We start from the raw sequence: 133,183 nt of genomic DNA on the forward strand, positions 1-133,183 counted from the left end.
GTAACTGATTAATATTTCTAATCATGATGTATATGACAGGTCTATTGGGAAAAAATAAGATACAATTTCGGAGCCTATGTCAAAGCGGGGCCTGTGGGACATAATTTGTCCTCTCTTTGTTTAGGCAAGAGGCACTGAGAAAATATTCATTCTACGTAAAAAGACAACTTTTTATTTATCTAAACCATGACATAAGGCAGGTCTGGCGAAAAAGAAAACGAATTAAAACTTTGGGGCCTATGTCAAAGCGGGGCCTGGGTATCACAAACCCTCCATTGATCCCGAAGAGGAGTCACTGTGAACAAATATTTGTTCTTTAAAAAAATTATGATTAATTAAGCCAACTTGTTTAAGCATTCAAACCAAGATATGCGACAATATTGGTGAAAACCAAAAATTGAAATTCAGGGGCCTATGTCAAAGCGGGGCCTGGGGCGGACCGCCCCCTCCGCCCCCCCTTCGGTACGCCACTGACTCAGAACAAACTGACCGCGTTTACGTCAACAGACACACGTGATGCGCAACGTGGCAATGTTTTAGGTGCAGACGCAGTTTTATAAATCACCGCAAGGTAGCGTATTCGAGCGCTGGAGTTCCGAATAATTATTTCACAGTCAAAACCATAGCTGCGGAGTTGTAGTCGGAGTCAATCTCATTTTGGGGTAAAAGAGTCGGAGTCGAATATCTAAGAATCGGAGTCAGTCATTTGTCCTCCGTGTATAAATTTTTGCCAAAGCTACGAAGTCAGAGTCGAAGTCGGATTCATCGTCGGGCATAGGAGTCGGAGTCGGAGTCAAGTGTCCCTAAATTCTCGGAGCGAAGTCTGGAGTTTGGCGTCAAGAGCTATTTCAACAAAATTTGTTTGAAAAAAATCCGCCTTCAAGTACGGAATCTACATTGACTTTCAGTTTCCCCGTAGGCGCTAATGTTAAGAGATTTGAACTGTTCAAAATTGAACGGAAAATTGTTCAAATCAAAAAGATATTTTATATACAAGTTTTTCATCAAAAGCCTTCTCCTACAAAGTTTGTTTGAAAGTAAATTCGCCTCACAGTTGCCTTGAATTTCCCCGTAGGCGCTAATGTTAAGTTTTTTTGAACTGCTTGAAATTGAACAAAAAATAGTTCAAATCAAAAAGTGAAATATGGGAATGAGGTGTCCTCGCCGAGATCTTTCGAACAAAAAAAAATTTGTTCGAATCGGACTAGTCATTCAAAAGTTATTAGGGGGGGGGGACAGACAGTAGACCGACAGACCGACAGACATTTTCCCCCATCTCAATACCCTACTTTCCAATTTTTAATTTTTCAATATTTATTTAATTATTTTATTTATTTTTGACTTTTTTTTTGTTTTTTGCGATATTTTTAAGATGCATTAAGCCTTTCTTCATGCTTTTTTCTTCTTTTTCTGACTTTTACTGGGAAAGTAAGCTAAAAAAGTAAAGTATGGACTTAGGCATCACAGGAAACAGACAAAAACATGGGAGTGGGGGGGGGGAGCAATAAAAATGTTGCTAAAAAAATTCATCCTGCCCCCCCAGGAACTCAGTCCTAAATCCGCCTATGATTTGAAAATGTACTTTATTGTATTTATTGAGCAATCACGATTGCTTATTGTTCTCATTTGACTGTTTTGATGTCCTATCATTTTATTTTCCCACCGCCACCCTCCACACCATCACCGTCGACCGGGTCCTCACGATGCTGCTCCTATAGCGAAAGCCGTCTACAGGTTGCATCCATGTCCTACACACACGCGCATACATACACAACTACACACACACGCACACACACACAAACACACACACACGAACACATACACACACAAACACAGACACACAACTACCCACACACTTATGCCAGCGCACAGACACAAACACACATGCCTACATACACATACCCCCTACACACAAACACACATACCCCCCACACACAAACACACACGCCTACATACACACACTCGCGTGATTGCGAAAAACATAATTTGAATTCAAGATGTCAAAATTCAAATTAATTTTTTATTTATTTATTATTTTGCTATCTTTACTCTTAAATGTGCTATAAAACCTTCCGCAATTATTCCTAACTAGGCATTTTATGTCTTTATAGTACAATTAGAAGCATGAATTTAAAAAATAAGTTATTACGCAAAACGAAGAAAGTTTGATTTTTTTAAATTAAATTGCGAGTACTATTAATATCTTTATATGAATTTCCGATCAGATGTCAGCTTTAAGAAAATATTCTTAGGTTAGAAAACTATCTTGAAGAATAACAGAAACAATTAAAGAATGAAATTAAATTCTCGAGTTTAAAGTGAAAATAATACAAATAAATAAATGGATTAAACACCTTGCAAACGTGCTGATTTCCTACTGTCATGTCAATGTATCCTGACATTTTCCTGTCATATCAATACGTATGCAAGATTTCAAAGTCAATATTCGCGAATATTCCGGAAGCGGAAAGTTTCTACGTAGTTCAACGTCGGTGAAAATACAATTCTTAAATTTCTTTTGAGCAATCACGATTGCTAATTGTTTTTATTTGACCGTCCTTTATGTTGTGGCACCACCGCATGTCCAACACACACGCGCGCTCATACACACTCACACACAAATGAGTTTTTTTTTTTTTTTTTTTGAAAATATTTCAACTTTGATCGGTTATTGTATTACTTGGGTCTGGAATAAAATACTCTCCAATGGAAGGAAAGGATATTTCCTATCACGGAAGATTTACGGTCTAGGAAGATTGGGCGCCGCAGATTGGGCGCTGGGAACTTTGGGCGCCGAGCATTTTGGGCGCCGGGAACTTTGGACGCCGAGCATTTTGGGCGCCGGGAACTTTGGGCGCTGAGCATTTTGGACGCCGGAAACATTGGGCGCCGAGCATTTTAGGCCCCGGGAATACTGGGCACAATATGCTCGGCGCCTAAAGTTCCCGGCGCCCAATATGCGGCGCCCAATCTTCCCATTTCGGAAGATTTACGTTGACTTTTGTGCAGAAACAATAAGCCAGCGTTTGTTCATAATGCGCCAAATCTTGCAACCAAAAAAAATGTCATGTGGAAATTAAAGCAAACCTTGCGGCATATTCGCTCGTCCTACGCCTCATGCCGGGTTTTCATGATAAACAACTTTTTTGATTCTTCTGCACACTTTTTGAATTTTGCTGAGTTGTTACTATTAACTTGATTACTTGATTTGTTTATTGATGAAGTTTGATATATTTGTCTGAATACAATGGTGCGGTACTTAATATACTTGACATTCATTTCTCTTTCGTGTGCGTCAGTTAAAAGCCAAAAATATCCTTATGATGGATACGAAAATGAATTGACTATTACTGTAACACCTGGTGGTATTGAATGTTTTTTTCAAAAGGCAAAAACTGGAAGCACATTAGAACTGGAATACCAGGTATGAAATACTCTCATTCATATATTTATGATTGTTTACTTAAACTATAATTTCTGTGATACATTTCAGCCTTCTCACTATCGTGCGAGATGTTTCCATAAATGAAATAAATGTGTCATTTTTACTGTGGGACAAAGTTTTGTTCATTGTAATTGTGAAGATCAACTTCATTAAGGACAAATCTTAGCAGCATAAATTCAATTACATATTAGCTGCATGATGAAAGTTTGAAGGTACCAATGCAAAAAGCAAGCTATGTTGTATACTGAGTTTTGCCATGGTTATGTTAAAATTGCCAGATTTTTTTTTCTTCGTGTTTAAAGTTTTGTTATTTTAGAGCGACTGGCATAGATCCAAACTCATTATTTTGTTCAATTGCATGCTATTGCTTTACAAAACTTGTAAATATGGATTTCTGTGTTTTGTAGTTTTTCAATATATATGTATTGAGTGTACGTTCTTTACCAGTCGTGCAGCCAAAGTTGAGGTTTGGGGATCAAAATCACCCAGAATCCTTGATTTTATAACATTTAGCCCCCTGATACGGTAGTGTATATCCATATAAAGGCCCTTATGACAAAAAATCCCTCCCAGTAGGTAATTTCTATCTGAACTACTGACCCGTACCCCTCCTCCTATCCCTCGCCCTTCGTGAAAATTTTAAAATAATGGCCCACTGGAATTTTTTGTCATATTATTTAATTTATATAATCATCTTATATTATAATCTTTTCTAATCAGTTGTCTTAAATTTCTTCCATTTATTTTCCATACAAAAATGTAAATAGACAGCACCCCATGGTTTTTTTATTGCATTAAAATTAAATGTTTGGTCAATTACTATCATCCAAATATTATTTTTTTACTTTTTAGTTCATTTTGCTACAAAAGCATGTCTTTTTTACTTTTTAAAACTATTTTCTTTTGTTTGCTACTTTTACAAAATTATATAATTCAGAAATAAAAAGGTACATTTGTCTCTTGCACATCCATCAGACGTTTTCCTTTTTTCTGACCAGCTTTTAATTTTTAACTAGGTGTTAAAAAGGAGTATTATACTATCGCATTATGTTCATGATGTATTAATGTATCATGATATAAATGTACCTTTACTCTTTGGTTTTCTTGACTGATCAACATACAGTGGCTCCCAAAAGTGTTCGTACACCTTGAAATTTTGTAGTAAAACCAAAATAACGCAAAACTGAATTTGAATATGAACTCCAATTTTTTTTCACACCATTCCTATGCCATTCTGAATAAAACCCAGTAGTTTTTTTCAAAATATTGCCAGATTTTATTTCTGAAATTTGTCAAAAAATGAAGAGAAAGAGAAAAGATACGCCACAAAAGTCATCATACACTGAAATATTTTCGAATAAATTCATGATTAAAGTTATCACATGTCGTTTTTTTATTATTTTTGCATTGTGTTGACTCTTAAAGGTCATTTGGCTTTAATTTTTTGTGTATTTATTCCTTAATATTTTGCTATTACTTTAAAATGGCTGGTATTCGAAAAAAAACCACAAACACCATTCGAAAGTTAAATTTTTTCCCCACAATAGCGGTAAATTGGTTTGAAATGTCTCTAAATTAGTTAATTTATTCCATTCTATAGTAAAGTGCTTGATAAAATGCTTTAAAGAAAGGAATCGGATCGAAAACAAGGTAAGAAAAGGTAAACTGGCGAAGTTAACAATGCGTGATCGGAGGTTTACAGTTAAAAATATTATGAAAAATACACATTTAAATGCTGAAAATGTTTCTGCAGAATTGAATAAAACATTTTACGTTTAATTTTCACCTAAAATTGTTCGCCAAGTTCTCTGATTAGCTGTATTAAATGGGACCTCATCCCGCATAAATTTTCTTGTTCGTGCGAAAAACAGTAAGCTTACGCTTTTCGTCGTAATATCAATGATAAATAAGCTCAAAACGTTTTGGAACAACGTCTTACTTATAGATGAAAATAAATTCAACACTTTGGGTTAAATTGTTGTATAATTGTAAATAGAAGAAAAACTGAGGAATTTAAACTTAGGAACTTAGTTGGATCAGTTAATCAGGACGGTGAAGGTGTTCTAGTGTAAGGTGCATTACAGCATCAGGACTTGGAAATTTGGAATTTTTCGATGAAATAATGAATCATTCTGTTTATTTAAATATTTTAAAGAACAACTTTAAACTATTAGCCCAAAATTTGGTAATCGGAAACAACTTTGTTTTTTTATCACGATAACGACAAGAAGCACGCGTTTGCGTTTGGTGCCTCAAAAATTGTCCTTAAGCTAAGAAATATCTCCTCAATCGCCAGATTTGAACTTAATGGAACATATTTGGAGATATCTGGTAGCTGGATTACGAAAATACACCATTGAAACGAAAAACGAACTAGAAATAGTAAGACTCGAAGTACGTCTGAACACTTACTCCGAAATTACACAAAAAGAGAAAGAAAAACCAATGAAATCTATTCCCATACGTTTAAAAGCTGTTGTTGATACTGTATGATGTTCTACTAAATAATAACTTTGTAAAAAGTTAGATTATTTACTAATTTTTTGACATTTTTTCAAAGTGTACGAAGACTTTTGTGAGATACAATTTCCGGCAATTTTTGGTTTTTGATTTTTAAAAAAATATGTTTAAATGTTTTTTTAAAAATTTTCATGTCATTTTCTTAAGAATAGATCATAGATCTTATAATAAAATACCTATTCGGAAATATTAATTCCAACCAATGGATAATGGCCTATTTCATTGAAAGTCGTAGGTGTACGAACACTTTTGGGAGCCACTGTATATAATTTTTATATTGCAAATATCATTGTTTACAAACTGATATCAATATATTACATATCAGTCAATCCTAATTTGAGTTGAATGTTTTTTTTTTTCAATTTAAATGTAATTTTTAACAATTAATATATTTTTCTGAAAAAATTTGGTTCCAGTTGCTGTGCATTGATGTGTATTTGAAGGGAAAATAATGCTCAGAATTAAGCGAATTCAAATTAGTTTTTTCCCAATCCAACCCAATGCATAGCTTTGAGATATTACTGGATGCATCTTAAAGGCAGCCTCAGAAAAAAATCAGCTAAAATAATTGCTGAGTTATTAATAGTTGTAATTTCTTTACCAATTTAAATATTTTTAGGTTATTGATTCAAGTTTTGGAGACGTTGAAATTCAACAGGAGTTACACATTAACTTTCAACTATTATCTCCTACTGAACGGGAGCTGATTTCTGATTTCAAGCAGTCAGATGCCACACATAGGTAAGGATTACATGACTGGTTTTAATTAGCTTTTTCATCTGGTTTTAATTACCTTTTACATGACTGGTTGTTCAGTTAATGAAAATCAACGCTTGATTTGACTTTTAAGGACATTTATTTTTGACAAGGTTTTGCATATTTAAACCACATATTTGTGCAATCTTGAAATCAGAAAAAATTACTGCTTCAACAGGGTTGTAAGTATTTGAAATAGTTTATCAGATGCAGCTGTTATTTGCACTGGGATGAATAGTTTTAAAAGGGTTCTTGATCTTCATTGCGGATTAATAAATTGAATAGTGCTTAAAGCCTGTTGCTGTTTGTCATTTTTGTGTTTGAAAATTGTTGTGGGTTATCGTTAGTTGGAAGGAAAATGTTTAAAAAAAAAGAGTTAAATTTTAGGCATTAAATTTGTTAACTAGGTTCAGAAATTTGGGCATCAAAGCAAAATACAGTGAAATATTGTTGCAACGAATACTAATACAGTACCCCTTTCAACAAAATAAATTCCCCATTCTGTATTTATTTGCCATTACATTACTTGAATTCCATTAGAACAAAATTCCTATTGCAATGAATTAAATTTAAAGTTTGTTGTCACAGGATTTCACTCTATTAAATATGAAAATTGAAATCTGACACCTATTGACAACTTAAATTTCTGACACTGCCAAACTGTCTTGTAGCCTAATAAAGTTCCAAAATGACTCATTTAAGGTACATAGAATTGAATCAGGAGTGATTCTTGTGAAAAACTTTGAATTTTGTGAAAACATTTATTAAATTTTATAAAATTTAGTTTCAAGAAAAGAAGTAACTAATGACTCCAATATTGTCATAGGCAAATCAGCAGTTTTTGAGACTATTAATATTTAAAATAAAATACATTTTTAAGATTGAAAAGCAACACAACTTTGCTTTCCTTTATGGACCTAATTCCTTGCAGCAGGTGAAAATTAAAGAAGTTCAGAGCAAATTCGATTAATTTTTACGATATTTTGAGGGAAATAATTTTTTTTAATGAAAGATAATGAAATGTAATTGAATATACTTTAAAAATGAACGGAAATGAATAATTTTCATGCTCGTGCAGGGGTAGAAATTTAGGAAAAGAGTTACTGATTGAATGGACCAGTAACTGCAAAATTTCACTGGTCTAACGACACTTTTAGTGGTCCATTCTTGTGTCCTGGTTTAAAATTATGAACAATTAAAGAAAAAAGACAAAAATATGTGCAACAAAATCAATACGGCAAATGGAGTTGATTTGCAGTTTTCGATAGACATGTCTGTGTGACTTTATCACACAGACATGTCTATCGGAAAAGAAGAAAGCATCAGATATCTTTCTGTTTTCCACTGCTGGGAAAGGAATTAAGCCAACAAAATCTTATCTGTGTAGTTGTTTTGGAAAGGGAATAGGGTGAATATGTTATAATGCTTTGTAGAAATTTCTTTATTTTTACTTGCCGAAAAAACCTGAACATTGTAAAAAAGGTGCAAATTTTCTCTCAAGTTAAAAAAAAAAAAAAGATGTGCTTAAGTTTTTTCAAAAGAAAAACAGGAATAAAATTTCACTGGTCCCATGGACCACTAAAATTTCTATTCTACTAGTCTGATGGACACTTTTCTGATCCAGACCAGTGGACCACTGTTAATTTTGAGCCCTGCTCATGTATATGAAAAGGTGTCATTTTTGTGATTGAGATTTTCAGAAAAAGGTTTGTTTTGCAATTATAATTTTTCTTAGTTGTTGCTTTTGTACTGAATCAATACCAAAAATGATATTCATATTTTCATACATATATTTCACAGATTAAAAAGCTGCTTTTATTTTAGGCATGATGTTAAAGAAGAGGGTGACTACAAATTTTGCTTTGACAATCGATATAGTTCTTTCTTTAAGAAAACTGTATATTTTGAAGTTTATGTTGATTCAGAGGATTATGATGAAAAATGGGATGATATTGATTTTATGCCTGAATTACTTTACAATGACACCATGGATCAACTTAAAGTAAGAGATTTCACTTTTTGCTCCTTCTTCATGTCTTTCTTTCCTATTTGTGTCTCCCGTCTAAGAAAGAAAAAAATCTAATTCCAAAGCCATGCCACTATCAGATCTGGAATAAGTTTTGTATTTTTGTGCAAGCATAAAAATGTTTTATCATTTTTCAAAAGATATTTTTCCTGTTGTTTTACCAAATACAGTCGTCCCTCATATCCGCGATATAACAAGATGTGATAAGAGAAAAAAAGAGGTTACGGTAATAGAACATACAGTTGGTTCTCTGTTTAACGACTTTCAAAAGACCACAAAACATCGTCCTTAAGTAGAAAGCATCTTTAAATAGAATGCTTTTAACACTATAGTGAACCATCTGGGATCGTGAAAAGCAGTCCTTAAATAGAGAAAGTCGGTAATAGAGCGTCGTTAAACAAAGAGTCAACTGTATAATATTATTTCAATAGTTAAACTTATAATTCATGACTTACTTTCTTTGAAATGTGTAAATTAGTACTGTAAGATACAAATGTACAGCTTTTATGCCAAACTTACTATAATTTACTTCTTATTATTGTTTTTTTTAGATATCAATTGCCAAGCTGAAAGAAGATCTGAATAAAATCAAACACCATCAAGACCAACTAAAAGCTATTGAATCACGAGATCGTAATATTCAAGAACATAATTTTACTAGAATTAATCAATTTTCTATTTTTATAATTGTTGTAATGGTTGTTGTAGGGGCAATACAAGTAGTCATGGTTAGAAGTTTGTTTGAGGAACATAGTAAATTACATAAGGTCTTTAAAATGTTATCTTGATAAGAATTATTTCTATGTATTTTTTGAATTATTTCTCTTAAACAATGTGTTTTGCATGTTTTTTTCTTTCTTTTTTTTTTCTTTTTTAAAAATGCATATGGTTAACTGTTATTGTATAGTTTTTTTTTGTTACTATCAAAGTTCAAATGTACACAGGTGAATTGAATTACTTTTTACCAAACTCAGTGAATGTAATTTATGTATAAATGCTAAGATCAAAATTATACCAATTATTTATTTCACTAACGAGTAATAGTGGATTTCCTTTAACCAACAAAGTTTATTAATTGTATTGTAGTTTCATTAGAGTTTAGTTAATAGATATTATTGGTAAATCATGCTCGATTTTAGTATCTTCATGTGTGTCAGATAATCAATTTGCTTTCAGTTTTTCTTCCAAAATGAATTATTTGAGACAATTCATTTGTGATGAGAAACACTTCCTCACCCCTTTTGTTTTTTACTTTCCACATGAGTTTGTTCTGATGGAAGTCACTTATTAATCATTATTATTCATGCACAATGTCATTTTAAGATCACAATATCAATTTGAAAAATTTTTGTTGCTTAATATTTCAACAGATTTTCTTATAGTATCAAACACATCTAGTTGGTGGAGAATTTCTAAAATTCAGCAAAATAATAAATCTGCTTTCCTCCCCCCCCCCATCATTTTTTATTTAAATTTATGGCATGATTAAATAAAAACTTGAATTTTAAATGAATCTTAGGGTTTTTTTTTTTTTAAAGCTCAGACTTGGGAAAAAGATTTATATTTTTTGCAATCACAGTAATTTATTGCTTGAAATAATAATATGGGGCTTAAAAAAAAGCTTCTAGTCATCTTTTTGATGATACACTTCATAAAAATAATTTGCATGTCCCCCCCCCCCCCCCAAGTCCAAATTTATTCTGCACTTAGATGCTTAAAAGTTTGACTAATATGCTTACAGTATTGAGAAATACTGATTGGTTGATTTTCTTGAAATATAAAATAATTATTCACCCAAGTAATGTTTATTGATCAGACCTAGATTATAAATATCTCAAATGTTTTTATTTTTTAAATTTTGATTTAATGAATAATTTTGTTTCGTACAGTTGTTTATCTCATTTATGTTATATTTCATGTTAAGTATGATGTTTGTGCTCAATGTATCAAGCATGATGGCAAAAAATCAGATCCATTATTCAAAACAATTTTTGGGTCTTTTTAAGTTTAATCAAAAATAGTAAAAAGATGTTACTTCAATGCAATTAAATTTTTGTAGTGTATGAATTATGGACATTTACTGTATAAATGAATTTGCTTCGTTTAATGTGTAGTGGAAAACCAATGAATTATCATACATGTTGCCTAGACAAAGATGACGTTGTTGGCTAAACTATACTTTTTTTTTTATTTTCATATAGATAATAATAATAAAATAAAGCTATTTGACTTGACTAAGAGTACATTTTTTCAAATAGAAAAAGCAAAAATTTAATAGGAATTAAAAATGAACTCATCTAGTAATTATTTATAAATAGTAAGAACTCTCATACCAATAATTCAAATATTCACTTCTTCGTATTTCCCAATTTTTCATGAATCAAACAATGATAGGGTTCATTCACCGGGTTAAGCTGATTTGGGAATGAATAACAAGAACTAATATTAAATTAAAAATCTTTTGCCCGTAACGGGGCATGCAGTCTCACACACAGACCACTCAAAAGTTCATCTCACCACCCCTATTTCATATTTTGTTGGATTGAATGGTTTTTCCTAATAGCTTTTTGTTTTGTGACCTTGAACATCCCCTTTGCTTATTAGTATCTTTTCGCTAACGCATGTGGTTTAAATTTTATTGCATTCTTTAGAAGTGGTCTGTGAGACCAAACTTCCAGCTTCTAAAGCTTCCCGCTTGTCCCTTTCAGTGTTACAATTTTCAGCAGTTATACACATGGCTCTTAATGTTAGGATTGCAGAAATGAATTCATTTATCTTAAGCCTCTGACTGAAAAGATATTCTTTCAGTTTTTTCTTATATATATATTTTTTTTTTCTATAAAAATCCTGACAATTTCAACCTGTTCTATTATATACTTAAAGTGAATACAGGCTGGTGGAATATTAATGATAAACATCAAAGAAAATGAACTGCTTTACAAGTTGATTTAAATTCACTACATCATTAATCAAAATTGACTGAAAATGAGAGTGCTTTGTATCTCCCTCCCCCATCACACTATTGGCTCTTTTCTATTTTTAATATTAATCTTTGACGTGATTGTGGTGTTACTTTGTGTGTGGAAGCTTATTTATTAAAATTATTTATTTTAACACAATGCCTTTAATGCAAATTGTCTTCAACCCAATGCAACAGCATATATGTAGTTAAATCAGTTGTGATGAAATTGCAACTTCATTGTAAGAATATGATTGTATACAGCAATCAACTTATGATACATTTATGATCATAAAACTCTTTTCACATATTTTTTCGGTTCTTTGCCTTTGACATTCACAAATAGTTCATGGACTGTCATTTAAATGCAAAAGGTTTTTGTGCAATCTTTCTTGTCTCTTCAAATCTTTTGAAGGTTGTTTTTAAAATATTTAGGGTTTCCTCTACAGTACATTTTTTATATTATGCAAATAATAGTGTAAACGGTTATGCTATGTATATATGAATCTCTGTGGCAAACATGCACAAATGCTCTCATTTATAATCAAAGTATTTTTGTAAGTTTATTTACACAAACAAGTGAAAAGTCATTTTTTTTCTCTTAATGTGATTATTTGTAAATGAAATTACAATGAAATTTATGTGTAAATTCCTGTCTAAAATATGCAATTATTAGATCTGACACGGTTGTTAGGATTGCTTCAGAACGGTATAGTCTACCCAAAAAACATTTTGACTGACTTAAGAAGGCTGTCAATTGTTTTAAAGAAAGTTATAATAATATATATATATATATATATTTTTTTTAAAGCATATTGAATACTTCATGTGTTTTATGAGCATATTTCAGCTGCTTGCCAGTGTTTTTTTTTTTTTTTTTTGCAGTAGAACCTGGTTGTACCATGCTTTTTTTATGTACAGTATAATCAGTTATACCTTGGACTCCATCATGTTCCCCAAAATAGTAGTGTAACAAGTCGAAAATTTTTTAAATTGTCATCCCCCCCCGTCCCCTTACCAGTAACGTAACTATGGGGTCTAGCGCCCCTGGCAAACTAAAGACATTGCGCCCCAACCCCACATGAGAAGTCACCAAAAGTCATTGTGACCTCCAAAAAAAATTTTTTTTTTGTTTGAAACATTTTGATTAATTGTTTCGACAAATAGGAGGCGGCATTGTAATTATTTTTCTTATTTCCTTTTTTAGAATTGTTTCCAATGTTCCTTCTCAGTAGATGTTATGTATGTGTATTTCAATATATACCCCTTCCCCCTCAGCTCTTTTGCTTGCGAGTTTTATTCAATTTTTTTTCAGTATTTTTCAAATTCTATAATTAAAAAACAAACTTTTTTTTTAATCAATCGAAATGTCGCACCCGGGGCTACTGCGCCCCTGGCGAGAGCCACTCCTGCCAACCCTTAGTTATGCTACTGCCCCTTACCACCAAATATAATATGAAATATAGTTATAGAGGAATCATTTTTTGATTTATTGAAGTCATAACAAATTTCAGCTTACCATGGTTATATTCTAATGGGGGGGGGGGCAAAACTTGTCCCCTTATTCTTGTGGCATAGTGAGAATCTTCTAAATTAGCACAAACTCATTCTCAATTTCTAATCATTATATATAATTTCTTATATTTTTCTGATCATAGTTTCCTTATATATGCCAAAGAGTGATCCTTTTATAAATCTTGTTTATCTTTTTTTACTTGTGTGAAAAGTATTCCTCTTCCCCCTAAATGCACAAATAGTTTAAGAGGTCTTTTTGTGCACAATTTTAACAAAGTTTCTTCAAATTTATAATTTGCCATTATGTGGTACAAAATTTAATTTTTCAAAAGATGTCATCAAAAAAGATAATTTACTATAATATAAAAACAAATGATGGTGTTGCAGCAGCCATTGAAATTAAGATCTTTTATAAACATCATAGGCCAGGTGTCTTTGTTTACCAGAAGCAAGGGTAAGTTCAGTGACTTAAGTAATTATTTTCATTTCAAAATTTTCCAGGAGTATTTTACAGGACAAGGGGCTTTAGACTACTAGTATTGATAGAAAAAAGAAAAAAAAACCTAATTTATGTTTGAAAAAAGGCTTGTATTAAATATGAATCTGTAATAATTTCATGCACTTGGTTAAATTAAGTTTCAAAGACATGTTTGAAGTGTAGTATGGCAAGTGTGTAGCTTTACAGTCTTTTGTTATTTACCCACTATGTTTAATGTGATCTTTTTTCTTTTTTTTTTTTTTAAGATTTGATATTGCATACTGATATGATGAGATTTGATATTGATATCTGAAACATTGTCAAAAGAGTATTGATATTTTTGATTCTTCTGTCCAACATTTTTATACCATATAGTCAGTTCCATTGTATAAATTTTATCAATAAGTTACTGTATTTTTAAAGAGAAATTCAAGTCTTATTATCTTATTAAGATTAAGTGATTGGTTTTACAATCCATTTCTTGTGAAATTGAAAGTGGCCTCTTTATTGCATCCTGCTTTCCAACCATTTAAAGGGCAGCATGGGTGCACCAATGACTTGATATGTTTCTCAGCTTTTACTTTTTGTGAACAAACTGTACATTTTTAGTAGGTTGAATTATTTGGAGTGGTGCTATTTAAGTACAAATTAACACCTGTTAATTTAAGGTAAATATAGGGACATATTATAGGTACCTATTTTAATTTGAATATGCATGTTAAAATTCATCTATATTGAAAATAATTATCATAACATTGTGACTGACTGCTCATGATACATATTTGTTTGTCACGAAAAATCTTTCACTGATAATTCAATGTTTCTACCAGCCACCGGAACAAATTACTAGTCAATTTGACACTGTTATTTTCCTTCTTGTTGGCTCTATTTAAGGCAGGAATCATTTAAATCTCTAAACATCATTATAATATCCCCTTGTGGTTTTGCTCTCTGTTTGGTTTATTTTGAATCTTCTTATTGGTTGAGAAAGTACTTTGATTCCAATATTTTTCAATACAATTCATGATTTACTTTCCCATAGTTGTGTCAAAAGTCTTTAATTTTCTAATCATGATTTATGTGTGGTGTGCAAATTCAGACTAACAGTAAAAATGTTAGTGTTATTTTAACGTTTTTTTTTTCTCTTGTAGCATAATTAAGCAACAGTAAAGCAGAGATAAGTCAATCAATCTTCTAACATTTGTAAGCTTCATTTTATTTAGATCTTGAATTTTGTTCTTTAAGTGTTTTGTTTTTCTTTATTGTATACATATTAAACAGTTGTGCTGTACATAAAAGTTAATATATTATCTATTCATTAAAATATGATTATATGGAATAATTTTTCTAAAGTTTAGTTTATATAATTATTTTTCTCCCTACCAAATGACTTTTCATCAGCATTTTCAATAGTGTACAAAGTATCTAACATTCTCAAGAAATTACGTACAGTGACAAATATGTTTGTAATAAAAACAAATAATACAAATACAAAGGGGATGACTAGCAACAGGCTCTGGGCCAAGTTAGGTGAGTCCTAATCAATTTATCAATCCTCAATGAAGATCAATAAATTATTCCAAATGCCCACAACCCTGTTGAAGTAGTAACTTTAAATTAAACAATACTTTAATCTTTAACATATGTTGGATATCGGATAAAATCTCAATAGTTTATATCAGGTACCCATATAATGCTAATTTCTATTAGCAAAAGCATCAAATATTCTATATTTTGACCTAAATATGAAAAAGAAAAGAAAATCAAGTCAGTGTTTTAAGTTTTTGCAGGTTAAATTTCAAAATATGCTTGTTAATGTTATATGACACATGCCCCTAACTTTTCACACAACAGCCCATGTTCAAATGAGATTTTAGAATGAGAGGCCGGCAGTCTTCCTTTTTTGTACACATTACAGATGCCATTTCTTCTACCTCGTTAGCATATAAGCGCTGGAATGCCATTCATTTGTGTCTCTTCTTGTAAATATTAATATGTAAATTTTACTTAGCTGTACATGAAATTTTTATACAATATCTTGTTTATAGCAAAAAACTATCATTAGAAATCTACCTTTTTCTCAAAATGTGTCAAGTTTCCTAATAAGACAAAAATCTTTTGTTCTTACTTTACCCTACATACTTTGATGAAATCTCATCTAAAAACTCATATTTGGTAATTATCACAGGCTAAATCGCTTGAACCCACTATTTGATTACTCTAACCTATATACATAAATCGCTACTTCTGTATGTAAGGATGTCCGGGGTAATCTTCAAAACTACTGGACCCATTTTAACCATTTTTTTTCACCAGAGATAGCTACATTCTTGGGAAGAAGCATAGGCTATAATTTATTCCTAAAAAACATAGTTTAAAAAAGTTATGATGGAAAACAGTAAATTTCATGTAATTTCCCCCATTAAATGATTAAATATAAAACCCATCATTAGAGAAATTCATTGCCTTACAACAGCAATATTAATAGTAATCATAATGAAAATTTTGAATCAAGACTTCTTCGGAGCAAATATAAATTTAAAGTTATTTAAATATTTGGAAACTCTACTTTTTGCGCTCTTTGGGAAACATAGTAGAGACTTTTTTTTTGTGTGTGTGTGCTATTTAATTAAATGGATAAAGTGCACGGTTTTTTAGTGATCTTTGTTTTTGTTAGTTCATATTTTGAAAATTCTTCCAAGTTTTGTATGCTTATATGTCGTGCTTTCGTTTCTAACTGAATACTATTTCGTTCTTTATACTTATTGCTATTTTACTTTTATGAGTGAGGAAGAAATTTGATTTTTAATCACGTTAAAGGCGGTGTGTTTTGAGTTCTTTCAGTTAAAACAGAAAACGAATGAAAGTAGCGACTGTTTCTCACAATTATTTCTGACCCAGGCCCAGTAGCAGAAACTTTCTAGCCAGTCTTCGACACTATTTTGGGCAGTTAAAAATAATCTGCAGCATTATTATTTGTTTTATTTTAAGTTTTCATGAAATACACAAGTCCCTTATAAAGTTCAAGACTCAGAAATTTTCCAACTGGCCAGTGGCCACTAGACACAAAAAACTTAGTGGCAACCACTGTTGCCGAGTTTTAAAGCATAAGGAGGGGAGAGGGCAGTTTTCACTACTTTAATAAAAATAAATAGAACTTTAATGCACTAGGAAAAACAATCATTCAATACAGATTTATTTAAATATATAAAATTTAAGTTAAAATAGGTTTTTGAATATTATTTTCAAAAAATGAATGAATAAGTAAATTAGTAAATGAGAAGTTGGCAGGAAACTGCGTGCTAGATGAATGTTTTAGTTTATTCTTTCCGGTCAAAAAACGATCTCCGAACGATCTTTGCCAAGTTGTTTTTCATTTTTTTTTATTTATTTACTTTTTCTTTTTGTTCTTTGGTAAAATCATCTGCAAGCCGCTGAAAAATCTGCAATGCACATCTTGCGTCTTGCTGTTTCTGCTACTGGGGACTCAGGCAACGCCAGGTATTTTTGCTAGTTATTTCTAAATGATTATTTAAACTCATTTTTGGCAACTTTTTCTTAATTTGAGTTTTGTTCATTCTTTGTGAAAACTGAATGACTCATATCCCAAATTGTGAGCTAGAATGTCTCTCACAAATGAAATTCAAAACACTGATAGTTATAAAAAGAAATAAAAACATATTTTCTTTCCCATGACTGCACAGCTGGTCGTTATCATATCCAAAAAAATCCAATATATGATGACTGCTGTGATGTTTGTCAGACTTGTTGAATACATATTAAAAGATTAGGTGTAGAAGGGCTGGAGGCTGAAAAATTGGTGTAGATATCTTACTTTCATGAAATTTTCTCAAAAAATAAACTAAGCTTTAGAAACGTTATAAAAAGCTACTTTTGTTGGAGTAGATTAAAAATGCTTATTCTCTGTCTTGATTTAAAATTAATCTAAAAAGAAATATCCTTGTGCATCTTACAATACCCCCCCCCCCCAAATATCAAAAATGAGATTTTACTGTCTACCTACTATATAATACACTGGTGGACAATTGCTAAGGATGGATTCCAATGGGCTGTGTAGCGCGTAAGAAAATTAGTGTAGTTAAATGCCAAGTGAAATAAACTAATGCCAGAACTCTAGAACATTGCCATGACGATTATTGTGCTCTGAAATCTGGAAGGTGTTGAAAAGTGTTCAATGGACAAAACGTTCATTTTGGGCTGAATACGTAAAAGTGAATAAATGTAATTACCACCTTCAGGTATCCTGGCGCAAGATGCCAATATAGGATACGGCTACCATGGAGAGCGATGCAAGCTTCTACACGTCATGTGATGCTTTACACAACGTTATCCAGCAGCTACTGGGGTAATTTATCCCATTCTTCTGTCAGTCACGGATAAGGGTGTCCTTGCTTATTGGAGGACATTGTCGACCAGCAAGACTGGTCCCCAAACATTTTCAATATAATTCAGATATATAGAACGTGCTGGCCATCCGCTGGGTCAAATATTTTAAATGAGCTAGACACCCCTGGACGGCAGTTGTCAATGACAGGTTACTTTGCCATCCATGAGAATGAATTTATCACTCACAGCACCACAAAACACATGAAATGAGGGAGTAGAGCAACATTAATGTATCACTAGCTGTCATAGTCTTGTTTGGAAACACACAAGCCCCAAGACATACCAAAAGTTGCAAGTTCGTCAATTGATCTTTTCCTGTCAAACTTTGCTTTTGAACAACAACAGTGGTCAAGCACCAAATCCTTTATATTACCTATCAGCACTATCTCATGACCAGAATCGTCGTGAGTTTAAAATTTGCATACTCACAACACGTCTTACTGTGTCCTGAACTTATGCTAATTTCCATATTTCCTTGCCTTCCATTTTGTGGTTGCTAACACTGCTATTGCCATCTGTCCTTAGCAATTGTCCACCAGTGTATGTATAAATGTAGGAAATTAACTAAGTTACTTATTACTAACTAATTCGTCTAAAATGATAATGAAATTATTATTTGTTCAATTTTTACTTCGGCTAATGCAGAGATCTATAAAGTAACTTCAAAAAGTAGTTCTGAAATCCATGCACTAGTTTTATGCACTTAAATAATGTATTGCAAGCGATTTAATTTTCTAAAGTTATTTATTTTTTTTTTTTTGATAAAAACATTTATCTAGTGTTAAATATAGTTTGAAATTTGCTTCATGTGGAAGATCTGTTATTTTGTTTATTGTCTTTGACTAAGATGGAATTATGGGCATTTCTCAGGAAAGGGAGCTCTGCACAGTATGGTTACGCAAAAGAAAAAATATCAGTATGTCTATTAATGAAGTTGTATTTAGATTTTTCTTTAAAATCTTCTACATATGCGCAAAGATATTGATGTATCAAAAAGTTAACATCATTGTTCATATTCTGAAAAATGAAATCTGAGCAAACTGGACTAATCTTGGCTAATTAGAACGTTCATGATTGATTTATTTAGTCACATATGTTATTTAAGAGGAACTGTCATAGCATTTAGTGTGAGTGTTTTACCTGATGAATGAGTGTTTTTCTTGAAGAACCAAAGATTGATTTTTTCAGCAGTGTTTTTTCTTTTAGAAACATAATTTCTATTAGTTTTGGAACATTTTTTCTGAAATTGTGAAGCTAGTTCATACCAGATTCTTAGAGTAATAACTTAAATTAATTTTCGATGTGGGCAATTGCATCTAAAAAAGATAAAACATCCAGGTTGAACTGAAAATACTTTTCGCCATTTTATTCCAAAATGCTTTGCTTTGAAACTCATTTGGTATGGTTGTTGAAAATGTCATGTGCCAAAGAAGTGCCTTTTTGTAATGTCTTGTCTAATTTGGTAGTTGAAACTTGCATCAGCTCTAGTCTTGTGGTTTAAATTACATGTAATGAAATTGAACACTTAATTATTGTGAATGATCTATGACTACTTTTGCAGATTGTAATTTTTGAATTAAACTATTCAAGAAATATTTTTGTATTGTATGCTAATGCCTTTTTTGTTTTATCTTGTCATGAGTCTGCCTTTACTTCAGGTATTCTTTAAATAAGGACTCAGTTCTTTTGAAAACAGATAATTTTATTTACAAATATGTACAAGAAAGTTGCTTAAAATTGCTAATACATCCATCACAGTTAAACAAATCTCATTTAACACTGTAAGCAAAATGATAAATACGTATTTACACCCAAATATAGTAAAGCGCTAAGTTAACAGTATAGCCTATAGGCTTCGTAACAGCAGAGCCAAAACAAGCTCTCTAACTCACAGCTGACTGTCAAAACTTCACCTAAACACAGCTGCTATTTATGTATTTTGAAATATTAATCTACTAGTTTCCACTAAATTCTATAGGTTACTGGAGTTTTCTATTTATCTGCTATGTGTTGTGTGAAGTACTGAAATACTAGAGTTATACAGTAGATTCGAAATGTCGCCGAGCTGGACGACATTACCGATTCCTCAACAAATTTGGCGCCAAAAATTGTGCCAACTTTGTGATATCTCTTAAATTTCTCGCTAAGCCGGTATACCTAATGCAAAATCTGTATCAGGTGAAGTTCCTGAAAAGCTGTAATTTTGAAATATTAATCTACTAGTAAAATTTTGAGTGAAAACTGAAATTAGAGGAATGAAAGCCAAGTTTTGCAGATAAAAATAACTATTACAATACATGAAATGCACCGCCAACTCAGTCATTTCCAGCCAAGGACTGCAGTTTCGTGCTTATTAGCACTCATCAGCCCAGCATAGGAAAGTGACTGAGCTGGAGATAGAAAATCCTCTTAAGGAAGCCAAGAGTGCCAAACAAACTGGTAGCTAATATAAAATTAGCTCTAAATCCTGGCCAAAGGGCGGTAACTTACTGAATATACCATGCCTTGCCTTCAATGTTCGAGTCGAACTGAACCATTGTTTCGGTCACTCGTCTGGTCTGAGCTAATTTTATATTAGCTACCAGTTTGTTTGGCACTCTTGGCTTCCTTAAGAGGATTTTCCATTTCCAGCTCAGTCACTTTCCTATGCCGGGCTGATGAGTGCTAATAAGCATGAAACTGCAGTCCTCGGCTGGAAATGACTGAGTTGGCGGTGTATTTCATGTATTTCTGCCTTAGCCCTGGCCAAAGGGCGGTAACTTACTGAACTATTACAATATTTACCAATATCTTCTTTCGATTAAAGCAATTTTTCACTCATATGACAGCGCCAACCAAAAAAGGTGGATAGTAAATAGAAATATAATAAGGGAATAATGATATGAATGAATAATGAATATAATAAATTAACAAATGATATATAAATGAAATTCAACTACATTTTTGATCAAATTAAGTTTAACAAAATATTGGTAAAAGCAGTTTCAGTTGAATGAATTAATTTGTCCAAAATTTATATTATTTACAAACTTTTACGAATTTTTGAAACGTTTAATCAAAAAAAAATCAGAAAAATTAAATAAACTATCCTGTCCACTGCCTCTGCATTGTTTGAAGTGACCTTTTCAAGCTCATCCGAATTCATGCAGTAAAGCTGGAATAAAACTACTACATCAGCATTTTATAAAGTTTTGAGTAAAACGCATTTAAAGTTCCAACCTTATGTAGACTTTTATTGAAATGTTTTTCTAAATCAAGCTGTTAGCAGCAACTACTATGGCTACTAGTACCATCTCCTGCCCCAAAACAGAGGAGAGGTTCGCCTACAATTTGTACTGATCATCTCCAAATTTTTAGTTTTGGCACTTACACCCCTTTTGCTTCTCACTGCCTCAATAGGTTTTATAATCTTCACGCCTATTGCTATAAATTTTTTAAAACTGTCAGTCTATTTCACAATATCCTGTACAAGATGATTTTTATAAAACAGAAGTTTTTGGAAAAGAAATCAAAGAAAGTGGTAGATAAAAATTTTACCAACGCGTTGGTGTAAAATAAATGAATTGTTGAAAGCATAAATAAAAGCAACATTGCATTAGCTTTTCTATAAAGTTGGTCAGGACTTTTGAATATTGTCATGTACCTGAGAGAAAAGCACGTAAAAAAAGCCAAAACTAAACGATAATTTAAAAACAAATGATCATCTTCAACAATAATTGAGCCATTTTCTAAAATGTAACCAATAGCAAACTTGAACTCATATTGTTAACAGTTACTTTTTTAAGGTAGCTCTTTGATATGAGAGTGGTACAGTCCTGGAGAAGAAGAGAAGCACTCCTAATTATTCAGCCTATATGAAACCAAATAAGATATGATTCGGAAAATTTAGAATCACATTACAGCCTCGTATTTGAAACGCTTGCTAAAAAACGGGGCATTCTTTTTGTGAAGAAATGATTGACAGAAAATTATAAAAGTTTATTGAACCGAATTTACAAAAATATTGCACTCTCGTGTTTCAGAGTTACAAGGAAATTGATTTGATTATCAATGCAAAAATATGCCAATTTCGAGATAAAATCTTGAAGTACAAAAATTTCAACATGTGCAGAAAATAATACTTTCGCAAACTATAAAACTTCAAAGTTTTCTGAAAAGAATAATATATTGATGGATTAGTGTGCAATGGTGGTAAGCGACGTTTTTTGTAAAAGTTAGAGTAAGTGCATGAATTGGAAAGCAACTATCAAGAAATGTCAACAAATAAACAACTGTTAACTTTTTTTTGAAGCTTTAATGTGCACAATACTGAAATTTCAGAATCATTGAGTTAGAAATTGACGTTTATGCAACTCTAAAATTGTCGCAGAAAAAATAGATGAAAGACATTCGGCACACACTGCTCGACATTGAAAATGCAACACCAAGAAGGAGTGGTCAGAAAGTGATGAAATTTGGAAAAAAGACAGAGGCAGCAAGGAATAATAAATGATCTTAATTTCAAAATGATAGGCAGAATACAGAGCGAGAACGGCTTCGGCTCAGTAGGATGTAGGACCACCGCGGACAGTGATACACGAAGAAACACGTCTAGGCACAGAGTCAATAAGGGTGCGGATGGTGTCCAGAGGGATGGCTCTCCATTCTCTTTCAACCATTTGCCACACTTCAACTTCTGAACGAGGAAGGGACAGTCTGCAAACGGCGTCCAATCACATCCCACACATGTTCGATTGGTGACAGGTTAAGAGAGTATGGTGGCCAGCGAAGCATCTGTGTGCCTTGAAGAGCATGTTGGCAGATGCGAGCACTGTGTGGTCGGGCCTTATCCTGCTGAAAAATTGCATTAGGTAGCCCTTGAGGTAAGGGATTGCCACCGGCCGCAGCACATTATCCAAGTATCGTTGGGCCGTCATAGTGCCCTGAATACGAACTAGAGGTGATATGGATATGTATGCAATTGCACCCCAAACCATTATGACACGTTGTCATGCGGTGGGACGTTCCACAGTTACTGCCGGATTAGATCTGTCTCCACGTGGACGCCACACACGTATGCAGCTACTATCACTGGATAAACAGAAGCGGGATTCATCTGAGAACACAACATTTCGCCATTCTTTCATCCACGTAGCTCTAGTCCGGCACCATACTAAATGTTGCTGTCTATGTTGTGGGGGAAATGTTCTGGTTAACACGGGAACATTCAGGATATCTTGCACCTGCTGCAGAATCGAAGAACAAGTGACTTGTGGGTCTGCTACAGCTTGTCGATGGATGCGTCGATTCACGCGTTCTGACGCCACTCTGGCTGCCCCTGCACCCCTCAATCTTTCCACATTTCATTGTTCTAACCATCTTTGGCACAGCTGATGCACCGTGCTCGCATCCATGTGGGTATCAGCTGTGATTTGACGTACAGACCATCCTCTCCTTGTCAGTCCGATTGCCATACCCCTCGTAAAATCGTCTATCTGCTGGAAGTGCCTTCATTGACGTCGGCCTGGCATTCTCTCGTATTACACGTATCCTCCGAGACAAAAACAAAATTTCTTCGATAATTCTCCAGTCAGAAATAACGACACGAATATTGCCCATGCTGCAAGTTCCTTCCCTTATATCTTACTTCATGTTTGTCGGAGAGCTGCGCATTTCACATCATTTACATAACTCAGTGATGTATGTCTACTCTAAAATTTTCACAAATTTCTGAACACTCCTTCTTGGTGTTGCATTTTCAATGTCGAGCAAGTGTACATGCACTAAACAATCGATATAACATACAATTATTTAACAGATACATATTAAAATAGAATGCCATGTCCTTTTTTACAGGAATTGAGAATTTATTAGTAATTTATAAATGGCGAATCAAATCAATATCGCTTTGTTACATTAAAAAGACGTAACGGATCAGGTTTTTAGTAAACATATCACAGATAATCATTCTATGGCATAAGAGTTGTTAGTTTCTTCTGTCGCTAAAACATGCTGTATTGAAAAACAATTAAATTAGTTTAGTAAGGAGAATCTTGGCTGTAAGTCAACCAAAAATACAAAAATACTGTTTCCAACGAGCCTTAGTTACATCCTGCGAGTTGGCAATGTAATCACGAGTTTAGCAGCGGCAATATTGTAATATTGATACCGCTAACAAATGCTTGAAGAGTCATTGCACTATTAGTACAGTAAAAATAGGGGTCGGACCCAAACATCCAAAAAAAAACAGCTAAACCTGGTGCAAATTGTTTCTTACCCTCCCAATAAGAACAGGTAAAAAGTCCCAACCCATTGTGCGTCGGGTTTTGGAATGGGGGGCATCTAAAAATTGCTGTTTTGGGTATTTTTCAAGAATTTTTAGAGTAAATTTCAAGTGAGAATATTATGTTTTACTAAATTTAAAAGCATGAAATTAAAGGTGTTTGACCCCCAAGAGGGATGACATAACCCACCAATGCTACAGAGCCCCCCTATCTCCGTAAAACGAAGCAGTACCCCCGAACCCCCCTCCATACATTTCATATGGAAACATTATTTTATGCTAAGTTAAAGTTAGAAATCGAGTGTGTCCATTTTCCAAGATCAATGATGCACCTCCTCTCAAAGCTACAGCACCCCCTCCCCCCCCTCCGCCAAATAAATGAAAACCTCAACCCCCCCTTTTATTTCAAGTAGAAGTATTATTTCATGCAAACCAAAAATGCATTAAATCAGGATTGTCCACCCCATAAGAACAGTAGCTCAACTTCCAAAACGAAATTATATACTAAAATATTATCCTCCCCCCCCACCCCCTCTAATGGTGCACATTTGATTAAGTGGCCAGAAAAATTACGCAGAACTGTTTTTTGCTTTTAAATGATTTCTCCTAAGCTTGTAACAAAAAGTCTTCGTTATCAAGATGTTTTTTAGAATCTAGATCCTCAGCAAAATCGTTGTTGTTGCAGCTATGTCTAACACAGTTTGTGCATATAATTGAGCACTTCAGTCCACTTTCAGACTTTTCAAACATTCACTATATCCAATGAACTCCTCAGAGCAAGCACAAGATTTGAGACGCAGAAAGTCTTCTAGAACAGAAGGCTTGACTGTTGTAATAGGACGCAGATTATATTTCTGTGGTGCTTTCTTTGCACCCATCAAAAATGACACTAGCTTTCCTATACTTACAAATTACCTATACACTGCATTGCTGGCATATTTCCTTGAAGCTTACAGATCATTACCAAAAATATGATCAAGCAGGTATCTTCCATCTATTACATATGAGGCAGTGAGAAGCAAAGGGATGCAAGTGGCAAAATTAAAAATTTGGAGATAACCAGTACAAATGGTTGGTGTACCTCTCCTCTATCTTGAGGCAAGAGATGGTACTAGTAGACCTGGTAGTTGCTTCTATACAGCATGATTTAGAAAAGAATGAAAGCCTACCTAGGATCTTATCTTTAAACGCGTTTTATTTAAAACTTGAAAATGTCCACTTACATCCCTTTCTTCTCACTGCCTTATATATGAAGACAGATGTTCGTTCTCTGATGGTGGATGAAACTTTTGCCTCAGATAATAGCACTTTAACGATACAAGATTTCTTTTCTTCTGAAACCAGATTCATCGAATACTGATGGAGGATCAGCGCATAACTCGTACCAGAAGTTTTTAGCAATTTGTTATTCCATTTTTTACTGTTCATACCATTCGGTGTAAAAGATGGTTTGGGCTTACACATCTTTACAGATAGTAACTACTCTCGTAACAGAAGCTAAAGACATAACTGCTTACCTCCTTTACAAAGAAATGCCACAAAATTGTTTGCCTTCAATATCCTTTGATGTTACTACCCGAACGTTAAAGGTCTCATCGCAACTCACCTTATCATCAGCGAGCAATACCACTACCAACTTAAGAGGGAAGAAACTTCTGGGGGCTTTAGAAACGGATTGTGATTTCCAAACTGAGAGACAAAAAAGTGTAAATATTTAGCATTCTATTGTTGTGTTGCTCATTTCTCCCATCAAGACTTGTTCTATCGTTGAATCACTACAGGTTCTAGACCACCTGAATTTGTCACTGAGTTAGATCGTTGAATAGCTGATGTTTTAGCTGATGTTTGATGTGATCAAATTTTTTTTATCGCGCAATGTACTCAAAAGTTTGAGATAGTGTTGAAAGTATATGTCCGCATATTTAACATAATTCACATAACCAGCTGCGTAAAAGAGAGGTAACTCGGTGTTTGCAAATGAGAACCCCCACCGACTTTGAGGGTGCAGAATTGCAGCATTGCCCGTCTCACTATTGGCAATTTCGGTTTGTCCCCTTACGGTGATGGCAAAAGATTGTAGAATAGTTGAAGTTTGTTAATCAAGAAGAAGTAGGGAAACTTTGGTCAATTTGGACTTTTTTTATGCTGCACAGGAATATTGTTTTCCAGCGCTCTAAACAGTTGAATAACTCCAGTCACAAATAATTTGGTTACTGAGCTCGCTTAGATCTTTTAGAATTATCATTCTGACATTACTATATCATTGTGTGGCATTTTGTACTTCGGAAAAGTTTAAATCGGGGAACTTTTTTCGCGAACTTCACTGCAATAGCTAATTTTAGAATGTAAGTTCAGGGTCCCCCCCTCAAAAAAAAAGCGATGGCGCACCCCTTAAGTGTGACGAAGTATCCATCCAGAATAAAAGCCCTCAAAAAAGAAAGAAATACCCCTTGAAAAAAATGCCTTAAAAATTCCAATGACACAAAGCTGCTCCATGAACCCCCCCCCCCCCCATCCCCCCCCCCGCCTGTGCACCCCTGTTAATTAGAATTTTTTTTCTGTGAGAGTTTATTATTTTACTATTATAGAGTGGTTTCTGCGAGGTTTGAGAATTTTTTTTAAGTAATAGAAATTATTTTTATTTAAATACAGGTTTCTTTGGTCCCCCCCCCTTCCCCCCAAAACCCGACGCGCAAAGTGCTGGGACTTTTTACCCATTCTTGCTGGAAGGGTAAGAAGTAATTTACAACAGGTTTCACCTTTTTTTTTTGGATGTTTGGGTTTGGCCATTTTTTGGCCTAATTTTACTGTACTATATGACTATGAAGATGGAGCGGAAACTAAATCCTTTGCTTCGTTTTCAAAAATGGATTCCAAACTTTCTCTTGAACTACCTTCGATGTTGGTTTCTCACATTTGCCTATGGAGTAAAAGAAAAGCTCGGAAACTTTTATCAAGCAACTCTCTCATGCTACATAGCAATCCTAAGGCTTCATGCTGAAAAGGTAGGGAGTTGCTGGAGAAAAAGAAACGCAACTTAACTTCGTTTCTTCATAAGTCAAATTTTCGAACTTCAAAACTTAGTTAATCAACCAGTTGAGTACATTAAAAAAAAAAATCATTGTTAATTCAGAAAATGTACGATTCCGTTTTTCATCAAACTTCTTATTTTGTGAAGAAGGAAACTAAGAACGTGTGACTTCTCATGGTAAATTTCTTTTCACCATTGCATAGATGTAATTTAGAATGCCACTCATCATTTCAGCTTTTGAGGCAACTTCTTATTGATACCAATACTGTATATGTATTCATATTCATATCTGAAATCTACAGACATTTATCAGAAATTTTAAGAATCATTTTCGGTTATCATGACGATCTAATGATATGGATTATGACTGATTTGGCGATCGATGGAAAAGTTTGCATTTATGCTTATAATACTGATTCTTGTGCTCTTAATAAATTAACTGATTTATAAATAGGAACTGATTAAAATGTATGACATCAGTGAAAAATGAAGTCGAAAGGCACCGTTTAATACTAGATGACTGAACATATCGTCACCTCGTCAGAGCGACAGTAAGATATCTAATTCCACAAATAACACTAAGATACCTTACTGTTGCTCTGAAGCGAAGATATGATGAATATGCTATAAATATAAAAGTAAAAGTTCAAAAGGGTCAAAAATATGGGCACTTGACTATACAGTACATCTTTTTTCATAGGCACACCTAACTCTTATCAGTTTTTGCTGTCAAGTTTCCAGAAAAATTCTGAGCATCTAGAATTTTAAGTATGACTTTTGCATTGTACGTTACCTTCAGCTGTGTGTAATGCTTCTTAGTTTTCAAGTGTCTGTTATAAACGCACCTTTCGTTGAAATGCATGGAGCATATTTCACACTGGAAAATTCTCTGACTTTTTCGCACGTTTACAATTTCTTGCATTAAGGCGTGCTTGTAGGTGAAGTGGTCTGGATTAAAATGGCCTTTCTTAGTTAAGATGTTAAAGTTCTTTTTATGTTTAGTGCTGTTGAAGTGCGCCAGCATGGGTTCCAACTCCGTTGTTTTGACGTCGCAAATTTCACAATAGAGTTTCAAGATTTCGTGGAGTTGTCGTTTTTCTGCTTGAAAGAGCAAATATGATTTGACTCGAGAGTCAACTTGCAGTTTAGATGGATTCTCCAGCCATTTGCTTCGATGTAAACTTCCTTGAAGATGGTTGCCCCATCCAATAAGACTTTTGAAAGAGGTCTTGCATATTAAACAAGGAAATACCAGTGGCTCGAATATTATTTCTCTTCCAAACACCTGAAACGAAATAGTCATTGCTTAGAATACTAAGTACAATGGGGTCGTTTCCAAAATTTTAAAAGTATTTTTTTCTGAAAGAGCATGGGGATGTTTCGATAATTGGGAATCTGGCGCGGTCGTCTCATTTTTGGCGTAATTAATTTTATTTTGGTAACCCTGCTGATTTATAGTAACCTATGTGAATAGATGTTTCCGATCTCTTTGTTTTGATTTGCAAAGAAAAATACCTTTCGCGCAGGTGCTGGAGCCAAAAATTGATGCCCATGAAGAAAGATCGCCAGATTCCCAATTATCGAAATATCCCCAAGAGCATGCTTAAAAACATAGGATATGACCATTTTTTAAATAATTTGTTTAAGTTTAATATTTTTAAAAAATTACTTAAATCTGTGCGTTTCCATTGTTTATGCTTCTGCTGATGACAACACAAAGATGAAATGCCATTCAGTGTTGCCATCCACAGAGCAAAATATTTAATTCGCATCTTTACTCACGTGTATTGGAAACGATATGGTTGATAGCAAGTTTGGCTCGCAATTTTTATTCGCTTCTTGATTATCATAACGTGGAAACGTGGTAGAAAGATGCGCCAAAGAACATCATTTGTGACGTCATCAAGACCACGCCTTGTTTGAAAAAATCAGATATTTAAAAAAATTAATTAAAAAATAACTGTTGGGAAAATGAAGTTATTTTCTGGGTCCATGTTTTTTTTTTGCTTATACTATCAATTTTACTGACTAAAAGTACTACTTTTGACTGAAAGAAACAACCCCATTGTGGTCAATCCTAAAATGTAGTTTGTTTTTCGTACTGGTTTGTTGACTTTTATTTTTCAAGGAAAATTAGATACTGATTACTCAACCTTTGATATAAAACATATGCTGTTACGACCAAGTCGAATGTTCATTAGATAGTTTTTGGAAGCGTCCGTATTATGAACAAATTGAGTGTCATTAACTTGAAATAATCTGCGACAAGATGAAGTTATAGTCTGATTGGCTCCGATACGTTGAAGCTTAAACTAGTATTCTATTTGTTTTAAAAAAAAGGCGAAGAAAGCCGATTTGCGTTGCGACAATGATCATTGGCGCTGTACCAACCTAAGAGTTTTTTTTAATCTGAACCCAAATATAAATGAACTCTTCCAAGATCAAGCATTAAGTTAGCAGAATAAATTAAACGATTAACGATTCCCTCTCCCTCCCTCCGGTTTCGATAACATGTAACGTGGGGACTCGTAACTCGTTATTGATTTGACAATTATTGTGGGAAAAATACAATGATGCAAAGCTTGACAGTTGAAAGAATTTTTAAAAAATCTATCAAATTGCCTGGTTGGTTTTAGTTTTTTTTTTTTTTTCACACCATACCAAAACTGTTGTAAACTTTGTCAATCTAGGTACAAAAATGGCTGTATTTGTGTGTGTTCCTTATACAAATCCACAGCTTACGTCGGATCTTTGCGAAATTTGGCAGTGTTTTGATGCTCATTAATTCATAATGGGGAGTTTTCACTCCTTTCAGTCACTGAATTTTTGGAATTTAAAAAAAGAAATCCAACAAGGTTTGAATTTAAATTTTGAGTCATAAAATTGCTCTTTTCTACATGTTTTGACGGGAAATTTTACACTATTTTTTTTTCTTTTATTTAAGCCTGATTATTAAATACGTCACTTGAAACAACTTTATTTTCGAAGTAGACTGTGCAACGCCGAGTAACATAGCAAGTTAACTATAAAGTTTTCAGGAAAAGAGTTCAAAGATAAATGCAGAGAAGACTACATTAGAACAAAATTATATTTTAACACATATATTTTATCAAAACATTTTAATTTAAGATTATATTGCGCAACTTTTTTTTCCCTCACTCGCCCTGTGTGACAAATATTTAATGCATCCCAAAACTTATAAAACAATGAAAACCAATGTGCATTTTTGTGGTATAAAACTGGTCAGTATTCTGCACCTTGGTCAGTATTGGTTAGTTTTTTCAAAATTTAGTCAGTAAAGTCAGTATTTTTTTGCAAATTTGCCAAAGATTCTATATTTGCCAATTCTTATTCTATCCCATTAAGTATGTTTTACATTGTTATGATACTCTGCATTTTATCATTATCAAAAAAATCTCTTAGAAATTTTTTCCTTTTTTTTTGTCCAAAGTGTAAGGTAAGCTGAAGATAATATCAGAGTAATAAGGTTTACATGACAACTACATTTGTGTAAAATTTCGAGATAGGAAAAAAATTGTTATGTTCATGTTTAAATTGTTATCTTTATTTGCTGCTTTTAACTTTCATCATAAGCTCTTGCAGTGTAAGTGAACTTAGTTTCTGTACATGCAAAACTATTTGCTGATTAGGAATTTAAACAATCTTCTAAATGTGTTTGGATTTTGTTAAAATATTTCTTTTTGATTAACAAAGTTAAATACACAATTTATAGATTTTTTCCACTTGTTATTTCTTGATATCAGAGTTTTTCTTACAGTTGTGTTTTCCAGTGAGTTTTCAAGGAAAAAATTGTGAATGAAACACTGCTCTTAAATTTATATTTTGACCAGTTTTCATTTATTTTCCTAGTTTCAGAAAAGTTTTATTCATTATTCAGTAAATATATGAATTCACAACTTTCAGTCAAAATTTATACCAAATAAGGTTTACATTATGTTGCTGCACATTGCAAATAAAGCTAGCATCTATTTCACTAAGCACGATACTATTTTTTGTTTTGTCAAAGTTTATTAAGTTTTTAAATTTTAGTCAATATTTGGCCTCTTGAATCGTTACAATCATAAACTATACGTTTTTGACTGGCTATACGGGATCACTCACGAATAGAGATGAGATAATGCAAAGCTCAGAAAATTTTCGGGTTTTTTCCTGGGAATTTAAGCTGAAATCTGGAATTTTGAAAGTTTTCATTTTGCAGGAATTTAAAAATATATATATGTATATGCGTATGCATTTTTGCTGTTTTCTCCCCGTCCACTCATTTTTCTTCTTATTCTTATTTTTTTAAAAAGAAAAAAAAATGTCTTGGAAATTCGTTAAATGCAACGTCCCTCATGTATTAATGCAAAATTTTTTCATTGGTTAAAATATTTTTAATATTCCTTTCAATTAAATGTGCCCACACAAATGTTTTGACTTTTTAAGCTTTGGTAGCGAAGAAAGATAGAAATATCCTTGTAATATGATTATGGATTATCTTAATTAATTAAATTTTAAATCTTGGTAATCTACAATTGCTACATTGTACATATAATCAGGGTTCGTTTTTGTCCTGATATTCGATTTAAAAAAAAAAAAGAAGAAGAAGAAGAAGATTTTATCCTGATTTTTAGCGTTTTCTTGATATTTCTGGGGTTTTTCCACCTCAGAAAAATCAGGGAAATGCTAAAAAATACATAAAAATACATATTTAAACCCACATCTAGGCCTGTGCAATATGCATAACACATATACGAAGTTAATCACGTATAATTCTTATGAATTATTTCTTAAGATTCAGTGTCTTCCTGCAGACAATTGGTCGTAGAAAAACCTCTATTGTATTTATTAAAGTTCGAAATTCATTTTTCCCTACCTTTTTTTCTGTTTATCTAATTATTAGCATGTGTGCTTGAAAGTATGTAATAGTTTTTTTCTCTTCAAAATTTCAAAATTTTCCAACGTTCCCTGCTTTTCGAAAAATTTATTTGGTTTCCCCCTCATTTCAGTTTTCCCGGATTTTTCCGAATACTAGGCAGGTCACTGGTTGAGAATTGCTTCCTTTGTGGCTGCAGACGTGTGTTTTCATTTAAGTTAACGATTTCAAAGGCATCATATTTCCACCAAAAGAGAGAAAGAAGTAATAATAATAATAATAATAACGAATGAAAAAAACATGTTCCACGACGATTTTGGTTTAATGCGATGAAAGCCTTTCCTCTTAATTTGATTGAACGTTAACTTGAATTTTTTATCATAAATTGTTAAACTTGAGCCCTCTATGCATACACTTATTACTTTTTATTTTGTTTATCTATTTATTTATACTGGGCAGCTAAATTGAAGTATTTACTCTTCAAAAGTCAAAGGCAACATCTGTATTTTAAACTTTTCGTACGTTTGGTATTTTTTACAATGTTTCTAGAATCCATTGTACAAAGCTCAGGAACGCTCAACGTAGAGGGTCTTAATAGTACTATTATAAGAAGAGAAATTCTATAAATAAGTTATTAAAAGGGGGCCTAGAAAGTTTCGTTAATTGGAGCTCTTTATGTAGGAAGACGGCCCTACTCAAACTGCTGTCTTAAGGCAAAGTTATGGATTTATATTAATTGTTTAAAATAAGAACTAATTTTTTTTAAATTAAAATTTAGATTTCAATAGGGAAGTTGCAACCTATTAAATGTTTATATTTTGGCTATTGGATATTGTTAATTGACCCTCAAAACTAAAAAATTCACCATCGCCGAATTTTAAAACACCGTGATTGATTTTTAATGATTTTTTAAAAATCTACGCGCAAAAGTGCGCTTTTCTGAAACGTTACGAGTCTACGTCACAGGGCGCTACTGGGCAGCCTTCCGCCGAAGATCCCTTGTTTTCGCTAGGGACATTTTGAGCGCGCTGATATTTTTATTTTTTAGAAATTCAATAATCCTTTTGAACACACTATGGAGTCCGGATTCGTTAAAGCACAATCTAAATAATTTCCCTCAAGTAACATCAATGATGATATTCGAATATTTCCGAGAGGATGAGAGGTTTAATGTTCCAGAAACGCGAGGAGTTAAATGCGAGGAGATAAGCCTTTTACGTTTCGTCTTCGAAGTTGAATGCACATGCTTCGGCTTCTCCCCTATCGGAAGAGCGCATGACGCCACTTCCTATGCCATTTGACGTCACAAGCGCTTGAACTTTAAAAATTAATTTAAAAAAAAACTACTTATCGTATCGCAAATTTTTTTTCACCTATGATGTTCATACATGTTACTCTATCATATAAAAATAAAATTGAAAAATCGAAAACTTCCCTATTAAGTTACAATCCTCATTAAGATCTTCAGTTTAAACATGCTTAAGATAATACTTTTAAAAATAATTAACCATTTTACCTATTGCAAAAGAAAAACGCTTAGAGTATAACTTTTTAAGGCACACACACAGCCTTAGTTATTTTCATATTCTCACACGTAATTAATTGTTACAATGAAATAAAATTTAAACTGGCTAAAATGAAATATAAAATATCAAACCTAACTGAAAAGAGTTTTCGAAGAGAAAAGACATCAAATTTGAACCATGCATACGAAATCGCTTATTAAATGAAAGACATTGAAGATATTTATTTTACTGACATTTTAGCAAAAAATGATGTTATTAAATAATTTAAGCTTTTTGGAATCAAAACTGCTGGTCTGAAAGTTTAATCATTATATCTTTACGTCTACACAAGTTACAAGATTGTGTATAAATTGAATATTCTTTTCTTAACATAATTTTTCATGCTAAATAAATGTCAAATAGTGCGAATTAATATAATTAAGATGCTTGCTCATTTTCACTTCATCATGTTTCTGAAATTTTAAGTCGTACATTTATACAGAGCTTAATTTGCACGGGAATTCACGGGAGCTTAGCTCCTATACCCTTCATTTCATCTGTATTTTTATGCATTTGATAAGAATAATTTATGAAGACATACAGTGGCTCCCAAAAGTGTTCGTACACCTACGACTTTCAATGAAATTGGCCATTATCCATTGGTTAGAATTATTATTTCTGAATAATTATTTTATTATAAGATCTATGATCTATTTTTAACAAAACTACGTGAAAATTTTTAATAAAACATTAAAAGATAATTTTAAAAAAAACAAAAACCAAAAATTGCCGGAAATTTTATCTCACAAAAGTCTTCGTACACTTAGAAAAAATGTCAAAAAAATGGTAAATAATCTAACTTTTTACAAAGTTATTACTTAGTAGAATATCATGCAGTATCAACAACAGCTTTTAAACATCTGGGAATAGATTTCATTGTTTTTTCTTTCTTTTTTTATGCAATTTCTGAGTAAGTGTTCAGCCGCTCTTCGAGTCTTACTGTTTCTAGTTCGCTTTTCGTTTCAATAGTGTATTTTCGTAATATAGCCGCCAGATATCTCCAAATATGTTCCATTAAGTTTAAATCTGTCGATTGAGGAGATATTTCTGAGTTTAAGGACAATTTTTGAGGCACCAAACGCAAACGTGTACTTCTCATCGTTACATCGTATATATTGATAAAAAACAAAGTTGTTTCCGATTACTAAATTTTGGGCTAATTGTTAAAAATTGTTTTTTTAAATATTTAAATGAACAGCATGATTCAATATTTCTTCTAAAAATTCTAAATTTCCAAGTCCTGATGCAGTTATGCACCCGCACACAAGAACACCTACACCGTCCTTATTAACTGATCCAACTAAGTTCTTAAGATTAAATTCCTCATTTTTTCTTCTATTGACAGATATACAACAATTTAACCCAAAATGTTGAATTTATTTTCATCTATAAGTAAGACGTTGTTCCAAAACATTTTGAGTTTATTTATCATTGATTTTACGACGGATAGCGTAAGCTCACTGTTTTTTGCACGAACAAGAAAATTTCTGCGTGAAGAGGTCCCCTTTAATCTAGCTAATCCGAGAACTTGGCGAACAATTTTAGATGAAAATTAAACATAAAATGTTTCATTCAATTCTGCAGAAACTTTTTCAGCACTCAAATGTTTATTTTTCATAATTTTTTTAACTGTAAACCTCCGATCACGCTTTGTTAAGTTTGCCAGTTGACCTTTTCTTACCTTGTTTTCGATCCGATTCTTGTCTTTAAATCATTTTATCAAGCACTTCACCATAGAATGGTATAAATTAACTAATTTAGAGACATTTTAAACCAATTTATGTCTACTGTGATGGGAAAAAAATCAAATTTCGAATCGTGTTTGTTGTTTTCTACGCATACCTGCCATTTAAAAATAATAAGCAGAATATTAGGGAATAAATAAACAAAAAATTAAAGGCAAATGACTTTACAGTGTCATTACAATGCAAAAACAATAAAAAAACCACATATGATAATTTTAATCGTGAATTTATTCGAAAATATTTCAGTGTACGATGATTTTTGTGGCGTATTTTTTCTCTGTCTCTTCGTTTTTTGTCAAATTTCAAAAATAAAATCTGGCAATATTTTGAAAAAAACTGCTGGGTTTTATTCAGAATGGCATAGGAATGATGTGAAAAAAAAAAATTGGATTTCATATTCGAATTCAGTTTTGCGTTATTTTGGTTTTACTACAAAATTTCAAGGTTTATGAACACTTTTGGTAGCCACTGTATGTTAAAAATTATGCCATGCGTTTATAAAATACTCATAAATCATTTACTCTTACATTTCTCAACTTTTTTTTGGCCCGCAGGCCAGTAAAAATTTGCAAAAATATTTTACGGACCCGGTGTCTTTTTTTTTTTTTTAAATTGTCAATAATTTAGTCTAATGAATAGGAGAAAGTATTTTAGCACTAGGTATTGAAGGATTGCTACAAAAATTGGTCTTAATATTTTTATCGTCATTCACCAACTAAACTATTTAGTGTACAAAAGAGTGGTTTTTGTAATTTTTATATAAAAAAGTAAACTCTTGGGAGAAATCACATAAAATTATTTTTTAAAAAAATCACGAAATTCAGTGTGGTTAAAAATAACGACTGATAAATGCAATCCTTTATGCCAAATTTAAAGATAAAATCATAGGTTCTAGATACTAAAATTATATAACATTAACGTACAAAAATTCGAAGTTTCCATTTTCATTCTTATTAAAAAAAAAAAAAAAAAAAATTCATTTTATTTATTTTTATGTAACGTTGACTGATGAAAATTTCCCGAGAATCAGTCAAGTTTGTCCGCGGTTCGGTGCCGGTTCTCCAGACCAGCATTTTGGAGAATCCATAATTATTTAATCAAGATTTTAAGACGCTTTTTTAGTAAAGTCGCTTGTTAATAAACATGTGTGATGCATTTAAAACGTGACAAATTTCAGCAACTTTGATTTCACCTCAAAGATATTCCATCAACATTAATCCATCACAGAAAAAGCACCTCTCATCAAGCATCCTATTAATAAAATACTATTTATAGTACTAATTAGTACTCACCTGTGCCATCTTGATAATGCTCTCTCAAGCTCTTCTGACACCACTGCTCGGAAACGCTCCCGCCTTTCCAAAACGAGAACTAATCGTTCCTCTATTTTATGAAAGAAAAAAAAAAAAAAGAAAACGGAACCGAAAGTTTCGGATCGTACTCCTCGTGTCACCTCGACACTGAAGCAGCTTCTGTGACGTCATGGACGCGCCTCTCTGAATGAATGGAGCGGAGTAAACGCCGGGTATCCATTTCCAGACACTTATCACCATTTCATGGCTCATGTTTCAAAAATAAATTGGGAAAAAACAGTAAATAGTATGTCAACTGAATAGTCGATATTGAATTGGTTACGAGTTTAAATTTCATGGCATTTCTAGACTGATTTTTTGGCTCTCGAAATATTAAAAGAAAGTTTTACTACTGTCTAACCACGGATTGTATGGAAAGGCAAACATCCGGTTGAATACACGCGGAAATGGACTCATCTCTTAGTTTTCAGGGATGTCAGATTTTGCAGATGTATGTTAGCCTCCAAATTAAGCAGAGTCTCATTCAAATGAGCGGAATACGAGCATAAAATTTTTATTTTTCCCTTCATTCAGATGGAGTCGCCTTAACTGGATGTTTGCCAATTCCATACAATCCGTGGTAAAACAGTACAAGGTGTTGAAGCATAGATTGCGTTCTGAATTTAGTATCTGTCAGGGATGCCCCCCCCCCAAGAGCAAAAGTGCACCCCCTGAATATCGCGAAGAATCCGCCCCCCCCCCCCCAAAGCAAGAGCTCGTTAAAGAATGAAAAATACCCCTCAAAACATTCCCCTAAAGATGTCAATGGCCCAGTCTGCCGTGACCACCGAGATAAGTTCTCGGGGGCCACGAGTCTGCACCATGATCCCCCCAGGTGGGCACCCCTGTGTTTGTATTCATGCTAGTTACAGGGGCGCCCCGAAAAAAAAATCACGGGGGAGGTCACATGACCACGTTACATTACCTTACATCTTACTACGTTACACTTTCCTTATCTTGTGAGAATAACTTTCACGTATGGTTCACATTTTGGTAGTATGGTTGTATTTTCTCGTATTTTAGTGTATTTTAGCGAAAACCGCAAACAAATCGACCAATTTTTCCGTTTTTTATGATCATTTGAAAATTTGACCCTAAAAACTTTAAATGTAGACTTTGGGACCCTTATTTTTTACTTCACATTGTTTATCACTCCTTAAAGTTTTGCCCAAGAGTTTAGAAACACCATGTATATCTTTAATAGATGTTGTCTTACTTTAAAACTTTAAAATCGCTCTCCTGAGAAATCAGGTTTTTTGAGATATGACGCTGTTGAAAGGAGTGAGCGGTTTGTAATTCTTTCGAAATCACGGTTTCTCTGCTTAAGTACAAACTGGATAAACATTTCTATTTACTTTTATCTGAAGTAAATATAAATTTGATGCTGAACCTCCCGAAATGTTTTGCGGTACAAATACAAAGCTCTTCGTGAGAAATTCAACATTCTTCCAAAACTCTGAATGTGCAATGGGGTGGTTTCCTTCAGTCAAAAGCACTACTTTTAGTCATTAAAATGGATAGAATGAGCAAAAAAAAAAAGAAAAAAAATTAATTTGAATTTTGACATCTTGAATTCAAATTATGTTTTTCGCAATCACAAGTGTGTGTATGTAGGCGTGTGTGTTTGTGTGTGGGGGGTATGTGTGTTTGTGTGTAGGGGTATGTGTATGTGTGTGTAGGCATGTGTGTTTGTGTGTAGGGGTATGTGTGTTTGTGTGTAGGGGTATGTGTATGTGTGTGTAGGCATGTGTGTTTGTCTGTGTGCTGGCATAAGTGTGTGGGTAGTTGTGCATATGAATGTGTGTATGTGTGTTTGGGGGGGGGGGGTATGTGTATGTGTGTGCAGGCATATGTGTTTGTGTCAGTGTGCAAGCATGAATGTCTGGGTAGTTGTGTGTATGTGTGTGTGTAGCTGCGTATGTATGCGCGTGTGTGTAGGACATGGATGCAACCTGGAGACGGCTTTCGCTATAGGAGCAGCATCGTGAGGAGCCGGTCGACGGTGACAGGGTGCGGAGGGTGGCGGTGGGAAAATAAAAAGATAGGACATCAAAACAGTCAAATGAGAACAATAAGCAATCGTGATTGCTCAAAAAATAACATGGACCCAGAAAATACTTTAATTTTCCCAACAGTTTTTTTTTTAAATTATTTTTTTTTTAATGTCTGATATTTCAAACAGGGCGTGGTCTTGATGACGTCACAAATGATGCACTTTGCCGCATCTTTCTACTACGTTTCCACATTATGATAATCAAGAAGCGAATTAAGTATTGCGCTCTACGCTTGCTATCAACCACATCGTTGCCAATACACGTGAATAAAGATGTGAATTAAATATTTTGGTCAGTGAATGGCAACACTGAATGGCATTTCATTAATTGTGATGTCATCGGCAGAAGCCGTAAACAATGAAAGCGCTCCGATTTAAGTTATGTTTTAAAAATATTAAATGTGAACAAAAATGGTCAGATCCTATGTTTTTAAGCATGCTCTTTCAGAAAAAAATACTTTTAAAATTTTGAAAACGACCCCATTGTTGTGTAGTGAAATATTAACTAGGATAAGATGTACATAAATAAAGACAGGATAGTAAAAAAAAAAAAAAAAAAAAAATCGCCATTGTTTGTACTTTTTCGAGAATTTTGTGTGAAAGTCGAATTTATGGCAACCCATTAACTTTCTCGAAAGTGAAAGATAATTTGAGAAAATTATTGTTTCGTTCCAGATATAATTGCGACGATTTTATCTCTCGCTCTTGTAAATAAAATAAGACAATGGAACTTCGATTACGGTGTCATGGGAAACCTTAAATTTCTTTTACTTTCAGTTGAATCGTTATTGGTTTGTAAATTTTTAATTGCATCACTCGCAACAACTAACCCTAAATAATAGTCGCACCGAAGATGGATTGATAAAATACACTGTTTCTATTATAATCAAGATCTTTTTTAAAAAAATGGTTCTTTACTTTTAGCAAATAAAATAAAATAAAGAAAGAAATAAACAAATAAAAAGTAAAAATTGATAAACATGTATTTTTGTAAACATCATATGTGTAACGGGGGGGGGGGGGGTTGTGTGTGCAGTGTGTATGTAATCAACACAAGATCACATCGCAATCCGTATTTATACTAAATTTCTTTTAATCCTACCATTAACTATCAAGACATAGTAGTCTGAACAACAGAATCGGAGCTTTGGGGTCGGACTGATTTTGGGGTAAAGTAGTTGGAGTCGAGAGTCAAAGGTTTAAAACTCCAAGAGTCGAGGTCAGTCATTTTTCCTCAGCGTCCACAACTCTGCCAGTAGTCGGAGTCGGGATGATTTTGGGTAAAGGAGTAAGAGACTCTAAAGATCTCGGAGCCGGAGTCGGTGATTTTCCCTCCGACTCCGCAGCCCGATTGTAGTCACGCTTACCGAAAATAATGTTCGATTGCCTCCCTCCCCCCACCCCGGAATCAGTTATAGCAAAAGTCTTCTCAGCAGCATTTATCATTGGGTCCATACCAGTCTGCTGTCGATCCTAGCCCCCCCCCCCCCTTTTTTTGAGATATAGCTGTTAACCGCTTGATTGGAGTGCTTCGTGGCAAAATCTAATCAGCGTGAATTTTTATTAGGATCTATCTGTTTATATCTTTTGTGCAAATCCAAACATTTACTGCTGTCTAATTAAATGAGAGGAATTTTCGGTTGCTCTGTCCGCTTCGAATGACTGGCGGAAGAAAACGAATTATCCTCAGCTCCTTGCGATGTTCGTTTGAATTCTGATTTTCGGTTAATTACTTTTTGAGTTAGATCTGCAAAAAAGTGTTCGCCCGTGAACAGACACTGCTACACCAAAACTAGTCCAAGTGTGTTCGTCACCCCGTAAAATGTTTAAATTCATCAAAATTTAAAAAAAAAATCACTTTTTTTTTGTATCTTTGGATAATTTCTTAACATTTGTTGCTTACAAAATGAGTTGAATTGCTAAAATAAATTTAAGACTAAAAACCAAACGGAATGCGATTTCTTCAGATAATAGTGGAAATTGTCTTTGCTATCATTGACTTTTTTTTTTTAACTGTCATCGACAGAAAATCATTTCACCGTTTAATTCTCTCTTGAAAAGTTGGAACATAAACTAACGCCTTGACAAAAACATTTTTCTTTCCCAATATAGTCGTGCAGTCAGCAGAAAAGTTGGACCCGATGGCGATTTGAATCTTTGTGTCGTATAATTCTCCGGATGTCAAAGTCGTCTTATAAGCGAAATTGTGTTCCTGTTGTGTGTAGTTCTTGCCATAGAGCGCTGTAAACAGCAAAAACCGTTTTACAGAGATAGTCCATAAAATCACGACAAACCTGCTATTGGAAAGCCCGGGAAACGTTAGAACGCTGATCCCATTTTTAAACACACCAGAAGTAGTTTGAAATTGAAGAGCCAAAAACCATTTTATTCTATGTTTGTTCAAGTAGATTTGAGTAAATTGGAGCAAAAGCTGGAAAATTCCCTCCAGAAATAATCGGAATTATCGCGCTAAAATTGCACCTTTAAGAAATCTTTCATCATGACATTACCGGGAAGCGGGGACTCTCTCTTAAATTTTTTCCGGAATTAGAGGCCTAAAAACAGTTTTTGGTTCGCTTTGTAAAATTATTGCAATATTTGATGTCTTCGAAAATTTGGTTTTATCTAGTGTAGACCTCATTGGGAGGGGGGGGAGGGGGGTCTATAGCTCCCTTAGCTTGGGAATGAAGTAAAATATATTTTGAAAGTAATAGCTTCAGATTAAAAAACCTTGACAGCAGGACGAAGCTATTCTCACAAGCTTTTCCACGCCATTGCAAATAACATTGTAATCTGTTGTAAGTTTTGACCAATTGGAAGAAAGGCCCACAGTCCCTTCAGCCCCCTCCCCCAATCCACCAATAATACGCCACCATCTGTATAATGTATACTATATTTATTTAAATATAAGGCATACTTAAGTGAAGTATTTAAAATCCTCGAAATTTCGGTTTTATCTAGAACTAGCTTATTACCCGGCTTTGCCCGGGTGCTTTTCAATGCAACATATCTTTTGGATAATCAAATGAATGAATTCTATCTGAATGAACGTAAAAAATTACATTCACACCGCTTTCTAGGTTTAAATCTTCAAAATACTTTAAATAACACAGAAAATTAAGCATTTGCCGAAAAAGTAACATCAACTTAAAGCGAAAAAGTATGAGGAATATTGTTTGGACTCTGTAGTGTCCACTGGTACGTTGCCTGAGGTTAAATCAGACGGGCGGTACATAAATTGTCTTAATGCAAAGACAAATGATTGTCTTTCGCACATCTTGTGGGAAAATCTTTTACGTGATGCTTCGAAAGAAAAGCGTTGTACTGCCTTTGTAGGTTTTGTTTTCCCCAATACATCAAAAAATACAACAGTTCTTTTCACATACATTTTATTCGGAAATAAATCATTAAATGTTTCTTTAGAAAGAGTCGTGAGCTTTAAAAAAAAAGTCAATAACTATTATCAGGCACAAATATATACAAAATACTCTTCTTGGACACAGTTACAATATTTTCAGATTAATTTAAAATCATCCTCAATGTCCAAAATTAAGAATTCAGTCTGTGTTGTTAAAAGACGATAACACTCCCTTTTACGGATTTTTTGGCGATGTTTTTCGAATGAAGCGACCAAGTGATAGGTTATTTTGTATGTTTTCAGGCAAGCACATTTCGCAGAAAAAGTTTGCTTACTATAAAAAACTTTACAAAATGTGTATGCTCGCTCTTTCCATGGTGATTTAGTGCCATGCATTAGAGTAAAATTGGATAAGTGTAACTTGCCTAAAAAGACGCACATCAGCTACATTTTATTTTCTTATATTGACGTCAAATTTCTATTTTCGTACGTAAAAATGATAGTTAGACAGTAATATTAATGTCTTGTAACGATTTGAAATTTGTCAAGATTTAAGTTCTTGTTCAAATTTTTAAAACCTAATACTTGCCGTAAATGTTATCCATGATATCTCACACTGATGCAGGTAGAGAGAGCACGTGTTTAAGTTTTGATGCTTTAGACAGAGTATTAATTAGAGAACACCAAAATTTTAATTTATTGAGAGACAGTGGTCGTGAGAGGTGGGAATGGGTTCATTGACTACATTACAATTATCTATATATATATAAATGGATGTATGTTTGTGGGTATGTGTGTATGTTCCTTATACAAATCCACAGTTTTCGTTGGATTTCTTCCAAATTTGGCACAAAGGTAAATTGTTGCTCAGGAATTCATATAGGCGGGTTTTTGGAATTTTAAAACGACCCAAAGAGGTCTAATTTTATATTTTGAGTCATAAAATTACTCTTTTCTGCACGAACGAATTTTTGTATAGTTATAAATTTAGTCTAAATGAAAAGCCAATAAAAAACTGCCCTGGATGAAGTTTTTTCAAAGATTAACTTTAATCGTTAAATTTGTGAACGATTAAACTTGCTCGGTTAGTTTCACTCACAAATGTAATTTTTCTTGCTGCTGGGAGGGGGACTAAGAACAATATTTAGGAGAAAGTTTTGAGTTAAATTTATGGATCAGAAAAATTTGAATCATTTAAGTTTTAAATTTTTAGACTACGTTTCAAAACGGAAAATACATTTCGTTTACTTTTAAGCTGTGGATAAGGGGAACAAAAGATGCAACAAGATTCGGTAAAATATAAACAAAAGATTTGTCTATTAGGCAGTTGTAAGTACAAACAAGACGTTTCTTTTTAATTTCATGGACTGCAAATAATATTTTTAAGAAAATCTAAAACGGATATTGACCAAAAAGTGTACGCCTACTTCTTTCTCTATAACGCAGTTTAATTAACGGTTTTTAAATAGTTCGTTCAATAAGTTCACGTCCACTTACTTCTATTTTTATTGTTTAAAATATTTAAAATAATAACTGTAATGTAGTCAATGGACCCATTCCCATCTCTCACGACCACTGTCTCTCAATAAACTAAAATTTTGGTGTTCTCTAATTAATACTCTGTCTAAAGCAACAAAACTTAAACACGTGCTCTCTCTACCTGCATCAGTGTGAGATATCATGGATAACATTTACGGCAAGTATTAGGTTTTAAAAATTTGAACAAGAACTTAAATCTTGACAAATTTCAAATCGTTACAAGACATTTATATTACTGTCTAACTATCATTTTTACTTACGAAAATAGAAATTTGACGTCAATATAAGAAAATAAAATGTAGCTGACGTGCGTCTTTTTAGGCAAGTTACACTTATCCAATTTTACTCTAATGCATGGCACTAAATCACCATGGAAAGAGCGAGCATACACATTTTGTAAAATTTTTTATTGTAAGCAAACTTTTTCTGCGAAATGTGCTTGCCTGAAAACATACAAAATAACCTATCACTTGGTCGCTTCATTCGAAAAACATCGCCAAAAAATCCGTAAAAGGGAGTGTTATCGTCTTTTAACAACATAGACTGAATTCTTAATTTTGGACATTGAGGATGATTTTAAATTAATCTGAAAATATTGTAACTGTGTCCAAGAAGAGTATTTTGTATATATTTGTGCCTGATAATAGGGATTGACTTTTTTTTTTTCAAGCACACGACTCTTTCTAAAGAAACATTTAATGATTTATTTCCGAATGAAATGTATGTGAAAAGAACTGTTGTATTTTTTGATGTATTGGGGAAAACAAAACCTACAAAGGCAGCACAACGCTTTTCTTTCGAAGCATCACGTAAAAGATTTTCCCACAAGATGTGCGAAAGACAATCATTTGTCTTTGCATTAAGACAATTTATGTACCGCCCGTCTGATTTAACCTCAGACAACATACCAGTGGACACTACAGAGCCCAAACAATATTCCTCATACTTTTTCGCTTTAAGTTGATGTTACTTTTTCGGCAAATGCTTAATTTTCTGTGTTATTTAAAGTATTTTGAAGATTTAAACCTAGAAAGCGGTGTGAATGTAATTTTTTACGTTCATTCAGATAGAATTCATTCATTTGATTATCCAAAAGATATGTTGCATTGAAAAGCACCCGGGCAACGCCGGGTAATAAGCTAGTATATATATATTTACAGGGTGTTCCGTTTTAACCTACAATACCTTTATTTTCGCAACCGTTAGTCATAGATGTGTACTTCCAATTGCAAAAATGTTCAAAATCAGATTCAGAGTTAAGATAATGAAAGTTTGAAGTGAAAATAAAAACGAGACAAAAAATACAAAATTTAACTTTTTATACGGGCCGCAGGTCCTATAACTTATGTTTAGGGTAATAATCTCCTTTGAGAAATAATTGCAACACAAAAAGTTAGAAATTAGTACGAGCAATATTCACCGAGATATGAAATACAGCGTTTTGTGACTTATACCACTTTTCACTTGCCGTTAATAACACCTTTTGGGGAGAAATATAGCGATTAACAAGTGTTTAAAATTATATGTGCTCATAGAGTGTGGTTTTTCTCATTGTTCGAGGTTTTGTAGTGTATTTTTGCGTATATCATGGCATAGCATTTGAATTTATTTTTGAATAGCAATGAGAAATATGAATACCTTGCTTTTCTTACTTTGACGACCTGTCATTCTTTTGAAAGGGAGATAAGTTCCAATCTCGTCTTCTACATGTTCTCTTAAAACTTTAAACTGGAATATCTCCTTGAGTTTTGGTCGCACAAATGTCAAGTTTTTTGTGTCTGTAATAATTATTAATAGAGATTATTTCTTTAAATATTAGTTAGGGAACTTCAAACTTTCAATGTCTTCACTCTGCATCTGATTTTGAACATTTTTGCAATTGGAAGTATACATCATCTAGGACTAACGGTTGCGAAAATAAAGGTCTTGCAGGTTAAAACGGAACTCCCTGTATATATATATATATATATATATATATATATATATAATTTTTTTTCCAGGGAACTCGCTCTCTTATCATGGCTAATTTTGGGGTAAAGGAGTTGGAGTTGGTAATGAAAGATTAGAATGTTGGTTTATGTATGGGATTGATCACTATTATGGCCTCCAACCACTGTTTTCATACATTTTTCTTCTTTAGAAATTAATGTCAAGGACTATTTTCATGCCTTTTGAAGAAAAAAAAGACCCTGGCTGTGTAGGTGCTAGATACTCGTATTTTTCTTACCAACGGAAGTTTTTTTTTTTTTTTTCGTGTTTTCATTTTTCACTGAAGTGACTGATTTCTTGTAGCTCCGAAGTAATTTATATTCTACATCAAACCTTACCTACCTTGTTTTGCTTATCTCGAAGACATTCTTGCTTTAGTTAGTTACAAATTTAATAAACTTATCACCATTCAGTTACAAACGTGCTCCTAGGACTATGAATATTGCATACCTCGCAGTGCGTCCAGGGGGTGCTCTTTCAGAGATTTCAGCATCCACCTTAGTTATTCGTTCTTGAAACTGAGTAGTCAAAGTTGGAAAAAAAATCCAGATGATGTAAAAAGGGAAACAATTGCGACACTTACAGATAACCCTTTCAAGAAAACAATTTAATACTCAGAATGAAAGCAACTTAATGCTGCTCAAGAAAACAAAGAATTCTCAGGTATTTGAATTCATTGAAATGAAAGAAAACTGGAAAATTATGGATCACAGTAAAATATTTCGACTATGACACTGAAACAGCTGAAAAAAAAAATCATGGGTTGATCCAATACCCCTTTTAAAGGCAGCACTTATAGGACTTGGAGAGAAAAAAAAAAGAGCAAAAACAAACGTTATTGAGTGAAATGATAAAACAAATTTTTGTTCACAGTAGATTTTAACATTTAATCACCCAGTGTTTGACTTACGATTAAGAATATGGTACTGAATTCTGCAGGAGTAACGATACCCATAGCAAGGACGTAGCCAAGGGGGGGGGGGGGTCCATGGGGTCCGGACCCCCCCCCCCTTCCCGAAAGAACACTGTCTGCTTTTTCTCGGTTGTTGCACCTCACGACAACAAAAATTTTCCAAAGAGAGAAATTTTATGAAACCCGGTATTTTCCCCTTAAATATTCCCATTTATCGACAATTTTCCCGCGTCCGAGTCAATTCAGAACACGAGAACCTCGTGAAATAACTGCGGGTTCCGAGTTGCCGCCGGTCTCTTCCTGTGTCGCGAAGAATCCGTTCGAAAACGACGAATTTCCAATTCAACCCAACTGACCTTGAAATTCGGCCCCTCTCCCTCAGCCCACCAAATTGCCATCGGCAAAGTAATTGAAAACAAACATTCCCCAGTCTCATTGGGGTGGTTTTCTTTCTTTCTTCTTTTCGTTTTGACTCTTTTCCCGTTTGGACTTGATTTCCTAGACACATGCTGCACGAAGGACAGCGAGAGTGAGGTGCATCCCTGGTGAATTAGTAATTGAAATTCCTATTATTTTCTGTTTTAACACACAGTTTTTTTCTACCACGCGCTTATAGGAAACCTATCTTGAACAAAATTGTTATCAGAAGAAAATTAAGTGTACATAAACTAGGTAAGTTGTAGTGTTTCCTTTTAAAGTTTTCTTAACAATACGAGCAATTTATGTGTTAATATGTTTTCCCATTTAAAAACTAAGTTCCGACAGCAACGAAAAAAAAATTCTGCACATTTCGTGTGATTGAGGATGAGAAAAAATAAATATTAATTATTAATTTATTTTTGAACTTTATATTTTTGGTATGATTTATTTCAGATTCATTTTATATTTTGATTAATAATCTTATTTAAACTTTTAGTTTATTTTTAACAATAATAGATTACTTATCTCCCCGGAAGCTTACAACTTTTAAACTGTAATCCTGAAAAGTTCGTTTTTTTTTTGGTTTTTTTTTTGTTTTTTTTTTTTTTTTTTTGAACATAAGTGAATAAATAAATTTGAAGTTGATGCAACGAAATTATTTTTCGCTGTATCAAAATTTTATGAAGCGAAGAATGAAATTGGAAATTACTTGAATATTTTACTGTAATCAGTTTATGAAATTGCAAGTTCGGCCATATTAACACATGTAATTTAAAAGTAATTATTTGAAATTTGTACTTTTAAATCTTACTGAAATGCGAGTCTATGGTCCCAAGAGAAGAGCAGCTAGTCATTTTTAACAGAAGAAAAAAATCTTTCTTCGATGTTGTTCCGTTTTTCAAGAAAAGCATATTTGTATTTGTTTCATTGGAATAAATTTTCTGATTAGTATTTACCGCCTTTTTACTGAGGAATTATTTAATAAGCGTCTATGCATCCATCATTAGTAAATTGCGAAGGTAGCATAAAAGGTAACAAAAAACGGACATGTGCATTTAACTATAAAATTACTAGGTGAAAGTTTCTGCTATTTACTACGCATATAATTAAAAAAAGGTCAATGCGAGGTACATTTTCTTGTGTTTTTCACGTCTATATTAGATTTTTTTTTAACTCTTAATTTCTTCAAGTTAAAATTATTTGCTATTTCTTGCAATAGAATATCCTTTACTAACATTACATAAAAGAAAGAAAAAAAAAGTCAATACCTACGTTATAAAATATGAAATGCTTTCCAGAATACATGATGATTACAAAATCGCTCCTAGAATGGAAGTTATACCAATTTGAAAATGAAAGAATCAGAAGTGTTATTATTGTTAGATGAATTTTGGAAGGTAGATTTAAATCATTACTGGATTTTTAACCACAATCATTCTAAGATTTTTTTACAAAAGATTGTCTTTAGGCTTTTGAACATCAGATGACTGATGAGCAAAAAATTTATAAACTGAGGCTATAAGAAACCTATAAGTTTTGATTTAAAAAATTGGCTAGCTTTATGCATATTACATACTGTTGAAAATGTATCTAATTTAGTGCTACTGTATTATCGCAATCGCAAACGGGACGAAGATTACCTTAATGATCAAAATTTGACGTTTGACTCCAAATCATGGAATTTTCGAGTCGAACACTTGCTTACTGCTAATAAAGACAGTAAAGTAACCAAGTTATAATCAAATATTGACACGATAATTCGTAATAGAGTATATTGCCATTTTCCCTGTAGTTGTTTACAATTATATTTTTAATTTGAAAAAGACTGATTTGTACAGAAGTTTTTTTTGTATTGGCAGAATAAACTGAACTCGTGTTTGGTGGTGAGATAGGTGGGTGCGATGCCTCCTCTTGATCTTTTAAATGAAACATCAAATTGAAAACATCAGAGGAAAATCGCCAATAATGTTTAAATCATTCATGAACTTATAAAAAACATTTATAAAAAAGCAATCATTTGCATTTTTTCCAAAATGTTGTTAAAATAAAAATACATAGATGCTTAATTTCATTCACCATACATTCCACTACTCGACAGGTAAAAGATCTCTCAGGTATTCGTTTGACTTGACAAAATTAAACCCCTAGTGCAGTTTCGCACCGAAGAGAACTCAAGTGTCTCCATCTGGTGGAAACTCGGCATCGAAATTTCCTGTGCAGTCACATCCGCGCTTTAATGGTAGCATTTGAAAGACTAGATGCCATATCGGTGGTTCGCACTAGGTCCGAAAAGGCTAAAGCCTCTAACGAAGCCCCATTAGAAAGAAAAAAAAAATACCATAACGGATCCTAAGATAGCTTATTTTACCAATTCGTTTTGCAAAAAAATAATAATAACGATTTAAAAAAAAACGGCAATACGCATTTTTTTTTTTTTTTTTTTTTTTTTTTTAAATGATTGCAACAAAGGAAGTCTCCATCCATCAAAGAGTTAATAGTTTGTTCAAGTTTTTAAATGATGGTTAGAAATGATAATTAGAAAACGGATAAAATTAGAAACTTCATTCAATTTCGTATAATCAAAAGAATGTTATAAAGTAGATAAATAAAGAACTAGTGCAAGCTTTTTAAATGAAACCTTGCTAATATTTTCGTCGAGAGGGTGGTTGAATTTTGCCAGAAATCTTGTTCAAATCGGACAGGGTGGCGGAATTACGTTATATTGCATTCATAGTTATACATTCGACTCGATAGATATAGATTTCTTTATTTTTTTCAAATAAAATGACTTGTACATATTTTGTTGAAATATATTACAAAGCTTTAATATTTTATTAAACTATTACCTGCGTTTTCCAAGTAATCCATAGAACAGTTTTCGTTTTCCGATTTTCTTTTATTGTGAACTTTTTATTAATAGGAATTATATCACTCATTTTCAAAGCATCAGAACAGAGGAAGCTTATGTGATGGAATTTTTCTATCCATGTATGAAAACTTAGTATGGGAAAACTTTTAGTTTAATGTTAATTTTATAAACTGACGAATTTTTTTGCCACATAATGTAAAATTTTTGTTAAATAATTTTTTAATAAATGCTCTATCAATTTCAGTTATTTAATTAATTTTAGTTAATTATCATATTTTAATAATTAGTTTTAATTGGATTTATTTTTTAACGTAAATATGAGCTACTAATTTTGCTTTAGCATGCCTCCTCTTTTGAAGTTCGTGAAACCTTGGACCCCCCCCCCTCAACAAAGTTCTAGCTACGTGCCTGCCCATGGCACAGCTAAAAGAAATATTATTATGGGTTTAAAGTCAAGACCATTTGAACTGTATTATGAAAATGCGTAAAATGTCAAGAATGCCCAGAATTGAAAGTTGAACCAAGAATTGCACTTGCAAACTCACACGAGCTGCCACACAACTTTTCTTTTCAAAATGCCAATGTACATTGTACAATTTGCGATTCATTCTAATAGAAAGTCAGGTCCGTCATTTCTAACTTTCTATTTTCCAGTTTGCATTCTCAAAACAAATTGAATCGGAACACAACAAAAACCATGCCCACTTTTAGTTCAAACATTACGTTTTTAAAGACGGAAGAGGGAGGTTGTCGGGTCAGGGATGCCCACCCCCTAAAGGCAAGGGCGCACCCCCCTCAAAATCGGAACCCCCCTAATGAGAAAAATAATCCTCCAAACACCCCCCTAAAAATTTCAATGACACAGTCTGAGCCATGACCCCCCCCCAGGGGACACCCCTGGGTCTGGCAATGGATGCCCTCCCCCTCCTCTCTATCTTTGACAGTGACGGCGGTGGCGATGAGACGGGCCTCGGGCAAAAAAGGTTGGACATCACTGTTCTAGACCAAAAAACAGTCAATCTAAAAGTTCAAGTTCTTGAGTTTTGAAAGCATACTAAACGCAAATCGCTCTCTCATAATGCCCATATTCGAATCGATTCTTCTTCCGAAGTTTATTTGAGTCTTTTATGCGAGAAAACTTGACAACGACCTTGAACTCAAAAAGCAAAGAACGACCGATTGGGCGAAAACGCGAACTGAAACCTCCTCTCTCTCTCTTTAGTTTAAGTTTCTACTTCATATCCGCTCTAATATTAATCTTTGCTTCAAGTTTTCTCCGACTGTTTTTTTTTTTCTCCCTTTCTTTATTAACTCCTGCACTGTGTGAAGTAAATCTAAATGTAATATTACTTTTAGTTTCATAATTTGTCTGCGTTTTTGCACAAATTTATGTTTTGCTGGAAAGTTTCAAAATTACAGTCAAAAGACGCTTTTAATGAGTTAGTTCTAAGATGAAGTACATTTGCGAGTTCCCGTTCAGATGTTTTCATACACAACGCTATTTATTGTTTCTCGGACGCTGTTGCAAACTGCTGTTGAGACGAATTAATTTTAACAGTCATTTTAAGTTCGTTTTAAGAAGAATCGGATGCACACAGGGGCGGCAAATAGGGGGGTCAAAAGGGGGCGGTCGCACCACCAAATTTTTGAGAGGAATGATAAAAATGAGCAAATTCAATTTACGTAAATCGCCAATCAATGTTCAAGAAAAACAACCTTGCTGGTTCTCCGTAATGGTTGATGAAACTCGACACATTTCCAGACAAGAGCAAGTGTTTTCCGTATTTTAAATTATTAGAAAGTCATCAAGCCTTTACCTGCTTTTTCAGAACAAAAAAAAAAAGATGAAGAATCGTGGTTAATTTTAACTAAAGACGCAATTTCCTCATATAGGCTAAATATCTCGTTCTTGTGTGCTCTGTGTAACGATGGCTATGAGAGGTCCGTGAAGTGATCTGGCTGCATGATTTTCACAAGAAAATGCCTTGGTGTTTTACATTCATTGTTACGCTCATACTTTAAATGTGTCTGTATGAGTGCTCTTTACTTTCTTCTGCTAGAAAGACATTTCAGCTGCTCAATGCATAGTATGCTTTCATACTCTTTAAAAATACATACTATTTTTGAAAATAATATCTCACATCAACAAATATCTTTTCTGCGGGCTCTTTAACTATGCAGTCACCCCCCATATCATGATTACTTGCTGTTAGCCAATATGTATTTTGTTCCATACAGGGGTAATTCGTATTTAAGAAAGTCGACCCCCAAATGAAATGCTGAAATGCCGCCCCTGGTTGCATAATAATGTAAAAATTACTTTAGAATTACACTGTACCTTTTGCTATTGAAACGACATCGGGAAAATTTTCGGTTTTCTAATGATTGTTTGGAATTACTAGCTCGCCTACTATGCCTTTCATATTTCAAATATATTTATATTTTTCATCCCCGTACTGAAAATACGAAATCGATTACTTGATCGTCATTCACGAGAAGGAGCAATATTAAAAGAGTAAACATTGTATAATAAAGAAAATATATCAATATTATACAATATTATTTCTTTGTTTATGCATCAATTCATCAACTTGGCATGCGTTTGTTCAATGAGCTGTTGACGAAAAAACAGTAAGCTCTAAGATAACGTTAATTTCGGTTATTTTCTTTTTACTATTCATTTTTATATTCAACTCTTGTCTGATATATTCAAGTTTTTGGGGAGTTTTTTCCGAAGATTACGTTAATCTTGTTCATTCTTTACACAAGTTTTTTTCATTATCTTTTTCTCTCTTCCTCTACCGTCCCTCTCCTCCCTCCCCTCTCTCCCGCTTTATTTTTATTTTTTTCATTTTAAAGATTATATCAATCATGCTCATCATTATTAAGATTGATTACATTAGCTCATTCTCGTACTGAAAACACAAAACCTAGATAAGTTTTGCTGCAATAGGGTTTTTTTTCTCTCTCTCTTTATGATTACATTAGTTTTGGTTATTCTCTTGTTCAAGTTTTTTTGGGGTTTATTTCTTGAGATTTCGCTAATCTTGCTGACTCTTTTACTCAAGTTTCCTTTATTCTTTTCCCTCATTCCTCATTCTATCTTCCGCTCAATTGTTTTTTTTTTTTTTTTTTTCATTTTGAAGATTACATTAGTTTTGCTCATTCTCATACTCAAACATAATTATAATCTATACGTTTTATTGCAATAAGGTTTTTTTCTTTATTAATACAGTATCTAGTCATTCTCTTATTCAAGTTTTTCGGTGTTTTTTTCTGAAGATTTCGTTTATTTTGCCCATTTTTTTCCTCAAGTTTTTTCATTCTTTTCTTTGCTCTCTCTCTTTATCTCTAGCTTTATTTTTATTTTTTCATTTTAAAGATTACATTGATCTTCTTTATTCTCTAACCCACATTTTTTTTAAAATTATTATTAAGATTTATTACATCAGTTTTACTCATTCTCATACTCAAAGTACAACTATGATCTAGACGTTTTATTGCAATAGATTAATTTAATGATGTATTTAGTTTTGCACAGAGTGATTCAGACATTTTATGCATTTTATTTAACATCAAGTAATTTTTGATTATGATCAAGATAACTTTGTATTAATTTAAGAGCTTGTACTTATTCCCGAGTTTTATTATGATTTTGTTATGACAATGCATTCAATAATTTTTACAAACACATTGTTTTGTGAAAATTATTCATTTTCAATATTGCGCTCTCTCCACAAAATACATTATAGAATAATTTAGCCCTTTCTTCAGTATTATTCAAGCATATAGCATTGCATGGTTGATTAATTGTGATTATCATATGTATACTGTTATTTTATAGAAGCCAAAATTTTGCTTTGCATTCCAACCATAATTACTATAAATGCAAAGTTGTATATTAAAAAGGTAAATGCACATAAAACTTTTAATTAAAAAAGAAAAAAAAACCGCATTCACTGTCTATAAATTTGAATTTAAAAACCCGATGGCATTTGAGGTTCTAAATATAACCGAAAGCTCTAGTTTGAAAAAATTCTGTTCCTTGTTTTTCCAACGTAAAACTGTAGAAAAATTTTGTGATTGTATATGATTTCATTTCATTTCATACATAAACGTTTCGTTGTGTCGAAATAATATCGTTATATTTTCATAAGCATAGCTGCTTTCACCAAGGCTATGTGAGTCATCGAACTAAGAAAAGAACAAAAATATTTTTTGTTTGAAGACAAATGGAGACGAGATAAAAGGGAAAAAATATGTTCTTAGTCTTTTATTTTGTCCATAGTACAATTTGTTGATTTATAGAGGTAAGCCGTGTATCATTGAAGGACTCTGTAGTGTATTTTAATATTAACTCTGCAGAATACTTGAATGAGAAAAAGTTACTTAAGAAATTCAAGAGCACTTAAGAGTAGGCATAAAATGGGTCTAATACCTGCACAATTTTCGACATTGACGATAGACGATGTAGTCAGAGCTAGGGGAAAAAAAAATGATGTATAAAATTTTGAAAACAGAAAATATCTGTGTAACTCTGTGCTGTTACAAAAAATTTAGTACCAAATTTTCACCTTTCAAAGAGTCTTTTTGGTTCCAATATAATAAAAGAAGTCCGCTGTATGAATCCGGCGGAAGATTCAATAAACATTAATTTTGATGACAAAGTCTTTTTGATTGAAATGAGTTAAAAGAATATCTTTATTTTTTGGTACGTAAACAAAATGTGTGTTGATCTTTTGATTTTTAAAGTTGTGATAATCAACATAATGATAATGTACAACATGTTGTGGATATGTATTATAAATGATAAATGATAAGTATTATAAATGATAATTCATAATCATAGTGTAACACTACATCATTGTAACACACATATCTGTGATAATGTACAACAGACTTGTGATTTATTTGTAGATACTGCAAAAGGCATTCCACGCATACTTAAGAATACATGATTTTAATTTTACTTCTATTTATTTATTTATCATAGAAAGCTTCAATTATGACTTTATGAGGAAATAAATTATCAAGAGTTTATTCTTGGTTATTTATAAAAAGAACCGATGAAGTCCTTTTATGCACTGATGAAGAGACTCCATTGTAGCCTTGAGACAGCTGTATGCTGTATTTTCTTCATAGTTAGTGCTTTATTTACGTTGGTTTTGCCCTTCACTCAACTCCTTGCGAAAAACTCCTCCTTGAAAAAACTTTGCGACCAAAAGACTGGCGATATATCGCCAAGTGTCCGCCAAATTATAACACCACGTGAGTTTACATCGAAATTAACAATGATTCCCCCCCCCCAAAAAAAAGGAGCAAAAGACCCCCTTTGGAGCATACGAATGCAACCAAAAAAGAAGGTGCACAACTAGACCCTACTAGGAGTCTACGTACCAAATTTCAACATTCTAGGACATTCCGTTCTTGAGTTATGCGACATACATACACACATACGCACATACATACGTACATACAGACGCCACGAGAAAACTCGTTGTAATTAACTCGGGGAACGTCAAAATGGATATCTCGGGTGTCTTACGTTCCTAGGCACATATCCACGTGTGGTCGGGTTGAAAAAAAAACTCAACATTCATTTGGGGATGATCAAAATGGAAATTAAGACCGATTTTTGGGTGAAAATTTTTTCTTGAATATAGTACTTCCTTTTTTTTTTGTAAAAGGAAGTAAAAAAATTCGCAATTAAAAAAAGTATCTTTGTTTTTAAATGCAGTTGAAAAGACAGAAAATATTTATGTCTCCCGTTTTGAGAAAATGAATAAATGGTCACCTTATGCATTAGTTTCATATTAAGTTTTTTTTTTTTTATATTTTTCATATAACAACGAAAGTTTTGAAATGTGATGAAAATGGATCCTTTTACTGGCAGTTAAGAATGGAGAGTTCATTTCTGAGTCACTCTCTAATCACGAACCACGAACTAAAACTGAAAGAGATTCGGAAGTTGAACTGAGGAGCGGTGATGCGGGAGCGCGAGAAGGACCACTGAGTCCCGGGAAGACCACGTGACTCTGAAGAATGATTAGTTCAACTTTCCGACGGCTGTTTATCAGTTTGGTTTCAGTTTGTAGTTCGGAAGTATAAAGTTGTTGACTTGCTCATTAGTAGTAGGAAAAGCCGGTGACGTTAGTGTTGAAAAGAGAAGAAAATTATTCCGCTGTTTAAATAAAAGAAGTTGATTTTGTGACTAAGAGAAGCTGGTAACGGTAAGTTTATTTTTGCGGTTAAGAGATCAAATATTTGTTTCTCATGGTTTCTGTTATTTTCAACCAGTGATGAAATACATTTTTTAGTCTGCGACTTTTAATACTGAAGTTCAATTTTGTGTAAATTCTCATGTTAAATAATTCTTATTAAGCATTTAGATACAATTTTAACTAGTAAAATATTATTGAGTTTGTCTCAAATTCTTCAGGCTAAGACTTGTCTCAAATTTTTAAAAAGTAAAATTCAAGAGTTAGCCGAAATCTGCTGTTGTCAAAAAATACCTACAGATTTTTTAAATTGCTATTTTACTTAACTTATTGAAGCTAATGGCTAACTGATGGAAAACATTTGGAGTGAATCTATTTTTTTAGTCTGCATCACTTTGATGATAAAAAACTAATATTTGATTTATTTTTCTGAAATGAATAATTGATTGCACTTTCCCTATCTTTAGGTTAATTAATTGATTAAGTTGTTATTATTTTTCAATGATTGAAAATTATTTCAGAAGCTTTTCTTTTTTTTAAAAACAGCTCTACATTTTCCTTCAGTCAATATTGTCTCCGTTATTCGAAGAGTTGATACAAAATATAAATTTCCTTTTTAAGCATGCAAGCTTTTTTTTTACGTTTTAAACTTTTTAAGAAGAGCAAAATTTGAAAGCTAAAAAGAGAAACCTCTAAAATGTACAATTTTCAGAAAGAAATAATCAAATTAAGTGAGTTTTTTTACGCTTCAAAATTTGTTATTGTTATTTTTTTACTCTATACTATTATACTATTCATTCGTTTTTTCGTTTTTTAAACTGAATTGTTACTAAAATTTTTGTTAAAAGCTATTAAAACTGTATGTTTGTTTTAATTTTCATTATAAACTTGATTCGGAAATCTTGCCTTTAAACGAAATTTTGCGATCATTTTCAGCGCGAGTTTTCAAGTGTCATAGAGGAAAAACTGAAACGCCCGCCAGTGTTATTTTTTCATTGTTACAAGACTAATTAAGCTTTGTTATTCATGCGTAATATTTCCAATCGTTGAGAATAAATTTGAAGTAACGAATAGAACCAGTGATGTTCCCATCCACTTTTCTAAGGTATACTCCAGTTATCCATTACGCACAATATATGTATGCGATCATATACATGTATGATCATATACATGTGTCTAAAAAATGTTTGAGAGTATACAACGTATATGGAGTATACCCTATGGGAACACCACTCAGCAGAACTGATAAAAATTATCGTTAACTTTGAAAAAGTCAGAAAAAAAAGTTGGTGACAAACCATAACTTCCTGCTTAATTGTAACGAAAATAATCATTTTCAATGAAAACATTTATTTATCCCAGTGAACTCATAGTGAATCTACACTATCTGAAATACATGAGAACAATTTTTAATACGGTTGTTATATTCATACAGTGTTGATGTCATATCAGATATCAAGAAAAATTTTATTAAATTTAATTTTACTGTATATTTTTGTTACTGAGAGTTTTATTGTATCTGTTCAGTTTTTTATTATTTCTTTTCGGGAGTGATGCTTTTTTGGAGTACTATTAATGCTTGCAATTAAGTAAGTTTCTTTCTTTATTCATTTGCACTTTAAAAAAGAAATTGCTTCTTTTCGGAAAATATTTATATTTATTTTGCATATTATGCTCAGGGGAATGGAAAACAAAGTGATATTTACGATAACTTACCTCTTACAAAAAAAGAAAATCTTTTTGAAATGTACAGTATATAAAGAAAGAATAATGTTTTTTTACAATAACACTTGCAGTGAAATATTATTTTGTATTTTTGGAAGTACATTTGTATCGCCAAAAAAAAAGGAAACATTTCCCTTTTTTTTTTCACGGAGCAAAATGAGAAATAATATATATATATATATATATATATATATATATATATATATATATATATATATATATATATATATATATATATATATATATATATATATATATATATATTAATAAAATATTTTCGATTTGATTATTAAAAATACTTTTGTTCAAATGAATGAATAAATAAAAGATTGAATGAATAAATGAATAGATAGTGAAATACTAAACGAACAAATAAATCAATTAATGTTGGAGAAAAAATAAATGAATGAACGAATAAGAAAATAATTAAATTAATGAACAAATAAGTGAATTATATAAATAAAGGAATGTAAATGAAATAACTCATAAATGAATTCGTAAGTGATTTAATAAATGTTTGAATAAGTAAACAAAATGAGATATTTCACTTTGCCCTATCCACTTTGAAATGAAAATAAGCTTAGTATTAATCAAATAAAAACTTCACTGAATATTAGTGGGTCTGAATCAATATTTAAAATGTTAACTACAAGAACTTAATCATTTTATTTTAACAAAAATAATATTTGAAGGGGTAAAATCATTTTGATGAGGTAAAAAACTGTTCAAAGTACGTAACGTGAAATCATTTAGCTCCATTGTTTCAAAAAAAAAAAATTATAAGCCCCAACAGAAAAGGGGATCAACTATCCCCAGTCTAAATGTATTTGAACGAAAAAAAAACACTCTTTTAAAAAATATTAACTGATGAAATCACACTAAAAATTGTAAGAAAAGATCCTTACCTAAATTTAAAGAAATTTTTACGTAGCAATTAATTATCCGAATTATTCGGAACGTCTCGCAAACTTCATCGACTTTCTGAAGTACTTAAATATTTTTAATTGAAACGCATAATTCGATCTTAGTGTTTGTTATTGGATTAAGATGCATGACAGACTTAATTATTTAGTTGTATTGCCATAAAAGACTAAAATTGGAGAATGTCGACATTCGCCGGTGAGTTTTCAGAAATATTAGTTTTTTTTTTACCGATATTTTTGGTGCGCGGAAGTTTATATTCATCGGTTAATGTCAAGATTTTTCCAGATTTTGAATATTCACATCAACATAACCATATCACTTTTCAGTGGCATAGCAGATTGTAGCAGTTTTAAGAAAGTTTTCTTTGAAATCCTTTTTCTTTTCAGAAAAATTACAATGGTAGACAAGTCATCTGAAGGCAAGACAATGAACGACAAGAAGGCCAATTCGGATCGCATATTGGATAACGTTTCTTCTGATGAGGATGACGATTTCATGCAATGTGAAGATTGTGGGGTCGACTTTGTGGATGTAAAAAGTTACGAACAACACCTGAAGGGTAAAAAGCATCAAAAAGCAATAAATAGAATGAAAGCCATGTCGAAAGTTGGGAAGATGATTGCAGAAAATGGTGTTTCCAAATCCGAAAGCGACGAAGAGAACGGAAGCGAAATTCAATGTGATGTTTGTCAAAAATCATTTTCTGGTCATGTTCCATATTACACTCATTTGAAAAGTAATATACACGCGAAGAATTTGAAGAAGAAAAAATTACAGGAACAAATGAAAGGGTTGCCTGAAGTTTTGAATCACGATGATGAAAAGGAAGAATCTGGTAAAGATGATGACGATGCCATCATTCCAAAACCCATCGCTAAATGCGAGACCTGTCAAAAAGTGTTCTACGGCCCTGAGTCGTTCCATCAACACATGAAAAGCTCTGTCCACAAGAAGAAGATTCAACAGAAAGCCATCGTAGACACTTTTAATTCTCAAGACAAAGAAAACAACGAAAATGCATTCACCTGTGCAGACTGCAGCAAATCATTCAGTGGACCAATCCCGTATATGATTCATTTGAAAAGCGCAACTCATGAGAAAGAAGTGAACAAAGCTCAAGTTGCGTCGGAAATTAAAGAATTTTGCAAAGAAACTGATGATAAACACATATTTGTATGCAAGGAATGCGAAAAGAAGTTTACAGACCCTTTCGCATTGAAGGCTCATTTAGCTAGCAATGACCACGAGAAGCAAAAAGCAAAGAAAGAAATTTTGCAGTTCTTGTCTTCGCATCCAGAAATCATGATGGTTGAGCCAGTGGAAAATCTGGATTCTGATGAAGAGGCTGATGATTTGTTCTTCTTCGTCTGCAAAGTTTGCAAAGTTAGCCTAACTGGTAAGAGAATTCATTTTGATGCCAATTTTATTTTCAGAAAGTGTTTACTACAGGTAACACTTTTACCTGTAAAACAAAGTAAAATTTTCTTCCTCGAGCTAAGCTTCAAAAGTAGTCATGGGCAGGACCGTGGAAAAGTAAAGTTCAATTAAACACACACTTATTATTTAAACGTGGGTGTCACTTTTTTTGTACAAAGGACGGCATTCCGGCTTTAAAAACATCGGCAGGTGGATTTTCGGTCCTTCAATTAAAAGAGTTCTTTTTCTTTTTTTCTTTCAGGAGAAAATATTTTTCGTTAAGTAATCTTTTTAGATAATTTAACATTCAGGGGTTCATTTAAAAAAAAAATTGGGTACGTTTACGGACCTTTCACAAAGTTTACTTTTGAAAATATGATAAGAATACACAATTTTTAAAAGAAATATTTCTGTGTTACCAGTTCAGTATAAAATCAAATTGAAAAAAAAATCGTAATCGCAAAAACGCAGTCTTTTCTAACATGTGTCCATTACGTATCATTTTCTTTCATTTTACAAGAATTTATTTCTTTAAAAAATGTAGAAAAACCTTCCAGATTTATTTTCTTGGTATTTTTTCTTTTTCTAATATTCAATTGGAATTTATATTTCTTAGTTACGTAAATACTGAAGGTAAAGAATTTGGGCATTACTTAATAGCTTTTTTTTTCTGATAAATAAAAGCAACACCTGACCGTGCCAGTTGCAAAAAAAAAGATGTTTAGGCTTTCTTTTTTTTTAAGAGTGCACTAATGTATATATATATTTAACTATAATTACTTTTCGTTTCAATTGGTCTTGTTTAAAGGCTTGTTTTGTTTTTAAATTCATTTAAAAAGGCAAAATAACGCATATTAACCAACCAGTAGTTCCTTGTTGACCAAATATGGTGGCAATGAACAAAATGAACAAGGATCGCAGAGTTACAATGAGCTAAGTAACGTCTACTTATAACGGAAAAGTACCTAAATTTCTATGATTATCATACTTTTATATATGCGTAGAAAAATGCTTAATCAGCTATTAATTTAAGAAGTATTGCTTCTAATGAGCGTTTATTCTTTTGAGTTGATAAAAATAGACGTTTAAAAAAGGTAAGGTCCACATCAGATTTTTTAAAAATAATACTTTGTATAAAACGTAATCTGAAAAGTTTCACAAACTGCAAAAGTTTTTAAAAGGTCCCTGAAATCATTGCCTCAAAAATTAAAACAGTATAAAAGAGTCAAAACACATAAATAAAAAGCGAGGCAAAAAAAAAAAAAAAAAGTCTTCAAATTGCTCATGACACCATTCTTGCTGATTCTTACGTAAAATGACTCCCTGAATCCAAATATGTGACCACCTGTGGGGCCGATTTTGACCTTCTGCCCCACATGCCTGGAAAGGGATATCTATCCCCTGAACCTTCATTCCGCTACAAATAGCCTCCCTCGCATTTTTAAACGTCTTTTAGGTTAAGAAGAGTTGACCTTTTTGTCGCGGCGCGGCGGTACATTTTTCCCGTGCAGGAAATAGTTCAGACCCCCGAGCAGTTGCATCTCATAAAATAGAGAGTTAGAAATAAACACATTTTGGCGGGAAAGTTTCCCTCCGCTTGTTTTGAGTAAGCCAGTGCTTCTCAACCTTTTTTACTTTGCGGCACACTTAAGAAATTTCTAGATCATCGGGGCACACTGAACTTAATTTTGCAATGGTAATATAGAAATGTTTTTATCATTCACTAATAAAAAGACGGGAGATGGGGGCTTTTTTCATATGAATAAAACAATTATAACTATCGTAGTGTATTTAAATTTATTTAGAAAGTAGAAATATTTCGAATGTATTGAGGTTGATAATGAACAACAGAACTACTTATATCAGACTTCACAGAAAATTATTCTTGATATGTTTCAAAGTATTTCTGTAAAACATGTCATTAAAGTGCACACTGCAGTTAAATGATTTATCAAAAAATGTTTCAAGAAAGAAGCAAGCAAAAAATTAAAACCAAGCGCCTAACTTCCGTTTGACACTAATGAGACACTTGAGCCTGCCTTGGATGTTTCTACTCTATGTTGGAAAGAGCTACATGAAGTTCTTGATCCAGACTCTTTAGAGATGATCTCTTGCTGATTTTAATAAGTGTGAGGGCTGAGAAGCTGAGTTCGCAAAGATATGTAGTGGAAAATAGTAGTAGCACATCAATAGCAAGACCAGAGATTGGTGGGATGCTCATTTTTAACCAGCAACAAAAATTCGTCCAGAGGCACTGAAGTTTAAGAGTACGTTCGCTTTTGAGGTTCATAAATTCTTCTCGTGCCTTCAGAGAAAGGTCTTCAACTGATGCATCCGCAGATGAAAAGAATGGATCGCGAATCCAGTCATACTGCTCTATGTTAGTATTCTTGAAATAGTGCTTAATTTTGTCCTGAAGTATGACTAAATGTTCTGCCACCTCACTAAGCTGCTTTTCTTCCATGCCATTTCCTTCACTCACTATGTTGATGGTCCGTTTGCACATGCCCAATGACCTACGATCTACTTCTTCTCTCCACAGCTGAATTTTTGATTTGAATCCGTTTAGCTTGTCCATCACACATGTAACCAAATTCTCTCCTTGTTCTTGCATTTACCGATTCAATTCGTTAAGATGTTCAAAACTGTCAGTTATGTACTCTAGTTTTGCCAGTCAATATTTGACTTGGAATAAACTGGCGTTCTGCATTTCGTTTTTTAGAATCAAAAACTGTCGTACCTCATCCTTGAATCGAAAAATTCTTGATAGTACCTTACTACGTGAAAGTCAGCGAATCTCTGTATGTAGAAGTCACAAAGTAAGGAGAAATTCGAGAATTTAGCTGCCTCGATTTTATGAAATTCACGATTTTCACGACGTCAGCCAAAGTTGACTTCAGCTCATCTGGTAAGTTCTTTGCCATGGAGAAAACAGTATGGTATGAATGTACGATTTTTCAGATTCGACAGGAACCCTATGATAGATCCTATCGTTGCAGCAGCTCAATCGGTGCGAACACCTGTGCAATTTTGCCAAAGGATCCCGTTGCTTTTCAGATATTCATCTGGAATGCGGACTATCTCATCACCGGCTGCACGTGGAGGAAGTTCTTTGCAGAAAAGATAATGACCTTTGATGCGTCCCTCATCATCAAAGCGCACAATGGCTATGAGTTGTGCACAGCTTCCGATGCCTGTTGATTCATCAACTTGATATGCAAATTTTCCAGCTACTCGCAATTTCTCCACCAATGTTGCTACGTTACCCGACATGTCATCAATTCATCTTCTGATAATGTCGTCAGAAAGTGGCACTTGGATCACCTCCTCTGGTCCGGGTCCTAGCATTCCCCGTGCGATTTCTTTGCATGCTGGTGAAGTAAGCGTTTCACGGATAGTGTGTGGATTTTTCGTTTTGGCAATTAACCGTGCAACATTATAGCTAACCTCTTGAGCCCTTTCAGAAACTTTTGCGCTGGCTTTCAAGAAAGAATTTTGCTCCGAGTTCTCTTTCTCCAATCGCTTGAAGTAACCGATGTCTTTGCCCACATAAGAAGGATGTTTAGTAGCAGGTGACGTTTTAATTTGCTAGGGACCATCGATTCATTTGAAAGTTTTTCCTGTAAAAGAGACACTCAGGTCTTGGTGATTTTACATCTCTGATCCACAAAATACCGAACGCCAGGTATCCTTCCCTGGACTGCCTACTCAGCGACTTAGCCTTTTTCCTTGGAGGTCCTCTGTATCAGTACATTCAGTCGCAGATTTTGCAGCTGATGAGCCTTCTCTAACCATGAATTTTTCCATATCACATTCGTAATTAAAGCGGAGGCTTTGCGCCAATCCTAATAACACACTGAGCGTATGCAGACAAGCCAAAATGCCATTGCTGGTGAATTGAGCGTGAATAATTTGTGTCTAAAATAAGCCGAATAAATAATGATAATTTAGCCAATAGCAAACATTTTTGCTAATTTGCTTTGTATAGATTAACAAAAAAAAAAAAATCTTCAAAAGTAATACATGTCTGATCATTGGCGCCAACATATGCAACAGGTGAAAGTAAAGGCAGCTGCACTCTTCGCTTTACTCTCTGAATTGTTCAAATAGCAATTACCGAAAATATTCATTCGTCTAGATTTTATTTTTTCAGTTTGATTTTTTTTTTCTTTTCATTCCTATTTTTTAAGTTTCAGAACCGAGCTTTGAGAAACTACGATCAAATAAAATTAGTATCGGAACTGGAAAAGAGGAAAACAAAAACTAAAGCTGGGCTTAAATTTTAGGTGGGAGAGCACAACCCCAGCCTGGAGGACGGGGATATACTCCCTTTTGCGAAAGAATTAGAAAAAATTCTGTATAATTAGTTGATTTCGTGGAAATTAGAAACCGTTCTAAAAAACTGAAAGTAATAGGGTCAAGAAGTTTTAAAGAGGTGGGGCAGCAAATCCCGCCTCTCCCCTTGTTAGGTATGTCTGATTGCACACGATCGACTGAGTGAATTGAGAAGTTACAGATCGATACAAACGCTATTCGGTCGTTACTTTAAAATAAAATACATCAAGACTCTTTCTTTTTAAATAACTACGAAAATTCCGCGGCACACCGGATTCCTTGTCGCGGCGCACCAGTGTGCCGCGGCACACCGGTTGCGAAGCCCTGGAGTAAGCGACACTTGGAATTTTCTGTGACACCCGCAGTGGGTCAAAAGGGGTATCGGCCCAGCAGTAAATGATGCCGTGACCATTCCGAACGGTTATTGACGACGCGAAATTTATGTTAGTGAACGGCAACATTAAATGATACCGTGACTTTTTCTATTTTGCTAGAGAAATTACTTTGTTTGCATTCATTATAGTTGGATTCATCTTATCACTTTGTACTTGTAATATTATATCACTTTTAAATAAGACTCAATTATTTTCTCGGATTTTAAATGGTGTCTATTTCTTTACGTTTAAAATTTCTGTTCTCCAAATCTAGATATTATGCAGAATGATAAAAGAACCAAAAATATTATAGTCTAATATTTTGATATTTTATGAATTTATATGGAATTATAATTTAAAATTTTCTAGAAACTAGAAATTTTATTTAATTACTTTTATGTGTTTTTGGAGCTATTGGTATTTGTATGTATCAATGTTTTCTGTGTCCCTGAAGTATTTTATTTGGTTTTCCGTCGACGACGCCAAGCATTTCAGTCATTATGCTGTTTATAAGCTGGTGGCTATAGAAAGCCACTTATGAGACACAAATTGCGTACATGATTTGACGTCACTACAAAAGGAAAATTAAACCGCTACAGAGACTTTCCAACAAATTTTAATGGCTCCAACTTTCAAAGAAATCGTTGCAAGATTCCATTTGATATCTGTGCATCTGCAAAGTCAGCGCCTCTACAACGAGCAACGCATTTCTCGTGAAACTGGAAAGAAAATCATGACAGCGAATCGCCATTCCCGCATCATGACGTCCATTTTACCAGCCTCAACTCATATGCGGGAGTAAACAGCAAAGCGGCAATCCTGGGACATATCAAGTCAAAGACGGCTGCTGAAGGACCCCTCGTTCTTCTAGGAATCCCGAGTTCTCCTCATCGCTGCCATCCCCCCAGGGTCCCTTCACTGGAGAAAGGGAAACCGAAACTAACTCGCTGAGTTCTTCGCGCTCGTGTGTTCTGCGTTTTATAACATCTACATGAGCCTGAACTGCTCAAACCTAGCGACCCTTTATACAAGAGATGCGACACAGGCTGAAATAGCGTTTCTGCGCATACTTCCGAGTCGAAAAAACCGTCCAACTCGAATTGGCGAGGGCATCCGCGCCTGGCGCGTTATCGCTTGTTTGGCGCAGAGCAGCCAGTTTCACGCGGTCAACAATGAATATTCCACGCTTAATTTTGCCGTTTATGTATCATATCGTGTTTTTTTTTTTTTTTTCAAGGATTGATATATTTGGGACAAATGGTATTTCACAATATTGCTCTTTAGTCCATCGAAATAAATCTTCGGCTGGGCCGGATTTACCTATAAACTAAACAAGCTATAGCTTAGCCCCCCCCCCTCCATTTCGTTGGGGGCCCCTTACTCCCGACTCCCAATAAATTGCATGATTCGTTCCTTAAAAAATTGAAAAGTACTAGAAAAGCCAGTAACTAAGGCATTTAATTACAATAAACAAGCAATCTGCTCAATAAATTTAGTTAAGAGAGTAGTTAAATCTAAAACAGCTGAATTTTGAATTTTTTTTTTTTTTTTTTTTGCCATACATTTTGTTTTGATACAGACTGATGAATGAAATATATTTTAAACACTACGCAAATCAAATCTTGTTAAAGGTTTATAAAAAATTTTAATAATATTGAGGCAAACCTAGCACGGCAGCGCTGCGTAGCCTTCACAATGTTGCGAGGTTATGTTTACGACCCCAACCATAGAACTTTTTATACATGTATTAAACACATTTAACATATTAAAAATTCATTAATATCAATATATGATATTTTAAATAAATTTCAGTGAGGAATTAAGTTTCAACTATTTTTTTTTTTACAGGAGCATTTTGAATTCAAGCACATTAGCTTTTAATATCGTATGAAGAAGAAATCCGTAGAACTGAATTACAACGAAAATCGTTTCTTCGCTCAATTAAAATTTCATTCTGTAAAAGAATAATTGAGTGCATTATTTGTGCAAGTCATTTAAAAAAATTTCTATTTAAAAAAAAAAACTCGTCGAACTGAATTACAACGAAAATCGTTTCTTCGCTCAATTAAAATTAAATTCTGTAAAAGAGTAGTTCTGTAAATTGAGTGCATTATTTGTGCAAGTCATTTAAAAAAATTTCTACTTAAAAAAAAAACGATTTTTTTTATAAATTTATTTTTATTTAGTAAAAAATTATTATAGGATTTTAATTGGTGATAAAACTAATTGTGGCAGTGATAAGACGAAAACGGTTTGCTTCCATCGGGAATCGAACCTACGCCCTTCCTACCCCTAAGCGCGTACCTTATCCACCACGCTACATAGCCTCGAAAACTGAGGAACTAAGTAATGTTCTTTTACGATACTGCAAGCATCGTATTTCCAAAAATAAATATCGAAATTACCAGATATCATGATAATTTTAAAATAAACGTCGGATTTATATGTACTAATATAGCAGCAAACCCTGCGAAAACAGGAGGAAATAAAAAGAACTAAAATGTTTTTAGAATGTAGAAGCCAATTATTCAAAAGTTCACGCTATCAGATTTTAAAAAATTTAAAAAAAAGGTCAAACGTACACTTGCTAATGGTTTTAAAACAACAACTTTATTATATAAATCACGTAAAAGAGAATCCTTCAATTATCCAGCTTTGTTTGTTTGTAAATACTAACTTTTTAACATTGAGTACAGTAACCTGATTGGCGCGTGTTTAAATCCCGAATGTCGCCAAAGTATGCTTCTTTCATGAATCGGAAAATCCAGCATTAAAACTGTGCCGTTTACTACAATCCTCCGCGTGTGCCAATCCATAAAATATTATGCTCTTGTAAGTTCACTTATCAAGATGAAGGATATCAGAATCTACAACATATAGTGTTATTTAATTGTTCGTCAACATGGAGGAGAAACTGCGATTTTTCCACAATGCAAAAGAAAAAAAAATGTTTTCCACGTATGCAACGTAACGTTGTGTGTGTTTCACAATACAAAGGAAAACAGTGCTGTTTACATAAACATAAAGAGAAAAGTGCTTTACGTGTCGGATATTCGAAGCAAAGTGCGTATTGTGTGTATACGTGAGAAATACGTTTTCTCACTTCACGAGATACAAAGTTCTCTCACGAACTAGTTCCTACAAATACGGTGTTATGTGTGCGTGCCTTTAATTAATATGGAAAAAAAAAACTATAACCTTTTATTAACCTTCAGAGACTATGTTCACTCCATACACTTTACAGGAAGTGTAAAACAAACTCTGTGGTGTGTGTGCCTATCAACATGGGAAAAAAACTATTACATCTTTTTTCTTCACTTACAAATTTTTTTTCTGTACATGTACTCTTTCTGCAAAAAAAAAAAAAAAAAAAAAGAAAAAAAAGAAAAAAAAAACTTTAAATTTTTTTTCTTGTGATATGTGAATATCAGTCGATTACGGACATCCAGAAGAAACCAACGTGATTAAGACCCCAAATGTATTCTATACATGTATTAATGCATATTTCAGATTACATGCAAGATTTTTTTAATTATGGCTAAATTTGATGAAAATTTGAATGTATGATACGTCGCTCTTGTTATGATTATTATTCCATTACAATTCACTGTATATTTTATTTTATTTTTTTTTACATTACTGTAGTTTGTGTACATATGTTACCACAGAGAGAAAAAAAATACTTCACTCATTCTAACATTTTTTTTTCTTTTCTCTGGTTTACACTTTGAACTTGAAATTTTTTTGAAAAATTATATTTTATGCATATTTATTCAATTAATAAGTTTACCTTTACATCTGCTCTCCAGTTTTTCTTTTCCCGGAGGAGGGGCAGGATTGTGGGGCCGATTTTGACCTTCTGCCCCACATGCCTGGAAAGGGATATCTATCCCCTGAACCTTCATTCCGCTACAAATAGCCTCCCTCGCATTTTTAAACGTCTTTTAGGTTAAGAAGAGTTGACCTTTTTGTCGCGGCGCGGCGGTACATTTTTCCCGTGCAGGAAATAGTTCAGACCCCCGAGCAGTTGCATCTCATAAAATAGAGAGTTAGAAATAAACACATTTTGGCGGGAAAGTTTCCCTCCGCTTGTTTTGAGTAAGCGACACTTGGAATTTTCTGTGACACCCGCAGTGGGTCAAAAGGGGTTAGCTTCTTTCGGACATTTCAAACATTTTCCCCCTTTCCGAGTCATAGCTGTAGGATATAACTTCTGAAGTTCTGACATTTTCGAGCCCATAAAATAGAAGACTTGGGAATAACAAAATTCCATTCTGACACTTTGCGACACTCCGTACCCCATAAAGCATAGGGTTTTCCTGGAAGCTGGATCTCCAGATGTTGAACTATGATCCCCAGAGAATGTGCCCCGATCAGGGAACTTTATCCCCCAGTATAAAACAAGGAGTTAAGATTTTTCGAGAGGAGAAGAGATAGTTTTGGAAGGTAGAGGAGACGATCTTTCGAGAGCTCGGCGTTTCTCCGAGACGTTTGTCCGGAGTCATGATAGAAACGCGCTGTGCCTTTGAATGACTTAATGGAGAAAGGACCGAAATCTTGGTACGTACAATACTAGCTCCCACTTCCCACAACTTAATTTAAACCAGTAGATTAAAGTTTAATTCCTTTGGAGAGCAGAATCATGATGTACTTAATTATTGAAATCTTTAATGTTTTGAATATAAATATTTAACTCCTAACTAAATATCTAAGCTTAGTTTAGAACTGTATATGTACTATTTTATTTAATAAACTTTCAAGGTGAATCCAACTATTTTTCCTACAGTCCAAAAGTCCACCAAATCATAACACAACGCATTGTACGAACTCCACTATGGACTTTCGGCCCACCAACCGTCTTTTCCCAACACCTTCCACTTTTTGGAAATGGCTACCCCCCCCCCCCCTCAGTTTTCGTCGGTTCATAGCCATTATTTATTTTAAAGTAGAAGAGAGCATTATATTAACCATTAGCATTTTTCTAACTGGCTATAGAGGTAAAAGGTTCAAAAGCATGAACATTTGTAGCAATTTGGGAGTCTCAGTGAGGTATTCCATCCTAAAGTATTTTAAAAAAACATCAAAAACGATCCTTTTTTTTCCCCTCTCTCTATGGATTTATTTTACAATTGTTTGACTTATTTTTTGGAGTGAAACCAGAGTACAGGGCTCATTCCTCTGAGTCCCATGTTCGAAACGCGAGTCCTACCGCAGATCTTCAGCAAAGAAAGTTCCCGTATTATTTATATTTTTTTTCAAGTTACAGTCAACGATATAATTAAAATTAAAAATGAAATTAAGTATTCTTACAATATAGTCTTGATGTATGAAATTGCACCACTTCCATTGTTTATCAATGCATCAAGAAATCATAAATAATCATTCCCCATCACCGTCATTTATGGAAGCTCCTTTTATTGTAGAGATATTCTCTTTCTCTAGCAGTTGCTGTTTACGGGTTACTTCTAAAAATGCAAGTTTTCTATTCAAAAATGCAAACAGGTGAATTTTTTTCCAGATGTACCTCAGACGACTGTGACGGTTTAAATTAACTTCTTAATCGCAGTCCAATTCTTGCATTAGGAAATTATAATTGTATATAAAAGAAGCAGTCGAAAACTTTGAGCAATAAAATGAGTAAAAATCTGACAACGTGTATACATGTATAAATAAAAGCATTTAAAAAGAGTTAAAAAAAAAAAAAAACTCTGCGAACAGCCAGGGGCGGATACAGAAATAATTTTTGGAATGAGCCTAAGAAATTGAAAAGCCTTCGCTCCCCCCTTCGCCAAATTTCAATTTTTCATCGCGAAGTTTTCATGACTTTATTTTCAAATGTATTTTTTTCTTCTCTTTTTCAGATCCCTTAAGGCCAATTAAAATACATAAATGCTATGCACTTTTCTACTTTAAATGTGGAAGTAAAATATCTTTAACATTTCAAGCCGATTAAACACTAAACGCTATATACTAATTTCATCAAAATGCTGTAAAATGGGCGGTTTTAATTAGGAATATTTTCGTAATGATCATGATACGAGGACAAGGTTATTAAATAAACCCATACCTCATTTGAGTTTTTTAAATGAATTTATATTTTAACTATAAATTATTATGTACATAAGAAAATTATAGCTTCATAATATATAGGTTTTATTGAAGAATTCAGAAACTACTTCTCTGCAAATTTCAAAGCAGTTGCTGATTTGTTATTAAAAATTTAAACACTGCATGCCGTTTCAATTAATATTATGGTTCTGCCAAGAAACTATCATGTGATTTACTTCATCTTGCATCTTTTATAAGCTGTAAAAAAAAAATCTATTATTTCAAATAGCTTCCTGGATTGAAATGACTTTTCTAGGCACATCTTTACACATTTTTTAAAAAAGGTCAATTACTGATTCTATCAAAGAAGAATTAATAAACGAATGGCGGTATTACGTTCCTTTGAGTTCGGAACCAGTAAGTCAAATTGTCGCTTTGGTCTCTGACTCTTTTGGCGCTCTGATCTCTGACTCCAGTATTACTTCATTAACGAACAAAAGTGCTTTTATTCAAATACTAGTGGTACCCGCAAGGCTTTGCCCGTAGTAGAAAGTTAAAAGGTCATTTGGTTCGCCTGTATGTTTACAAATAATGAATGATGAATTTCTTGCCAATTGGCTATGTTCATTCGCTCTCCCATTCCACGTCATGATAATTTCGTAATTTACTCGTCCATCTTATGATAATTTTGCTCCGGAAAATGTTCTTAAAATTGAAATAGAAAAAGAACAAAATCGAATTTTCGAAAAATCGCTTCGAGGTGCACACCACCATGCTACAAACTAACTTTGTGCCAAATTTCATGAAAATCGGCCGAACGGTCTAGGTGCTATGCGGGTCACAGTGATCCAGACATCCAGACATCCTGACAGAGAGACTTGGAGCTTTATTATTAGTAAAGAAGATTAGTGTCTTTTGTGTTCTTTTTAAACCATTTCTTCATGTTATAAAGGGAAGTAAGTCAATTACAAAAAATATAATGAAACAGTTAAATCAATATTTCCTTTTGGGGGGGGAGCCGGGCCGCCTGCCCCACCCCCTAAAATTCGCTACTGCAAACAGCTGTTATAAAATCAAACCCCTTCTTCAGTGCATAAAAGAACGAAGGAACACAAAGTCCGGCAACGGACAACTAAGCCAGATTCATTTCTTGTTTTAAAAGCATATTTATTCGTGCTCTTATTTATTTATTTATTTACAGGACCAGAGAGTGCGAAATTGCATGTGAGTAGCAAAAATCACGTTTCAACAATGAAGAATAGGAAAATCGTTGCTCATCTAAAGCAGAAAAAGGCACAAGCGGACTCGAAAGCATCCGAGAAAAACGTTCAAGAAAATGGTTCCAAGAAGATTCCCTCTCCAAGCGATAATTCAAATCAACCTGAAAGTATTCTTCCGCCAAAGGACCATTCGAATCTAAATAACGATGACTTTGAACTCATTTAATGAAATTTTCGTGTATAGAGATATTTTATTTGTTTTTATTTTGTCACAATTTTATTTTGATATGCCTGAATTCTAGATGGCCTTTACTTAGTAACTATATGAAAAATCTAAAAACCATGAAAAGTTTCGATGTAGATCATACTCTTGAGCTTCGCACCACAATGTTTTGCATTATCCTCTTATTCTTAGCCGGTGACAAGTTTGGATTATTTCTTAATTTTTAATTTTATGCTGTAGATTTATTATTATTATTATTATTATGCGAATTCGAATGACTTCTCTTGTTTTTAAAATAAGACGACTGATAATTAAGTATGAATTTTCAAAGTAATATACATATATTTAATATTATGAAATTTTACAAAATATTTTAGCCGTAAATAAATATTTATCCGTTTTCTACTTTAAGTTTTTTTTTCTTCTTACTTCCTAATTTACATTAAAATACTGTATCAAAAATAATATTACACACACATGAAGGTCGTAGGATTTTTTTCTATGTACTGCCAATGATAGCCTTTTAGCAAGACTTAAACCGTTTTCAAATGAATTTGCAAAACAATTTCAAATCATAAAACTTAAAGATGACACTAAATATAAATTTAAATACCACCTCCTTACTTAAGAATTACCCCTGAGTATGTAACTAAATTTGAAAATTCCAAATCCATGAAATATATGATTCGCCCAGGGCCACTAAAATCTTAAGCACGCCACTGCTCATAGTACAACGTGAGGAAAAACAATTAATTTCGTTTCTTCTTGTTCTTTTTCTTCTTTTTTAATTGTTATTATCATCTGCTTTTAACTATGGATTTTAACAAAATATTTCATCCGTAACAATCGTTAATGTGTTTTGTACTTTACGGACTAGTTCTCTTATAAATTATGCTTTCTAACTTGCTGAAATACTGTACTAGAAATAATATTACACTTAGAATGACTTGAATGATGGTTGTAGGATGTAAATTATTTCTTTTATATGGACTTTCAATGATAACCTTTTAGTATGAATTAAACTAAAAACCGTTTGAAATGAATTAGTAAAACGATTTCAAATCATACTAGATGGTCCTCAGATTCCGAATTTAAAATGTGTAAATTCAATGTATGGCTGTTATATAGGGTAGACGATTCATATGATATTTATTGTAACAATAGATTGTCATGTGTTAATTATATCATAGTGTAAAAGTGCAATAAAATGTGTCAATTTTAATAGTTTGTCAAGTTATTTTGATGCCTGAAAAGATATAAACAAGGAAATAAAACATACAGTAGTGAAAACAGAAAATAGCTAGGATTTTTCCTAGGTGTGAAGATGCTCCGTGACGTTTTTAAAAAGAGTGACAAGTATTTTATAAGAATGAAGTGTCAAGTTAAGCTACAAGAGTTCGCTCAATTCCACAGAATAGTAAAAAACATTCTAGTTAGCAGTGTTTTCATAAACTATTCACGTGTTAAGAAGACAAACAACGTTAGAAAATTTGTGCTTTTTCTAACGTTGTTTGTCTTCTTTACTGTTTGGCACAAAGTTATTTATTTATCTTATTCATGTGTTATTGTAACATTTGTTGGTTATGCATTTTTATTGAAATTTTGCTTTGTTGCTATTACGCTTCACTATAATCAAATAATGGGGTTGTATCCAAAATTTTAAAAGTATTTTTTTTTTTTTTCTGAAAGAACATGCTTAACAACATAGGAATTAACCATTTTTTAAATAATAATTTGACAAAGTTTAATATTTTTAGCAACTATTTTAATCGGTGTGCAGATTGAAATTCATTTTTACGCTTCTGCACATGACATCACAAGTGATCAAATGCCATTCACCAGGGGTGCCCACAGGGGGGGAGGGGGGATTATGGCGCAAGTTGTGTCATCAAAATTTTTTTTGGGGGGAGATTTTTTTTTCTTGGGGGAATATGAAATTTTTGAATTGCGGAAAGAAAAAATATTTAAACTCATTCAACAAGATATATATGCATTAATAATACTTTTTCCACGTACTCTTCAGAGACATCGCGAAGGGGGGGATGTTCAGGTTCACCCCCTCCCACAGTTTTTCAGAAGTGGGGTCACCAATATCATTTTAGAGATGCAAGTAACGAAGAAAAATTTAAACTCTTCGTTGTTTTAAAAGAAATAAAATAGTAATTATAAATGAACAATTGAAATAATAGTGACAAAAAGTATTTTCTGTAAAATTTGACTAGAAAACGTAGTCTTAAAATACAATTTAGTAGCATCCACGATATCCTTTTACTAAGAGTATCTAAGTAAGGCCCGCGGAAATGTACGCTTTAGACATTCAAAAAAAAAAAAAGTATTCAGTATAGTACACAAGGCCGCAGAGTGAGTATGTCTGCCTAGTTGGAAACTGTGGGCTCGGCTTAAATTAAAGTATTGTGCATAGAGTAAAATTAGCATAATGGGAGGGAGGACCGTCTACAAAATTAACATGGTGCACGCAATGTCTCTCGGCGGCCCTGGTCATAAAAAACTATGCTTCATGGTCCTTCAGTTTAAAAAAAAAAAATACAAAAATAAATAGGACAGCTTCATTAGGACAGCCCTTAGGGTAGTGGTCGCGAAACATTCCCGTATGTTATTATTTTTTTTATTTATTTTTTTTTTTAATGACAAATATTCCTGAAAATCATTGCTAAGTGGAGAAAAATGTATGGGTCGTCGAAATAAATTTGAAATAGTCACAGAGAGAGAGAGAGAGAGAGAGAGAGAGAAAAGAAAAAAACACTCAAATACAAAAAGAGATTCAAAGTATTGTAATGAATACTCACACCAAAAGTTCTAAATGTTTGAATGGAAAAATCGTAAGTAAATCAAAACTTGATCAAGAGATGCAGGTGGCATATTTACAATAACATGAAGTGGAATAGAAACCTAAGGTATCACAGAAAATTACTACATCCGTTCAAAATGTTAAAAGTCCTTTCTCTAAGGCCGTAAACACTTGTATTGCAAGAAAACAAAAATATTAGGCCGGGAAATTGAAAATTTTACTAAAGAAAATCCAAGTAAATAATCGTGTTTGGCAAATGAAAATTGGAAGAAAATATTGCCACAATATTTTTATCAATAATTAAAATTTACAATGAAGATAGGAGGAACGTAGCCAAACTGAAAGGAAGAGTGGAGAACTCCAAACCATTCCTTTTACGTCCCCAAAGCTGGCCTGGAAGTGAGTTTTTAGAATTTAGGTTTTGAAAAAATCCCGGGAAAGCGTTCTCAAACCCCACCCCTTTTCCCTTACTCTAAAGTCATTAAAGATGGCCTACACCTGAGTATTTAGGACAGTAATTTCGAAGAACCATGAGAGTGCTCCCAACGTAACCTCCGAGAAACGCCCTCTCAATTAATCATTCATCATCATTCAAGGTCGAATAAATTTCGTCGTTTGGACTTTAATTTAAAAAAACTCCCTGAGGTGTCCCGAAACTGTTGTCCTCCAAATATTACCGTAAATCCTCAAAAATTTCATTTTTAAGGTTTCAATTCAGAAAATTTTCGGAGGAGACCAAACCTTCTATTCCTCTTACAGTATTGAAAATCGTCTACGACTGCGTTAATTAAATTTTAATTTTGAAAATTTGCGTATTCAAGTAACTGGTAGTGCACAAAATTTTTACAAAAAAAAAAAAAACTCTTCAATCACGTTTTTGAGCCTTCAAAATTTCAAAAAATTTTGGGGGAGGGTCGCCTTTGCCTTTAATATTACCATGCATCGTCTAAAACTGCATTTTTCGAATTACAATTTTCAAATTTTTCCCGAGGGAGAGCCTGCGAACCCCCCTTTACGTGTGTGTCACAATCAGAAATAATTCACAATTAGGAATGCGTACTTGAAGTTTGCATTTGGAAAAATTATAGAACGATGTCCCAGAGTCTCTTTCTCCCTTAACATCACCATAGATCGTCTGAAACTGTGTTTTTTAGATTCTAATCTCGGAAATTCCGAGGGAGAGTCCCCGGATCCCCTCTTTTGAACATAATTAAATGTAACGTATGATTGTGTTGGGAACTTAAATTTGGGAAAATTATCGGAAGAGCCTATCCTGGACATCCACTCTCCTTCTTCCCAAACTTAAAATGTAGTCTAAGCCTGCGTTTTTATATCTTCAATTTCGAAATAATGCAAGAAAGTAGCCCTCCGACACCCCCTAAATCTGATTGAATATTATCCTTGCGATTAAATTTATATTGCTAGTACTAAGGTCTAGTAATATGACTATCCCTGCTAAACCAGAAGCCATATTTTCTCTTTCTTTGCATATTGGAACATGCGTTTGAAACAATTAAGGAGCCACCAAAAGCTTACAAACCCCCTCCCTCCAGTTTTGTGATCTGGCGACGGCCCTGGTACTCTTTCCAAAATTTAATGACCGTGTCTCTTTTTTAATGAAGGGAACGTCCCAGACGGCATGGAGTTAGTGTCCGTCTTAAAACTGGATCAGACGATTTGATTTCTTTTAAATTTTTTATAAATTTTCTCGAAGTAGCACAATTCTGCATGATGAATACGTGTGACAGTGATGAGAGGGAGAGAGGTCAAAAATGTTTTATTCTTTGTAATAATTCTGACCAGTGTGCTGTAGTGGTCTTTCTTTGAAGTTTACGAATAACATATTTTTTATCTCTCCAATCGACAATTAATGTATTTTCTTCATTAACTAGCTTAAGCTTATGAATAATTTTTCATTTCACTTCACTCCCATTTTCTCTACCATTTTTAAACTGATTGTTTTGATTTATCATTAGATGATTTTTATTAAAACTTTCAGTGAAGTTGGTTTTCGCTGATGGAAGTGGAACAGCCTGTTCTTAAGGTGTTTATATTATTTTTCGTAAATTTCATTTACTTTCTTCCATCTCTGATATGTATAGAAGGATATTTGATTCGTTAAAATTCTCGAGTTCTGATTTTTGATGTCGCTGAATAGCTGAATCCATTTTTCAGAATTTCCGAAAAATATCTGTCACGGTGTGTGCGATCCATCTTTTTTGGCTATGCGACTTCAATTTTGGGAAATTTCCAAGAGAGTGATCCCACTGTAAGACCAGAATAACACCCTCATTATCATCAAGAGTCATCTAAAACTGCGTTTCTAGTACTGCAATTTTGAAAAACTTATAAGAGAAAGCCTTCCTCATTGCCCCCCTTTCCTTAACACGATCAAAGACAAGCCTGAAATTGCGTTTTTGGAGTATCAATTTGAAAAAATTGCCGGGGAAATGGCATCGAAATTCACTTTCCACTAACATTATCAAGATCGATCAAAACTGCATTTTTAAAGCTACAAGTTTGAAAATTTAAGTGGAGCACCCCTCTTCCTCCCCCTCCCCCACTCTCGTCAACATTATTAAAAAATCGTCTTAAATTTGGTTTTCAGGGCTTCAGTGTCGAGAAAAATTCCGGATGAGCTTCCGAAAACTCTTTTTCTTCACGTCACAAGGGTCGGCTACAATTGCGATTTTAGAACTTCAATTTCAGAAAATTGCTTGTCCCCCAAATATAGATAAGCGTTTTTAAAACTTCAATTTTAAATATTTTACTGGGGCGAGCCCTAGGATCTCTTCTTTCTCTAACATTACCACAGATAGTCTAAAACTGCGTTTTTAGAACTACAATTTTGAAAATAAAGGAGAGCTCTCCTTAACACAACAGTAGACTAACCACAATTGTGCTTTTAAAGTTTCAATATTGAAAAATTACCGGGAAGGGGCCACCAAACCTTTTATACCCCCAAAATCACCAGAGATCATCTAAAACTGTGGTTTTAAAACTACAATTTAAAAATTTTTCCGGGGGAGAAATAAGTAAATTTTTTTACGAACCAAACTTGCCCTTCAAAATCCTTTGTTTGAATCATCAAAATGAATTTCAATTTCATTATAACTTTAAAAGGATTTTTAATTACAGCTAAAACGTGTTACATATGACTCCATCATTCTTCAGTCCTGTTGCCTCGAAACTGGAGAAAAAATAAATAGATTGCCAGTGCCCACAAGTTTCAACGCGCGAATCGCTTTTATTCACAAAGCCATAAAACAGAAAGTGGTAGGTGTGGTATAATCCTCAGTTACCCTAAAGCAAAAATTACTGAATAGAATTCCAGGAAACAATCCCGACCTTTCAGCCTTCGGCTTCACTCTCGAAAAAATACCTCTCTCTTTGCATCTTTGAATGAAAAACAGCTGTTTCCGTTCCGCAAACTGCTTCAGACCCCGAAGTGGTTTTTTGAGGGGAAAAAGTAGGAAATAAGGAATCAAAAATTAAAAAGGTAGGAAAAGTAGGAAAAAAAATCACTTAAAAAAGTAGGAAAAAAAATAGGAAGAGATAGGACTACACACACGTCAAGACGATTGACAATCATTACTCGTAGTATGAAAAATAAACTGGTGGAAACAAAGATATTAATTACAAAAATATCAAAATAAACACCTTTCAACAATACAGTAATAAAATTTTTAAGTGTGAAAGAATAAAATGCAGTATAGCGATCGCAAAAAAATAAATAAATAAATAAATAATAATAATAATAATAATAATAATAATAAAACTTTTTTTTTGGTGCAATAAAACCATTTTTGTTAAAAATTTGTTTTGTCAAAAACGAAAACATTCTTTCGAAAATAATCAGCAGCTGACATGCATTCTTGCATAAACAGAGGCAGATGCTTGAATTTGAAAAAAAAAAAAAAAAAAAGGAAAACGACTGAAAATACAGAACTAAAATAAATGTGTTCTTAAATATGGGACATAAAATTTATAATAAAATAATTAAACTAAATAAATAACGAAATAAGTCAACTAAAGGGTTTGTACTACGTTATGTATTTTTAGCATTCAACATACATTTTTGTTTCAGGCACGTCATTTATGGGGGTCAATTTCTCCCCTCCCTGGCTTTGGAAAATAAATGCTTAGCTATACAAGTTTGTGCGGTTTTTGTTGTTTTCAGCTAAAATTTGCATTCAGTATACATCCTTCGCTAGCCACCTCCGGGGGGGGGGGGGGCCCGGACGGCCCAGTTCTAATTTTAATCAAGCAATGAAAACGAATATTGTTTTAAGGGTTTGATAATTTTTACCTTCTTCTTGTTCCAAAATTTTTGTCACAAAAAAACGAGCTGATGTGTGCATCACATGACTTCCTTTTACTCCAATTTAATGTCATTTTCTCATTATTGGCAGTTTTAATGTGATTCAATAGTTTACTCTCTAAATATCACCAACAGTGGCCAAATTGAAACCAAATTTAAAAAAATAAATAAAATTAAATTAAATTTAAAAAAATCTCCAAATTTGTCTCCAATTTGGCGACCAAAAGACTGGCGATACATCGCCAAATGTGGGCCAAATTATAACACCACTTGAGTTTACATCGAAATTAACAATGATTTCCCCGCAAAAAGGGGCAAAAAACCCCCTTTGGAGCATCCGAATGCAACCAAAAAGGGAGGTGCACAACTAGACCCCACTACGAGTCTACGTACCAAATTTCAACTTTCTAGGACATACCGTTCTTGAGTTATACGAGATAAATACACACATACATATGTACATACAGACGTCACGAGAAAACTCGTTGTAATTAACTCGGGGATCGTCAAAATGGATATATTTCGGGTGTCTGTACGTTCCTAGGCATATATCCACGTGTGGTAAGGTTGAAAAATAAACTTTACATTCATTCGGGGGGTGAGCAAAATGGAAATTAAGGCCGATTTTTGAGTGAAAATTTTTTCGGGAATACAATCCTTCCTTTTTTGTAAAAGGAAGTAAAAAGGAAACATCCATGCATGGTAAACATAACATTTTTATAAAAGACAAAGATCAGTTACTAATGTTTCTCTGTGCATAAAAGGGAAGGCATGTAGTTTCTCTCAATCCTCACCATACAACAAAACTATTCATTCGGAAATTGTTCAAGAAATTAAGAGTGAACGGGGAGCACCTGGCATCAAATGCCTGCATATATCTCTTTCTCCCCCCCCCCCTTGGTCAGGCGCACTAAGTACAATAGCTTACAGTAGATACGCCGCATCGGTATAATTGCCGCACCCCGACAAGCGTAAGAATCTGTCAAAAAATTTTAAATGCTCAGAAATGTCGCATTGTCAAAAACACAGCACATAAAAATGATGAGCAACTCCTCAATATTGATGATATATCAGAGTAGAAAATACCCATTAAAAAGAAAAAAATTACATATTAGTTTGTGGCTCTATCCCCCAACTTTTAAAAATGTGAAGAAATAAAAACAAAATATCGCATTTAAATTGATTTCCGATTTTTCTCCAAAAACAGGGAACGTTTTGCCCATCCAAGTTTTGCTGCTTTTTTTTTTTTTTTTGCAAATACACTCTTTTCAAGGAAAGAAAATGAAATTTTATCGAATTTATAATCATGTTTACGATTTAGAATGAACAATAATTATATTTATGTACGAAAAAAGTTAGTTTCCGCGATTATTTTTGAAGTGGTCCGTTTTTGCGAATTTCTGTTATTTGTCGCTTTTATGTTGTACTAACATCAATAAAATATATACAGTGTACAAGTTTTTCATTTTTTGCTTCCTTATGTTCCTTTTAAGGTTTTGCATTGCCTTTCTGTTTAAATAGAGCTCCAATTCACTTGTAATCATACAAAAATTGGCGAATAGGAAATTCGGTTCTTCCCGTATTTTTTGAACAGTCGGCCGTTTACCTTAATTAAAGTTTCTAATTGACGGGTAAATAATATATAATTGCATCAGAATGTGCCAGTATCTATTTTTTTTTTTTTGGTTTCGTTAATACAGTAGGAATGAAGTCGGGGCGATAAAAAGAAAAGTCGATCATAAACGATGCAACGGCAAAAAAGTCACTTACGAAAATTTAACTTTTAAACACGCAAACGCCGCGGCGTCAGTTCCAGAATTTAATGTAGTCAGTCAATGAGAAGCTCAGGATCTGCTTGCTTCTTTTGCTTTTCAAAATTGAAACATGGAGAAAATTATCGGTGTAGCATTGTAAAAATAAAAATCAATGCACAATTAGAAGTGCTATACTAAGGAAAGAAAAAGTAGGGGGGGGGGGGGGGAAAGGAAAAAGTAGGAAAATAAGGAGAGAGCTCTAAAAAGTAGGAAAAAGTAGGAAAAATAGGAACTCTTCGGGGTCTGCTGCTTTTGCCGTCCCGTCCTTCGATGTACGGATCCCTGTCCCTGTACACAGATGGCCGTGCAATGGTTATCGGCTATCATCAATGAAAGAGCTAATGAGGTGGGGTGCTAATCGATTGCTTAATCTGGCGTCGAGTGCGTGGTGGGCCGGTCCACAAGGGAAGAAAAAGAAGGCTTTCGTCATGTACGAGTCGACTTTTTTTTTTTTTTTTTTTTTAAGAAGGCAAGGGTCTTCCTAAGATTTTTACAAAGATTTGAAATCCGTTTACAAAAATGAGTGAACCAATTTTAGATTTTCAGATGTCGCAAAGTGGTTTGATTTCGCATCTTCTAGGCGACAGATTTTTTTCACTAGTTTTTTAAGGAAGAAAAAATGAAAAAAAAAAAAAACAGTTTTTTTTTTTGTGCTATTCAATTGAAAGATTTAATGCGGCCCAAACCGAGGCATTTGCCCGGCTGCCCGCCGGCTTTATCCGCCACTGTGGATAACGTTATACAAAGTAAAAATTTTTATTGTTTTGTATGAATTTGTAAGAATATGAGTTTTTTTTAAATCTTAAATTAATTTAACTAACCATATTTTACAGCAGCATTTAGTTGGAATGGACAGTGTGCAAAATATTTTCTTGAATATATTATCTTAGAACAAAATGGAAACTGTTTAACCGAGAAAGAATTTACTTTATTCCTTTTATTCTCAGCTGAAAGGTTTCGCCAAATTTGTTTAGGGTTATAGTTTTAGCTGTGCGAGCAAAGTAGCCTTGGCGAGATTTCGCGTTTTTAGTTAAACCATTTTTTATTTTTATTATGAGTGGAATAAAATGGTAGAAAGATTATAGAATTCGATAAGTAAAAAGAAATAATGGTAGATCAACTTAAAAGAAAACTACCACCATATATCCATGAGAATTTTGTTGATGATTTGCATAGCATGACATAATTAAATCGTAACTCAGAAATTAGAAACATCGAAACAGAAAAATTTTAAATTAACCGATTCGGGAATTCGAGAGAAATAACTCAGCTACAAATGCAAAACAATAAGCGCGAGCCAAGCAAAGCAAAGAAGTATCATCTTCTTTTGGTAATAATTTGTAATGTCATATTAAATTTTCTAGCATTAATTGTTATTCTTGTCAGGCCACAATTATTATTTAGTTTTATCAAGAATTGATAAATATCGAATTCAACATCGTGAAAATGGCTGCTTAGAACTGCCAACTACGTAGTTTGCATTAATGTTTGACGTTTAGTAATGCTTCTTGAATTCTAATCTCTTTCTACGTGGGCCAAAATATCCTCAGGACTTAAAATATTGATTTAAAAAGGATAAAACAAAAGAATCATACATACGAACAAAAATCACGACACTTTTAGCATTTTCTTCGTTACTTCGTTCATCCATAGGATTCAACCAATGGACAGTATTCACCTGACGTCACTGCGGGTAAAAACCCTCACTGCAGTGCATTGTGGGAACTGTAGCAGACGAAAATCCGGCACTACAGCGTATAATAACACTTGCTTTTGTGTGGCTTATAATCATAAACTCTTCTTTCTATTTAAAAAATGAAGATTTTTTACGTTTTTAACTAAGAAACGCTGTAAAAGAATGAACGATTCATTTGATACGAAATACTTTCTTTATTATCGTATTTTCATGGGTTTAAGCCTCTTTGGTTCCTTCTCACAAACATGGTGAAAACTCGAATTCTCTTTTTATTTTCTCCGCTTCTCGGCATTTTCCATGCATTCCTAAGTCTTTTTAAGCTCTAAACATGTTCATTATGCGCATCAAGTCCAGTAATCCTTTTAAATAAAACGAGTTTTTTTGGCACTACTGACACTGCGTGTTTGGTCAAAATACCCGCAGACGGACAGCTGATGAGACCGTTGCCAAACCGTGAATAAGGTCCATTTAAAAATGAGAACAAAACAGATTTAGAGGAAAATTGTTTGAAAACTTTTAAAGTATTCTTTTGAATCGTATTTTCTTGATTTTGAGTCTTTTAGTTCCACATCAAAAATTCGTTGAAAACTCGCCTTTTCTCCTTATTTTTCTCAGCATTTTTGTTCTTCCTAGAGTCCCTAGATATGATTCAAGTTACATCGGCGTGTTTTTTTAACGCTACAAGTACAACCAGTAACACTTATCCAGCAGCTGGGAAGTTTCTGATTAAAAAAGTCTCTGTTGCGATGGTAAAGCTTAAAACCGTACAGATTTTTCCATTTCAGATTTCAATTATATATTTATTTCTTTCGGTTTGATAATAAATAAATGTTACGAATCATAGTGTGGTCGAGTGAAGCCTTGTTTGTGGCATGAGATTTTTTTTTCATAAACCAAAACTACCGCTACTTCCGTCTCCGAAACGTCATGCTTCATGCAACCAATAGCTTTTCAGTACTAGGGAAAATCCCTTCCTTTTAAATGTTTTGGTTTGGGTTCACATGTGTTCCGATGAGAAATCAGATGATAAGAGTTTTGGGATCAGCTGAGTAAGTTTAAATCATTGTGTATAACCACACGTAGGTATTCATTCCTTTCCTGTCGACGTGAGTATATTTTTAAAAGAATTTTTTAAATATTTTAAAAAGTGTTTGAGATTTCCTACGAAATGACTATACGTGAAGCACTATTTTCCTTTGATAATATCGAGTTGTTTGTAGGCTTGCCAGACGCCCCGGTTTGACTGTAACAGTACCGTTTTTCAGAAAAAATTCCGGTGTCCCGCCGGTTTACTTAACGTCCTGGTAAAAGATAAATTTGGTTACACATGAACAAAAAAGTCAAGAAATAATTGTGAAGGATTATTTAGGACTTAGTCATTTGTAACGTTGACTTGTAAAATTAATATCGGCTTAGCTTATAAAGATTTTTACAAGAGTAAAAAGAAAAAAAAACTTGTTAACAAAAGTCCTAGCGATGAAAAATACATGTAAATATTGTTCAAGTTTCTATTCCTCATTCAAAGGGTCTCTTCATACTTAAGTAAAATTATGAATTATTAGCATGTAGAAAATAAAATGTTTAAACTTACAGTACAACCTTATTTATCAGGACTATCTGGGAGCAAAGGGAATGCAGGTAAAAAGGGTGCTAAGAAAAACATTCTTAAATAAGCAGTCTTGTTTCTTATTGCAGCAAAAGACAATGCTTTGAAGTAAAATTACTGACGGTCCTTTCTCGCCAACATTTTAGTATCATTTACTGTTCAGCTGCAGTGGTGACGGACTGACGTTCCAAGTGTGCCATGCTGTTTGTTGGATTACTCCTGGATTGGGTTCAGAATTGATAACCATTTGTTCACAGAGTATAACTTTGATATACCCCCCCAAAAATTATGCGCCAAATCTGGCACTCCCTACGGACTTTTTAGGGTTGCTGTTTCTTATTTTGGTGTTGCCAATTCAGGTTTTTTTCAGCTTTTATGTTTTTGCTGCTGCCAAATTTAGTATTTTCTTGTATTTTGTACAATTTTTTGAGTGATTTTTTTTTTTTTTTTTTTGAAAGTTTTGTGGCAACAGTTTTTGGATTTCATATATGTTTTAGTGCCATTTCATTCATTGGTCATTTCTTTGTGAAGTGATCAAGCAGATTCTGACTTGCTATATTTTGCCGCAAATCTGGTTGTATTTTCCATTTATTTTTTTTTCTATTAATTATTTTTATCTTTTAGCTTTCAATATGCCTACTGGATATAGTGTTGTTGAAAACCAGGTATTTTGCACCAACGCCAAAAACGGGTATTTTGCTTGGCGAGGAAAAAAAGTCGCCAAATTTCCGATTTGGGGGGGTATATCAAAGTAGTTCCGTTCACAGCATTGAGAATAAACTACCTTATTAAACACTCTAAAAGCCAGACAGGAATGTGTACCCTTCAGAATACTCGATGCGTTGGGGGGGGGGGGGGACCACCTCCTTTGTGACCGTCATTTTGTAAAACGAATAATATGGAATTGAAGGATTTATTAGTAATCGTTACTAATTTCAATCAAGTACATTCAACAAATTTGCTTTAAATCAAGTTTAGACAGTTAGTGTAGTCGAGGATGGACTGCGTTACCCACTTGTTAATTTGAACCTAAGCTCGCCCCTCCCTCCTTTTTTGAACTTTAATAATTTTTACATTTCTATATAATATAATTCTATATATTCTATATAATAATAATCTTTACATTTCTATCTACCAACCTTTTTCTTCCATGGACAGTGGCGGATACACCCGGGGGGCAACCAGGCATTTGCCCGGTGGGCCGGTCGTGTTTCAGGACGATCAGTTGTCCTGTCTACAAATAGTAAAATGTAAATACCGCTACGTAAAATCTCTAGCTTCAATTCCTCTTTACGCATGAGCCTACGGATGGAGGCTGCAAGGCCGTCGCTAAAGGGGCCGTGGGGGTGCTACACCAGCCCAGTTTTTCAGAAATGGGGCCGCCAATTTCATTTTAGTAATGCAATAAAAAACAAAAAAACAAAGGCAGTATTTAAAAGTTAAAATACTTTTGTCCGTTTTTCAATATTTCATATACAATTCACATTTACCTTACTTATGAATGGCAATTCACAATTATTATGAATTGTAGTTCATAACAATTGCGATAAAAGTGACAAAAAGTATTTTTTCAATAAGACTTTAACAGAAAATGCAATCTTAAAACACAATTTGGAGCATCCAAAATTCTGTACTATAAAGATTATTTAAGTAAAGACCTCCTAAATGTGCGTTTCTAACATTTTTTTTTACGAAAAATAAAATATTCAGTTTTTCTCACTCAATATCCCTCGAAGGGTTCAAACCCACGGTTGAAGACCCTTCAGTTTAAAAAATGATTATATATATTAAAAAAAATATGATTTTCAAGGGCCGCCGACACACCGACCTTTTCTATAATGTACCATCAGTGTTGCCAGATTGGGGGAAATTTCCCCATTTTGGGGAAATCTGGTGCTCTCTGGGGAAATTTTGGGGAAATGGGTTTTGAGGGAATTCTTTGGGGAAAATTTTTTTTCTTGGGGGAAAAAAGAATTTTTTTCGTATTTAAATTCGCGTCAAGAACTAGTAGTTACATTGTTTGTATCATACAGCGTTGGTTTAGCTTTGCTCAACTTTATGGAATTCGCATTTCACATTATGTGGAATATTATGCTACGGAATTCGCATTAATGTTCTGTGTGAGTAACTAGTTGATACGTGAAACAGGTAAAAATAAGTGATGAAGAACGTCCTTGGATAAATATATTCGAAAATCGTAGTTTAAATGTACGTACAGAAGCAGAATAATAAATGCGAGTAGAAAAAAAATATTTGGCTATTTCTTATCTCACGGTCAGGCACTTCTATTTATGACTAGTGGCACCCGCACGGCTTTGCCCATAGTAAAAAATGAAAAGGTCTTTTGGTTCCCCTGTATATTTACAAATAATGCATGATGAATTTTTCGCCAAATGGCTTGCCCACGTTACGGTTCCACGTTATGATAACTTGGTAATTTACTCGTCCATCTTATGATAATTTTACTCGGGAAAATGTGCTTAAAATTGGAATAGAAAAAGAATAAAATCGAATTTTCGAAAAATTGCTTAAGGTGCACACTCTCATTTTACAAACTAATTCTCTGCTAAATTTCATGAAAATCGGGCCGAACGGTCTAGGCACTATGCGCGTCACAGAGATCCTGACAGACAGAGAGACTTTCAGCTTTATTAGTAAAGAAATATAAAGACGAAAACAAAGCGAAAATGGGAAGAAAAAAAAGTTGGGGAATTTTGTAAGAAAATTTGACTATTTGGGGAAAAAAAAAAAAATTTCAAGAGACAAAAATATTGGAGGAAGTCGATTTGTTTTATGAAAATATTAGTGGAAAAATAATTTTTGAATTTGGGGAATTTTGATAGAAAACATCGCTTTTTGGGAAAAATTGGAAGGGAATTGGGGAAATCCGGATATGACCACCTGGCAACACTGTGTACTATTCCTATTTTTTTAAAATGAAAAATATCATCCTGAAAATCAGAGTTATGTATATGGAAAATTACACAGGCCCCAGTAATATGGTTTAACTAGGAGAAAAATTAAAGTATAGTGAGAGAAATTGAAAATATTGAAATTGTCACACCAGTAGTTCAAAGTGTTTGAATGTAAAAATCATGTATGAGTCGAAAATTGAAACAAAACTTTATGAAGAGGTGAAGAAGGAATGATATTTAAAATAAAATAGAGTGAAAAAAAAAATCAAAGATCATTAAGGTTATTTAAGGTCACCAAAACACCAGATCAATTCAAGAAAAGTTTTTTTACCTGGGGCCGCAGATAGCTTGCATTTCAAGCAAATAAAAATACTAGGCTGTAAATTGAAAATTTTACTATGGAAAATCTAAATGTAAATGGCTTTTAAGGAGAACACTGTTGAAGGGTGTTTTATATTTTTTATCGATAAAATAAATAAAAGAAGATTGGGACGTAGCCAAAGGGGGGGGGGGAGGAGAGGAATCCAAAAGAGGTTATAGCTTCCTTTTTAGTCACCGAAGCTTGCCTAAAGTGAGTTTTTAAAACTTAGCTTTTTAAGGAATTCCTGGGAAAAACTCCCGAACTCCATTCCTTAGTTTAACGTCATTAAAGATGGCCTACAACAGCGTATTTGGGATTTCAGCTTCGAAAAACTTCGAGGAGAGTATTTCCGCCACAATCGCCCTAGAAACGTCCCCATCCCATCATTAAAGAGCGTCAGAAATCAGTGTCGAAAAAATTTCGGAGACCCCTTAAGCATCTCCTTCTTATAATATCATCGAAGATCGTCTAAAATTACCTTTTTTGGACTTCAATTTCAAAAAAAAAAAAAAAAGAGGAAAACCCCCAAATCCCCACTTTTTCCATAACATCATGACCGAAGATTTTTTGACCCATTCCCAAAAATTAAATCAAAACCTCAAATTTAAATCTAAACACCACACACCAAGCAATTTTTGTAACTGGCCATAGTCCTTTCCCTACCGATCTATTTCGTTTCTCACTTTCAGGTTCTGTATCACGTAAAAGTCTGTGTCATGGCATCATGGACTCACAGGTACACCAGACCTTTATATCTTCCATTGTCCACTAACCTCATCTTTCCACATTAAATATTACCCCTCTAATTTCTCTTTCCGAAGTTTCGATTGTTTACCGGGTGAAAGCCCTCGATCCTCTCATCTTAGTAACACAATGAAAGATCGTTTATAACTAAGTTTTCGAATATACAGCATCGAAAATTTTCAAAGAAAGTCCCCCCTCCCCCTAGGTCATCATCAGTAAAGCACGTCAGAAATCTCGTTTTTAATGCTTCAATTTCGAAAAAAATCCAAGTAGAGCCTTGCCATAACTAACACTCCTCCTAAAATCATCGAAGGTTGGTAAAAGTTTCGTTTTTGGAACTTAACTTTTGAAAAATGTCTATGTCCTAGTTTTTATCAAAAAAAAAAAAAAAACTTACAATTACCTTTTTAAGATTTCAATTTCAAAAAAGTTCTTGGTGGATGTTGCTCAAATCTCTCCTTTCCCTAGCATCACCCAAAATTTTTTAAAACTGCGTTTTCAGAGCTAATATTTTGAAATTTCCCCGGACCTCATCTTCCTAATATAATTGAAGATAATATATATATGTATATAAATGCAAGTTTGGAGTTTCACTTCCAAAAAATTGCCGGAAGAGGACCATCGAACCTCCGCTCTCCCTAACATCACCAGAGATCATCTAATATTGCGATTTTAGGACTACGATTTGAAAATTTTTCTGGGGGAGAGACCCAGGACCCCATATTTCTGACTTAATGTTAAACTTTCAATTAGTTATATTTGCAATGCTAATATATTTAATAACTCCCATATGCAAAAAAAAATCAATCTACTCCCTATTTCTCTCTGTATTGATACATGTGTTTGAAAAAACTATGGGGTCGCACACACCCCTCGCCTCCTTAAGAACCTCCCTATTCTAACTGAAGTAATGTTAGAAGATATCATTACGGAAATAATCAATACAGCATCAGGCAACTTAAAAATACTTAGATTATTACAATCACCCTTTTTTTTTTACAAACAAAGGCTTAGCTTATCTTGTATCAATTGTTCACCATTAAAACACAGAAAAGAATCCCATCTGTTAAATTTTGTTTAAAAGAAAGTATTTAATTTTTTTGAATAATTTCCTCATATTTAAGTGATACCGTTTCCCAATCATTTTTGTAAAACTTAGTATCTATAGAAGCCAGGGCCCGACTAACTAAAAGTGAGGCCCTAGGCCCACAATGATTTGGAGGCCCTCTGAAGACTCTATAGCGGGATACGGTGGTTACAGGTTTGGTCCCCGTCAGAATTCATTTTTGGGGCCTCTTTGTCTATCCCAGAATTTTTTTTACGTAAATCATTAACCATGTGCATTTATGAATCCCTTCAGGGCCCCTCATAGTTGTGACATGGTAAATTCGCTAATAGCAGAATGAATAAAAAATCTCCTTTAAGGAAGTTTTTTTGCAATTAATAAGTTATTATTATTATTATCTTTAATTATTATGCATAATTTTTAAGGAAATTTGAGGCCCCTTAAGAAGATGGGGCCCCAGGCTTAGTTGGCCTGTGCTATAATCAGGCCCTGATAGAAGCTATGGGGCCGCGACATCCCTTTATGCCAGGGCCGATTTCTTTAACCAATCCGCCACTGTCCATGGACTGGTATGATAATACATTGCTAGACTTAGAACAGTGGTTTCCAACCCTGGGGGTGATAACTGGGTTTCTAATCCTGATCCCGCATGATATTTTGCGGGATTGAAAGCAAAATCCCGCAGGATTTCCAATCCTGAAAAGATTTTCAATGTGAATGTTTTCCAACACTTGCCGTCCATAAAATGAATACTTGCCGTCCGTAATACAAGTATCATCAGAAGTTTTAATCACCTTCTAGTAAATCTGCAAGAAGAGCAAGAAAAACTTTGTCTTATGTTATGAACGGTGGATTTACCATTCAAGAATACACTAAAATATAAGTAGTATATTTTTCTGAGAATGAATTTGTATTCACATTTGAGGTTTCAGTGTTCAAACGTTCAACAGTTTTGGAAAAATTGAGGAAAAAAGAAATTCCTATCTCCAAAACCATCTCTAAGTATTCAAACCCTGAAAACTGGGCTTTAGAAGAAACTGAGAAACTTTTACAAAGTGCAAAATCCGATGGAGCAGCCTGAATGATATGTTTGAATGCTTCTGTAAACTTAAGGAATACATTGAAAACCTTTAACTTACTAAAAGTGCACAATATTTTTTGCCGAAGAAGAAAGTAATGAAAACCCCAGCATTTTTTATTTATGCTGTCTAACCTGTAGCAAAGGCCTTCCAAAGTCTTTGTCACTGAAGCTAATAGGGTCTGGTGGGGGAAAGTGGTCAATGGGATAAAGTGGTCATACGTCAAATAAATGGCTATAGCTTGGAAATAAATGTTCGAATGAATGTGAAAATTTTATTTTAGAGTAAGGCAGTTAGAAACTACATTTTGAATACAAAAGTTTACAACTGGCAAAATTTTATTCGGTAGAAAAAGATATTTTGCGTGAACATAAAAATTTTTAAAATCTAAGCACCTATTTTAACATCCTTGGGAAATTTTGTTTGTTAGAATTAGGAGCAGATTGACTGTACAGGAAGTTTCCTACATGTCTCAAGAACTCTTACTTATTAGCAGTTAGCTGAATCTATTTTAGATAATTTTTTAGAACAATTTAAGTAAGATGGGGTAAAGTGGTCATAATATTAGGCTTAACGAATATTGTTCTTCTAATGTCACTTAATCTTTAGGTATAAGGCAGATACAAATTAAATATTAATTTTACTTAATATGTATTGTTTTTACAGTAAACGGGGTTAAATATACGAGTATATGCGTATATATACCCATATATACTCGTGTAGACATATACATTGACGTATTCACATAAATGCGCCAATAAATATGTATATGGGTATCTGCAAGTATTTTTTATCCATACAGCTATACATTCTACTATACACGTGTATGCTCGCTTATACTCGTATATATAAGAACACTTATATACTCAGGTAAACACGTATATACGCGTACAAACTCGAGTAGACACTTATATACAAACATATGACATAAAAGTATACAGGGTGAGTTTACATTCTTGAGCAAATTATTAAAAAGTGTTTGACGAGAGGATAAGAAGCAAGAATCAATAAGTAACATATGGTCACAAACACAATGCTGACGCGCTACATGCACGCAAAATGAGAAATTGATGGATGCAAAAAAAGTCACAAATTTATATATATATATATATATATATATATATTACACAAATACAATTTTACTCAACATTTTAGGATTTAAGAAAGTTTTAAAGCGATTTATGAAATTTACGGCCTTTAGCTGAAAAACATCATGCGTCGCATTCACAGATCCCTCTCTGTTGCAATAACGAAACTTTTGAAAAACTTTCATCAGCCGCTGCGCCTTTGTTGCGATGCGTGTATTAGAGCTACTACAGACTGTAACTTTCAACAACTGCTCTAAATATTTCTTAAAAACTAAAATGTTAGGTAAAATCATCTTTGTGCAACAAATTTGTGCCCTGCTTTGCATCCATCAGTTTCTGGCTTCGTGTGCATGTAGCGCGTCAGTGATTATAACTTCCTTATGATTCTTTGCTTCTTTTCCTCCCCTCTCACACCCCTTTGATTTTTGCCCACGAGCTTAGATTCACTCTGTAAACCGACATGTATAAAAGCGTATATTCTCGTGTATACATACATGCACTGGTGTATACACGTAAATGTACGTATACATGTCTATACAGGTAAATAATCGTGTTTACACGTATACATGCGTATATACTAGTGCTTCCATATTATATATACATGAGTAGACAGGTTCAAAGACGCACTGGATGTATCCACAAATTAACTCGTGTATACTCGTATATGTATGTATGTACAATTATATATGCTTATATACGTCTACTATACACATATATACTTAAGTATGCACGTATTTTCTCGAGATACAAGTGCATACGCGTATATGATGTTCGTTCATACGCGTCTATACTCTTATATACACGTGACACGTACATATACGTCACACGTATATACATGTGACACGTATGTACTCATGTAGACACGTATACTCTCCTGTAGGTAATCACGTATACATGCTTATATACTCGTATATACACGTGTATACTTGAGTAGGCACGTGCATGCATGTATATGATGTATACATGTATCTACTCCTATAGGAACGTGTTTACTCGTGTATAACACGACACGTATATATTCGTGTGTACACGCATGTACTCGTGAATATACTTGTAACTATAAAAACAACTGAAATATACAAGTATTTGGGTTCTTTTATAATGGTTCTGCATCTATTTTTAACTATGACCACTTTACCCCATGCTATGACCACTTTCCCCCACCCCATGGGGTAAAGTGGTCATAAAAACATAGGGAAAAGAAAGCTCTATAAAACTACTAAAATCAATATTTTTTTTCCTAAAGTTCAATGTACCGTGTTCTTTAATAATGCAATGTAAAATAACAATAAAAAAGTTGAAGTGTTTAAAGAATTTGTTGCGTTTATTATCCACCTAATTTGAAAACCTACGATTTTATGACCACTTTACCCCACCAGACCCTACATTATAAATATGGGTGCTACCTTGAAAATTATGTTGGATGAATTAGTTGAGCAATCTTCAATATATTTGGCACAACTCTAAAAGAGTTGATACCAACTTGGATGAAACACTAGATAACTCACTTGCATGGCAGTGCAGTAAAATAAGCGACTCAAGTTTTTCATTGTCTCTTAAAGGCAAAGTAGACAGCTGCCTAGGGTGGCAAACTTTTCAGGGGTGGCAAATTTGCTTTTATAAAACACATTTCTTGAGTTAAATTGAGTTAATTGAAAGTGAAATATTAGCATTCTTTCATTTTCCACAGAGACAATTTTTTCTTGTAATTTAATAATGATTACTTTCACATATCTTATGAAAGTCACATTAATGGTCCAATCATGGTATTTGCCGAATCCTAAGCAAAATTTTGCCGAATAAAAATTTTTTTGGGAGATCACTGTGATCATTTCTTCGGGACGCCTCAGAATGTGAAACACCATCATTTCTTCTTAAGTTTGACAGTTTGAATCTGGGGAACACTTTTTCATGTTTTTTTGAATCAAGGATATTTTGCTTCTTTTAGAGGGGGGGGGGGAGGGGTGGCAGATTTCAAATTTGCCTAGGGGCGGCATGGAGCTAAATTCGGCCCTGGGGAGTTTGTTCAAAAATTTCATGTCTGATATGTGTGCCATTTTGATAGCTGTCACTTATTTTGTGTTCAGTTCAGTTTGCCATTTCATCAAGAATAGACAACAAGGCAGTGCAACATGCCACACAGCGCGTGTCACAATTTATTTATTGAAAGAAACGTTCGGTGAACGAATAATTTCACGTAAACGATAGGGATATTGCAAATGTTCTAAATAACTTTTTTTCCAGTGTGTTTAACGATAACTGTATCTCAACAGTTGACACTAACAAGACAGAAGCGATTATACAGCTTGAGGATTTTGTGTTTTCTAGGGAGGAGGTTTTATTTCATTTGAAAAAGATTAAAGCAACTAAAGCTCCGGGACCAGATAATATCTATCCAAAAATTTTAGTTGAATGTGCAGAGGAATTAGTGGATGTTATTTTGAATATTTTCAATGCTTCTTATAACTCGGGGACGGTGCCAGAGGACTGGAAGCTGGCTAACATAACGCCACTCTTCAAGAAGGGGTCTAAAGGTATTGCTCGGAATTATAGACCTGTAAGTTTGATTTCGGTGATTTGTAAGATTTTCGAAACTTTGATCAAAATTAAGATCATGAAGTTCTTAGAGACTAATAGTCTGTTGACTAGTTTGCAGTATGGTTTCAGGAAAGGTAAATCCTGTACTACTAATTTATTGCATTTCTACGACAAGGTTACCTCAGCTTTAGATAACAAAAAATGTGTGGATGTTGTTTATATTGATTTTCAAAAAGCTTTTGACAAGGTACCACATGTTGCTCTTCTCAGCAAGTTAGCTGACATAGGAATAGGAGGAAAAACTTTACTTTGGGTTAGAAATTGGCTTACTGGTAGGAAACAAAGAGTAGTTGTGAGAGGATATCATTCTAATTGGAGTGATGTTTTAAGTGGGGTTCCTCAAGGATCAGTTTTAGGGCCTCTGTTGTTTATTATATTTATGAATGACATCAATGAAAATATTTCTGGAAGCATGAATTGTTTTGCTGACGATGTAAAAGTTATGGGGATTGTCGAAAATGAAGAACCAGTAAAACAGCTGCAAGAGGATTTAGATCATATTACTAAGTGGGCAGATAAATGGGGTATGGCAGTTAATGTAGGGAAATGTCAAGTGCTACACTTAGGTCATGGAAATAAGCGTATGAGATATCGTTTACAGGGTTCAGTCATAAATCAGGCAGAAAATGTTATGGATCTGGGTGTCTTTATAAATCAGGACTTCAAGTTTAGTCAACAGTGCAGTATTGCTAGTAACAAAGCCAACAAAATGCTTGGGTTCATCAATAGATCTATTTCAAACAAATCTAAGAAAGTTCTTCTGCCTTTATATAGGAGTTTAGTAAGACCTCATTTGGAGTATGCTGTTCAGTTTTGGTCGCCTTATCTGAAGAAAGATATTTTTGTATTGGAAAGGGTGCAAAGAAGGGTAACTAAATTAGTAAGGGGACTCTCAGATTTAGATTATGATACCAGACTTAATAGGCTTAACATGTATAGCCTGGACCAAAGGAGAGTCAGAGGGGACATGATTCAGTTATTTAAATTTATCAAAATGAAAGATGTAGGTAAATGGATTAAATTTTTGCGGGGAAAGCAGGACAAGGGGTCATTGTTTTAAGCTATTTAAATCTCAGGCTAACTTGGAAATCAGGAAAAACTACTACTTTAGCAGGGTCGTGGGCACTTGGAATAGCTTACCGGAAGAGGCGGTAATGAGCAAGGGAGTGGATAGCTTTAAGAGGGCCATTGATCTTAATTGGGGACTAATTAATTGACTAGGACCAGCCTAGCTGGGCCCAGAGCCTGTTGCTGGTCGTCACATTTGTATTTGTAATGGACCCGTGAATTGGCCTGAAAGATCATGCGATTTAACACTGCTGGACTACTTTTTGTGGGGCTATGTGGAGTCTCTGGTCTGCACCAATAAGCCACAGACAATTGACCCCTTGGAAGAGAACATTCGCCACCTTATTACTGACATACTCTATTGCTGCAAAGAAAATTGGACTTTCTCTCAGCCAGCCGAGGTGGCCATATGCCAGAAATCATATTTAAATAAAAATGGCAAAGAATAATCTTTCAAATAAAGCAACATTTATGGCAATTTACAACATTTAACTGTTTTATTTGAACCTAAAGTTCTCTACCTCTAAAAAAAAGAACACCCTTTATTAGGTAGAGTAGTTAACAAAATTAATTTCATTTTGAATCGAACCTTGTAAGATATTGAATTGTAGATGTGTGCTTTTAAAGCTTAAATAAATTGCACTTTAGAATGATAGATGTTGTTATGTTATAGAAAAGTACTGAAAAATAAGAATAATCCTTTCTTTCATATTTTTTATGATTGAAATTTATTTAAACTTCATATTTATATACCAGCACATTTAGTACACTACAAATATGATGTATATGATTTTCTTTTATTTAAATAGGCTATTGAATAATTTAGGACAAGGAAACAGTTCATTTTAACTTGTATCTATATACAGTGAATGCCAGTTAACTAAATCAGTGGTTTATTGAATCAACCACTTTTAGAATCAAATCATCAAAAACAGAACAAAATTCAGCTTCATTAAATTAACTACTTTATTGAACCAGCCTCTTTTCGAAATCAAAACTGTTTAGAACAAAGGCAATTCATATAAGCGGCAACCACTGTAGAGGAGCCCATTTAATGGGACAGCCAATACTCCACGAAAAATTCTGATAAGCAGGATAATATCCAATAAACAGGATTAAAATAATAGACATCAACAGTTTGGTTCATTGAAAATGTATTGCATTAAGCAGCATTCTTTTATCTGATATTCTAGTAAGTGGCCTTGATTGTATAACGTGCTTTCATTCGCATCGGTACAATCTCCTTCTTTTTTTATTGTTGGGTCATTCTCCAGAAAACGTAACTTTTGAACAAAAATATTTTTCAATTTCGAAACCTTTTGTTTCTTTTTTTTTCCTTCATACATGAAAGTGTTACCTACTAGAATTTTAAACAATGGCCCAGATAAGTTCCAATTATTTTACTCAAAAATAAAAAAAATAATAAAAAAATACCTTGTTCACAGAAATAAAAAAAAGAAGAAAACTTTTAACATTTAAAAATCGAGGCCAATTTAATATCAAAGTAGTAATTTTGTTAATCGTGCAAATAATTAGCTATTTTAACGATTGGTGGGAATATAATATTAAGCTCTCTTAATTAATGTACGGCTTAATTAGTAGTTTCAAATGAATGTTAAAAACAGTATTTAGTAAATTTGAAGATATACTGGCAATTTATAATTTTGGTAGAATGTCTATAATTGATGTATTTCCCCTCCATCCTTTATTTTCAACTCGGAAATAATGACATTGATAAGGTCTGTCATGGAGGTGAGGATTTTCCCATTAGGTTAATATAGGCCTAATAGATTCATTTTTCAGGGGAAAAAAATTCTCTTTGTTGCTTCAATCTGCTCATGTTAAGTATATGGAAACTTGTTCACTTCTTTTACATTAATTAACATCCCTGAAATTCAGGTTCATGGAGGTGAGAAGTCAGAAGAACCACACTAAGTTTTTGAAGCAAAATTTATCTTGTTTTTCAACAAAAATCTCACAACTTCAACTATGGCTAAAAATAAACAAGCGGGCTCCTTGTATCATGAAAAATAAAATTTTATGTCATTATTGCCACGGGTTAATAAGGAATGACATTTTGTGTTTAGGCAATGGAGGTGAGAATTTATTGTGTGACATGGCTCTTTGTCCTACTAAAATGAACTAAAACACAATATTAAAAAATTAAATATACTTAAATATGATTTGAGACACTTATGAAAGGAATAATAAATCAATAAGTATATACTTTTAATTAAATTATTAAGCAACATAAACAGTCACACCAGGTGTGTTACAATGTTGTGAACCAAAATTATATTAAAATAAAAATTATCAAAAAATTATTGGCAGGTTTAAATAGATATATTTTTGATGAAATTAAAAATCATTGTTAAATGAATTGTTCCTTAAAATTTTTACTGTAAAAGCCATGTGACAGAAAAGTTACCTTTTTGAAGAATGACCCTATTGTGCTTTTTAGATCAAATAACAAAATATCTTTAAGAAAAATTGAAGGCTGGAATTATATTTAAAATATACTGCTTAAAAATTTTAATACTATATTATCTGTGAAAACATTTTCGGGGTTGTATACCTCCGATGGGCTGGTTTTTTAACTATCCCAAAGCTGAATTTCCTTCCCGGTCCTTATAGACTTTCCAGATTTCTGAAGTTCAACCCAGATACCGGAATGACATGGAAATGCACCCCTGCTGCCGGGGCAGATTTAGTCTATTCAAGGGGGGTGGCAGTCAAGGGTGCCCATATGCAAAATTTTAATGGGGGGGCTCAGATATTTTCCCCATGGTTTAGGAGGATATTTTCCCCATAGAAACCGATTTTAGCAGAGATTAGAGTTATTAAAATTTGACATTTTAAATAACTTATTCATTAATTGCTGGAGAAGAAATGTTTTGAACATTTTTAAAAGAAAAATGTCCTAAAACAAGAATGTTCTAATTTCAAAGATGGGGGGGGGAGGGGGCTTGATTCCCCACTTGCTCCCCCCCCATATGGGCGCCCTTGGTGGTGGTTAAAAAACGTAAAAGGTAAAAGCCATGGGTACTCATATGCAAAACTTGTAAGGGGCATCTCAGATATTTTCCCCATGGTTTAGCAGGATATTTTCCCCATTAATGAATAAGTTATTATAAATGGGTTTTTATTATAAAACCCATTTATAATAACTTATTCATTAATGGCTGGAGAAGAAATGTTTTCATTTTTGCAAAGAAAAAAGTACTAAAAGCAAGGAAGTTCAAATTTCTAAGTGGGAGCTTGAGCCCCCACTTGCCCCCTTTAAGGGTGCTCATTGTTAAAGCCATTCTTCCCTCCAACCCCGTTGTGTAGGGGGGCAGGGAGTCAATTTCCCCCCTTTTATCTTGTATTTTAAATACTAATTGCTCCCTTGAATTGTAAATCTCCCCTTTGCGGGTTATCATTAGGGTTCCCAATCCCACTCCAATCTCAGTCCCGCAGGATTGGCTTTTACTCTCTAAAAGTTAAATTTTTATGTCAAAAAGGTATGCTTTTTAGGAAGGACTGTCCTTGTTAGGTAAATTAGTAGTTATCTCGAGTTCCGCACACCAATTGTAGAGTACTACAAAGTCCAATCTGATCTCAATTAGCGATTACCATTTGGTACGTTAAAGTGCGCTTTAAAAAGTCCAATGTGTCAAAACAAAGCATCGCTTGAATGGGTTCGGAAAAGATTTTTGCACAAAAAGTAATGAACTTAATGAAAACGCGTGATGTAGCTCCACTGCAATTGGTTTTACCGAGATTTAATAATTCTGAACATTTAGCAAAAGATCCCCATAAACTTTACCACTTTCTAAAATAGATTTTTCTTTTCTTATGGGGTCTTCATTAGGGATTTTGCTCAATAACTTCGGACAAAAACTTTGTATTACTCTATCCAATTTAACTTACCTTGTTGTTTCATTAACGTTGGTAATTGCATCAGTGCATTTGATTCATTATGGCGGGTGAACACCGATTGGGTCAGTCTTAGTAAAAGTTTTTGAATAATTTTGCTAATTTTACCGCTCGCAGTAAACTGGACCCTAATAACTCCCCAGAAATTTTATTAAAATGAAGTTTTAAAAGCTCACTTTTCGGGGTATCAAGACATTAGGTGAGGGGGTGTATTTAGGAATCTCAATCGAAAATGTTTCAAAATTTAAATTTCCTAGTAATTTTTGAAATTTAGGAAACTAAAAACGCATTTTGTCTATTTTCGATGATGTACGAAAAAAGGTCAGGTTTCGGGTGCTGGCCCCAAAATACTTTTTGAAAACAAAGCTTAGAAACCAAAATATTCTGTCATTATACATTGAGAAGTTAGAAGAGGAAGGGTGCTCTTCCGCTGTCTAGCCGAAAAATGCACCTTTAGGTAATGTTTGCTTACATTAAAGGAGGTGGGAAGGTGCTTAGAATCCTTCCTTCCTGGAAATATTTTGTCTTTGAGGCTCTAAAATTTCGATTTTTAACTATATTTATTTTATACATATTTTAGAAAGGGATGGAAGATTCGTGAGCTCCTCCAAAAAACATCCTTTTAAAGCTATCATCACGATATAAACTAGCAAGGGAAGGTGTCCTATCAAAACTCGTTTGTAATTGAAGCCCCAAAGAAATTCATTTAAGTTGCTTTTAAGCAAGTTAAGTGAGAAGGGCTGGATAAGCTAGTTTCCGTTGACATTTTTTCCAAATAAGACTTAAAATGCATTTTTTTGCTACATATCAAGGCATTCGTGAAAGGGCATGAGAAAAGGGGGTTCTCCTCCTAGTTTCGAAATTAAAGCCATAAAAACGAAAAGTTAGGCTCTCTTTGGTGTTGTGAACAATAGATATACTCTGAGAACCGCAGTATTTAGAGATTGTTCAAGTGTCTGTAGTTGGAATCAAGAAATGATGTAAAAGATGGAGAAAAATTTTGGAAATAAAAGTTTTGTTTTAAGGATAGGGATATAATTTATCTCCCAATTAAGACCTATACTTATTTTTCAGTAAAATACATGTGTTAAATTTTGTTATCTTCTCATAGTATTTTTTTATTTTTTTTCCTTAAAAAAATTCCTACAATCACAAGACTTTGGGAGGGGTCATTGCCCCCAGGGCCCCCCTCTAGATCCGCCCCTGTCCCTACATCATCTCAATATTTTAAGCACTTCTTGTGTTTCAACCTGCATTATATGAACCTATAAATATACTTTTGCCGTCATACTAATCTTTGTTTCTCCAATATCCACTTTATTTTTAGCTCTAATTTCTAACAAAAATCTTGATAGTAGCTTTCTGTTCAAGTGCTAAAATTGTAAATATTAGTGGCATGAATTTGCAACTGAAAGTACTGATTTCTTTTTTCTTATTTAATGCAATATTTACTCTATCTGCTCAAATTTGAAAACATTTTAATGTGACACTATAAGATAATTTCTTATGTAGGTAAGTTTAAGGATCAAAGAAAATGAATTAAGGGAAACAAAACAAAAAAACATTTTAACAACTATATTATTTTTAGTAATTTTATTTGTAGTATAACTTAGAAAAGAAATGGGGGCTCCTGGGCCCGTGCATTAAATCTTCTCTTTCGGTAAACTGATCCAAAGTGCCTACAACCCTACTGAAGTAATGTTCGTTCTTTGTTTAACGACGTTCTATGTAACAACTTTCTCTGTTTAAAGACTACATTTTGGGATCCGAGTTGCTTTACTTTAGTTTTAGAAACATTCTATTTAAGGATGCATTCTACTTAAGGACAATTTTTGTGGTCCCTTGAAAGTCGTTAAATAGAGAATCAACTATAGTAATTTTTCCTAAGAGATTACCCTGAGATTTGAATAGCTTAAAACAATGACCACCTTGACCTGCATGCAGTGCAAAAATATAACACATTAACATTTCATTTTTATAAATTTAAACAACTGAATCACGTGCTCTCGACTCTCTTTTGCTCGAGAGTACACACATTAAGTTGTTTAAGTGTAAGATCATAAAAGCCTGCAAGCCTATTACTAGCTAACGCCCTGATTTCCTAGGAGTGAAGTCGGCGATCTTCGGCGTTGTTCCTCTCGGAGGGGAAAACTTGATTCTTCTGCGCATGCGCGCCTGAGCTAAATCGACGTCGTGAATGGCCACGCGGAATCACTTGACTTTGATTTAAACGTCACAGCGAGGATCAACGCCAAAGATCAGCGATTTCGCTTCTAGGAAACCAGGGCTTTACTAGCCCTTCCTCGAACATTTTCTAATTAAATATCTTTCTTGAGATAAGGAGGCCAAAACTGAACAGCATATTCCAAATAAAGTCTTAACAATTGCTGGTAGTTAATAATTTTTTGAATCATACTTAACTTGAAAGGAATAATCTTTTGTTTTTAATATAACATATCTGGTGGACAAATAAGTTTTAAAGGATTTTCAAGAGATAGCTTCACTGGTATTAAATCAAAATGGACATGTTGCAACTAACTTCCTTTTATTACCACATCATTAGACTTTCATTTTCAATTATGTGACATTTCGCTGAAGTGGAAACAACATAATTGTTGTGTCCTCTGAATATGTCAACTTTTGTGCCAACAAAACATAATTTGCAGGAAAGTTTACTTCTCTGCTTCCATTTGAAGAAAAATGCGGCTGAAGACAATCGAATGCTGCAAGAAGCATACGGGAAACATGCTTCATTGGTTTCCACATGTCGGTTTTGGTATAGACGTTTGTGGTGATTTTTATATCAATGACAAAGAGTACGATGGACAAGCACAAAAGTTTGGAGATGCCGAATTGGAGGCTATATTGAACGAAAACTAGTTCCAAATGACTTTACGGAACTCAATTAATGCGTTTGAGCTGAGCACTGCGGGAAAAACGGTTAAAATATAGGAGAGACAAAACAAGGTAATTTTGCAACTTGATAACGCTCGGCACCACATGTTGTGCTGCTGGTCAAAACATACCTCGATACCCTGAAATGGGCAATCCTACACCACCAGCTTTATAACCCAGACATTGCCCCTTCTGACTACTATTTGTTTTCATCGATGACACATGCTCTTAGGATCAGCACTTCTGCTCTTTTGAAGAAGTCCAAAATCTGATTGATTCGTTGGTTGCAGCAAAAGACGCATTGTTTTTTTAGAATAGGCGTCCGAAAATTGCCAGAAAGATAATAAAAGGTAGTGGCCAATGATGGACAATGCTTCAAAAACTGAACATGAAACTATTTTTTCACAATAAAGCGTCAAACTCGGAAAAAAAAGTCCTTTAAAACTTATTTGTACACTAAATAGTATTAGATATATTTTTTTATTTTCACTTTATTTTAATGGTTGCTAAGGTTCATATAATTGTAATACAGTAAAACCTGTAAAGTTGACCACCCTTGTAAGTTGGCCACCTGTCTATGTTGACCGCTTTTGTCAGGAACGGAATTAGCCCTATCTCATATAATGAAGAAAAACCTCCGTAACTTGACCACCTCTCTATCTTGACCACTAATGCACGCCAAATTTGGTCTGGAGTATTGTAAAAAACCCTTTGTAAGTTGACCCCCTTGGTTTTATTTTTTTAAACTTTCTTCAGCATATTATTTTATTTATTTATTTATTATAATAAAAAATTTTTTTTTTGCTTCCTTTCAAAGAATGTTGCAATATGTTGTGGCAACACAGGAATTCTGCTAAAAAGAGCAGGCCTGGATCTATACATTTTGGGCCCCCCTGCAACAAAATATGTAGGGCCCCTCCCTAGTGGCCAGCAGTGTCTATTTGAAAAGCGAATAAGCCTTATGCTAGTTTTTTTCCCCATTATATCAGCAATTTCTAGGACCGTTTAAGTACGCGGGCCCTTCTCACTGCGGGTACGCAGATCTGGGTCTGCTAATGAGTAAAGTTACAGGTTTCTGGTGCAAGGAATTAACAGATAATAGGATATTTTAATTTTGCCTTTATGAACTCGGAGAGTCGAGATTGTTACTCTTTGTGCTCTAAGTTTTACATAAAAAGGCTTCAAAAAGAAAGTTAGTGGAACTTGAGATCAATAAAAAGTGTGAAATGTTAAAAGTAATTGAAAATGGAGAAAGCCAGAGAAAATTAGCTGGCATGTATGGAATTTCTAAGACTACAGTGTCTAATATAGTTAAAAACAAGGAAAAAATAACAAAAGTATTTGAATAGTATTTTTAATTATTGTTTCACTTTCAATAATGTTAAACAATGAAAGTGGAGTTGAACACAAAGAGTATGGGTGAATTCCTAAAAAAAAAAAAAATTAATACATGGTGCAAGAAATTAAAAAAAAAAAAAAAACATTACCGCCCTTTATAAGTTGACCACCTGTCAAAGTTGACCCCCAAAGTACTGCACCGCGAGTGGTCAACTTACACAGGTATCACTGTATATGTACTCGGTGACATAGCTACAGTTTCTGCCGCCCGGGGTGGTTCCTCTATTTGCCACCCTTTCATTGAAACATTTCAAATATATCAAACTGTCAAAAATCATTGAACAAATTGACAACTTCATTTAAGGAAAAAAGGGAAAACAAATTTAATCTGTATTCTTCCTACAAAAAAAAAGGGGGGGGGGAGATGTTCTAAATTTACATCAAAAATCGCAGTTAAGAGTAACATTTAGGATGATGGAGTTTTCTCCTGAATCTTCAGCAAAACTGAAGTTAGTTTCAGCTTTTGGTGATGTTAGGAAGTCAAGGTCTTTTCTGGAATATTTTCCGAAATTTAGGTTTTAAAATTTAAGTCTGTGTTAGTGTATGTTAAAGGTTCAGGGGCTTACTACGGAAATATTTCAAGATTTCAAGTATGATTCCCAAATTTAGATTTTTTTTCCCTCCATCACAGGTGCTGAATCGCTGCCCCTAAAAATATGCCGCCCGGAGTGGACTGCCTCTCCATCCCATCCTAGCTACGCCATTGTATGTACTCAATTGAATGTTGGGGGGAGGGGGGTGATACTATTATGTGTGCATTCCAACAAATATTTGAAATACAAACTTGCATCTAAAAGAAATATATTTGTTTCTCACAATTGTACCTCTCAAATTCTTGTACATTATACTGATGTTATGAATCTGTGAGTTTCTGAACCTGTCTATTTTACTTATTCAGCAGTCAGTGAAGACATATGCTGGAATAGCCAACTGGTACCAAAAGCAAATAATGAAACAAGGCAAGTGAGCTGCTTGCCACAGGTGGCTTGTTTGTGATAAAATCTCCAATAAATGTTTGTGCTCAAAGGTAGTTTTGTTCAATATTTTTATCTAAGGTTGAGAAACTGAATATCTTGTAAAAATTTTCAACACCTAAGGTCTGTAATACTGACTTGAAATTAAGATCTTGGTTTATATAAGTCCTTATTTTATGTTTTCTTTTCAGGTTAAATTTTAAACATGAATTGGAGTTGCATTCTATGTGGTAAAACTTTTACTGGTGAAGTTTGTTATCAGCAGCATATACAAAGTGAAAAACATAAGAAAAAAGTAAAGTTAGAAGAACTAAAAGGTGCTGACTGTAAGCCTGATGCTTTGAACTTGCTCTCAGTTGGCGAGTTATTTACATGTAACACCTGTCACATTTCATTTAAAACACTGTCCAACTACCAAAAACATGTTGAGAGCTTGGAACATGGCAAGAATTTGATGAAAAAAGATGCTGATGAAAATTCATCTGAAAGATGTTCAAGTCCTTCCGAAGGGAGTGATGAAATTGATTCTAGTTTGATTGAAATGCAAGAGGATGATGCTAAGCCAATAAATTTGCAGGAATGTGTTAATCAAAAGTTATATTACAGAAGTTGTGAGATTTGCAAGATGATTTTTAGTGGTCCTGAGCCATATCAGCAACACTTAGCAAGTATTGGGCATAGAAAGAAATTGGCTCAAAATCCAAGCAAGAATTTGATAGAAAGAGATGCTGAGAAAGAAAAAAATGCAATTGCTTCCACAGGAAGAGATGGAAATGGTTCTAGTTTCATGGAAATGCAAGATGATGATGACAGACTAATAAACTTGCAAGAATGTGTTAATCGAAAAATATATTATAAAAGCTGTGACCTTTGCAACAAGATGTTTTCAGGTCCTGAGCCATATCATCAGCATTTAGCAAGTAATGGTCATAAGAAGAAATTGGCTCAAAATTCAAGCAAAGTTGGACTCTCAAATCCTGGATCCAATACCTCTGAAAATCCTGGTATTACTGTTTTTGCTCCTCTAGGGATTAATGAACTCTATTGCAAAGTATGTGATAAAACATTTTCTGGACCAGTTCCTTATGACCAGCATATGAAAAGTGAAGTGCACAAGAAACAAGTAGAAAGAAAGCATTTTTTTGGCAGTAGTTGTACAAGTAACAGTTTGAATGAAAATGTCAGCAAGGAAAATGCTGTAGATTCTACAACAGATAAAGAGGAAAATGCTTCAAATATTCAACAAAATAATGGGACTCGAGCGGAATGTAGTGACTCCAAAAATGACAGTAAAATGGAAAATAATCTGCGGGATTCATCAGAAAATCTTTCTGACTTGATTCTCCCCAGTATAGAAAATTTGGATGTAATTACGGCAGATCGGCTCAATGTTAAATTTTTTGATGTGAATTCGGAGATAAATTTTGACAAGTGCATGAAAGGCACCACACTATGTGAATCTAATTCAAATGAAAAAGAAATGGCGATGGAAACTGAAGTTATTCAAAAATGCTCTCTTTGCAACATATTTTTAAAAAATATTGATGATTTAAAGAAGCATTATGAAAGTAAAGAACATTTTTTGAAAAAATGGAGCAAGTAGAGCTACTTCTAAATACTTGCAATCCTGAAAAACTGCTAAAAGAAAATTGTTCATGGCAGAAACATGTCACATAAATTTCAAAAACATTTTAAAAATCAAATTATAAAACCTTAATATCACAATTACAGTCAATCAAGGTAACTTTGATCCACAAATTCTTTATTTGTGGCTGATCCACTCATGTTTTAATAGTGTTAAAGCATCTATTTTAAAACTGAGTAAAAAACACCTGAAGTAGTGTATATAGTTAGCCAAAATTAAGAAACAATAATTATAAAAACCACTTAAAATGCAATAATAACCTGGTTTTAAGCTAACTTTCCACTCAGGTCAACTTTGAATCATGCGAGAACTGTAATACAGATTATTATAATAAAAGCAGTTTAACTGTGAAGCAGGATGTAACAGCAGAAGAGTAAAATTTCTAAATGCTTGAAAACTTCTTATTTTTATTTCATAGAATCACAAAAGTTCTGTGATTTTTTTTTTTTTTTCATATTGCATAGAATATTACAGCATAAAACCAGAGATTTCAACAATTTTAAATCAGCATTCAAAAATAACTTCCAAACTAACTTTAGAATCATTTCAAGTTCAAGTGCAATCAGAACATTTGCTCACGCAATTATTAGACTGTGTACTATGTGCCTTGTCCCAGCTTCACTACAACAAGTTTTCGAAAGTTTTATTGGCAACACTAGAAAAATTTACTGCACAAAGAGCAAAAATCACACCCAGGGTACCGAACCCATGACCTCCTGTACAGCATACAGACAAGCACGACCACTCGGCTTTGGAGGCCTCTTCAGAGTTATTTGAGTATACAGTTAGCTGTGTGCATAGCCTTGCCAACTTATTTTGTAAAAGTGATATAATAATCTAGTCAGCATTGGGCCTTCTTCAATTATTTTTGAAGTTAATTTTTGAAGACTAAAATACATGGAAACATTTATTGTAAAGATAAGGCAGAAAAAAAAATATATGTATATCTAGTCAAGATTTTATGCCTTTTATGTTTAAATTTAATTTTACATTGAATTCAATGTATATAATTATATAAAGTATATTTCAAAATACAGTAGAACTTCAGTTATTTGAATCCTGTTGATCCAAATCGCTGATTATCTGAATGACTTTTAGAGTTTTGGAGGGGGTAAAAGATAGAATTGCATTCTAATTTGGTAAATGATTCTGTCAACCCCTCTGCAAAGTTGGTGTGGACGCAGTGCAAACATTCTTGGGATGATGTGTCACTGTCTCGTAAGGCGTCATTATAGACTTTTAATGTGCTGCATTTAAAAATATGCTTAACATGTAGCTTTTCATTTAATTGAAATCTATGTTTCTTTAAAAATGGTTTTTACTCTATTTTAAAAAAAAAATATTGATTACTGATTTTCAACATGCATGCAGTAAAAAAAAAAACTTTTTTTTTTTCATTAAAATGATGGGTGTTTGTGATTTCAAATTTCCGAAACTAAAGAATTTTTTTTTTTTAATTTAAATTTTTTTCCCCCAATGATTTAATTATTTTTGTATGTATATTTTAAGAGTTTTTACAGGAAGGGGGGGGGGGGCTTCCTCATAGCTCCCGAAAATGTCACACAGACTTCATAAAATTTTACTAGAGTCTACTATCACCCCTGGTTAAAATCCAATTATTCGAATTTTTGCTTATCTGAATGAAGTCCAGTACCAACTGATTTGGATAATTGAAGTTCTACTGTATACTTGGTCCAAAGAAATTGTTACAGTTGAATAAAATTTTAAATGTGACATTGAAAGATGCTATTATTACTGTCTTTGCTCTTCTGCCCAATTTCACATTCTAAGTTTATTTTGTACAATATGACACTTTTTAGTGCATCACACAGGCCGTTTCTTCCTGGAGGTTTGCAGGACTTCAAGAACAACAGATTTGTTTGTTAGATATGAAATAATATTAGGAAACCACAGAGTGTTAAACTAGCACTTGAGTATGTTGATAAACACTTCATCTCTGAGTTTATCAAAGTAACCACTATAAGTAACATGTACAGTCAACTCTCTAAAATCCACTGACCTGAAATCCTCGCAACTTTTCACATGTTAAAAAAGAAATTTACTACTAAATATTAAGCATAAGGTAGAAATAAGGTAACAATATTATGAATAAGTAATCCTTATTTGAAATACTATTTTAAGGTTTAATTTGCATAAATATATCTTGCATTTAAAGTCATTATCAGTGGCGCACACAGGAATTTTACAAGGGGTGGATCCAAGGTCAAGAGCCTTATTCTCATATCATACCCCAATATGCCGTCAAACATATTGGCTTGATTTTATTGATTATCGGGAACGAAGAACAGTAAAAATAAATTATTGAAATTAAATTAGCATTTTTAAATGAAAATACTTAAATAACCAGAGAGCAAACTAATGTATGCTTTTATTTTTCTCATATTTGAAAAATGGATTCAAGTTCATAGAATCTCATTTTAATTTGTAATTACAAAACTGAAAACATGGTTATTGCAGAGTATTCGTTTATAATCACCATTCTGCTTCTTACAAACAATTCATTATAGGAAAAGTGCACAACATTTAAAAAAAATATTTTAACATGAGGATTTTATTTTTTCACATATTACAACTGAAAGTATTGAGACCTTTGTTTAAAATTATTCTATGTACAAAATAAATAGAATCATAATCAATCGGGGGAAAAAAGCAAGACCTATGGGAGGGGTCTGGACCCCCTGGACCCCTCCCTTGTGTGCGTCAATGGTCATTATAATTATTTTTATGCTATGCTATAGCCAGAGTCGAATTTAGCTCCATGCCGCCCTAGGCAGATTTGAAATCTGATGCCCCTTCCACCTTAAAAAAGAAGCAAAATTTTTTAGACTCAAATTCTTTTTAAAAAGTGTTTCTAAAATTTAAACTGTCAAGCTTATGAAGAGATGATGACGTTTCACATTCAGGGGTGCCCCGATGGGAGGTCACAGTAATCTTCCCAAAAATTCCTTATTCAGAAAAATTTGCCGACAATTTGGCAAATTTAAAAATAAACAAGTCTAGGCTTGACCTTCACTAGAAACAAAATGTTCTTTAATCGCTTGTCGAAAATTTTCAGCTTGTGGTCCTATTACAGTGTTGCAAAGCTGTGGAATAGGTTGTTTATAATAAGTTTCAGCTTTAATTATCCAGTCATCACATATAATTTCTTTTTGTTCCTCACATATGTTATGAAGTATACAGCATGCACTGATAACAGTAGGAAAATCCTCAATTGCACAAATATTTCCATTGACAAGACAGTTCCATCTTGCTTTGAGCCTCTTAAAAGCGATTTCACAAGCATTATAAGCAAAAGTAAATTTTTCATTGAATTTCTTTTCATCCTCTGACAAAGATTCTACTAAAAAAGGCCTCATAACCCAGTGTGAAAGTGGATATGAGGAACCAGCAAGGATGAATAATGGTATATCAACATTCCCAAGTTTCCTTGGATAATCGGGTAAAAGTGTACGTTCCTGACCTTTCAACCAAAGACTTGAACTAGTAAATACACGAGATTCAGGCACACTTCCTGGCCAACCTACATTGATATCCCAAAATAAATATGATGCATCTACTATGCCTTGCAATATCATTGAAAAGCCACCAACACTATTCACATAATCGGAAGCATTCTCAGGCAAACATGATTTCTGTATAGGAATATGAACACTACCAAGAACACCAGTTGTTTGAGGGAAACTCCACCTTTTTTCAAAAGATTTTACAATATTTTTAGTGGAATTTTCATTAGGAACTTGAATATGTTTGGGCATCAACTTCAGTATTGCAGTGGAAATATTTTGAATGATATTTGCAACATCAGATTTAGACACTGAAAACATGTGGCCAATATATTTATTACTTTTACCAGAAGCCAAAGATATTAAAGCAATTGCTATCTTTTTATCATTTGACAAATGTAACATGTCTTCACTGTTCAGATAAAGTTTTAGTGTACTTGATAAAATGTTGAAGGTATTTTCGCTCATTTTAAAGTATTTCAACCATTGATTGCAAGTGAGTTTTAATTTTACTTTTTCCCATAATCTAAATGGACTTTTACGTCTTTGTTTGCGAAAAAAACAAGCTCTAGTTATAGTTTTAAAAAATAAATATCTTTCATTCAACAACCGCAACCGCATGCGTTTTATTTCCAGCAGTTGACGCGTTCTTTCACTTTTTTTCTTTTCAAAAGGATTCAAAGTCGGATGTGAGTGTCGCGGAACGTTCAAAAATGTACTAGATAGTAAAATAGAAGTTTCGGGCAAATTTGTCATCCTGTTTAAAAATCAAGATTGAATAAGAATTCAGAATTTGTTCTTATTTTGAATTATAAGACATCTAAATTTGAATGTTTTGGTTATTTTGTTTATTTTCAGCATAGTATTTTACTTATGTATTCATATTGAATACCTTGATCACGCCAAATTTGTTTACAAACCAAACAATTACAATTTAGGTTATGCTACATTACATTTGATGTAATTGCGCTGTTAAGATGCAGAGATATCGGCGTTAGGGCTTTCCTCTCCAGCCAATGTCAAATGAACTGCATTGTGGGTACTACAGCAGACGAAAATTTTGCTCCTGTTGCGTATACACAGTGGCTCTGAATTTACTATTTCATCGCATTTGGCGCGGCGGCAAATGCTTGGTGCTGACATTGCATTGACTCTATTCGTAACTCCAATGGACCTTATTCACGGTTTGACAACGGTCCTATCAGCAGCCCGTCTGCGGGTATTTTGACCAACTACGCAGTGTTAGTAGTGTTTAAAAAAAACCTCGTTTTATTTAATGATTACTGGACTTCTTACGCATCATAAACATTCTTAGAGCTTAAACAGACTAATGAATGCATGAAAAATGCCGAGAAAAGGGAAAAGTAAAACGAGAATTCGAGTTTACACCATGTTTCTGATGAGGAACCAAAGAGGCTAAAATCCATGAAAGCACGATAATAAAGAGAGTATTTCGTATTCAATGAATGATTCATCATTCTTTTACAACGTTTCTTAGTAAAAAGCTTAAAAAACCTCTCATTTTTAAATAGAAAGAAGTTTATAAGCTGCATAAATGCTAATGTTATTATATGCTGTTGCACCAGATTGTCGTCTGCTACAGCTCCCACAATGCACTGCAGTGCCGGTTTTTACCCGCAGTGACGTCTCATGTATACTGTCAGGTGACGCTGCAGCCTCTGTCGAATGGCGGATGAAAAAGGTAAAACAAACAAATGCCGTAGCTTATACCTTGCTTTGTCGCTTAGTGAATGACAGTAATTTTTCATCATGTTTGTTAGTAGCTTTCTTTTCTATTCTTCTGAAATTACATTACAGCATAAGGGTACAGTGAAACCTTTAAGTTGACCACTTGCGGTGCACTACTTTAGTGGTCAACTTACAGAGGTTGATTGATAGGGAGTTGCTTACAAGTTAGTTTTTGGACATCAACAAAAATGTGAATTTTTTTAAACAAAATAAATAAAATAAAGCTTCTTTAACAAGAATACTTTCAGAATTTATTCGATTTTACACAAACGACTTGTTGCTTAGATTTTAAAATATACCAGAATTCTCAGTAAAAGAAGTATTGCTTAACTTGCTTTAAGTTTAATATATTAAACTTATTTTCTTAATTCCCAATGCTCCAGGTTTTTAACCAAAACTCCTGGGCAGTGGTTGGAAAAACTACATTTTTTTTGTATCGAACTACAACTACAACTACTTTAACACAAATGTAGTTAACTACAACTACAACTACTTTTTTTCAAAATGTAGCAACTACAAACTACTTTTGAAATGTAGTCGCTACTTCGCTACTTTTCAAAAAATAAATAAATAACATACACATAATACACACCGTTTGCGGATTGAATAAAAAAAATGTTGAGATTGATATATTGGTTCATTTGAACATGGAATATTGCTATAAATTATCTATTATTTCTTTCCTTTACTGAAACGATTCGTCAATTCAAACATTGTATACCATTTGCAAATATTCCCTGCAAGAAAGGACTTAAATGTGGAAGGAATTCAACTTTCAAATTTTTAATCCTTTCCTGACAGTAAATAGTATTTCATTCAAGAAGTGTAACTCGGCTACTTGAAATTGAGATAAATCTAGTCATAATTTGATTTAAATTTTACATAGACATACATATACATAAAATTTATTTAGATGATGAAAAGCATCATCTTTTAAACAAAAGAGAAGAACTTTAATTTTCATTATATGAGTTAATTTTAGAAGAACTTATATTTCGTAGGAATTAATTGCTTTTGAGCTTCAAGCTACGGTTCCGGACCTGGACACATCTCTTTTCTAATGCCCCTGACAGAATAAAATAACGAATTTTTCAATTTTACCAAATAATCTCAAAAACTCAGAACATTTAATAATTGACTTTTAATATGTTAATAAATGAACACCCAATCAGTAAAAAAGAAAAAAAAAGAAATATGAAAAATACCCCAAACGGTTCTACTAATTATCCGAAACATGTAACATAACTAAAAACTTACTTTACTTCAATGTGCATTTTTTAGCAACAGTGGACTCGGGCTACAACGCAATTCGACTAACACGAAATGTCTATATAGCGAGTTTTACTCGAGAAACGAATTTTGCAGCTGACGCGAATTCCTCACCCGCTATACGAAAATTTTTGGAGCAGAAGCGCAGGGTTTATATCACCCTCTTTCTTGGGTACTAAATATTAGTTTCGTGAATGGAATTTCCCTTTGGCATCACTGAAAGCCAAAATTCCCCGCACCGTAGAGTCGAAGCATCAGATTGCTAACGTACAAATCGCCGCTCCGCATTTTTTTTTTTCGAAATATTAAGTTGATGAAACATAATTTCACATAAGCGGGCTGTTTATCTAAAGTTAGAAATGTATCCCTCGCGTAAGTTGAGGTTCGACTGCATGTGCAAATGGCATTGATACCGAAAGCTTTTTGCTTAACGGGCAAAGTTTGCATGAAACGGAATAAATTCGTTTTTTTCTTTCTAAGCCATGCTCTACTCAAGGGGAATATTGGGAAAATGTTAAAGTTTCTATGCCAAACAAACTAATGGCGTCAAACAGATACAACGTATGGCGTCAAACAGATACTACGTATGGCGTCAAAATAATATATCAGAGGTCAGCTCATATTTTTCAGTGTTACGAATCTCATTGGTGCAAGTTTTACTCGCGTAATAATTGCACCAGTCAGATTCGTTTGAAAACGCGTTTTTTTTTTTTTTTTTTTTTTTAACTTTATTCAAAAGTAGTTTCCAGAAATCGCTACAAACTACTTTTTTTTGTAGCGAACTACTCGCTACTCTACTTTTTTTAAAAAGTAGTGCGCTACACTACAAACTACTAAAAAATGTAGCTACTACAGTAGCGTCGCTACTTGTAGCGCGCTACTTCCAACCACTGCTCCTGGGTTTACTCTCGTCGCTCAAAATCTATTGCTTTTTTGCATAATTACCCTACATTTATTTTCATGAGCAATATCCGATCTAGTTTCACTATTCTTACCTTCGTATCACAGTTTACTCTATATTTTTTTTTAACAAACTTCCTGTCTTTATGACCCTGTTATTTCTAAGTATATGCAAGATGCAGATACGAAGAAATATCTACGGAAGTTGAGATTTCCGCTAGCGCGTTATTGTAAAGAAATAGGAGTTTCTTCTTCAGTCACAAGTTCTAGTTTCATTGCCTGTTATCGATAGTATATGCAAAAAATGTATAAAATAACTTGGTGGCAGAAAATAATTTAGTTAGAGGTAGCTACAACTTCCAATATTTTTCGATTGTTTACAATAGCAGTTATCGAACTGAGCTTTGTAATTGCGAATGTAGCATTGTTCAGTTTATTTTACGATGAAGAAAAAACTTCATATTGTGGAGCAATATTTCATCATGCCTTTTTAATAGTAATCTCTGTCAAAAATTGCATCATACCAGCTAACAGATTTAAAATTATGGCTAGTCGGCGAAGATGCTTCATCAGGTGTATTATTACTCGAGCGTTAAGGTAATATAAAATTTCAAATAAAGAAATTTGTTTACACAAAAAACGTAGCGTTTTTTTGCAGTTTCATACAGTTTAAATTTAAATTAATAATTATTTGCATTTTTTCCAAACTTAAAACTCCAACCCTCCCAAACTGTATGCATTTCGCCGAATTATATTTCCGCGTGGTTTTGCAGATAAAAAAGGTGCACAACCTTTAGTTTTAGCACACATTGGCAATCCTAGTATGGTAGTTTATGTGCATGTAAGAAACGTTATGACCATCCCCCCTCCCCCTTGAAAAACAAATTCCAGATACGCTACTACGCACAAATATGATTATTTTGCAAATTATTTGAGAAATTAGTATTTTTTACCCCTGTTCTTTGTTAGCCTGAAGCGATTAAACTTAGTTGAACCGAATTATGTAAAGATCCGACGTAAATCATGGAGTAGTATAAAGAACATATGCATATTGATTTTAAGGACCATCCAACATTAAATTGTTGAAGCTTGTACATAGATAATGAATGAATTATTGATACCAGGGGCGGCATTTCAGCATTTCATTTGGGGGGTCGAGTTTCTTTAATATGTATTACCACAGTGCGGTCCCAAACACACATTAGCTAACAGGAAGTGGTCAAAAAATCGGTTTAATATGAATAAAAATTAGTGTTTAGAAACAAATAAAATTTTGATTCACTTTCTAATAAATTATCATACAAAACATCTCAATACTAAAGTTTTTATACCTTTTGGAAAAGTTTTAGTGCACGATTTTTGAAATTCGGAAGAGCAGGGAATCCTATTACTAATCTATCAGTGCACACTGCCGTGCTGTTTTGCCAGTACAGCTAAATAGAATTTTTTTTTTTTTTTTTTTTGCCCATTGTGCTTCGAAAATAAGTCTTTAATCTCCTGAGACCAAAAAAATTTTCTCTACTAGCTGAGCTAATTCAAATAGTTAAAAAACAATTAAAGTAACAAAGTTATGTATGAAAACGCTTTTTATATCTTGCTCTTCAAAATCACCCAGGCAGCTTCAAAAATTGTGAGGGGCTTAATTTTTCATCATTGAATAATCTAGTCTTGTGGGCGCTCTCAGCTTCAATGAGACGTCATCTGCCTCCAGCTCTGTTATTTACTATTCCAGACTGATGAGTCCATTACAAGGACAAACTGCAGTCTCTGGATGTGATAACCAGTTTTTAGGTATATTGCTTGTAATTTTTCCTGCCTCATGCTAAAAATTTTACTTCAATTGAAACATTTTATTTTTCGTTTTCAAAATCCAATCCAGATAATATAGAGCCAACCATACAGAAAAATAATTATCATCAAATCGTGTGTTAATTTCATTCGAAACTGAATCTATTACTTCATACAAAATATTGAAAAATCAATGTTTGACTTCACATCATCATGTGGATTTTTGTCTTTTTTTTTTTTTTTTTTTTGAAAAGTTTCACGATTGATTGAAATCTTAATATATAAAAATGGAGTTTGGTAAATTTGTTCCCTAAGATCTCAGAAACTACCCGACAGATTTGGCTGAAACTTTCACCGTTTGTTCAGTTTGGTACTGGGAAGGTTTATAGACCAGTTCGAAAAAAATCCGATTGATAGTTCCCTTTTTATTCTAATTTTCGTCCCAATTTTCGCATAAATGCCCCAATAGGGGGGTGGAAAAAAACGTGCACATATTAACATTATATGTCCATCGAAAGCGCCAATTTTTCTGCTGAAGATAGCATCTGTTCGAAGTTTCTAAGTTGTATAAAAAACGAGTTATGAGCTTTTTTGTTCTCTGTTCGAAGGCTTTCATCAACCCAAGTCATTATTTAATGTGTCATCTCAACTCCCAAGCATTGTTGTATTGTTGAATATTTTTGCGTTTCTTCTGACTTTTTGAGGCTTTTCTCAAGTCAAATCTTAAAGTAACGTTTTTCCACATGATTGGCTAAAAATAAATGGATTTGGCTGATCATTTTACTTTTAAACGGAACTTATGTAGTTAATGGTTTATTATTATTATTTATGCTGATTCGACACTTGCTCACTATATCCAACCAACCAGCAGAAATATCGCCAGAATTTGTTCAGAAAGATTTCAGTAGCTGATGCATTTGGCAGTTTTTTCCACTGTCACAGTTTTTGAGCCCAAAGACTACGTAATAATGTTTCTCAGCTTCAGAACTTCATATTTCGGAAATTCTTCAAATTTGTATATGCTTAAATGTCGTTCTTTCGTTTCTAATTGGATATTATTTTGTTCTTTATACTTATTGCTATTTTAGTGTAATGAGTAAGGAAGAAGCTCGATTTTTAATCACGTCAAAACGGTTTGTTTTAAATTCTTTCGCTTAAAACAGAAAACAAGGGCAAGTAACGATTGTTTCTCATAATTATTACTGACCCAGGCAACGCCGGGTATTTTTGCTAGTATACATCTACACTGGTGTCCAAAAGTTAAGCATAATTCATAAAATGCGAGAAAAATCTGTAAATTTTCGTAAAATAATATAAAGTTACTTAGGGAGATTCATTGGTTGAAGAAGAAATAATATGTTTATGCAAAATAGTATAGTCGATGGTGTCATGTGCGAATTAGGTGCGCGTTTCGGAATGTGGATAAACAGCTCGCACGCTTTAGAGAGTTCAGGCGCGTTTCATGCAATTGCTGTACCAAGAAACATTGGATCTGGTGAAACAGAACTAATAATGGCACAAAGACGCCAATTGGACATGTTTGCGAAAGGAAGAATCGTTGGAATGCTAGAATCTGGACGATCACAAACTGAAGTGTCTCGTATTCTTAATGAGCCTCAGTGTGTTATCTCGAGACTGTGACAGAAGTTTTCAAATACGGGAGATGTTACCCGCCGACCAGTACCAGGTCGACCAAGAGTCACAACCGCAAGCCAAGATCGTTTTCTGGCAATTTCTGGACGACGTCATAGGGACAGCTGTGCCAGAGAACTGGGTTCGGTGCTCAGTGCCGTCACAGGAATAACAATTTCGAGACAAACTGTTTACAGGAGAGTCAATCATGTCGGTCTGTATGCCAGAAGACCAGAAGTTTGCATTCCTCTCACATCAGCGCATAAACGCGCTCATTTAAACTGGAGCTTGCAACATCGGCATTGGAGTCTGGGACAGTGGACTAATGTGATGTTCAGTGATGAGTCCCGCTCTACTCTACAGAGTGATTCTCGTCAGGTAACAATCTGGAGAGAAAAGGGGACTCGTTTCCAACCGCAAAACATAAGAGAAAGACATCACTTTGCGTCAGCAGGAGTAATAGTGTGGGCGGGCATTATGTTGGATGGCCGCACCGACCTCCATATTTTTGAGACAGGCTCAGTCACTGGTCAAAGATACAGAGACGAGGTTCTTGAGCCTTATGTTCGCTTGTTTTGAGGTGCTGTTGGTCCTGAGTTCATATTCATGGACGATAACGTGCCATGTCACCGAACAGCTGTGGTCGATGACTTCCTCGAATCCGAAAATATCCAGCGAATGACGTGCCCTGCGAATTCCCCTGATCTGAACTCTATCGAGCATGTCTGTGATATGCTCGGTAGACAACTTGCAGCCCGTTCGCCCCCGCCAAGCTCCGCTCCGGAGCTAAAAAGAGCTCTCCAGCATGCTTGGAACTGTTTAAGCCCACAACTCATCCACCACCTCATATAAAGTATGAGTAATCATTGTGCAGCGTGCCTGGCAGTCAGAGGTGGCCATACACACTATTGAACTTCAGCAACATCTTTTAAAGAAAAATTTTTGTACAAAGAGTAAACTCCTCATATGCCTAATTTTCATTTAAACTATTTTTTGGGATGATAAAAGTAAATTTTACCGTTTTATTGAGTAGTTTCCTTATTTTGTAACCGAGTTGCACTCGCATATCACGTTTCCCCCTATTTCGATGTATATTTCTCACATTACTCACATAAATAATAATTATGCTTAACTTTTGGACACCAGTGTATGTAAAATCCATTTTCAGTTTCAATTGTAGATTGAACTATAGTAGTATGGTGCACAGATCAATTGTAGATTGAACTGTGGTTTGAATAGTCCAAAAATTAAGTGTAGAGGATTGAAGATGTTTTGATAGGGTAAAGCATTTTTCAAAAACTTTCTTTAATACAAACAAATTGAATAAAAATTCAAACGTAGTTATGCATGAAAAAGGGCATGAGGTTTTTCACCATTGGAAAGAATAGTTATGCAATCATTTTTCAGTCGTCAAATCACTGCTTTGAAGTTATAATGAAATATTCTTATGGTTTTAACTCTTGAAGACCATCGTGTGCCACTTCGAGATTGCATAGTTATAGAGCCCAATAAAAGGTATTTGTTGATTTTTTTTTTTTCATTGATCACATGCATTTTTAAGAAGTTTCTATGAAAGAAAGCATATAATGCATTGAGCAGCTGAAACGTGTTACTAGCAGAAGAAAGCGATGAACACTCATTAAATAAATATACACTTAAAAAATGAACGTAAATGTGAATGTAAAATATCAAGGAATTTTCTTGCGAAAACCTTGCAGCCATACCACTTTGCACAAGCCTCTTATATTGGACACACCATTCTGGATACAGAAGCATAAAATATTGTAACGGATTCGGTGCGACTTCCACTTTCTTGTAATGAAAACACAGTTCTTGATATAAACACAGGAAATTTATTTACACTATGTACAGGAAAGATCGTCAACAACTGCTAAATTATTCATCAGCAATTAAGCAATTATCACACAACACCGTAAACTCAACGTTTACACACGTATTTACTTCCAAATACGAAAACAACACAGCGAAATGCCTCGCTATAAACAGAGCTAATACACACTCTCAGTTCGAAATCTCAATCGAAACTAAACTGTTTATCTATCGCTAACGGCTTTTATAAACATCGAAGAATGTTCCACAACATTCTTACCTCTTCTCGAAATGCGTAGACCGTTATCAAATTTTATCAATGAAAAGAAAAGAAAATAGGGGGGCGTATACTTTAGCCGAATGAAAAGGGGTTGTATATTCATTACGGGAAACTATTTACAGGTTACGTTACTACAATAATTACTATTTACAGGATTTGTAACATTGCCCCCTTCCTAAGGACTGCACGTCCCGGGCAGTACAATCCCCAGAAAGGGTGCAAACTTCTATCACAAGTTCACAAATACACACATTAAATAATAACCAATAATGCATAGGAAACACAATAATAACAAGAAATATTACTAAACATTAAAAGCAAAAATTATCTACAACTTTTATGTTATCAACCATGGTTGTTTACGTAATACTCATGAACTATGGCCATAGTATGGGGCTAACCGATCATAATGTACAACGCTAGGTTTTGCATTAGGTGATTTTTGGATCCTCACTACGACGTCATTCAGTCGGTTAAGGACTTTGTAGGGTCCATCCCAATGCGACTGCAATTTGGGTGAAAGACCTTTCCGTCGGATGGGATTCCATAACCAAACCTTGTCGCCTTCGTTGAATTCATGTCCAGTAGACCTTGTGTCGTATCGGGTCTTCATCTTCTCCGCCGCGATGTTGATTCGCTCTCGTGCGAAGTTATGAACGTCTTCCAACCGGGCCTGGAGATCCTGGATGTACTCCTCAGGCGACGAAGGCGCATCCGGAGGACGACCGAAGACGAGATCACAAGGTAGCCGAAGCTCTCGTCCGAAGAGCATCTGAGATGGGGCATATCCGGTAGTCTCATGGACAGCACTGCGGTAGGCCAGCAGGAACAAAGGTAGCTTCTTGTCCCAATCCTGTTGATTTCTGGATACCATAAGCGAGAGATTATTCAGGATTGTGCGGTGGTAGCTTCTTGATCTGGAATGGGATATGCTTCCGGCCATTTGGTGAAGTAGTCGATGGAAACAAGAATGTATTTGTTCCCATCAGCAGTTCTTGGTAGAGGACCCAGGATGTCGATCCCAATTCGTTCGAAAGGAGCTCCAACCTTGTACAGATGTAGCTTCCCTCTGCTTCTTTTCTTCGGTCCTTTACGAGCAGAACAGGCGTCACAAGAATGGCACCACTTCTCCACGTCATCCTTCGCCTTGCTCCAGAAGAAGCGCTCCCGAACTTTATTGAGGGTTTTCAAGACACCAAAATGTCCTCCAGTCGCACTACTATGTATTTCTTTCAGAACATCTGAAATCCTTGATCGGGGAAGTAGTAACTGCCACCTAGATGTTTTGCCGTCGTCAGATTCCCATTTTCGGTGTAGCACGCCGTTCCGTAAATGGAGCGAGTTCCATAAAGCCCAGTATCTTTTTGTTGCAGGACTGAAGATGGAAACGTCCTGCCAGCTAGGTCGCCGACTGTCACTTTCCATGAACTCCAAAATTGGTTTTATGTCGGGGTCTTCAAGTTGATCTTTTCGAACTTGATCGTCACTCCATGGATCAGATTCTGAAGATGTTGGAGTCACTGTCACCTGATAGGCAGTAGGGCTAGTCGTTTCATACTGTTTCTCGATTCGGGAACAATAATTGCAGTTCTCAGGACAGGGTCTCCTTGATAAAGCGTCTGCATTACCGTGAGACAACCCTTTTCGGTGCTTGATCTCCATGTCATATTCCTGGAGCCGCTGTATCCACCTGGCTATCTGGCCTTCTGGATTCCTGAAGTTCAAAAGCCAAGTTAACGAGGCATGATCTGTCCGAAGCAGAAACTTTCGGCCGTAGAGGTAATGATGGAAGTGTTCTACAGCTTTCACTATGGCCAGTAACTCCTTTCTGGTGACGCAGTAATTTCGCTCCGACTTTGATAAGCATTTGCTCCAGTAAGCGATGACATGTTCATTGCCGTCAATTTCTTGGGATAAAACAGCTCCGATGCCCTCGTGGCTCGCATCAGTGTCCAGGATGAAGGATTTTTCAGGCTGAGGATAGGCGAGGATAGGCGTTGATGTTAAAGCCTCCTTCAGTCGTAGAAATGCATCTTAGCATTCTTTGGACCATTCAAACTTTTGCTTGCTCTCCGTCAGCTTATGCAAAGGTCGTGCAATGTTGGAAAAACCCTTTACAAACTTCCTGTAGTACGTGCAGAACCTAAGGAAACTTCGCAGCTGATGGATGTTTTCGGGACGACTCCAACTCTTGACTGCAGATACCTTTTCTGGATCGGTTTGTACACCTTCAGAAGAGATGATGTGACCAAGGTAGTTCAGTCCCGGCGGAACAAATTACATTTGGACGGGCTTAACTTCAGATTGGCTTCCTTAAGCTTTTGCAGCACCTTCCTAAGGTGCCCTTCCTAAGAACCTAAGATTAGCCAGATGTTCTTCGAAACTGCGTCCCACGATGATGATATCGTCTAAGTAGACCAGACAGGATTCGTAGGAAAATCCTCTTAACACTGTCTCCATAAGACGCTCGAACGTAGCTGGTGCATTGCAGAGGCCGAAGGGCATCACTTTAAACTGCCATAAGCCTTGTCCAGTTGTAAACGCTGTCTTTTCTCGGTCATTAGGGTGTATCTCAACCTGCCAGTAGCCGCTCTTCAAGTCCAGGGTCGAAAACCACTTGTGTCCGGAAAGAGTGTCCAAGGTGTCGTCTATCCGTGGAAGAGGGTAACTGTCTTTCTTGGTGATTTCATTCAGTCGTCGGTAATCGACACAAAATCTGGTAGAGCCATCTTTCTTTCGGACCAAGACGATGGGAGAGGCCCAAGGACTGGATGAAGGTTCGATTACATCATTCTCCTTCATCTCTTTCAGGAGGGTCTCAACCTCTTCCTTCTTGGCGAACGGTAGTCGTCTTGGATGCTGTTTAATAGGGGGGTGTTCTCCAGTGTAAATCCTATGCTGCGTTAAATTCGTACGGCCAACATCCTCTGATGTAGAGGAAAACAGATGCTTGAAGTCGTCCACCAATTGTTCCGCAGCAGTTCTTTGATCTTTCGATAATGACACACTCCCAATTAACTTCGATGTCAAGGACTCGGAAGACACAGTCTCGGGGGAATTGATTCTTCTAATGATGCAGTTTACTGGAGTACAAGTTGCCAACACTTCACCTTTTCGGATATTCCTTGGCCTTTCTCTCACGTTGGCGACTCTCACAGGAATTACATCCTTAGAAAGGTCCACAAGCGTAGATGCTACCAGCACTCCTTTTAGGCTATTGCTTAGGTTAGGGTATTCAATGAGTCCAAATCGAAAATTATTGCTTTCCTCAATGGAGCCAGGTATTAATGATTCTGACCTTGAGGGAATCGATAAATCTGTTTGGGCTATTATTTGATGAGCGGATTTTACATCATTTTCAACGTTGAAGATGGTTATGTCTTCTCTCATCGAGTGCAGTTCATTAGTCTTGAAGTCAAGGGTGAAGTCGTATTTCTTTAAAAAGTTCAAGGCGAGAATGAAGGGGTCCGTGATATCCGCAACGAATGCCGTATGATGGTAGGTGGCATTCCCAAACACTATTTCCAAGTCCACTTTACCCTCAATCTCAATTTTATCACCTGTCACAGTCTGGAGACTTACGCGTGGCGATGTCCACAACAGTTTCAATCCAAATTCACGAGCCACATCTGTCCTAACGATTGTCACATTGGCTCCAGTGTCGACAATCAGTTTGCAAGGATTCCCATTTACATGGGCGTAAATGAAAAGTCCATCACTGCCACTACTAGTAGAGGAAATCTGCAGAGCTCTGGTGGAGGTGTTTTCTTTCCCTCGCGTAGCTTGGCGAGCAGGACAACTCCTTCGCAGGTGCCCTTCACTACCGCATTTCCAGCACTTCTGCGCTTGTTTCTTTTGGGCTGTTATGCTGTTCAGATGTCTTGCCAAGTCACAGAGTTGTCTCTCAAGTTCAGCGAGATGGGACGACCTGGAATCAGACTCATCAGCTTCCTGAGTCCGGATTAGATGGCGATCCACACGGGTTGCTTCTTGGGCGGCCTCGTATCTCATCGCATATATTAAAACCGATTTCAAGTCGTTTACATTCGCCATCCGGAGGGCCTTCTGGATCCCAGGATTCCGAACTCCGTCGATGAAGTAGTTGAGTGCCAGGTTGTCTCGAACATCCGCAGGACAGTCGCAAAAAGCAAGATGCGACAGTCTCTCGATATCCGCCGCTAGCTCTTGCAGGGTTTCCCCGGTTTTCTGGAAACGGGAATTCAACTGGAGTCGGCTGAAATCTTTCTGGGACTTCTCACCGAAGCGAAGCTCCAACGCAGATGTGAGGGCGGCGAAATTCAGGCGCTGGCTGTCCGGAAGGGTATGGAGAATGTCCGCTGCGTCACCTCTCAGGGATGCTGCAAGATGACAGGCCTTGGTAACAGAGTCCCATCCGTTCGCTTCCGCCACTATCATGAACTGAGTTTTGTACACCTGCCACGAACTTTTCCCATCAAATGTGGCCAGTTTAATGGACGGTCGAGCAACAGATGTGGGAGCGCCAAACTGTACAGAGCTGCTTTCCGCGGTCACCAATCTCCGTTCCATGTCTTTAATTATTTCTTCCTTAAATGAAGTAAATTTCTTGTCTTCTTCTTCCAACTTATTTTCCACATTGGCGATACGCTCTTCCACAGTATCAAATTTTTCTTCCAGAGCATCAACTTTATTTCCCATGGCGGTTAGTTGATTCTCCATCATGGTTTTCATCGACGTTAGGTCACTTTTTATTTCATCTTGACTTGTAGTAATTTTAGCAGTTAAATCACTATTTAACTGTTCTTGGTTAGTCGCCAAACTTTCGGTCAAGTCACTTTTCACAGCATTAATTGCTGCCAGAAGTTGTTTTAATTGGTCATCCATTGCGCGAGTAATCACCATAAAAACAAAGTCTATAAATTCAAACAGTCTTTATGAAAAAATGTCCAAAGTCACACTTACTCCAAGAAAGTCCAGAAGAAGCCCCACGTTGGGCGCCAAATTGTAACAGATTCGGAGCGACTTCCACTTTCTTGTAATGAAAACACAGTTCTTGATAAGGGGAATTTATTTACACTATGTACAGGAAAGATTGTCAACAACTGCTAAATTATTCATCAGCAATTAAGCAATTATCACACAACACCGTAAACTCAACGTTTACACACGTATTTACTTCCAAATACGAAAACAACACAGCGAAATGCCTCGCTATAAACAGAGCTAATACACACTCTTAGTTCGAAATCTCAATCGAAACTAAACTGTTTATCCATCGCTAACGGCTTTTATAAACATCGAAGAATTTTCCACAACATTCTTACCTCTTCTCGAAATGCGTAGATCGTTATCAAATTTTATCAATGAAAAGAAAAGAAAATAGGGGGTCGTATACTTTAGCCGAATGAAAAGGGGTTGTATATTCATTACGGAAAACTATTTACAGGTTACGTTACTACAATAATTACTATTTACAGGATTTGTAACAATATTTAGCCTATATGAGGACATGTCTTCTTTAGTTAAAATCAACCATGGTTCTCTATCAGTTTTCTGTGTTCTGAAAAGGCCGGAAAATACTTCATGAATTTCTAAGTCATCATCCAAATAACGAAAAACACTTTTTCCAGTCTGAAAATGTGTCGAGTTTCATCAAATAGTTCCTGAGAACCAGCGAGATTTTTTTTTAATGAACATTGATTTTTGACTCACATAAATTGAATTCACCCGTTTTCTATCATTCTGCTCAAAAAATTTGGGGGTGCGACCGCCCCCTCTTGACCCCCCTATTTGCCGCCCCTGATTGATACCAAACTAATTTTGGTATTTTCTGGGCTGTTCTTGTGGAAAATACTGATCCATAATTTCGCTCTACCATTACTGCTATGGAAATACCAAAGCAAGTAGAACCGTTGGAGACCGCAATGCATTCCTGCTTTGCAGGATGCTATTAAAAAAACAATTAACAGCAGCATTTCTTTTCCGTTCGGCTTTCTTGCCAAACATGCTTTGCGCTTGTCGCTGATCGACTTTACAGTCACTGTTAAGTATACCTTTTGTGTTGATTGCATTTAAAATATCTCCTGGTGGTTATATGTTGCTGAACATTTTCATTTGCTTTGAACCAAGGTTCACGAAGTTAACGATTACAGTTAATCTTGAAGAGACTTCATTTAGGGCATTTTTTACAGGCTTTTCATTCAGACCAAACTCATAAAAATGTGAAAATTCGTTACATCGAAAACAGCCTTTTTATGATTAAAAATATAAACTTTAACCTCTTTGGATCTTTTTTAAATTGCAAAAGCCAGCCTATATGAAGTCCTCAGCAATAATTTACCTCTGCGCCGAATTTGGAAGAAATTCGACTAAAACTGTGGATTTGTATAAGGACTCACACACACACACACGCATCCACAAACATACATCCATTTTTATATACAGTCGGACTTCCATACATCGAAGTAGCAAATTGCCGGAAAAAAATTCGATACATAGAAATTTCGATATATAGAAAGGATCTTATTTTATCCTAAAAATCTCTTAAAACATTAAAATTAAAGCTAATTTTTATGTATGAAACCTAATTTCTAATTTATACGAGCATCGGATTAAATGAAAGTAAATAGTTAAAAAAATAACAGAAATGACATTTTTGCGCCTTCATACATCTTCATTCTTCGGCAATTCAACTTGATTCGCAACATTAGGGGATTTTCGTTTTGACAAATCGAGAGAAAAGTAAAAAATTAATCTACTTAACTTGAATGATTTTTACCGCAGCTAAAACGGCTAGGAACGATAATCAACAGACAAAAGGGATGACTTGAAACTGATTTTACAATGTTACTGGTTACAACTAAGATATTTGAAATAAACTTGAGGGAATTTAATAATTCTAGAACGAAACAACGACCTATCTACAGACCCCTCAACCCCAGATTCCTTATCAGTTTCGTAGCAACCTTTAGTGAACATAATTTTTTCCCCTAACCTTTATTTTTCATGAGACAAACAATCTAAAGAGAAAAAAAAAGCTATGAATGTCTCGAAAAAAAAAATCGATAAATAGAGATTTTTTCGATACATAGAAACAATTTTTCTATGTAACAGGGTTCATACACTTTTGGTTAAAAAAAGTTCCCTGACTTTTCCAGGTTTTCCAGGTTGTTTTTTAGAAAATTCCAGGTTATTCGCTTCATTCAAAATTTAAGTTTAAATAGTAATATTTTTAAAATAATTAAAATTGTTCAAAGTAGTGATGCAGAAGAACTGAAACTTCTCCCCTTAGATTTAAAAAAAAAAAAAAAAAAAAACTAGTTTTTTTTTTTTTTTTTTTTTTTGTTTGTTTTCTCTGTCAAAATTTTAAGTTTTTTTTAAACATTTTGTTCAAAATTGTTTTAATTTGTTTACTATTTGTTGAAAACAGAGTACTTTCAAACTATTTTAGCGTTTCTTTGATGTCACGCGTAATATTATAGCGTTTTGCTGTAGTCCTGCAGCAACCTTTTAGCATCCGCTTTTGGTTTACAATACTTTTTATTTTCTTATAAGTAGGTTACACAAAACATATTGAGCAAAATGCAATGCTAAATTTCAGTATAAATATGATTAACTTGTTGCATCAATCGGCATACCATGTAATGCATAGTAACAAAAATCAACTCCGCCAATCATAGGCCAATGCCAATAATCTTTTTTTTTTTTTTTTTCCACATATTAAAGGACGCTTACATTAAAATTTCAAACTTTCTTTTCCAGAAAGTAATAGTTAATTTTCAAAAATTCATAACTTTTTGCACATTTAATGTTGTTTTCAATATTACACATTAATATAAACGTCCAATTCTGTTTCTGGAAGTTTAAGTCTACTTCCATTGTGCAAACGATCAAATATGGCGACAAAGTGAAAAATTTAAAATAATAAGTAGATCTTTGGATTTGTAGTATAAAAGTAGTAATAAATAATTAATAATCCTTAAAAAACTACAATAAAAGCAAAATAGTCAGTATTTAGCACATAAGAGTCTAAATCAATTTTTAAAAAAAATGTTATGAAGATTAAATTTTGCATTTTTCCAGAAAATAATTACAAATTATCCGGAAAAAAGGGCACAATTTGTGTTGTTTTCAATAGTTTGCATTGCAATTAACATCCAATGCCATTTTCGGGAACTTAGGCACTTGAAAAAGTCTTGCGTACTTCCATCTTGGGAATGACCAAATATGGCGGCTATGCCCAAAAATAAGAAATAACTTTAATTTGTTGCATGAAGACAATTAAAAAATAATAAATCTTCATGATACTACAATTCATTGAAAAGTTTTTATCACATTTGCGTCCGAGGCAGTGAGGATAAGATTAAGTTTTAAGAACAAAATTTTTCATTTCTCAAGAAAATTATTACAAATAATAATAGAAAAACAATTTATAGACCATTTTTTGTTGTTTTCATCAGTTTTCAATTAAAGAAAACATCCAATTCTGCTTTGTTTTAAGAAACTTAGGCATTTTTGGATCGTATCTACTTCCATCTTGTGAATGACCAAAGATGGCGACTACGTTTCACACGTAGCTGAAATGATTTTCCGATCAAAAAAAAAAAAAAACGATTTCCCCAGATCGACCCTCCCATCTACAGGTTGTGCTTCCGAAGCAGTAAATTGTCTTCTCTCCTGTTGAGTTTGTGCATAATTGCTGTTCACCTGATTTTTTTTCCCCTTGGGAACTACTGAGAGCCAAAAATGGCGGCTGCTGAAGATTTTTTGGGTCGCCACTTTTTTCATTGCTTTAAAATTGTTACAATTTTTTTTAAATACATCGATAAAAATGAAGATTAGATCTTATAAAACGAAATTCCCTGGGAAAAAATTGGGAAAAGAAAAATTTTGGGGACACATTTGGAAAATTCCTTGACATTTTTGACTAAGTCATTTTCCCTGATAATTCCAAGTTTTCCCGGAGCGTACGAACCCTGAACCGAACAGAATGTTGTGGCAACCCATCTAAAACGTTAGGCAGTAGAAAGAAATGCGTTCCCCTCACTGACTCCATGCAAGAAAATCTTCGCTCTTTCGGCGCATTTTTCGTTGTGAAAAAAAAACGTTCATTTTTCGATTGCAGTTTTTAAGTGCCAGCGTCGGTTTAATAAAAATTTACAATTTTTTTCGTGAAATCACAATAAAAACGAAGACTAGATCTCATAGTACTTAATTCCTTGGGAAAAAAATGGAAAAAAAAAATTTGGAGGACAAAATTTGAAAACTCCCTGACTTTTCCCTGACATTTTTGACAATGTCATTTTCCCTGACAATTCCCGGTTTTCCCGGAATTCCCGGAGCGTACGAACCCTGTGTAATGAACAAAGAAAATTTGCTGGGATTTCGATATATAGAAAATTTCGATATATGGAAGTTCGACTGTATACAGATGCATGTAAGCATGTAAGGAAAGCCTTGACCACATCCCTCCCCTTTGAAAGATAAATTCCGAATGCGCTATTATGCATTACTATGATTATTTTGCAATTTATTTGCTTTATTGGTACCCCTGTTCTTTGACCGCCTGGAACGACTTCTATTAAACTGAATTAAGTTATCCGTTATAGTTGAACCAAATTACTTAAAGATTCGACGTAAATCAAGGAATAGTATAAAGAAAATTTATATATTGCAAATTGGTTTCATAAAGATTATAGAACATTAAATTAAATTTCTGTTGCAAGGATGAAATAGATGTGGTTTTAATAGAAGTAGTTTAATGCTGAAACATTCGAAGATTGTACGTCAATATTGAATGCAATATTATTACCTTACTCATGTTCGTATTTTCTCTGCTATTAACGGGAAAAACACTATTCAAAAATTACACGCAACCCTTACTGTTGTGGATTTTATAGTTAAACAATATTTAAAATTATAATTTACCGGTAGCATTCAAATCAAGTAGCACCAATGGACCCCTGGGGCTTCGTAGGTCGCAGTTTAAGAAACGATGTACAGCATCATTTCTTGTATCTGCAGCTTTCTGGCCAAACATGCTTTAACGCTCTCGCTAAATAGCATTGACGGCAATCGTTCAGGATACATTTTGTGTTGATTGCATTTAAAATAGCTCCTGGTGGTTAGATGTTGATAACCGTTTTCATTTGCTTTGAACCAATGTTCACAAATTTAATGATTAAAGTTAATCTTTGAAAAAACTTCATCCAGGGCAGTTTTTTACTGGCTTTTCATTTAGACTAAATTTATAACTATACAAAAATTCGTTCGTGCAGAAAAGAGTAATTTTATGACTCAAAATATAAAATTAGACCTCTTTGGGTTCGTTTTAAAATTCCAAAAACCCGCCTATATGAATTCCTGAGCAACAATTTACCTTTGTGCCAAATTTGGAAGAAATCCAACGAAAACTGGATTTGTATAAGGAACATACACACATACCCACAAACATCCATATATATATATATATATATATATATATATATATATATATATATAAGAACCGCCGCTCGGTTCTTATTACGAATCTTGGTTTTCGCAAGTTGCAGTGTTGTGCCGTGATAATCCACCATGTAGGAAGAGGACAAAGCTACATTCACAAATCACATCTTTATTTTTACATAGAATATAACAGCAGGAACTTCTCTTAACTAACCAACTTGTTTAGTTGTGCCCCGATTTTCATATAGGGAATATCATTAAAAAATTACAGATAATTATCCCTCGATCATGTGATCTCACGTGATCTATATAGGAGGAGCAGATTGCAATAACGAAATATTATTGGGCTTTGCACCGCAGACAGAGGCTGGCTTAAGTCTGGAGAGAAAAAAAGTGTCTGGTAGGTACTTTAAGGGGAATCTCATCTGAGCCCAGAACATAGCCATATATGGTATGAGAAGCATTTAAGTGTGTAATAAATAATGTCTGTGACTCATACGCGCTGACATATAAGTGAACAGAACTTAATATGGAAAAGGCCTAGCAAAGGATTTTTCATATTACATATATATTTAGATAGATAGATAAATAAAAAACCTACCCAAAATATATAACATACTTAAATATGCATAAGTTATTTCTATGTGCAATTTTAAATTGAACAGGGATGATTTTGAAATCAAAAGCTTTTTGTTTCACAGGCAAAGGTTACATGAGTTAGAAATTTTTCATGCTTTGCTATCACACTATTGTAAGCATTACACGCTGTCCAGGGCAGTCCAATGAGACTCTCTTGAATACATATAGTTGCTTTCATATTTCAAGAAAATAAAAAAAAAAATTGAAAAAAAAAATAGAACCTACTTTAAAATTGCTTTAAAAAGTGAAAAATAATTTTATTCTTTAAACACCATCGATAATACTTTTAAACATAATTTTTGAAGTTGGCACAAAAAGAAAAAGTAAAATCCATTGTAACCATGCTTCGTTCATATTATCAAAAAATTATCCAAAGTTAGGAACGAAACATTTATATTGTTACTCAAATATGCTGTCATCAATGCGTAATGCATGTGGTAGTGAAGAAACTGGGCCTGATTTAATTTATAGTTGTATTTGAGTTATGGCTGTGAATGATTTTATCGATCGTTTTTGCACCAACTTCAAAAATTATGTTTAAAAGTATTATCGATGGTGTTTAAAGAATAAAATTATTTTTCACTTTTTAGAGCAATTTTGAAGTCGGTTCTATTTTTTTTTTACAAAATTTTTTTATTTTATTCTTTTTAGTGTAAATGTATTTCAGAAATATTAAGAAGTTATCATAACGAAACTTTACCTTATTTTTTTCATAAAAATGCTCCATACTAAAAAAATAAAAACACGCCTTAAACTAAGCGATTGACAATAAAAATTTATCTTTGTTCCTCGCTGGAATTCATTTGTGTGTTAATTTAATTATAACCATTTAAATATTACGTTTTCACTAACTAATTTACATTTCACAGCGTAGTTGCTTTTTGTGCAATCCTGTATCTCCTTACTCAGCCCAAATCATCTGTTATTGGCATACTTGATAACGATAAAAATACTACTATAGTTGAAGCAAACCTAACCTAGTAGCATTGTGAAGGCTAAGCAGATCCTAATCACTGTATAAACCTCGCTTTCACGTTAGGTTTATCCCCACTATAGAGCAATGACACCGAAGAAACTTGATGCTTGCTTCAAAGAAGCCTCCATTCAAAATTATCACCACAATTACTATTAATATTATTGTTGTATGGCACCAAATGGTTGAAACAATGGGTTTTATGTTTAATCATTTAGTAGAGAAATTGCATGAAATTTAGTTTTTTGACCATAACTTTTTTTTCTAACAAACAAATATGTTTAAACAAAGTAATGGGACTTAAGTTGAGCCATCCCCTATCCATTAAAAGAAGAATCATCAAAATCGGTCCACTAGGTGAGACGCTGTGAGCGGACAAACAAAAAAAAAAAAACATACATACGGTATGAACTGATAACCGCCTCCTTTTTGAAGTCGGTTAAAAACAATTATCGCATAGAAACCTGTGAAGCCATTTTGATGTCAGAAAGCATGAGCATGCTAATATTTGCATAGTGATAGCTTGTTCAAATTCTTTTCTTTCTAAGCCACATGCTAGTTAAAATGTAATATTAGCCAAATATAAAAGCTGTCAAACAAAAAGGTGGTGTCAAACAGGATGGAACAGATAGTGTCAAAATGTCTAACAGATCAAGTGAGCTGGTAATTTAAAGAACCTTAAAATTCATCATTGTTTCCACTGATGTACCCTCGCTGAATCAATCAGATTTGTTTGAACCTCATTCATTTATTAAACTAGAATTAAAAGTAGCTGCCCCAAGGATTGAAACAAACTACTACTCTTTTGCATCACACTACTCATTACACTACTTAAAAAGTAGTGTACTACACTACAAATTACGGAAAAATATTGTGGCTACAGTTAGTCACGCTGCTTCAAACCTCTGCATGAGCATAATTTTAAAGAAAATACAGAACTCGTTAACACAAAGCTGAATAAAAATTTAAGAGACTAATAAACATAAATCAAAATTATTTTTTCCCTGAATTGGAAAAAAACCAATTTCTTACAGATGAAAGGTAAGCTCTGTGATAACATCAAATCAGGGGCACACCAAACTTTCATTTTTAAGAGCACAAGGGGGGGGGGGGCTAACTTGCTGAATGAAACTCTGAAGCGTAAAATATGAGTTATGAGAAAAGCCGTTAACCCGTTCGCACCCAGCGTCACGCGGACGCTACGCAACAATTCCTCTCTTATCAGCCCAGCGGCACGTAACCGCTACGCGCTCTGATCGATGCTGACGTCCCAGCGTCACATATACGCTTTCTCGAAATGGAACGAATTAAATGAATATTTAAACGATAATAGATGGCGCTAAATGGCTATAACTTTGATCTTATTCAAGTCACATGGTATTTGACCTTCATGTACAGGCTTTAGTTTTTTATTTGGGCCTCTCCATGGGATAGATTTTTTTATGTAAACATCAGTGAATCACTGCTCTGCGCATATGATTTATGAGGTCTCAATTGCTCTTGTTTATATCTTTGCTTCTCTTTTTTTGTTACGAGTAATTGAAAGAGATATACATCTAGCTGAATAAATTATGGGGGAGGGGGAGGAAGGTTAAAATATTTTTGCGTATGTGTTCCAGAC

The 133,183-nt window shown here is 34.0% G+C and overlaps 4 protein-coding genes across 7 annotated transcripts; 3 read left to right on the forward strand and 1 right to left on the reverse strand.

Moving 5' to 3' along the window:
* The first annotated feature begins 3,247 nt into the window (after positions 1-3,247).
* Positions 3,248-9,535, forward strand: LOC129217554 (transmembrane emp24 domain-containing protein 5-like). Its single transcript, XM_054851882.1, has 4 exons — positions 3,248-3,424; positions 6,585-6,706; positions 8,546-8,723; positions 9,299-9,535. The coding sequence occupies exons 1-4, from the start codon at positions 3,248-3,250 to the stop codon at positions 9,533-9,535; spliced, it is 714 nt and encodes a 237-aa protein (XP_054707857.1).
* Positions 9,536-56,172: 46,637 nt separating this feature from the next.
* Positions 56,173-73,773, forward strand: LOC129223613 (zinc finger protein 14-like). The gene is made up of 3 exons (XM_054858075.1): positions 56,173-56,308; positions 59,332-60,341; positions 72,320-73,773. The coding sequence occupies exons 2-3, from the start codon at positions 59,342-59,344 to the stop codon at positions 72,562-72,564; spliced, it is 1,245 nt and encodes a 414-aa protein (XP_054714050.1). The 5' UTR covers positions 56,173-56,308; positions 59,332-59,341; the 3' UTR covers positions 72,565-73,773.
* A 10,405-nt stretch (positions 73,774-84,178) lies between these two features.
* LOC129233963 (uncharacterized) lies at positions 84,179-108,316 on the forward strand. 4 transcript variants are annotated; one of them, XM_054867877.1, is made up of 2 exons: positions 84,179-84,307; positions 105,103-108,316. In XM_054867877.1, the coding sequence occupies exon 2, from the start codon at positions 105,117-105,119 to the stop codon at positions 106,512-106,514; it is 1,398 nt and encodes a 465-aa protein (XP_054723852.1). In that variant the 5' UTR covers positions 84,179-84,307; positions 105,103-105,116; the 3' UTR covers positions 106,515-108,316. The 4 variants fall into 4 exon arrangements, 3 of the variants coding, with proteins under 3 accessions (XP_054723852.1, XP_054723858.1, XP_054723866.1); XM_054867883.1 differs by having other exon boundaries at positions 84,185-84,250; XR_008581510.1 differs by lacking the exon at positions 105,103-108,316 and adding an exon at positions 104,569-104,923 and having other exon boundaries at positions 84,187-84,307.
* Positions 108,317-108,927: 611 nt separating this feature from the next.
* LOC129233990 (uncharacterized) lies at positions 108,928-110,516 on the reverse strand. The gene has a single exon (XM_054867903.1). The coding sequence runs from the start codon at positions 110,483-110,485 to the stop codon at positions 109,574-109,576; it is 912 nt and encodes a 303-aa protein (XP_054723878.1). The 5' UTR covers positions 110,486-110,516; the 3' UTR covers positions 108,928-109,573.
* Between the last annotated feature and the right edge of the window lie 22,667 nt (positions 110,517-133,183).

Source organism: Uloborus diversus, chromosome 1 (genome assembly GCF_026930045.1).
Source record: "Uloborus diversus isolate 005 chromosome 1, Udiv.v.3.1, whole genome shotgun sequence".
Taxonomy (NCBI): domain Eukaryota; kingdom Metazoa; phylum Arthropoda; class Arachnida; order Araneae; family Uloboridae; genus Uloborus; species Uloborus diversus.

What these genes read in the sequence shown, in the direction of transcription:
- LOC129217554 (XM_054851882.1), top strand. Translation starts at nt 3,248, where the DNA reads ATGGTGCGGTACTTAATATACTTGACATTCATTTCTCTTTCGTGTGCG. An exon ending in CATTAGAACTGGAATACCAG is followed by an intron (nt 3,425 to 6,584) that starts GTATGAAATACT and finishes AAATATTTTTAG; the next exon opens with GTTATTGATTCAAGTTTTGG. An exon ending in CAGTCAGATGCCACACATAG is followed by an intron (nt 6,707 to 8,545) that starts GTAAGGATTACA and finishes CTTTTATTTTAG; the next exon opens with GCATGATGTTAAAGAAGAGG.
- LOC129233990 (XM_054867903.1), bottom strand. Translation starts at nt 110,485, where the DNA reads ATGTTACATTTGTCAAATGATAAAAAGATAGCAATTGCTTTAATATCT.
- LOC129233963 (XM_054867877.1), top strand. Translation starts at nt 105,117, where the DNA reads ATGAATTGGAGTTGCATTCTATGTGGTAAAACTTTTACTGGTGAAGTT.
- LOC129223613 (XM_054858075.1), top strand. Translation starts at nt 59,342, where the DNA reads ATGGTAGACAAGTCATCTGAAGGCAAGACAATGAACGACAAGAAGGCC. An exon ending in TTGCAAAGTTAGCCTAACTG is followed by an intron (nt 60,342 to 72,319) that starts GTAAGAGAATTC and finishes ATTTATTTACAG; the next exon opens with GACCAGAGAGTGCGAAATTG.